Consider the following 144,179-nt stretch of genomic DNA (forward strand, 5'->3'; position numbering starts at 1 on the left):
CTTCCTCGCCTTATGTTTCACCGAATACTTGAGATGTCCACTGAGTTCCAAAGCGGCAACTTTGACAAAAATGCCGTAGTTCCTTATGGTATGTGGCTCTCGATAATTTTTATGAGGGAAGGGTTAGTGTTGAAGGGAAGCCCTGCAATTGAGAAATTAAGTGATGAGATGACACCGGGTCTTCTTTCTCGGATGAACTTGGAGATTAAGAATGGCAAATTGGAAAGGAAGAATCAGTCGGGTTCTACAGTGGGTTCTACCGTTGAAATGGGTGTGGTCCTAGCAAAGTTGGATGAGCTTCTTGGGATTGTGAACCGGTTGGTCAAAGAACAGGGCAAGTTGAGGGATGAAGTTGGTGATCTTCGCACCATGAATGAAGATCTCCTTGAACGTCTTCAGAATGCCTCCTAAACTCATGCCTCTTTAACCCGTTTCTCCTCTTGAACTTTGGCTCTTTGTTTTGTTTTAAGACACTCTCTTGCACCTTCGGTTGTTTGTTTTTCTCTTGCTTGAACTATTTGCGTGTGTTTTAATCGTGTTGCTTGCCTTTTGAACATGTTTTCTCCTCCTTTGACGATGTCAAGAGGGGGAAGTAGTTTAATTATGCCATGTGTGATCTTTTAACTCTTAGGCTAACGTCCACCTTAATTATGTCTTAGCTTCCATGATTAGATGTTTTACTTTGGCCAAGCATGTTGCACCTTTCGAATACCTTGATCATGTTTATTAATTATGTTTTTGTTGAAATTGACCAAAGACCGACTAACCATGGGCTAAGGGGGAATATCACACATGCTTGGACTTGTCATCATCAAAGGGGGAATTTGTTAGAAGACATTAGATTGATGATGCCAAGTCCCCTTGTTATTTGATTGTTTGCTCTTAGTTGAAATAATTAGTGAATGAAGCAATCAAATGGACTTTCAACAATGATTCAAGATGATCAAGTCATTCAAGGAAGTCAAGACAATGATACTTTCCAAAGCCTTAGTCGATATATGTAAGAGTAAGTGTAACACTCTCATTTAAGTCAAGTAATGGCAAAACCATGCAACGGTACTTTGTACCGTGGTTTCTGGTACTATCATACGGAGGAGTTTTCGTACAAATGTTTTTAAGTGTCAAAACTTTGCAAACTTTAAACCTTAAACATTTGAATTTTCAGAAACTTGAAAACAATCTGAAATTTTGGAGTCACAAGCCCACTTGACTAAGCCTCTAGATTTGTGCAAACACCTTTTACCAAAATGGCAAAAAAGACTTGTCAAACTTCTAAAGTAAGAAAGGCTTTTTGCCATTTCGGTAAATTGTCACATGTTGAGTGTAGAAGCTTAAGTTTTCTGATTTCTTAAGCCCCAAGCCTATAAGTCTAACACTTACCATCACTCAAAGCTATCATTTTTATATTGGATTTAATTTTTCAAAGTGTACTTACCTAAGACTAAATCCACTATAAATATAGTGTCTTAGTCACATTTATTTCTCAAGACTTCCAAAGCATTTATTGTAAAAACCTTGCAAATCATTTGTGCATTGAAAGCTTTGTTCTTCAAGTATTTGCAAAACGTTTTTCTGATTTTAAGTCTTCAAAATTGTTTTCGAAAAAAGTTTGTAAAACCTCCAGTATCGTTTTTGTCTTGTGACATGATGAGTTTGTTCCATGATTCTCGTGTTAGATCTTCATTGTAATCTCCATGTTCATTTAAGTGAACTCTTGAGATTCAAGATTCTGTAACACCTTGAGATAGAACCCATAAACTCTTGAAGCGGAGTAGCTTTAAGTTTGAGTGCAACCGGAGTAGGTTGGCGAGTTATTTTCATTGTAAGGGGTTTAGTAAGTTTGAGTAAATTTCTAAACAAGCAATAAAATAACGGTTGGACGTAGGCCTCGGAGTAGAGGCTGAACCAATTTTTAAAATGTCGTTTGTTTGTTCATTTACTTTTACGTTCCTCCACTTTGCTATTTCTCGCATGTACCTAATCAAGTTACGTGTCACGATCACCTATACCGTGACATAGAACTGCTGTACCTTCTTGTGAACTTACATTCAATTAAGTCTCTCAAGTTTTGTACTTCTTTATTCTTAGCTTAAAGTGATTAATTAACTAAGTTGAGAATAAAATTTTAAAAAGGGTACACCTAATTCACCCCCTCCCCCTCTTAGGTGTTAATAGTTCTTAACTCTTCAAAAGTATACCCTTGTGAACCTGTAAGAGATTTACAAATGTTATCACACTAATTTGTGGAGGACACAAGCTCCAACAAACTCCCACTTGTCCTCACAAGTGTATGTGCGATAACCGATTCTCATATCCTAAAATTTCTCCCACTCAATGTAAAACAATTTGCAAATCCGTATTCACAAAGGTCGTATTTTACAAGCGATCATTATCAAGAGTGGTTTCCCCGACTAGAGAGTAACTTAACTGATAAACGAATCATCATTCGAGCATGGCCATGCATTTCAGTTACAACTCCTCGAGTGGCCCTGAGAAATAACTATACCTGATAAAGGTTGGATATTTTCCTCAACTCGAATCGCCGATGTAAGCACGAGTATGAAATGACCCAGAAAAAATATACTTAGCCTCCAGTTACGGCAGACCGTGAGAAAGAAACCAAAGTCACCCAAAAACTGCCTTAATCTCAAGAGACAGCCGATAGTCAAAAGAATCGACTCTAGGAACACAATGGACGTCCAATCCACGACCCGGCACCGAATGTTTTTAAACATTTAGGACTCCATTACGTTGTCACAAAAATTTGTCCTACGAGGTATCGTTATAATCTCGCATTTGTGATCGATCAGTCAACAGTTTGACTTATGGCTCGTTGAACCCACCATCAATCGACTGCACATTATAATAGCCAGAGTTATCAGCTCATTAAAGCGATTACGGACCAAACAAAATATAATGTAATTCAGTTCACTTTGTGGCGTTCAAAGTTGTCAGTACAATCCACATGAAAAACAAAATATTATAATAAAACGATGAAGTTATAAATAGTATATGAAAAAGATAATGTATCAAATCCATAATCAACTACTACAACTCAGGAACACGTTTAATTCCCATGGAAATAACGTGCCCTTCATGCTTATCAAAATTCAACGGTTTAGTGAGAGGGTCCGCGATGTTATCATCCGTCGCAATCTTGTCAATCACTATCTCTTCTTGCTCCACGTAATCACGGATCAGGTGAGCTTTCCGATGTACATGTCTAGATTTGTTGCTAGACTTGGCTCCTTAGCCTGGAAGATGGCACCTCTATTGTCACAATAGATGGTGATCGGGTCATTCGAACTAGGAACTATCGTAAGTCCTGGTAAGAATTGACGCATCCATATTTGTTCCTTAGCTGCTTCCGAAGCGGCATAGTACTCAGATTCAGTAGTAGAATCTGCTACAACACTCTGTTTGGAACTCTTCCAGCTGACCGCAGCACCATTAAGAGTGAAGACGAGCTCGGACTGAGATTTTGAATCATCTCGATCCATTTGGAAGCTGGCATCTGCGTAACCGATTGCGCATAGCTTAGTATCGCCTCCATAAGTCAATACCCTATCCTTAGTCCTCCGTAGGTACTTGAGGATATTTTTAATAGCTATCCAGTGTGTTTCACCTGGATTCTTTTGGTACCGACTCGTCATACTCAATGCATATGCCACGTTTGGACGTGTGCATATCATGGCATACATGATTGATCCTATTGTAGATGCATAAGGAACACGACTCATGCGCTCAATCCCTTCAGGCGTCGTGGGTGACTGAGACTTGCTCAACTGCATCCCAGACGTCATTGGAAGGTTCCCCTTCTTGGAGTTGGTCATGCAACTTCTCAAGAATCTTATCCAAATAAGACTCCTGACTAAGTGATAACGTCCGTCGTGATCTATCTCGGTAGATACGGATTCCCAAAATGCGTTGTGCCTCACCCAGATCTTTCATCTGGAAATGGTTCTTCAACCATTCTTTAACCGAAGATAAGAGAGGAATGTCATTCCCAATCAAGAGTATGTCATCGACATACAATATCAAGAATACAATCTTACTCCCACTCGACTTGATATATAAGCATGGTTCTTCGACCGATCGAGTGAAACCATACTCTTTTATCACCTGGTCGAAACGATGATTCCAATTCCGAGAAGCTTGCTTAAGTCCATAAATGGAACGCTTAAGCTTGCATACTTTCTTAGAATGTTCAGGATGTATGAAACATTCGGGTTGCACCATGTACAACTCTTCCTCCAAATAACCGTTTAAGAAGGTGGTTTTCACATCCATTTGCCAAATTTCATAATCATGAAAAACGGCAATCGCTAAGATTATCCGAATGGAACGTAGCATGACTACAGGTGCAAAAATCTCATCATAATGCAATCCGTGCACTTGAATGAAACCTTTTGCCACTAGTCGTGCCTTATAGGTATCTGGTTGCGCGTCTACAGAACGCTTTATTTTGTAAAGCTATTTGCACTGTAGAGGTTTTACCTTATTAGGTAAATCAACTAGATCCCACACGTTATTCTCATACATGGAGTCCATCTCGGATTGCATGGCTTCGAGTCATAGCTTTGAGTCGGAACAGGCCATTGCACCTTTATAGGTAGCGGGTTCATTACTTTCTAGAAGTAAAACGTCATTCTCCTCGACCATACCAATGTATCTGTCCGGAGGATTAGGGACTCTACCCAACCTCCTGGGTTCCTCAGGAATATTAACCGTATCATCAGTTGGAGGAACATCTTCCTCCATCCGTTCCTCGGTTGCAGGTTCTGGAATCTTCGACAGCTCGAAGGTTCTATTACTCGTCTTGTTCTCGAGAAATTCTTTCTCTAAGAACGTCGCACTAGCCGCAACAAAAACTCGATGTTCGGTAGGCGAATAGAAGTAATGACCAAATGTTCCTTTTGGATAACTTATAAAGTATGTCTTGACCGATCGCGGGCCGAGCTTATCCTCGTGTCTCCACTTGACATAAGCCTCGCAGCCCCAAACCCGAATAAAGGACAAGTTAGGGACCGTTCCCTTCCACATTTCATATGGAGTCTTGTCGATAGCTTTAGTCGGACTTCGGTTAAGTATAAGAGCAGTTGACAAAAGAGCAAAACCCCATAATGAATCAGGCACTACCTTGTGACTCATCATGGATCTAACCATATCAAGTAAGGTTCGATTTCTCCGTTCGGACACACCATTTAATTGAGGTGTTCCAGGTGGAGTTAAATGTAGAACGATTCCAGAGTCTTTACGGTGTTGATCAAACTCATTTGAAAGATATTCGCCACCCCGATCTGAACGGAGTGCTTTAACCTTTCTACCCAGTTGGTTCTCAACCCTGTTCTGGTATTCCTTGAATTTCTCAAAGGACTCACTTTTATGCTTCATTAAGTAGACATATCCGTATCTACTCAAATCGTCCGTGAAAGTGATAAAATATCTATAGCCATCTCTAGCGGTAATTGACATAGGTCCACAAACATCAGTATGTATGAGTCCTAATAGGTCACTAGCGTGCATTCCAACACCTTTGAAGGAAATTCGAGTCATTTTGCCAATGAGACATGATTCACACGTGACATATGTAGAAAATTCGAATGCGGGAATAGTCCCATTATCGACGAGTTTCTTTACGCATTTCTCATTTATGTGTCCCATTCGACAATGCCATAGATAGGTTTTATCTTTGTCACCAACCTTTAATTTCTTATTATTCATGTGTAATACTTCCGTGGTTTGATCTAAGATGTAAATTCCATTCATGGAAACTGCTTTGCCATAAATCATTTCATTGAAAGAGAAAATACAGCTATTATCCTTTATTGAAAATGCAAAACCGTCTTTAGCAAGTACGGAAATAGAAATAATGTTCTTAGACAAACTGGGTACATACATAATGTGATTATTTAAAAATATCTCAAAACCACTAGGGAGTTGGATTACATATGTTCCCTTCGAGACAGCAGCAACTCGTGCTCCATTCCCGACTCGTAGGTCCACATCACCTTTTTCGAGAGGTATGATGTTCTTTAGGCCCTGCAAATGATTACACAGATGAGAACCACAACCAGTATCAAGTACCCAAGTTCCGAAACTTGCATGGTTAATCTCAATCATATGAATATAAGATGACATACCAACAAGAACGACGTGGCCTTCTTTGATGTCCTCACTGTAGACGGGACAGTTCCTCCTCCAATGTCCAGTCTTGTGACAATGGTGGCACTCAATGTCACCGTCCTTACTCTTTGCCTTGCCATGTGAGCCACTAGTCTCACCGGGCCCACTCTTACCGTTTCCTGGCTTTTTAAACTTTGGCTTACCTACAGCTAGGTCGCCATGAGCCTTGCCCTTACCTTTACCCTTGTTGGAAATCGTGAGAACATCCTGCTTCATGCTCCCACTCAATTTCATATCCTTCTCGGTGCATACGAGAAGGGAGTGTAGCTCATGAGGACTCTTTTTCAAGTCATTCATGTAGTAGTTCGCCCTGAAAAGGGCAAAACCATCATGAAGAGAATGAAGCATTCGGTCAATGACAATGCTCTCACTGATTTTGCAATCAAGTGCCTCCAGCTTTTCGACATTCTCAATCATGTGAAGAATGTGTGGGCTAACCGGTTGGCCCTTCTGGAGTTTCGCATCAAAGAAGCGACAGGTATGCTCATAAGTAACGATTCTCGGTGCTTTTGAGAACTCGTTAGTGAGCGTGGTGAAAATCTTGTTCGCACCTTGGGCAATGAAGCGTCTCTGCAAATTTGTTTCCATTGCAAAGATGAGTACGTTCTTTATCGCACCCGCTTCCATAACGAAGTCACTATAAGCGAGTGACTCGTTGACTCCTGCATTGGGGCCTGGGTTTACCGGTATTGGCTCAGTTAAGTACCTGAGCTTACCGTCGCAATGGCAAAGCATTCCGTAGTGCTACCTCCCGATCCCGCAAAGTTGGACCGTCGTTTTTCGAGACGTGTGAACTGATTCATTTGGTCCGTGAATATTTTCAGCCAGGACTCGCGTCCAAGTGTGGCACTAGGCATTTGGATTGCGTTATTTCCAGACATTTTGTTGTAACAGTAAAATAAACGTGTTCTACACTGCGAAAAGAAGAATAAATAATAAGCATGTGCATCGATTTTAATTTAAGTCTAATGATCTAATGTCATAACGCGAAGACTCAAAACATTTATACAATTGACCTTCCTCAAGAATTATATAAATGATCCCAGGACTCAATTATCTGTAAATTGATAAGCCAACCTTTTGGCTAATTCTACTGTTAGAATTCTTGGTCGATAAATTTCTGTAAATTCTATCTTTAGTCCATCATAATCACGAGAAACTCTTCGGACTATAATGTTGAGATAAACTAAGTCAACACAAACTACTTACCCAACGTAGAAGGAGTCATATTATGCTTACGAAGAAGGGATTCATAGTTGTTTGCCCTTATAAAGACTAATCTCAATTTCCGTTTTAGAGGAAGATCCCATCAACTTTATTTTAATTCATTTTAAGTGAACTAATATCTAGCATGCGAGAATGAATAAACTAAGGTGATGGCTTAAAAATATGTGACATCTGTATGTCCATGAAACTAACATACAATCTATATGAGTCAATTTTCATGCATTTTAGTAGTAAGTGGTTTGGTTTTAGGCGGAATATAATGCATAAACTATCATGTGAATGAAAAGCAATAGGAATGAAAAACGTAAAAGCAATAATAAAGTCCTAGTGTGGCCTATCCTATCAAAATGAACATTAAATACAAGTTTGGAATCCATCCTTAGACCCGAGAAGCTTGTCTCGATGTTCCATCTTGATCCATGTAGCGGGAGTGAGCTCCGATCTCCATCTTTAGTCTTCTACGAAAATTACAATAAATAAATTTACATAATAAACCTATTTATTACATTCTAATTTCAAAATCCAAAACTAAAGCAAAAATAAAGGAGATTCGAGATCTCATAATTACATAAAAAATTATGTTTCCTTCATTACGAAAACATAATTTGACTAAGGCCACACTAAGTATTACAAATTACAACCGATTGCAAAAAAATACGTAAATAAATTCATTCAACGATTCATTCAACAAAAATAAAATGCATCAACTAAAAATAAATTAAACATACATGACACAATTCCTTAATTATGTTGATTAATTTATCCAAACCGCCTATTTAAATTAACAAATTAAGTGACAATTCCTCAATTAATCACATTAATTTCAAACTTCATTCATATTAAACTTGTAATATGAATTTAATCCATCAATATTTTAAACTGCTTTAAAATAATTAGGTATCTATTAATTATGAACCGCTTCACAATAATTAATTTGCCAAAACAAAACAAAATTAAAAACCTCTTTTTTTAATTGTCTCGGCAAAACAAAAAAAACAGGAAATTTTTTTTTTTTATATATATATTGCCCAGTCGTGAACAGTAACAAAAACGAAAAAAAAAAATTTTTTTTTATCTTTTCTCGGCAAAACCAAGAGGAAAAGCAAAACAGCCCGGTTTTTTTTTCTTTCTTCTTGCGATTTTTCTGTAAAAACCATAACAAAACAATTTTTTTTTTATATTCTGGCCACTCTGAACACTAACCGAAACAATTTTATTTTTTTTTATACACGGCTCAAAATAAACAGGAACCCTAAAACAAAAATCGATGAAGAAAATCGTTTATAGTTGCTATTTAGAATATGATTAGCATATGAATTAATAAAACATGATTAATCGTATATGCCAAACTATATAGCAAAAACAAATTTTTATATCATCGACATTACGATTCCATTTATAATTTAACTTAATCTTCATTAAATCAAAAACTACCAATTTATCATATGTTAATTTTAACTGATTAAACAACAATATGAAAAATCGAAATGGAAATAATCATCAAAACAAAGAAGAAAAAAAACAGAAAACAGGCGGCTAAAAAAATACCTCACGGCAAAAAAATTTCAGCCGAGATTTTTTTTTTTTTCTTTTCGAAATTCCTAAAAATCGTTTACATCCAATTTTATGAAAATCATCAAAATTAAAATTCGTGGCCTTGGCTCTGATACCACTTGTGGGATTTATCTGTATGCATCTCTTTAAATTTAAGGATTATAACGAATAATAAAGTGATGATTACGAGTCATAAAACTAAATTGCATAAACAAAAGCATAAAGGATTAAGAAATAACCTTCGGTCCTAGCAAAAACGGCCTAAGAACAATATCAAAGTTGATATTCGCCTATCAGTTGCACCCAAGACGATATGAGATATGCCCTTAGCTTGTTGCTAGAATCGATCCCTCAAATTTTCTGTAAAATTAATTAGGGTTTTTGTTTTTATGTTTTTAGATGAGAGGCAAGAATGGGAAAAAAAAATTAGGTTAAGAAAAAAACCTACTCTCCTCTTATTGTCACCGAAATTACGGTGAAAGAGGGAGATATTTTTTTTTCTCCTAAATTCGGCCCATCTGACCGAAATTAATAAGGAGTATAATTTCCTTATTTTCGGTTATTCCAAAAATGTATAAAATGTGTTAAATATAAATTGTCATCTACTGAGGATCGATCCCACAACCTCTTGGTTTGAGTACCCTCACTATTACCACTATGACACATTCATCTTATTGATTAAATATAACCGATTACATTTAAGTACGAATTAACATATTAATTCGTCCAAGCTAACATTATATACATTAATTAAATATAACTTATTATATTCAATTTTACGAATTGACAGTTAATTCGTCTCAACTAATATTATTTAATCTTCATTAAATAATTGTCTCATCAACACATTGACTAACTGTTTAGTCATATAAGGCATCAATGTGATTACATTTCCATAACCACATCTCTCAAACACATCCTATAGGTGTGACCTTTAGGGACCAGTTGATCATCGCCATCTGTATGATAATAACGTCAAACTTTCTAGCAAGCCAACCGTTATTAGGTAATCGTTAATCAACTGATTAAAATACGAAGTATACCCTTGTGAACCTGTAAGAGATTTACAAATGTTATCACACTAATTTGTGGAGGACACAAGCTCCAACACAGCAACAACCCGGCCAGGCACAAAATCCGTCATCCCAGTCTGAGTCAAAGGAGAAGAACCTGTCAAGTCAACGCACACATCACGCCCCCTGTCCCAAGAATAAAGCAATAAATCCGTAGGACGAAGAGAGCCACCATGTCCATCAACCAAACCGATATCAACCTCCTTTCCCGCAGCAATACTAGATCTATAGCAGATGTCGAAAAGAGTATCCCGGACAAGGTTATGCCGATGTTTAACGCCCACAGTACCAGTACAAGAAACAGCGTGGTCCCCAAAAACATCCTCAGCAAAAACCCGAGAGCAAGCCGGACAGGGCCTAGTTACCGTGAATAACGGAACACCCAGACGATACCCCAGCACACTACGGTAAGTCCTCCCGTTCATAGTCTGACCCAACCCCGTGATAGGAACCGCACGTAACCAATCAGAGGAGTGAGAACCATGCTGAGACTGCCATAAAGCAAGCTGGCGTGGTGTCAAAGAGAAAACAGACTACGAGGCGAAAGAAGAACGTCGCGAAATAAATATCGCCAATTTCTTCATAAGTTTGGGGCGACAATTTCACTAGGGTTACCTAAAATACCGAGATCCTATAGTCGCAGTAAACACCGTGCGGCATCATCAAAAGCGGGCCGGCTACTACAATACCGAGAAGGGCCGAGGAGCTTAGCTCGTAAACCAGATCGCAAACGGGATGCAATAAAAGCATAAAATAAAACATCTCCCGCCGCATAGACACCAAGCCCACCAAGCTGAAAAGGGAATGTAGCAAGGCGCCACTGCCAATCCCAAAAACTCGGCCCTGACGCGGTGACAATACGTTCCAAGCTAGAACGAAGAGCGGCATCAAAAGGAAGATGGACAGACCCAAAAACACTAGGGGAGCAAGTACGAAGTGAGAAGTAAAGCTTGGAAATACCAGACAAGCTCGAAGAAGAAGCAACTCACATTGCGGGTCCTCAATCCTCGCAACCAAATCCATTAGCTCAATGGTCATGGTTACTCTCTTCGCCACAATCCCACTTTGCTAAAATCGAATAAGCACCTTTGAAAGGTCCACCCAAAAGCGTAACACCACGCAATGGCCGAGAAATAGAAGGGGAAAACCCCGGGAAGACGACTCGAGGATCCTCAACGGGCCAAAAGACCTCCGTCTTGGAGACATTAAGATGCAATCCAAAACGAGGGCCATCCACCATAATCAAATCCAAGACCTTCCCCACCTCCAAAGTATCACCCACGATGGTGCCATCATCTAAGTACCACGCCTGCAAAGTGAGGTCAAAAGTGTCCTGGATCTTGCAAACTAAAGGATGCAAAACCAAAGCGAAAAGCAAAGGGCCCAACGGATCACCTGCTTGAACACCCCGACAAGACCACAAGCGGTGCTCCCCATAAAAAAGGCGGGCGGGCTGGAATAACAAAACTCCACCCAACGGGAGAGAGCCGGGCAACGATGGCGGACCTCCTGAAGCATGGTCGAACGATCAACAAGGTTGAACTCATTCTGGAAATCAACCAGCAACATAGAAAGCCCCACTGAGCCCCGAGCCTCAATAGAGCGGTTCAAGGCATGCAAGATAGCCTCTCCTCCACCGGACACACCTACCCGAATCAAGCCCGTCAAAATAAGAAGATAAAGACGGACCAAGCATAGAAGCACCAACCTTAGAGACAAGCGTCTCCGGACCGTACCAACAAAGAATAGGACGAACTCCACCACCCAGTTTAACGAGTGGCGTGAGAGGGGCGCTGGCAATGTACTCACCCAGAGGAAGAGGACACCGGCCCTCAAGAAAAAGATTAACCACCCTAGTAATAGAAGTGATCAAATCATCAGAGATAGCCACAGCAGCGCCACTCAAACAGTTCATAAGGTGCTGGGCACGAAAACCATCCCTCCCACAAGAAGTACCACGTGGGAAACTCCGAATCATATCCACGACCACCGCCGAAGAGGCAACCAGAGGATAATGATCCCCAGACAAGGGAGGCAATGAAGGAGGCGGGGCGACAGGATGTTTCTCACGCAGGGCCACAAGAGTGGCATCAGAGTAGGGGGCAACCCCAGAGGAAGAAAGCATCCGGACAGCAGCAGTATAGTGGCCATCACAAATCTTCCGCCGACATTGGCGGAGGTTAAGCTCACTCAAATCCAGATCCTCATCCACAGTAAATGAAGAAGGACCCTCATCAAAACACTCCTGCAACAACTGCAAACCCCCCCAGGTGCCCCCCAAGCAAGGATAGCCCTGGCAATACTCTCCTCCTGATGCTGACGCCGAATAGCAGACCGACACTCATGATTACTCCGAGGAGTGAAAGTCCGAAGCAAACAAAGTGGTAGAACTAGCAAACGAACCCAGCGGGAGAGATCACTAGGTGCATCAAACACCTCATCCAAGGTCCCTTTCAAAGCCCGAGCAAACCCAAGACGGCACTTAGGAGGAATGGATTTCACGGTGCGAAGGCCTAAAGACAATAAACGATCCAGCGAAGATATAGACCACTGAACGAGCTCGACACTATCATCAGAAGAAACCGAAGTAGAAGGAGCCATAGGTCTCGGAATGCCATGAATATGGAAGGTGTAGAGGCCATCAACACTCTCCGGATGCATCACAACATCACCCCGACTATGCCGACATCTAGCCCTAATAGTACGGGTTTTAAAACACACCCCACACAACCAGAGCCTCATCCGTCTCAAAGAACTCTCGGCATTAGAATAAACAGTCAAACTATTAGTAAGAGTCTGACGCGTAAGGTCCAATGCACCATCATGACAATGTCGTTCCTGTAAATGTTTCTGCCAAGCCGCTTTAGTCAGGCCCTTACCAAAACCATCCCGACAAGCATGAAGACTCGAAAAAGGACAATGGTACCGCACAAGCTCAGGCATGAAAGAACACACCACCAACCTGCACAGAAAACTATAGAGCCACCAACAAACACCACCTGAGCGTAAACCACCACGCACAAGCAGTTATGAGCTCAAAATGTACCAGCTAAAACGGGCATGTATGACCGGAGAAGACACAACCCCCAACCACACACCCACACGGCTTCCCCTAAAAGAACCTTACTGTTGAACGGGCAGCTAGAAGCAAACGACCACCAGTAGCCACCCAACTGCCGAAAGCGCCAAAGACCAAAGCAGCCAAAAAGAGCGACCAACTAACAAGAAAGACCCAAATGCCGAAAACCCGTAGATGCCGAAAACCCGCAACCCACTACCCTACCCACGGCAACCTCAACAGCAGGAGAAAAAGGACCATGCCTGAACCCTAGGAGGAAAAAGGACCACGCCTGAACCCTAGTGCCGGCCGGAACCCTAGCAAGACCAACAAAAACAGAAAGAGAAAAGGAAAAAAAAAAAGAGTGAAAAGAAACCTGGTAGAGGGAACCCAAACCAGACGACAACCACCAGTGTGATGACGACAAGGGACGTCCGACGATGGAAGTGGCAGTACCACCACAGACGACCTCCGGGAAGGGACCCTAAACAACGGCTGAAAAATCTGAAAAATCGAAAAAGCAGGAACCCTAATCTGAAAACGCAAAGAAAAGAACACCACAACCCACGTTTGGAACGACGGCGACATGAGGTTGCCGGCGCATATGAGTGGTGACGGCGGCGACGTGAGGTGGCCGGCGGTGGGTGTGATGACGAGCGCAGATGATGCCCTAACGCTGATCGCTCAAATCGCCCTCCCCTCTCCTCTTATTATTATTATTATTATTATTATTATTATTATTATTATTATTATTATTATTATTATTATTATTATTATTATTATTATTATTATTATTGTTATTATTGTTGTTGTTGTTGTTATTATTGTTATTATTATTATTATTATTATTATTATTATTATTATTATTATTATTATTGTTATTATTATTATTATTATTACTATTATTATTATTACTATTATTATTATTACTATTATTATTATTACTATTATTATTATTATTATTATTACTACTATTATTATTATTACTATTATTATTATTATTATTATTATTATTTGGACATGAAATATTATAGCATATTAGGAGGTTTTTTAGAGTTGTCACATGGCAATTAAATACTACTCAAGTTAGTCTTTTAATGGTATTTTATAGATGATTTAGCTAGTCATTTAACTATATTGTATAGATAGAAATATATTTCAACGCGAACATCGGCAATCCAAAGGTATTTTGGCAAAAAAATTGGGGAAGATGATATTTTGAAAATTGTATATGTATTTGATTCATATGTGGGTGGAGTAAAAGAACAGGGATTACTAATCCAATTTTGTTTTTTTTTCTAAAGAAGGAAAAAAAGAGTGGATTAAAAAATAATTTATTGCTAGGTGGCTTTTAGTCGATCTCTACGTGACACGCGGATTAAGATGTGGCATTGCAAATGCATACGTGGCTTTTCCTTATCCTACGTGGCATTGTCTGCGTGGCCTTTTGAGGCTAACCTTTTAATAAGATTTATAGATGTCTAATGAGGGAGTCTAGTGAAAATTCATATTTGTATTGTAGTCAGTGATGTTTGATTTACATAGATTGAGATCTCTATAATTAAAGTACACCTCAAAGAAAGATAAATAATTGATTTGAATTAATGATTTATTCTTTTCTCCTTCCTTACAATCGGGTCAACTTGTATTCAGACAAACCCAAAACTAGTTTGAAATTCAGCTGTGTAGAAGAAAATACGCACTATTGCACTTCAATGAAGCTTCGTAGCTGGTTCATGCCTTAAAGCACTACAAAACCCCACACACATACACATTTTTTATGGAAAAATTACAAATAACCACCACGTATTTGCGTATTTTTACAAATTACCACCACGTATTTGCGTTTTTACAAATAACCCCCAACCTTCACAGTATATTCCCTAATCACCACCGTATTTTTATCCCGAACATTGTGTCTCTTATTTCCCGACTTGTTAAGTGACGATTTAAGTGCAATACCAAAATTACCCTTACAACACAACACACATTCAATATCAATTCAGATTACCCTCTTATACATCCCCAATGCAAGCAATAATTTAGGGTATTCATCATCTCTTTCCCTTAATCCCTCAATCCCTAGCCCTAATTCAGTCGATTGATCGAACACCCAAACAAAATGCACAATTAGTAATAAGAAATCCAAGTTATATGTGGAGGTTGAGTAATATGTTGCACAAAATCTTGTCATATTAAGAGATCGTATCGTAATCTGGGCAAAAATTATAATGCTTGCCATTTAAGCCAATTAGAATACAACTGGGACATATACGAGGAACATGGGAACATGGATTTACTCCTCCACAAGCTTATACGGAGTATGTTGTAAACACTGGTATTTGGCCTTCAAAAAATTACGGTTCCCAATTCTTAGAATTGGGTGAACCTGTCAAACGATGGCACTATAATCTCCCCCGCCCACATGGCACATAGATCAAGGAATTTTTGAGGAAAGGGGGGGGGGGATTATGAGGGTTGAGATTATGGTGACGAAAGCTTGGAGATCGACTACAGTCTACTGATAGGAGTGACGAATTAATTTCGGTGGTAAGATGAGTTGGTGGTTTGGGTTAGTAGTGCAGAGGTGGTGGTCAGGTAATGGAGGTAAGAAACTGATGGGTCAAGTAATGAGTGAAGTTTTGGGTGAGTAGCGAGGTGGTGGTCAGGTGGCGACATCGAGGAGATGGTGGATTGTGGTGAGACGATTTGAGTGTGTTTGTGGTGGAATAAACATTCTGGAAATATGATGATGGATTGATGAGGATGAATTATTGGGGGTGAGATTGGGATGAATGTTGTTTATCTATAATTTAGGTGGTAGCAGTGTTTGGAATTGGAGTGAATAAAGGTAGGGATAGTATGGTCATTTTATATTTTATAAACTTAACAAGTCGGAAAATAAGAAAAACAATGTTCGGGATAAAAAAAAACGGTGGTGATTGGGAAATATACCGTGAAGTTAGGGGGTTATTTGTAAAAATACGCAAATACGTGGTGGTTATTTGTAATTTTTCCTTTTTTTATATAGAAAAGTACTACCGTAGTCCGTATATAATAATCCGTATAAAATTATGGGACAAAAACTCAAAATCAAATCAGAACCGTATAATACAAGCTTGACCACATACGAATCCTGAATCCCCACATGTTAGACCATGCCCAAACAAGGTCACCAACTGGGTCGTGACCTTGTTGGGTCATGCTAATAACGGTAATTAAGGAGTATTAAGGTGGTAATTTGGTGACCTTGAATAACTCAGACCATCCCCAAGCAAAGATCGCGCTAACTAGGTCGCGACCCGATTTTACTCTTAATCCCACCTTATTAACCTTGACCCATTTTCACCCTCCCAAGCAGAAGGTCGCGACCTAGGTCATCAACCCAATCATTATCCACTCTATAACATTCTCAATCATTTTCCACATTCTCTACCCCACTTTTCTCTCTCTTACTTTTACAATTATTTTTCTTTAACATTTTATAAATATAATTATTTTTCTATTATTGTAAATATCTTAATAAAAAAACTACACCAATATTTTACGACTATATTAATCTTATGGCGTATTTTACGAAAAAAAAATATTAAATAACGTTATAATTTTGAAAAGTGATTAGACGATTTCATTAACAATTTCAAAAAATACCGCATACATAATTAAAAAAAACATTAAATACTACCGAGTTACTCATCTAATTCCGAGTAACCAATTAATAAAATCGAGTTACTCATCTAGGGTTGTAAAAAATATTTTGAACGAACTAATAAGATGAACTCATCAACAGCCGATCTACTCTATTCTTCTCCATCAACAATCGATCTACTCTCCTTCCTTCTCACACAGTCGATCAACCGTATTTCCTTGTCCATTAATAGCTTATGAAGACCATCATCTCCATATCCAACCATCCTCTCCATATCCACAATCGATCTACTCTTCAAACCCGATCATCATCTTCAAACCCAATCATCATCTTCAACAAACGATCGTCTTCTTCACACATACCGGCCGATCTACTCCATTCTTCTTCACACATACCGGCCGATCTACTCTATGTTTGTGTAAGTTCCTTTCTTATTATTAATCTCTGTGTTTTTCATTCAAAAATATAATAAACTTCTGGTTTTGTGCTGTTAAGATTAATAAAATTCTGGGTTTCTGTTGCATTGATTTTGTTGTTGTTGTTCATTAATTTGTCTGCGATTTTGTGCTGTTAAGAGTAATAAACTGCTGGTTTCTTGTCTGCGATTTTGTTGTTGTTGTTCATTAATTTGTTGTTGTTCATTAATTTGCGATCTTGTTTGCGATTTTGTATGCGATTTTGTTCATTAATTTGTTGCTGTTGTTGTTCATTAATTTGTTGGTGTTGCATTGATTTTGTTGTTGTTCATTAATTTGTTGTTGTTCATTAGGTATTGGTTGAAATTGGAGTTGGGAGTGAATAAAGGTAAGTGGAGATATTCACTGGCATATTCACCGGCAATATTGAAAGGAAGTGCACCGGCAATATTGAAGGGAAGTGCAAGCTGTAGCACCGGCAATATTCACGCAGTAGCAATAGCAGTGCATTGGAAATGTAGTTTCTTTTTTATTATTTTTTAATTGTTCCACCAATCATATTTGGACACATAGGAGGTCACAAAAATGGTCAATTTTGTTCAAGTATGGTCACAAATTGACCTTTGGTCACAAATTAGCAACTTTGGTCACCAATTAAATACCTTAATTAACTCCTTAACCATGACCAAGCAAGATCATGATCAAGCAATTGGCCTTGCTTGGGGATGGTCTCAGGGTCACCAGGTGACCTTGAGGAAGAATTGGTGACATTGGTGGTGACCTTATATGTGGCATCATCTGGTTGGTTGCTGGACACAGATGAAAGAGGGAAAAAAAAAAAAAGGACACCTGCAAATCCCTAATTTTGCACAGCAACACTCCTCCTTTCTCCTGCCAAAAAAAGAGATAATTTTAATATGAAAAATTAGGATTACATACCATAGCAAGAAAAAAATAAAATACAAGCATATTTTTTTTTAGTCACTTTTAAAATTACCTATTGAACAAACTCAGTTATGACTATTTTTGGAACCTTTTTTTTTAGCGAAAAAACACAAATAAATGACTGATTTTGATTGCGAGCCAAATAAATCTGATCAATCTCGCAACAATGTAAGTCGGTTTATTGATCTCGCATCAATCTCGCAACAATATAAGTCTGATTATTAATTATTAATCATCAATCTCGCAACAACTATGTAAATGTAACAAGATTTGGATTATTAATTTTCATTCATCGCAACAACTATGTAAATCTCGCATCAATTCCAACAATGTAAATGTAACAAGTAAACGATTTAACAAGATTTTGATTAATAATCAGGAAATAAATCAGAAAGCGGGATGAATGAAAACGATTTAACAAGAATTTACCTGCATGAATGAAATCGGGATGAATGAAATCGATGAAATCACCAATCAGAAAACCAATCGAAATAAAACCCAAATCGAAATAAAACCCAAATTTATGAATGATATAGCAATTTATGAATGAAATTTATGAATGATATAGCAATGAATGATTATATGAATGGGATTTTTGGGGGTTTTTTTTGGGTTTAGAGTGTCGGTTGGGATGAATGTGTATGGATAGATGGTTAGTGAGATGAATGATGATATGAATGTGTGGATAGAGATGAATGCTGATATTTTGTTGTATTTTTCATCGTTTTTTTTTTAATAAAAAATTGTGTTTTTATGAAAGAGTTGAGTGGTTGACGGGTTGGGTTGGTTGAAATATTTTATAAATATTTATGTAAATATTGCTTTCTGATTTTTTATGTAAATCGTCAACTAATATGGGTTCAAAGAAGATAATCCGACTTCAGCTAGTGATGATCCATATGAATATCATCGTCTTAGAAGATCGCCTTAAGAACGATTCATGTAAATTCATGGTGAGATTCGTGATCGTGCCACTCATAACGCTCTGGAAAATGGTCTCATTGAGCATATTTGGCAAAACTTCCGTAACTCGAATTAGTTTAGAATGCATTTTTTTATTTCGTAGTATTTAATGTTTTTTAAGATCGTGTTTTTTTTTAATTATGTATGCGGTTTTTTTATATGTCGACTCATGTTTTCGATAAAGTTTATTTATTGCCAATAATTTTTTTTAATGTACACTATAAAATTAATTTACTTTACATATTTGAGTAGAATTTATTTTAAAAATGAATAGAATAACTTAGTTGTAGTATGTTATTAAATAATAATTGTAAAAATAAGAGAGCTGTTTTGGTGGGGTAGTGAATGTGGTAAATGATTGGAAATGTTGGAAAGTGGAAAAATGATTGAGTTGGTGACCTAGGTCGTGACCTTCTGCTTGGGAGGGTGAAAGTGGGTCAAGATTAATAAGGTGCGATTAAGAGGAAAAATTTTGGTGACCCGATTAAGGCGACCTTCTGCTTGGGGATGGTCTTAGTAATAATAAAACTCCTAGTAAGTCTTGTTTAAGATGGATATTATCCGTTTAAATATAAAACGGTTCAAATACTATTACATGGTGATAATAAAGACAATTTTTTAAGCATTTTCTAGGTAATACTCCCTCCTATTCACTACATCTTCCACATTTCTTAAAATAGAAAATTCACAAAGATCTTCCACTTTCCTTATTTGTCTAGCATTTGTGGTTAATATAACATGTAACCCCACATTCTCTCTCCAACTTTCATTTTCCTCCACATATTAACACTCCACTAAATATTGGTCCAAAAGCAATGTAGAAGATCATATAAAATAGGAGGGAGTAACTAATAAGTGGGATGTTTTGTATGCTTTTGACTCGTTTTAGGAAGATGATACACATACACATTGTGTACAAAATTTTTGTACACAAACCAATAGCTACTTGACACGTGCCAAACCATAGTTAGTTAAGTTAGATTAATTGAGGGTTAGGTTAGTCATTTTGCAAATGTAGTTAATTAATTTATGGTTAGTTTTTTTTTTATGGATAGTTTTTTTTATGGTTAGTTTTCTTTTTTTAATATATGTTTCATTTATTTTTCTAGATTCCCATTTTAGATTCAATGATTTTAGAGATTGATTAAAGGAATTTTTAGGTCTTTAGGAATTACTTTGTTTTTTCTGATTTGGTAATTGTTTTTTTATAATTGATTTATTTTTCGAAAAAAACGTAATTATTTGAACCCTAATTTTATTTGAATAATCAATTCCTAATTAAATTCTATTAATAAAATTGATAAATTCTTATACAAATAATCAAATCGTTCAATAGAGAGTAAGTCAAAATTGATGAATCCTTATACAAATAATAAAATTGATGAATCCTTATACTCAATTCCTAATTGAATTCTATTAATAAAATTGAAGAACCCTAATTCAATTAATCAACAAATCGTTCGATCAATTGATGATGAACCCTAATTCAATTCCTGAAATTGGTTTGATCTAGTGTTTAATTCGATTTTTTTAATCACTAATTAATGATGAACCCTAATTCGTCAATAGAGGCCTAATTCAATTAATCAGCAAAATCGAATTAGTTTTTACAAGTATACTGGTAACCAATTAAGCTAGGGGGATCAACTGAAATCTAATCAATTTCATTTCATTATATAACTTGTTAATTAATCTTAATTTATAAAAAAGCCAAACTTTCTTAATATATTGCCCTAATTTCCGCCCATCATTGTTTCCTTTATGGTTTTTTTTTTCATATTTGTTATTTATGTAAATAAATTATTTTAGGAATTTGTTTTGATACAATTTATTCTTAAATTATAGAAAATCCAATTTTATTAATCTCTATATTTAATTTTTAAATTATATTTTTTTAAAACTAAATATATGTTTGGTATATTCTCTAGATTTTAAGCTATGATCAGTATAAGTTAGTATGTATTTGAATGAAATGTCGATTTTAAGCTATGATCGGTAAAAGTTAGTACATATTTGAATGAAATATCGATTTTAAACTATGGTCGGTACAAGTTAATACATAGTTTTTACATGAATCATAGCTAATAAGCTATGATCGGTTTTTACATGAAACTAGGTTTGTGACCCGTGAAATTCACGGGTTTATCTGTTTTAGTTTTGTTATTTTTATCGTATTGTTTATATTTGTCCGAGCAATTAGTTGATCCATTTAAAAAATGTAGTCTTGAAATACATAAAATTTAGTTAGTTAACGCCTTATTTCTTTGACAACTAAACTATATATTGTACTTTAGTTGTTGTTTTGATTAATATACTAATAAGATGTGGTTATGAAAAAACAAAAAAATACCTTCAAATCATCAATGAGTTCAGTAATTCATGGCACCCATGTAAAAAAAATTAAATGGTTAAGGTTGCCTTTTAATTAGATTGTATAGATTTTGTACTAAAATTTCTATGTGGAAGTTTGAACGTCCCTTTGTCATTTAGGATAAATAGAGTTAGTAAGTGAAGATGAAAGGGCAAATTAATGCATAATGTTGAATTATTTTCTCTTTTTTTTTTCTTTCTTTTTTTGAGAATGATAAATCTCACAATGTAAGGAGGTTAAAACATATATGATTATAGGGTTTTTTTATCTTCTCAATATTTTAATTCTCATAAATTATATTTTTTATAGTAACATAGTTATGCAGTTTAATAAATGCTAGTCTTAGTATATCATCTATATCAGTTTGTCAAAAATCCTAAATTTTAAATTTTTGCATAAATGATAAAATGAGTTAAATATATAGTAGCCTGCTACAAATTTCATTCCAATTTCATTATATGTTTTGTATATATACATTAGATAGATAATATGACATGTACGCATAAATATTAGATAATAATTTACACTTAGCCATTACCCATGTCAATAGGATTTTTTTGTCTAACTTGTTAATAAGATTGAGATCCTCGCAACTCCAATTTCATTCTATGAGAGCTATTATTCAAAGGAAAAATGATAAATAAAAAAGCAACACATGCCCAAATAAAACATACTTATGAAAGTTTCTGAAATCCTAAAAAAAATTTAGGAACCTAAAAACAATTAGTCATTCATATTCAATTCGTGTTGTCAATCTTGTAGTTAGTTTATAATATAGTATTGAGTGGAATGGACGGAGTATTTATTTATGCAATTCTAGTATTTTCTTCTTCATATAGTCTTCTTTCTCCAATGAAATATCCCTACAAAAAAAGAAACCATTAAGTGATTAATAACAAAAAAAATGGTGGAATTTGATTTATGTAATATTAATCTTATCGTTATTAATTTAAGTTTTCCCATAAATAATGAAAAAAATAGGGCATTGAGTCATAAAGACTTAAGTGTATTTACCTTTGAATAACACAACTCCACAAATCTTGATAGCCCCTAAATGGAACAAAACAACATATATGAGAAGGTTAAAAATGTGAAGAGTACTTCATAACCAATGGAACTTAAAAATAAATAAATAAATTATTAATTTAAAACCTTAATACACTTACCTTGATGCTGATAAAATGATAAGAAAGATTATTGACACATATTTACAATTCTTTTGGCGATGGGGGCAAAAAGATATTGGCTTATTTTGGCTCACAAATGTTGTCTTCCATCAAATATTTATAACCCAATGAGGATGTGTTTTATGACTTTTGGCATCTTTTTTTATTATTATCAAGTTTAATATATACATAAATATGTAGCAAAGTTTTATGACTTTTAATTATATTGTATAGATTTAGCTAATAACCTTTGCTCGGTATATATATTTAAGTAGGTTTTTACATGAAATGAAGTTAATAAGCTATGATCGGTATAACTAAGTGGGTTTTTACATGAAATAAAGCTAATAAGCTATGATCGGTGTTAAGTTAGTACACGTTCACATAAAATATCAATTTTAAGCTATGATCAGGTTAAGTTAGTGATGTGTGCTTCATTTACATGTTTTATCTTATCATTTTGCACGCATTTCTATGTCATTTTGAGTAGCGTAAGCTACTATTCTCCCTTATTTCGGTTACTTTGGGTCGTACTATGTTTCATGTTAGGTTGTTGACCCGAGTGGTGAAGAATGAGCCAAAACCCGTCCCCGGAGTTGCATTTTGGATACTAGTGAAGCTAAAGCTCGGAAACAGTCGTCTTGGAATGCGTGCGGCTGCATGGAAGTGCGTGAGGAAGAGGCTGAATGCTGCTATCTACTGAAAAAGTCGATCGACTGCCTCATATAGTTGATTGACTGGATTTGTCAAGGAGATTAGTCGATCGACTGAATTTATGGTCGATCGACCATTTCTTGCTGCCAGGCCGTGTTTGTTTAATAAGTTAATCGGCCCATTAGTTGTTTAGTTAATAAATTTCGGCTATTGTTATATAAAGGAGAGTTGAGAACAATTTTAGGTTATCTTTCACACTACTAAAACACTTCATACGTTGCTTTTGCTTAGAAATTCGAATCGGAAACTTGTAATCTTTCTTCCTTTATTTTCGGTAATTCAATTAACCTCCGTTCTTCAATTATTATTTTTCTTTGTTCGTTTACTTTTCTTTTTTTGCTTTTATCGTATGCTTTATTATTGTTTTCATCTTATCATCATGTTTAATTTAGTTATCATTGTTATTGTTAATTTCATAAGTTTAATCACGAGTAGCTAATCTCTTCATGCTAGGATTTAGGGGATCCATGGTTATATGACGGTATTAAATTAGAATATTAGATCTGGAACAATTATTCGTCTGAATTGTTAATCGTAGCATTTAATTCCTATTTAATTATTTGAATGCATGCGACTAGTTATTTAATCTGATAAACTCCGACCTAGATCGAGAGATTGAAAAGAGTGAGATCTGCTACGAACAATAGAATACTTTAAATAGAGCAAGAGCATATTAGGAAGTTTCTAAGGTGATTAGCGGACCGAGAGACCTTATCACTACCCTTCAGTCCGTAATTTGACTAAGTATTTGACCCTACCTTTGACCGTTATTAGACTATGGTGAACCGACAATCCTAGCTGTTTTCCTTTATATTTTTATACTCGATTTCTACACTTTACTCCTTTACTTTTCGCTTTATTATTTTAGTAATCAAACAAAATCAACCCCCTAGACTTGTTACATAGACAGATTATATTTAGCAAATAGAACAATTTGTCTCCCTGTGGATACGATCCCGACTTCCTCTACTGCATTAGTTTAGGCCAGTTGGTTTATCTTTGGTAGGTGTGCGATTTAGCCTGTCAGTTAGTACACGTTTACATGAAATATCAATTTTAAGATGTGATCGGGTTAAGTTAGTACACGTTTACATGAAATTTTAATTTTAAGCTGTGATCGGGTTAAGTTAGTACACGTTTACATAAAATATCAATTTTAAGCTATGATCCGGTTAAGTTAGTACACTTTTAAATGAAATATAGATTTTAAGTTATGATCGGGTTAAGTTAGTACACTTTTAAATGAAATATCGATTTTAAGTTATGATCGGGTTAAGTTAGTACACGTTAACATGAAATATCAATTTTAAGCTATGATCAGGTTAACTAGTAAGAACACTTTTAAATGAAATATCGATTTTAAGCTATGATCGGGTTAAATTAATACACATTTACATAAAATATCGATTTTAAGCTATGATCGGGTTAAGTTAGTACACGTTTACATAATGTATCAATTTTAAGCTATAATAACTTAATGCACGTTTACATGAAATATCATATAAACATTTACATTCTCGATTTAATCTATACCATAGAAACCCTAACACCTAAATCTATACCCTAGAAACCCTAACCCCTAAATCCTAAAACCCTAAACCCTATATCCAAAACCAAACCCTAAACCCTATATTTCAAAACAAATCCTAACATTCAACTTGGCACCAATTGTGTTAAATTGAAAAAAAAAAAAATCCATTTGCACCAATTGTGTTGAATGTTACCAAGTTTCAAATTTACAATATTTCAAATTTGTGAACTTGACTATGTTAGTTAAAATAAATTTTACGCCAAACTAGTTATAATTTAAAAATCAAATACATATTCAAAAATATTCAATTCAATAAAAATAAAAATGTAGTTTCAAATTGACAATCGATTTGGGATAGTCAATTTACGAACCTAAAATTGAGTTCCAAATATTTCATTATAAGTTCATATAGGCTAAAATCATACTGGTAAAAACTCAGTAGAACTAATCTACATCTAATGATATGCAATCAGTAAGAAGTCGGTTGATCCCCCGGCCCTAGCATAATTGGTTATGAGTCTATTTGCAAACACTATCTTCTGATGCGTCACGGGTTCGAACCCTACTAACAACAATATTTTTATTTTCACCTACGAATATCCGTTTAGAGTTTATGATTTTCAACTTAGCTTAAGACTTATAATTGACCATAATTCGTTTAATTGTTTTCATTATTACCCCATTTTATTCAAACAAATGAAATACAATAACTAAAACCATATTGAGGAAATAAATATTTAATTTATTTCAATAAAAAATTATAGAACAATTTAATAATACTAAACTAAGTTATAAACTATATAATAAATTACTCATAATAAAAGTAAGAGATTTTAAAACAGAATAATTTTGAAATATTTAGAATGTAGATTCCTTAAATAATTTGATCCATATTTCCTTAAAATCAAATCATAAACCATAAAGGAAAAAATAATGGACGAAAATTAGAGATTCAAAATAGGAAAGTTTGACTTTTTTTTTATAAATTACGATTATTTAACATTATATAATGAAATAAAACTGGCTAGTATACGTGCTGATATCCCTTGCTTAACTGGTTACGAATATACTTGCAAACACTAACACCTTTCTAATGCAAAGCGTGTTCGAACCTTATTAACACCGTCTTTTATTTTAAATTTGTCTTCTTCCCTTTTCCCCCTAATTCCACACTAACTCATGCAATTCACACAGAAATTAAATTAGGGTTCATCATTAATAATAATAAAAAATCGAATAAAACTAGGTTTAATCCAATTACACAATTTCAATTAGGGTTCATCATTAATTGAATGATCGATTTTTCTGTTTAATTGAATTATGGGTAAATTATAGCTACATTTGCAAAACTTAAATTAGGAGGAAAATGTTGAGCGATTTAGACACTTCAGGTAGCTTATTTGACCAAAGTAGCTTATTTAACCAAAATTTCAGCTACCTGATTTTTTTACAAGTGTTTTGCAAGTAGCTTATTTGGTCAAATAAACTACCTGAAATGAAATGTTACCTAGAGTAGCATTTGAGATTTCAGGTACTTGAAATAAATTATTTTCCATTTATTACTCATTGAATCTATAATATTAAATAATTATTAATATCCGTTTACGTCATTTTACCAAAATCAGCTATCTTTTCAGCTAGTTTGCCAAACATGTTTATTGTATAATCAGTTACCTTATCAGCTCCTACTTTTCAGTTACCCTATCAGTTATCTTTTCAGGTTTCAGCTAACTTTTCAGGTTTCAGGTAGCTTTTCAGCTAGTTTTGCCAAACAGAGCCTTAGATTAATTGTATAAGGGATCATCAATTTTATTAATAGAATTAAATTAGGGGGGAAATGTTTGACGAAATTCTTTATTATGATCCCTAATTCAATTTTTAGATGAACCCTAATTTAGTCGAACTTATTTAAAATTTGGGTTTCGTTAATTTGATGCAAAACTTTGATTGATGCAAAAGTTAGTCAGATGTATTTGAATATGATAATTAGATTTTGCCGAAATTGATTTAATTGAATAATAAAAAAATTTATTTTTAAGTAATTGACTAAATTTAAATGGAAACAAAATAAATCAAATAAGGAAATAAAACTAACCATAAAGTAATTAACTATATATGCAAAATGACTAACCTAATACTAAACGTAGTTGCTCATTCATGTACGAGTTTTACTCATTCATGGACTTTTTTACATTATTTTTCCATTCTATGCCCTTGCCTAGAAACAACAAAAAAACTCTCTCTAATTCTCTCCCTTACAAAATTAATCAAATTTACAAAAAAAATCAAATCTATGAAATTACACAATTATGAATGTTAATTCTCGTATGGATCAAGTAATAATTCTAATTCTTAATTCAATTTTATTAATTATATTATATCAAATTAAGGAATTGATTTAAAACTAATTAAATTAGGATTTGTTAAACCGTCCCGGTATTGGGGGTGAAGGACGGTATGTTGTTCCTAATTTTGAGAAGTTTAAATTTCTTGTAGTGTTGACATGGAATGCATTGATATGGGTGACACACTTCGTGAGAGTTTTATGCAGCTTATTTTGCTGAGATATTTGGCCGTACTCAGCACATGAACAACACTACGTTCTGCTGGTTTAATTTTTTCATTTTTTTTTTTTTTAAAAAAACAAATGTTCTGTATTTACTTATCAGGTGAATAGTGTTGATATTACTTTTATGAACAACAAAAATAATTGGAATTGAATCGAATATAACCGAATCGAATAAACAAGTGATAAGAAATAGACTTAATTAAGATCATCATTGGGAGGCGAGTCTGTGAGATCGTCTGATGATTGGTTTGAGGAGGCCGTCAATACCAGTCGGTGGCACAAGGGAGGCGGCAGTGAGGGTGGTGATGTTGGCTAACGGGGGGTGGTTGGATGGTGGTAGTTAGAGTGAGAAAAGAGTAAACGAAGAAGAGAGACATTGAAAGAAGGGTATTAAAATAAAATCTTGAAAATAAAAGGGATATTATAGTCATTTACGTCCATGAATAAGTAAAACAAGTACATGAATGAGCACCACCCATACTAAATTAATCTAACCTAACTAACTATGGTTTGTCACGTATTACGTAGCTACTAGTATTAGTGCCCGGCTTCGCCCGGGCTAGCTCTACTTACCATTATTTTTTTTTTATTAAATAAAATTATTTAAAGTTGCATAACCCATAAATTTATCATTAATATATTTTTCTATGACATATCCTAAAATTACGATGAAATAAATTTTGAGACAAATTCACTACTCTCGCTATTAATATTTTACTCTTATTAATAAAACAATAGTAATAACATTTCACTACTTGCCCGTAATCATTGTTACTTTCCCTACTCCCGCCGTAATTATCGTTACTGTAACTACTGCCGCATTAATATTGATAATTTCACTACTCCCGCCGTAATTATTGTTACTTTCATTATTGCCGCATTAATATTGATTATTTCACTACTCCCGTTGTTGTTTTTACCACTTTCACTAATCTCACTGATAATATTGTTACTTTTACTATTCAAATGAGTGATTACTATCATATAATTATATCCAATGTTACTACAATTCTTTTCTTTACTTACGAAATTACTTTTACTACTTAGGCATGCAATTTTAAGTGGATTATATATTTATATAAATGTATTACATATATGTATTAAATCAAATCGAAAGAATTATGCAACATAGTATAATTTATTTTAAGGAAATTGACCATCTTAATTAATTATTTTATTTTAAGGAAATTTCCATGTTTAGGAAAATTACCAAGCTTATATATAATTTAATTTTAACCCAAATTATATAATATTTGCATTGAGATCCCTCAATTGGGACCATCACACGGTGCTATTGATTTAAAACTATATAGTATAATTAATTTGTATAACTTTCTTTAATTACATTGAAGTGCCTTGGTTTCTGGATTTAATATATAGTATTGATTGATTGATTGATTGATTGGTTTGTGTACAAAAATTCAATATATTGTAGCCTATTCGCTCGTTTTAAGTTTAAGACGGATTAATAAACCTATCTTTTTATACACTCCATCTATTTTCCCTATTTGACTCTATCTCTCTCTCTCTCTATCTCTCTTCTCCGTCCATCCCCAATTCTTATCTTCAAACCCTAACTTAATAGTAATAATAATAATTTCCCTAATTTGTTTTTAATGGCGTCCGGATCTTCAAAACGACCTTTACCTGGTAGCAGTAGCACTTCTACAGGCGGCTTCGATTTCGCATCCGATGATATTTTGTGTTCTTACGAAGATTATGTTCATCAAAATCAAAATCAAAATCAAAATACTAACTCTGATGCTCCTACTCTTTCTGATCCTGCTAATCCTACCCAGGTTTTTTTATTATTATTATTATTAATAATTTAGATTTATTTCATTGATTGATTGAATGCCGTTGCTGTTTTTGCTGACTTTTTGTTGCGTTACTTTGTTAAAAGTTGTGGGTTATTGTTAACTCTAGATTTTGGTTCAAATTTGATTTTATTTGATAGGGTTCTTGGTGTACGAAGTATTGCGTGAGTGAAGATTTCTGCTTTTTCATCTAGTTTTTCCCTTTAGCTCGGGGTGTTATGATCCATTGTTATTCGACCCGATTTTTCGGTTTATAAAACCTTGAGGATCTGAAGTACCCCTCTGTTCCAATTGATTTCCAATTGATTTATTCGTTTTGAGATTTAAGTATGTGAGGGAGGTTGTTGAACCGTAGCTGCGATAATGTAAATGATGATTGACCATGTCCAGTATGTTGAAGATAGGAGCTACTAGTATTGGTACACGTTGTATCGATGAGGTTATATGGTTAGCTATTGGGTCACAGTTTCTTCCAATAGATTGAGTATAGGAGCTAATAAGTGGTGATAATGATTAATGTCGGCTTGATAAAGTTAAATAGTCATGGTACGTATAATTTGTAGTTTCACAAGCTTTGGGCCACAAGTTCTTTTAATTGGTTGAAGATAGGAGTTTGTTGATTCCTACGTGTTGAGTGGATGAAGTTATTCTATTGAACATTGTGGTCGTTCTTGTTTGATGATATTTTGGTTCTAATTCGTAGAGAGCTCTCACAGTAGGTTGTGTTTGTGTCCGATTTTAGTTTCTTGTTCTGGTCTGATATGGATGTAGGGAGTATTTAATAAGTGGAGTTTATGTTTTTTTTGGTGCTGTAGAGCTGGTTCTCTTGTGCTCGAATTTTGGGAAATATAGTTCTTAACAGCTCCGGTTAATGAATGGGAATTGTGTGTTTCTAAGCTTCATTACTGTTCTATATTTGTTGGATGTATCAAGCTCTGAATGCAAGCTTCCAAACTTGTCATGTTGTTTTGCTAACATTATTGACAAGTAAACATAACCTCTGTTAGAGGATTTTGGGGTGTGGAAGCCCTGGATGGTGATTCTATGGTGGTCGTTATTAGGGAATGTGGGTTGAGAAAACAAGAACTTGGACTCTTATGTTTTGGGACTTTATGGTCGTGAAATGGATAGAAGTTTTGGCATGGTCCGCATTATGTCTTCTACATTTCAGGATTTTTTTGTTGCTAAAACATAGAGATTGGTACCGATTTGGTATGTTATGAAAGGCTCCAAGCAGTTAGCAGGATTGAATTAATATGGAATTATCAGACACTTGAATATTTATCTTGTCCTGAAATTTTGAGATTTTTCTTGATAAATAAGGGAATTATTTTCCTATTATTCTTCAGTTCTTACTGTCACTGCGGATTGATTCTACTTTTGCCAATTTCCTTGTTAGTTTCTTTTCCATGTGTATTTGTGTTTCTATCATGGCATGACCATACCAATTTCTCTACATGGAGTGAGATTTAGGCTTAATAGGGTTATTAATTTCATGAGTTGAATGGACATGATTTTCTTGTTTTGTTGGAAAGTTGGGCTTGTGGTGCTGGTACTGGTGTAAGTACTCTTTTATTTTCTGCTGGTGCTGGTGTTAGTACTCTTCGATTCTAAAGGTTTCCAGTTTCTGGAGTTTCTTCTTCTCATCCATCTGTTCTTAAGCTTTGTCTACTGATTAGAACAAAATAGACGTGTGTCAACAAATTAATGAGTGACTTTTGATATCATCAATGTGGCTAGTCTAAGTCTTTGTTCCTCCTTAATTGGCTTCATTTCGGAGAAGGCACAAACACATTTACAGGACTGGACACCATCATACTCTGTAGCAGAAATCGATTTGGTAGTGCTTGGTATGTCCTGTGACATACAAGTGATGAAATTCTAGTGATTTAACAAGTAGACTGCTACTGTCCGGAATATGGAAGTTATCTATAATTGTATCTAGTGTGGGTTATCCATTTCTGAATAAAGTACCTTTAATGACTAGGACACTGGCTTGAAGTCTTCTTGTTGGTATATAGAACTAGAATACTAGAAGTAATTTTCTGTAGATCATTAAAAATATGCAATCACTTTGTATGGTCATCCTTTCTTGAAACAAAAAAAATATAAAAAACTGTTTAGCTTCTCTATGTAGCATCGTTTATGTCTCATTGTTTCTTTTTAAATTTTTGGTTTCTTCACTGTCTCTGTTATCATCTTTTAGTTTAAATGATAAATCACTCCTTGATGTTTTTTATTTTTTATTTTTTATTTTTTGTGGTTGTCATCTTGAATAGGATTTCCAGAAAAGCAGAATTTCCAGGTCATCCATGTTTCCTGCGACTAATGTATACAGTCAGCCAGAAGAATCCTTGAACCAGGAGCTTCTTTCAACTGTTGAGAGGACCATGAAAAAGTATGCTGACAATCTCATGCGTTTTCTTGAGGGGATTAGTTCACGTCTGTCACAGTTGGAGCTGTACTGCTACAACCTTGATAAATCAATAAGTGAAATGCGCACTGATTTGGTTCGCGATCATGGGGATGCAGACTCGAAGCTGAAATTTTTGGAGAAGCACCTACAAGAGGTTAGTTGCTTTCTGTGACCCTTTAAGTGGTTTCATGAATATATATTTAGTCACGCGCCTTATTTTAAAAAGTGCACCTCAAACGCGTTTGAATTCAAGGCTCATCGAGGCACTAGCACAGTGTGTTGAGGTGCGTCTTGAGGTGCCTTAGACGTGCTTTGTGTATAAGGCGCATCAGGCGATGTGAGTTGCCATGTGCCGACGCATATTCCATAACTTTTTCCTTCTAATTTTTTTAAGTTGTCCTTCGTCTTAAGCTTGCCTCATATCTATATCTTGTTCTTCTTTAAGATTTGAAAAAAAAGGTAATATTGCACAGTTTTTTATATTGAAAATACAATTTACGGCGTGTGCCTTGTGTGCATAAAGTGTGCACTGTCACTTTGTTGCCACGAGTGGTCGAGCCCTCGTCGTCTTGGTGTATGTCGCTCACATTAAACAGTGTTTTCTGTGACTTTTAAGGTGAACTGGATGCTTTCCTATTATGTTCATCTTGATTATGCTACAGTTGCCGATTATTTGGAAACTACGAGCAATTTAACAATCAGAATGGGGAAAATGATCTAAAGTTGTGTTAGCTTTAACTTTTAATCTATCATTTGCATACATGATAGGAAATACTGCTCTGTAGTTTACATAGCTGTGGGTATATTAAATTGCTTTCAAGTATTTTATACTCTTTCTGGTATGTGGTATGATATCCATTCTCTAACATCAATAGGATTCATGTGGGGAGCTTGATGCCAGGAAACCATTAGTGGTTGATTGTTTTCTAATTTCTAATAGATGTGTTTTCACTTTTTAAAGTTGCATTGAAAGATGATTCTTGCAACTTTCTTTTCAGAGTTCCTGATACAATTTGACTGTTACTGCATGTTCAGTTCATGTGGGAATTTTCAGTTAATGGGATGTGAATTCCTTTCTTAAATTGGTATTTACAGAAGTTGTTTGATTGCATTTGGAAGAAATTATTTCATATAGGACATTTCTTATAGAAATTTCAACTTAACTAGAGTTGTAGGTAAGTAACATTCCCCATTTTTCAGGATTTGGAATTCATGAGACTGTCCTCCATTTTTCATTTTTTTTTTTGTTCAAGAAGTCATGTTATGCAAGCAAAACCTAGGAATCCTTATCATTTGTAATGGTCACTTATGTAGCTTACGCAGAATTGTAAAGTGCAAGGTGGCCTGTTTTTTACTAGAGAGCTTTTGCATAGGCATATACTTATAAGCTGTGAGCTGACGGTGATTGCATCTCTTAACCATGATCGGCTGCTACCAGTGTTCAATGTTACATCGATTATGTTTTCAGTTTTCATTGTAGACCGATATCCTTATTTACGGAGTACATTTCTGTTGACATGTTTTTTTTTTTCCGTTTCTTCTTGTTCAGTTGTACTAGCTACACCTTTTGTTACTTTCCTGTTATAGGATCTTGGCCAACGTGATGCTTGGATACCTTTATTTTGTGTCATTTGTCAAAAAAAATTGATTTTACATCTAACTTCTTTTCCTCCCCTCCTTTTTCTCTATTCTAGGTCCATCGATCAGTCCAGATACTAAGGGATAAACAAGAACTGGCTGAAACTCAGAAAGAACTAGCTAAACTCCATTTTACTCAGAAGGATTCATCATCTTCTACCCAGGAGGATGGAGCTGTTGTCTCTGCCCCGGAGTCCAAGAAGAGTGATGATGGGCATGACGCACCTAATACCCAGCTGGCTCTGGCTCTGCCCAGTCAGATAACCACACAACCTTCACAACCCAGTCAGCAGTCTTCTACGGCTCCACCTCAGCCTCCGCCACAAGCTATAAGCCAGCTCCCACCATATTACCTACCGAATCCTCACAATCACTCTCAACCATCTTATCTTCCAGTCGATCCTCAGTATCGTGTGCCCCAATCATCGCAACCTCAAATGAATCCCCAGCAATACCCTCAGTATCAACAACAGTGGTCTCAACAAGTCAGTCAGCCTATGCCACCACCACAGCAACCACCAATGCCTCCACCTCAGCAACCATCAATGCCTCCACCTCAGCAACCACCAATGCAACCACCACAACAATCACCAAATCAAATGAGAGCTCAAACCCCACAATCACAAGTCTATCCTCCTTACATGACTAGTCAGCCATCAAATCTTCCTCCTGAACCGATGCAAGTTCCATTTCCAGGAAGCCAGCTTTCAGGAGGAAGCCGCCCCGAGGCAATGCCATACGGCTATGGTGGGCCGGCAAGGCCAGTTCAGCCTCAGCCTCCACCTCAGCAAATGAAGGGTGGCTTTCCAGCTCATCAGGGTGATGGGTATGCAACTGGCGGGGCCCACCCACCAATGTCTTCTGGAGGAACCTATATGTTATATGACAGTGAAGGAGGCCGACCTCTTCACGCTTCCCAACAAACCCACTACCCTCAGAGTGGATATCCTCCAGCGAATCCTTCGCCCCCCAACATGCCACCTCCGAGCAATAACAGTCTCATGATCCGGAGTCCCAGCCCCCAACAATATGTTCGGAGCCACCCTTACAATGAGCTGATTGACAAGCTTGTGAGCATGGGTTATAGGGGTGATCATGTCATGAGTGTGATTCAGAGGCTCGAGGAGAGTGGGCAAGCTGTGGATTTCAATGCTGTGCTTGACAGGTTAAACGGACACTCCTCGGGGAGTTCTCAAAGGAGCTGGTAATGGTGATATCATTGAAATGGTACTCTAGCATGGAGTACATAACTGCATCTATTTATCATTGCAGGTGTACTTTCTATTCCGTGCTTATAATAAAGGCCTGCCATGAGAGTCAGGTTATTTAGTTGCATTGTAAATTTGTGACCTAATTGTGAGGTTGTCTTTCAGTATCCGGACTTTATGTGTAAGCTTGTGACAGTCTTACTCTTTTATATGTGAGATTGTCTCTGTTCTGTTGTAACTTTTGTGAATTTCCAAGGTCTCTGAGATTTGTTCTCCTGATTGCCGTTTGCCAGGAATCATGTGTTTCGTCTTTGTTAATATTTGGATTTGTTTCTTTGTTGAGTGCAATCATTGCCAGTACGACAGGAATTAAGGCAGCAGCTGAACGTTATTTGTGAAAATTGGGTGCCAAGTTCAGCCACCTCAAACAAGAACGGTCTTGATCTCGTTGTATAGTTATTATGTAGCTATAGGGTGAGTTCATTAGGACTGCTGAACTGTGCCACAATTTGATGTGACCCCATTAATCTCAACGCTCACCACCGTATGCCACTATGCCCAACCATTGGCGTCTGTTGCCATGATCTTACATTCTTACTCTGCTGCCATCTTTGTACTGAATCCTAAAAATATTCAGGACAATCTTGCTTAATTTAGTCAACCTTAGACAGCATGATACTCTTAAAAATTTTCCCTCATTTTTACCATGATACTCTTAGACAGCATTCATCGCAACCTTGCTTCACATAACATTCTATTAAATATCCCAAACTTAATCTCTAGGCTACTCCTATCCAAACCAAAGGTAACACTTGCTTTTTGGTACTATTTATAGACATAGGGAATCTTTGATATTATTCTTAATCTAAAAGACAAAATATAGTCATATGAGATCTTGTTTGATTTATCTTCATGAATGCTATAAGAATATCAACTTTTTATAATTTTTAATGTGTAACTAAAGATATTCACGTTGCAAAACGTATCTCAGCAAGTGTGAAAAAGCAACTGTTACCTTTGGTTTGGATGGAATGGAGTATTATCGTAGCCGAATTTATAAATGTCTTTCTCAATGAGATTTTGTCCGACTAATTTTGCTCTATCGTTGAATATGTCCCCATGAGACTTGAGTTATTTTTTTTACAAGTGTTGTACATATTTTGACTTCCTCCTATTAGTAATCAAATTAGACCAATAAAATGAGGATATTTGTTGGCTTCCTTATTAATGAAACATTTTAAAGTACATTAAGTGTATAAGATTATCATACATTCCAGATAATAGAAAACTTTTTTTTTATTCAATTAAAATTTTATTTTATTAATTTTGGAGATTGTGATTAATTCTAATATTTTTAATGGGTAGCTGTACGATAATATAATCTTATAACATGGGTGATTAGGAAAAATAATGCACGGATGTGTAACATGCAAGCTGTGATGTATCATTATAAAATAAAATAAAGAAGTATAGGACGTGGAGCATTCATATGCCATTGAGATAACATTTGGAGTAAAGTATATTCCATTTTACAAAACACAAAATCTCATTTTAGGTGGACATTATACGTCTAAAGTTGTAGAAGGTCAAATATATATAACCACTTTTATAATAAGACAAACAACAAGTAAGATGGTAGGGATTGTCTTATTATGAAAGTAGTGACATATTTAATCCGCCCACATCTTTTGACGGATATATCCGTCTAAAATTAGACTAATGGTTGACAAAATGTGAAGCAAGCTAGTTAGTTGTAAGATTAGTTGTAAATCAAGATTGGATCAAAAGAGCAACGTGCAGCACGCGTATTAGCTAAAATCGTCATTGATTGATTGGTGTCAGTTAGTCAATAGCCGTACCACTTGTGTGTGTGTGTGTGTCTGATTCTGTTGATTAATTCCTTCACCAACTATATACCGACACTCCATCACTTTGTTTCATCTTCGTATCATCCGTGTTTAGGCCGCGTTAATCCACAAATTAATGCAATTTCATCAAACGCCACGTCCTATTTCACACCGTTTAAAGTAACACAAATTCTTGTTTCAGACAAACACTTTTGGTCTTATTTGTCAGACGGATAAAATATTGCCATTTTTTAAGAAAATGTAACCAATTAATTCACAAAATGTTATGACTAGAGGTGTCATTTTTTACCCTGAAAATGATGTGAACAATAATGGTAACATGTTATCAGAAAATAACAACATTTTATTGTAAAATGATGACATGTTACCCGTCTTATTTCAGACCAAAAGCAATGGTCTTAAGAAAAACGGACCGACTAAGTAAACATCCAACTCTCCTTTTATTTTTCATGTTATTAAAATCGACTATAATTTATGAATATCGTTTTAATTTAGGATGCTTTGAACTAATAATTTGATCATAAGTGATTTCAATTAGATAATTTATTTGAGTTATGTCAGGTTTATATAGGTTAAGATCCATTAAACGCTTGACCAATCCCAAATTTCATGATTTTATTATGGATGTAGAATCTTACGACCCTATTTGTTTGGAAATTTCTAGTTACGATCCATTTTCTGAAATACAATATTTTATAGTATAATGACATTGTAAAATCCGAATCTTTTGTAAGTTGTAGAAACATGTTCATACAATGACACGAAAATTATAAATCGTAAATAATTTATAGAAAAATGTGAAAAAATATATATTTTGACCTTCAATTTTATGTTTTTGACATTGTAAAAGAGAGATGAAAGATTTTAAGAAATTAGGAAGGGGAGATTCGAACCGGGTAGCTATTGTGATTGTCCATAATAACACCGTTTTAACCATTAGATTAAGACATTTTCGATAATTATTTGACCATGGCAAACCCAATATTTAGAAAAACAAAAGAAACAAATGGAAGATTCATCCTTTGTTACACAAAAAGGCTTAGCAATCTAGCAATATAACATCATCTTCAATCCTTGATCCATTCTTGAATCTACACACATCTTCTAGTCACACTATTGGAGCATATACTTGCATAAAATTAAATTCCGTTATCCCATTATATGGCATGTCGTTATCAACCAAAATCAACCCAGAATAAATAAAATCCCAACTAATAATTCTGAAGAATGATCTACATACAGTTATAAACCACCACCACCCAACTGTATTCTACTAGTACTATTCTACATTCAACGTATCCTTCCTTTTTATCATTTCCATTATTATTATTTCAACCAATTAATCTCTTTAAGTAGTCGGAGCTGAAAATGGAGCCATTGTTAGGTGAACCCAGTAGTCGTTCTAATGGCCATAATCCGGCTTTAACCCGCTCTAAAGCCCTCACTACCGGCTCCTCTTATCAACGTGCTGCTGCCCTTGTTGATCTCGTATTCTTTCTATTTACCCTTTTCTCTTTTTTTTTTTTTTTATTTGGAATTATTTCTGATTTTTTTTTTTTACTTTTTATTTGCTTAACTTTTTGTTTGGATTTGGTTACTTGTAAATTGTAATGCTTTCTACTCCTTAGATTTTATTCCTATTTTAGAAAGATAGTGACTAGCGAGTAATGAATCTTTGGCTCCATCGCGTACCTACAGAATTTGGATGTTGGGGGCATTAAATTATACTTTGAGAGATCAAATAAGTAGAATTAGTTGGGTCTTTTACAGGGGAATCGCAAATTCTTGTATCAGCTGGCCACTTTTCGTGTGAAGCTTCAGACGGGCATATGCGTCTATTTTATGGTTAAATGTAACCACAATGGTACAACCACTATTACAGCTTCGGTAACTTGGTTTTTCAATAGTGGACACATTTGGCTCTAAAATGGTTACAAAATCCCGTCTTATTATTTTAGACCAAAATGGCTCATCTGAAGAGAGACCAGCTGCAGCGGAATTAGGAAAAAAGTATACTTGACCTTGCATTTTATGCTGTAAACATCAAGGATGAAATGTTTTTGTATAATTCATGGATAATATCTATACATGATAAAACCAGATTACGGAGTCCTTATTTGGAGTATCTATTTAGGTACGGAGTACTTATTTGTCAAGGATTGTTTTGTTTAACAACATGATGAGCTTGGTAGTCTTGTGTATTGTATCCATTACACCCATCAAATGGTCTAACGTATGTCTAGTTTTCATAGAAGCCATTGGAGCCACGTCAGACTAATCATTGAAACCTTGGAATCCGTGGGGTCTTGAAATTCCATGGTGCAGTATTTTCCTATGCCATTAAATAAAATGACAATGTACTGTTGCTTGATCAAAAAATTGGGTTCGTTGCAAATTTGGAGTTTCTATACTTTGCTCGAAAGGGCTTGTAATTGAGAAATCTTTTGGAGGCTTTAGAGTATCTAGGATTGTGGTATTAGACAATGTCTATTGTCAGTGTACCACATCCTAGTGGTGCTACTAGATAATATTTTTGTCGAGATTTTCTTTCGTATATTTGGGAATTAGATGATGTAGTTGCGGTTTGGTTGATTGACAGATAAGTTTCCGCATGAAAAACTCCAGATAGTCACCGAATCTGGTCCTAACCAATTAATTGGACCCACAATGCCATAATCTGAGTAGCTTAGTAACTTTCTCTTCATTCAAAACTAAACTGAAATATTTAGAAGATGCCACAATAATGGGGAAGAGGAGAGGTGAATGTCGTTGGGCATGGCTTCATCCCATCTATATTCTACCCATTAGCATCTCTACTTTCATTTCGGAGACTGGCATTCCTTATAATTGTAGCATTGAGCCAAGGAGAGATTAACAGCAGACTCGAAAACTTCAATTTAGTCCAAAAAATGAAACTTGTAATAACCTCATGGTCGAGCATCCATGTAAATTGAGAAACAAGTTTCAGTATACAGGGTAAGCAACTTTTTTCAGTATGTGATAACTTCGTATAGCAGAGTCTTTCCATGTGAAGTAAAGTTAAGTTAGGCTACTCGATTTGGTTGTACAACAGAATAATATTCCATGCTCTCAAAGTCCCTTAAAGTGAGCCTTTGGACTTTTGTTCTAGACTAGATTGTTTATTATGGTACACTCATTTTGGTAGTGTTTCCTTCATCTATTAGAAGCTTGAGAGGTTGCCTGTGAGTCAACTGTAACAAAGTTTCTACTTGAGAATCATTTGGCGTAAGAAACACCATTCCTGACTGCAATAGTTCGCTTTTTATTTAATCATTTACAAAAGTTCTCACTAATAAGTGCGAGTTGCAGTGATGGCGTACGTGAATTATGGGCATTTTGAATATCTTTCGATCTATTTCTTGTTGAAGTATTGAGATGTACTTGTGATTTCTGACTAAATGATGCATTTTGCAGGCTGAGGACGGTATTGGTCTCCCTGAGGAAATTCTTAACCAGTCAAGCTTTGAAAATTCAGTGAAGTTGTATTTCACTTACACTCGCTTTGATTTTCTCTGGACACTCAACTATTTTGCGCTTATATTCTTAAATTTTCTCGAGGTCATTAACTTATCCCCTCCTATGCCATGTCTACTGTTCCTCATAACTTTCTACTTAAAAAATTGACTCTATGGCCAAATTATGGTAATTTTCAAAGTGTTTTACGACTGACTTTTAAGTATGTATTTCCGAAATGTCTACAGAAACCTATATGGTGTTCCAAGAGTAATCAGCATTCTTGTAACGATAGGGACTACTACTTCCTTGGTCAGCTACCGTACTTAACTGGTGCTGAGTCTCTTATATTCGAGGTGCGAAATATGACCGATCTTTTTTCCCTTATTATTAAATCTTGTCCTTTACACTTTACATTTTGTTTCCTTGTGTCTTTCTCCAGTTGTCTGTTTCTGTAAACTGATTTAGTTATATCTCTAACTACGAACATGCATCACAACAGCATGATACAGAAGCAGAACAATGAAAAAACCTTAATGCCAAATGTTTTGCGGTCGTCTAACACGAATCATTGTTTGAAACCGTCAATATGAAGCAAAAAATGAAAAAATGTAATAAAGTGAAACTGGAGAAGTAAGATGACAATGAAGACAAGTACATAAAAATGTGGAAAACATTTTGAAAGAAATTTAGAAAGGGATCTAAACGAAAAACAATCAGTGCACTTGTCAAAAAACAAAAAAAAGTTCAGTGTAAAAAAACCAAAAGAAAATAGTAGTATGAAACACTCGGGAGATACAACAAAGAAGAGATTCAAATGAAAGAAAACTCCATCTTTGATGCCATATTTTCTCCAATCTCAAGTAGATCCATAGAATTTTCATTAACCTTTAGTATTTATTCTTTGATCTTACCTATCCCTCGCAATTTTACATTCTTATCGCTTTTATGTTACTCCCGAATCTTCTCTTTTGGAGCCGTAACCGATTTAATCGTGCTCGACATGAAGCTCAATGATACTGATCGGGATTCGTACCCGACATGCACCAATCTAACACTGTACCTATAATAGGCAAAAGGAAGGTTCGTTTGAGACAAGTAGAGTATGATGAGATTTATGTATAAAACAGTAGTCTAATTTCTTTAGCATTTTCTTTATTATTATAGAATAAAGCAAAACTGACTGCTTATATTTTTTGGTTGTGCACACCCTTCTTGTTTTGCTTGGCCTGAATAAGGTGGTAGGTTTCATGTTAAACTCTCGTATATGCTGAAGGGGGATTTTTTTTTTTTTTCATCACATCTTCTCTAATGTTTTCTTTTTTTGGCTAGGATGGGCGTGAGACAAAGAGATATCAAACTCTGGTTCTTTTTTATCTGCTTCTTAGTTTGATGCGTAGTTCTATCATCTTTGCAGGTTATAACCTTAGTGTTACTTATGGTACACACTTTGTTTCCAATTTCTTATGAGGGGGCTCACATTTACTGGAAGAGATCAATTAATATATTTAAGGTATGTGGTTTGCTCATTGTCCTGTTAAAGCTGACTGATTGCCTCATGACTCATGTTTAATTGTTTACTGGTTTTGTTATATACCGACATTTTCTTGAGGGAGGTCACATTGTCACAACATGATTGTTAGAAATATAAATGTTTAAGCTGAAATAATGATAAGACATCTTGTAAATCGGTACTCTTTTCAGATAAGACAAATAAATGACTTGAAAACCAGTTTAGCTGCTTATAATTGCCCATCGTTTGCAATAGTGAATGTGACACAAAGTGTTCTTTCTTTCCATGTGAATGGTAATGGTCTCCGCAAAACCTTGCAAATGGTATTTGCTTGGAAGTGAAGGAAGTATATCTTCTATATTGAAACGATAGATACACGTGTTTAGTTGCTATTTTAACATACCAGATTTCTATAACATTAGAAATTCGAGGGGAGGTAACACTATCTACAAAGATTTGGATGATTCTTACCTTATAATAATGGTAAAAGTTAAATGTAAAATGTTTTACAATGTGATGGCTGAATCTTTTTAATTTTAAGTTGAGGAAGGGTTACTGGATAGCTAAAACTAGAGTGAGAGATGATCTCGTTTAGTATTCATATTCCTGAACTCATTCCTTCTCAAAATTGATCATTGTCCCGAACTAGTTTCTAGAAATGCTTGACCATATGAATATTATCTCTCGTACATTACATTGTTGTGTAATTGTGTTTATTTATTGTACATTTTCATGAACTAATAAAGTACTTTATTATTTTCTTTTTCCAGGTTGCTCTTCTACTGCTCCTCACAGCTGATATTTTAGTTAACGTCCTCTATCTCTCGCCCGTGGCCCTCAATTATCTCCCTTTCAGGATTGCTCCATATATAAGGGTGGTCTTTTTCATTCTCTATATCAGGTATGTTTGGTTCAGCAGTCGTCTTTTCTTCGTCATTTGATCATTCGGGTGCATGAAGTTCTAGATTTACATAAACTGTAAACATATAACTTTAAATTAGAATTCAGTATCTCTGTCCTTAGTCTTTGGCCTTGCCTCTGTCTTTTTTAGGTAATAAGTGCTAATTCAGCTAGATAAAATTAATACTCTATTGCTTCTGGAGTTTTACGCAAGTGTGCCTTTGTTTATGTATAATTATAAAGGGTAACTTATTCAGAATTGGTTTGAAGAGGAGGGAGGGAGCCTGAGCCCTAAGGTGCACCACAATGCTTGTTATTTTAAATGTGTGTGGATGTTCAAATTAGTATTTTGCATTTGATACGTCTCTATTCTCTAAGCATTAATTGTTCGAAAAAGTTTTTGCGATTCAGTCCATTTTGACATCCACCACAAGGAACAAAAAGCTAGACAGGCTGTGTTATTATTTTGCTTTTCTCTCTCCCTATCTTACATTCAACGATTCGAGGCAATATTTGAATGAAGCTATGATGATCTTGGGGTAAAGAGGTTGTATTCGCTGATAATTATTACTTGTCTCTAAGGCAACTATTACATTCCATCTATATTGTCTTCCTTTTGACTTTGATTATCAATTTTGACTATTCCTCTCCAAATATATGAAAACGTACAATTTTTAATTTGTCACATTCAATTAGAGGTGGCAATCGGGTCAGTCACGTCGGGTCGGGTCATATCGGGTCAGCATACCCTTTTGGGTCGGGTCGGGTTCGGGTCGTTATCGGGTCGGGTCATTTCGGGTCAAATGATGTATCGGGTCGGGTCGGGTTTGGGCCGGGTCATTATCGGGTCCGGTAACGTAATCGCATTACTACAATTTTTTACCATTAAATTTAGTTTTTAACCTATTATTTGGTTTAATTACTTTATTACTAAGTCAAACATATCAATTTAAACACAAAATCACTTTCATTTTGATCAAAATTAAGCTTAATAATTGTCGGGTCATTAATTTAGTCGGGTCATCATCGGGTCGGGTCAATATCGGGTCGGGTTTGGGTCGGGTTCGGGTCACTGATAATCGGGTCGTGTCGGGTTACGGGTCGTCATCGGGTCGGTTCGGGTCGCAATATTTTCGGGTGTTGTCGGGTCGGGTTTGCTCGGGTTCGGGTCGGGTCACTCGGGTCGGGTCAGACTTGCCAGCTCTACATTCAATCTATCAAAATAACTATTTTCTTATTAATATTTTTAAAAAAGTTGTAGGTATTGTCTACTTGTGAGAAAATAGAGGTCAAGTTGACAACCAAAGTCATAAGAGACAATATGAATGGGATGGAGGTGATATCTTTTTGTTTATTTGTCCTCTGTTTGTTTGGTAATATTTGGCAGGTGATAGTGGGTGTGATGAGAAGAAGTTGTTTTGCTATATGAGACCTCCCATAGTTATATCACACGGTTCTTGTTCCTGAAGATGGTTTAGAGATTCTATAGTTCTATACTCAAGAGTTGTGATTTACTATCTAACGTTTTCTGGCCCTTTTTATTACTTTTCTGCTTGTAGGGAACTTAGCAGAAGTGTTATTGTCCTGGTTGGGATGCTTCCTACATATCTCAATGTCGTGGTTAGTAATTCATTAATAATTTTTTTGTACAAAAAAATTCTTTCTGCGTGTTTTTCAACTTCTTGTTTACCTAGGTATTGTGATCCTCTTAATATCAAGTGACTATAGTTAATGCATTTTTTTTCCATTTCCAATGGAGTCAAAGACTCACGGTTCTTTGGTCTTGGATTATAATGGAATAAATCAATATGACTCACTGAACTTCCTGCGTTTCTTTTTATGGTAATATAGTTGGCATTCAATGTAGTTCCCAATGCAATTTTTATCACATAGGTCATTTGGAAACTGTCTCTCTGTGTTGTTAACATGGAGTAAGGCTGCTTAAATTCAATCCCCTTCCCATGCCATTTGCAAGAGCTCTTGAAAGAGTGGAGTATGTTGTAGGCTATGCATTAAAATCAGATTTATGGGTAACTTAGTCTGGGTTTGCTGTTGTTTGTCTCAGTCCATTCCATCTCATGTAAAGTTTATTTGGTTTCATCACCTGTTGCTTTAAGCAGTTCTTATGGAAGCTTGATATGATTTAATGCAGGCACTCATGCTTCTGTTTCTCTTGTTCTCAAGTTGGATTGCTTATGTCATGTTTGAAGACACCAAGCAGGGTGAAGAAGTTTTTACGTCCTATGGGACTACATTGTACCAGATGTTTGTGCTATTTACAACATCAAACAATCCAGATGTTTGGATCCCTGCATACAAGTAAGATTGACTACTGATAAGTGATAACTCTAACAATGTCTATATCTTCAAACTTTTTGGAGTATCAGTTAGTGTTTCTATGCAAAAGTTGGTAAACAAACAGAATAATAATAGTAACTCGGACTGTGGTCGCAATGTGTATTAATCAATCAAGTGAATTCTATCACTTGAATTTCTGGGTTTTTTCTCAAATAAGAATGAGCAGTAGGGCCATTATGTTTTTGTCTAAGAGTATTCTGAATGTCAACTAAAGTCAGTTATCTCCCATTTGACAACAATGAAATCCACTTGCTTCTCTGTGGAAGTTCAGAAGTGACTCGAATGGCACCCCCTCTTTTTCTAGAAGACAGTTCAGAAGAGGCAGTGAAATGTACATGTTCTTAATTTGCTCACAAATTTTAAGACGTTATCTGACCTAAGAAATGAATTTATATTCTTGCTTCTTGATTTATTCTTGTATATGCCATTACACTTCTTTCTGAATTTTGTTGGTTTGTAATCCAGGGTTTCACGATGGTATTCTCTGTTCTTTGTTTTGTACATATTACTGGGGGTCTACTTCATCACCAACTTGGTTCTTGCCGTTGTATATGACAGCTTCAAAACTGAGGTGTATTTCGTTTTCTTCTCGTTTATCTTCTCCCCATTGATACATTATGTATTTATGTGACTCAAGTTGGATTGTTGGAATGCTGGTATGAAAACTTATATAAAGTGGTTTCCTTATAATTGAACTATTTCCCTTTCACTTTATAACGTAATGATATAAAACTACTTGAACAGTTGAACCTTGTTATTGAAAAATTACTGTTATAACATGTCTCTAAGAAACTAACATTGTTACATGATGAGTTTCAACGTAAAACTGAACAGGTAGGATGCAACTAATAGGTAGTCAGACAGAGTTGTTTTTTACATAAAGGGCAACTTTTCACATTATCAATTTTCTTTAAGAAAAATTAATTTTCAGTTTTCAAGTTTTTTCTAATCTTTAATCTGGAGTAGGTGACTGATCAATAATATTTTTTTGTATTTGACTCGTTATGTGAAAATGGTAACATTAGTCATAAAGAGAGACTGACAGAGAGACAGAAAAGGTATATGCAAAATTGCAAACTTTTTTCTTCTACTTGGATGCATATATATTTTTTTACAAAATTTTGACATTCTTGTTGTTTGCTTGAAGATTTACTGCTTTCAATTCAAACTTATACCATGTTTCATCATCTTGTATCAACGAGAGCTTTGACTCAGTACTCCCCTTTCTGTTGCAGCTTGCAAAACAAGTTGCTGGGATGGACAGTGATAGGCGGCGTATATTGGTTAAGGCTTTTCGTTTGATAGACACAGCTGTAAGTGAAAGCTTCTTTGAGTCTATGTACCCTTTTCCCTCCCTGGGAATCATGTTTAAGAGCTGGTAAGCAGGTTGACTACAGAGTGTAGGTGCTAGTAAAGTGAAACCTTTTGACTATTTCTGAGATATATAAGAAGTTTGAGGCATTTTGCTTCATGAAACTTCGCAAATGACTGTTCTGTATGAAATCATCATCCCCTATATAGCTATATACTAAGAGAATAAAAAATCTCCAAAATTTTCCCTCCAAAAAGCATCAAGTTAAATACGGAAACAAAAATACTTCTTCATTCAATTATTATCATTTCCTCAAAATATAATCTTTTAATCAAATAATAACCTTTTCATTAAAATATAAATTATAATCTTTTAATTAAAGTAAGATAAATTCGCCATAATTTAACAAACTCTAATTTTCTAAATTTTTATTGTTGTTATTATTATATACTAGTTTGAAAGCACGTACTTCGTACGGGTTAATGACCTTGATTATTTTAAAACTAAGTTATTATCGAATAGGTGTTTCGAAGTTCAAATCCGGCTGTTACATAATTCTTAAAAAAAAATGAAATATCGTAATCCTTATGGTCTCTTGATACGTACTTGATTCTAAGCATTAAGTAGCCTCTAAAGCTTTGTTATCTCGAATTCTAGCAAAATTATTAAGTACTAATCATCATAAGTGTAACGGAATCGGGGCGCTTTGATAGCCCTTATGATTAATATAAAGACAGGTGTGAAGTTAATGAATAATTTACATTTGCTGTATTTTGTGAGGGAGAATAAAGCAAATGTAAACTATTGAATGAGACGGTGGGAGTATATATATTTTGTTTGAATCATATACCTATCCTTCAAATATGGACAATTTACTTACACATGTCATGCTTTTAAATTAGTCATTTCAAATTTTTTTTGTTCAATTAATAAGACCGTCTTACATAATAACAACAACAACAACAACAACAACAACAACACGTTAATAATATAAACTCTTAAGAGCTCTCTTTCACAATAGTTAAGTGACTCAAAAGATTTTGGGATGTTTCCCAATTTCAAGGATAACTTCTATTTATAATCATAAGATCACCCTACCTTATGCTAATCTTTCAATGTGAGACAATTCTACTATTTATATGTAGTATATTCACAACACCTCCATTATTTTTCAATGTGGGACAAATAACATACTAAGAGATACACCACCTTTTTCACACCTAGCTCGACATCCAACCCAAATCCCGAAATACGGACAATTGCTACTCATTATATCTAATAGTAGTTATATTTAATAATATGAGCAAATATTATATGTTAATATTCGTATGTTCAACATCCAATCCGATTAATAATGAGCAAATACTAACAAACTAATCTTATCTAGAGTCTAAAGTTTTTTCCACGTATATAGGTAACATTTGTGTAATTTTATCTTATTGCAACCAAATTAATCTTATCTAAAGTCCAAAGTTTTTCTTACTATAAAATTAACAGTTTTTTTCTTATAAATATTAAATAGTTTTTAAGGGTTGGACTCTCTAAATGAAAAAAATGTTAAAACTTGAAAAATTAACATGAAAAATTAACATTATGTAGCGTTACTTTTAAAGTCTCTTATATAATAAGTATACTACTGATGTATGTTCGTTATTTAAAAATCCAGCTTAAAAATTTAAAAATAAATAACTTATTGCTAAACTACTAAATTTGAATAGAAAAGGAGATGATATAACTATATGTAATTATATAATTGTGAAACCACCAAAATCAAAACTATAATACAAATAAATTTCACTATTGTGGAGGTAATAATACAAACTCTTATAAGAGCTATCTAAGACAATACTTAAGAGACTCAAAAGATTTTGGGGTTGATATTTAAGCTTCAAGGATGACTCATATTTATAATCATAGGATCACCCCACATTATATTAATCTTTCGATGTGGGACAATTCTACTATTTATAATAATAGGATCAGATAGGATCAGCAAACCTTATGTTAATTTTTCGATGTGGGACAATTCTACTATTTATAATAGGATGACCCCACCTTTTCTACTATTTATAAGTAGTATGTTCACCACATCTACATTATTTTTCAATGTGTGACGTATAACATGTAACACTCCAAGAGATTGAGAGAGAAGTTGTCCACATCGGGAAATTGAGTGGCTTATGAGATATTTATAAAGACTTCCACCCATCACTAAGTAACAAGGCCTTGTCCTTTTGGGCTTAAGTGAGGATAAATTATGGGCCCAAAGGTACACATATCATCTTATTGGGGTTGTGTTACGACGGTAGTGGGTCGGGTTGTTATAAATGGTATCAGAGCAACCCTGCGACCGTGTGGTGAGTCTGAGGTTAGGAGTACCCGGGTCACCCACTTAGCGGGGGAGGATTTATGGGCTTTGCTGCGGTCAGCCTCCGGGCACAACGGGGACGTTGTGTTATTTAAGTAGGGGAGTTTGTAACACCCCAAGAGATTGAGAGGGAAGTTGTCCCACATCAGGAAATTGAGTGGCTTATGAGATATTTATAAAGGCTTCCACCCATCACTAAGTAACAAGGCCTTGTGCTTTTGTGCTTAAGTGAGGACAATTTATGGGCCCAAAGGTACACATCCCATGGGGTTGTGTTACGACGGTGGCGGATCGGGTTGTTATATAACATACTAAGAACCACACCATCTTTTTCGCACCTAGTTCTACCAACTCGATTTAATAACGATTTGTTATTTGGAGTCAGGCCTCCTACTCCCCCCTTAATTGATGTATGAGCTCTGTTTGTAAGTCTTTTAATCTAAGTACCTATTTTAAAAAAAAAAAGATTGAGGACGGATAATTTCGTCTCAAATAAAAATTCGTGATAATAAAATACAAATAAATTTGGTATTAAGACTACATAAGCCGTTATGCCTATGGATCTTTTAGGAAAATGTTTTTGTAGCATTTTATTATGAGTGTGTTGGCAGTTCCTTGTTCCTAGAGCTAAGATGGTAGCTGAACCATGATCTCTTTGCTATACTTAATTGTTTGACTAATGTAATGAAATCATACCTAAGTCATTTTTATATTCTCATTCTCATTAAATTGAATAATTAAAACATTATAAACATTATAACTCATTTTAATATAGGAAATATTATTATAATAATTAAAACATTCTCCACATTATTTTTATATCATATTGTGAAGATAATGATATAAACTCTTAAGAACTCTATTTATAATCATAGGATCACTCCACCTTATACTAATCTTTCAATGTGGGATAATTTTATTATTTATATATGTTCAATGTGGAACATATAAAATACTAAGAAGTATATCATCTTTAATATGTGCAAATAATATGAAATCCATACTCTAATGATAGCATTTTTTACAACGAATCTAATTATACTATTTTCATAATTTTTTTAACGATACTTTTTTCTTCAAATGAAATGTAAAAAGTTTTTATATAAAAATTAGAAAAATCACTTGAATATAATTTAGGAAATATATAACTAAAAGATTTTTTACTTTATTTTTTATATCAAAAATTATTATTTATGATACTTTCCTAAATTGATTTTTGATGATGTGGACAGCTTAGAATCGCTCGAAAAAAGCCTCTTTTATAAATATACTAGATTTAATGCCCGTGCGATGCACGGGCCAATTTGTAGTCTCTGTCGTCTGTCGTGTATAATGTAGTAACTAATAAAAGTTATCACGATCGAAACTATATGCTACTTTGTTTGTGTGGTGTTCTACCCATATATGAGATTACTGTTTTGATCAACTAATTGCGATTTTATCATATATTTAATTGCGATACCCGGGCCACTTGTTAGAATCTTTTGCCCTATTCTTTTTGCTGAATGGAACTGAACTGAAGTGAGCTGAATAGAGTTAAAATTATGTGAGATGAATAGAACTCAAATAACCTGAGCTGAACTAAACTGAAATGAGTTGAATGAAAGCTGAAATTAAGCCGGAAAAAAAGGCTAAATCAATATATATAACTAAAGGAGGCTTTTTTTCTTCTAATTATACTATTAGCATTAGAATTAGGAGATAAGTAATTATTTACAATTTTTCTATTATAATTAGGAATATAATTTTCCTATTATAAATGAGAATTAATTAATTATTTTACAATTTTCTTATTAGAAATAGGAAATAAATTAACAATTTATTAAGGCTTTTTTTTCCTAATTATACTATTAGAATTAGGAGATAATAATTATTTAAATTTTTTCTATTATAATTAGGAATATGATTTTCCTATTAGGAATGATAATTAATTAATTATTTTACAATTTTATTATTAGAAACACGAAATAAATTAATTATCTACAATTTAATAATACTAAAAAATTATTCATTAGTATCTGTTCACTTTTTATTAAATTAGAAGGAAAAAAACTTTGATATATTTATAATATCCAATTTTATGACAACTTCCGATTAAAAAAATGAGGTATTATGAGGCTAAAAGGCCCTAGGCCGAACTGGGTTGTGACAAATGTGCATGCATAATACGTATTACATGGAATTTACTCATGTAAAGAGTAAAATGAACGCTGAAATATGCCTCTACGTCTTTTGTTATTGCTAATGTCATATTTAATTATACATAATACGAAGTTTATTTTTCAAATGTCATATGTATTTCTCCTACTAATTTTAAAGTTATTTCCCTCACAATACACTTCAACTTCTATTGATACAGAGTAATTTATTATTATATTATTTACATTCATTTGTCATTATATAAAAATATATTAATCAAAATTTAAATAAGATATTCACAAATTATTGATAAGTACAAAGTTTGATATCTCTTTTTCAAGGAGTATTAAAAGACAAAGAAAGTTTCTTTGCTAATATGTGAATCAAGTATCATATTATGACAAATGAATAAATGTTTTGAAAAACTTTATTGTGCGATTGTTTTACAATTTAAAGTAAAAATGGTACCATGAGTAATAAAATAGATTTGAATGAGGCTTGAAGGTAAATTAGATACACTTATTATAGAAATATGTATAAGGTTAAGATTCAATTCAAACAACGATCAACATTAAAAAAAAGTCATGATAAACACATAAAAGGGTAAGAGTAGTCTTTCCCTAACATAGTGAAGACCGTCTCTCTCAAGCTTTTCTTCTGAAAAATTTACATGCATAAAAAACGGTACTATTCAATTATATGGAGCAAACTAATTATTGTTCATGCTATAATTTTTTTTGTGTGTGTAAATTGAGCACATCATCACTATAATTTAGGGAGAGATACGAATTGGGGAAGAGTGAGACATATTCGTCATGCATAGTACGCGACCCCCTTTTAGGTTTAAACTTTTAGCTAACTTATTTGAACTTGCTTAAATTTATATATTTTAAGTGAAGAATATTAACTATAAATATGATAAAGATAAAGTTTGATCTTTAATTTTTTCAGAGATAAAAAAAATCAATTTTTATTTTCTTATAATATACTAATTAAAGGTCATAATGTACAACAGGAAATTACACCACAATCTACTATTGTTATTTAAATAGTACATTTGTTATTTAAATAGTGTAAAAACTCTCAAAATGCTAAAAAAATTGTTCAATCTGTCGTTATCAAACAAAACCTAAGTTTCGTATTTTTTTTTGTCATGTTCAACTTAATCTTTACGAGATGTAAAAATGATGAAGTTTAGAAAGTAGCGCTTAGTTTTCTGTTAGTTAGATGGACTTTTCAAGAGAGAGATGAAAGCTTTGCATTTTAGACCGTTTTATGTGTGAACCGAAGGGATTAAGTAGTGGGCTAGAGGTTGTTTCGAGTGGGAATGAGGTTGATTGCGACGAGTTGATTGGCTAAAGTTTTTCCTTACTAGACCTAGAAAGGGGATAATAATTATGAGATAATAAAATTTGAAGAAAAAAAAGGACGATAAAAATGAGATGGAGGTAGTAAGATTTATATGTGCAAAATGAAATAAATAGCAAAGTTCGTGTGTATATATAATATTCAAATTTATTCAGTTTACAAACATAATACCCAAACATTTTGTTTGAGTATTTGGAATGGAGGTAGAGGTGGGGATGAGAAAAAGACTAGGAAGGGAAAGTGAGAGAGATAAGAGGGAAGATTGCTTCTTAAACATTTCTTTGTTGAAGGAGAAATAAATTATCTTCGATAAGGGAGACGATGATCCATATATATCATCTGGAGTAAAGATTGGTGTTTCATGGAAGTGAATGTGATTTATGACTTCTTAGATGTAAAACGTAGCAGAAAGGTAGTGATAGTGGTAGTGGATTGTAAGTTGTTTGTGTACTAAGAACTAATCACAAGTGGGTCGATGTTTTATTTTATGGGTAAATTATCGGGGTGGAGGGAGGGTGCATTTGTGGAAGGGTGATGAGTTTAACGAGGATAGTGATAATAAATAAGGTTATTTATCAGCAAAATATCGCTTGCATTAAACATATAAGTAACATGAATAAGGTTTTATAAGATCATGTGTGTGAACACGGAAGAAAAATAGGGGTCTGCGTGAAGGATTTTGTTTCAAATGAGAAGATGAGAGGCAAGACTATTGTTATAGGGGGTGTCATAAATAACTCCAGCCATGTAGTATTGCGTTGGAATTTGGTTCACATTCAAAGGTACGTCTATAGTTTGACCAGGAGATATAACATTTAACTACCTGTAAATGTTTTTTTGTAACTATCATTTGACCCAACAATGATTATTGTTTTCCTTGACCAATTGAAAAACAAACAGATATTAATGAATGAAATTTAAAAACTCTCAGTCCCAAGTATCATATATATATAAACTTCATATTAATTTTATTTTCTTAAAAAAACAACATTGTCGAGAGCAAGGGTTAGTTTACATTGGATGATGGATTTGTCTAGAAGTAGGGGTTTAGTTTTTCACTTGGTTGGATAAATTTGAGATAAGTTTCGGAAATAAGGATCGATCTTTCACGGGATGAGATTAATTTAGATCATGTGTGTGAATAGGGGATAAAAATAGAGATCTGCGTAAAAGATTTTGTTTCAAATGAGAAGATGAGGGCCAAGACTATTGCTATAGAGAAGGGGGGGTGGGGGAGGCAAAGATAAGCAGCCCTAGCTAGCAATGTAGTATTGTGTCGGAATTTGGTTCACATTCAAACGTACTTCTATAGTTTGACCGGGAGATATAACATTCTAACTTCCTCTAAATGATTTTACATAATTACAATTTGATCCGGCAATGATTAAATTATGGTTGTTATTCGAAAGAAGGATATTTGTTGCATCATTGAGTTGATTATGTAGAGTAGATATTATTGTTTTCCTTGACCAATTGAAAAACAAACAAACAGGTATTAATGAACAAATTCTAAAAACTATCAGTCCAAGTATCATATATATATAAACTTCATATTGGTTTTATTTTCCTAAAAAAAAGTATTTTATTAATCAAATACTCTTTTATTCTTATGTCAATATTATGTTAACGGGAATTATTTGTTGGTCATGCGGCATACATAAAATTTTAGACATGAATGATGTACTATATGTCTATATTCCATTTTATTATGAAATTTATCACACATTATTTTAATATCCGTGCGTTGCACGGGCAAGAAAACTAGTAAGTAACTAAAGAAAATATGCGCAAAATCATGGACCTAAAGTTATAGGTTCTTTAGAAATTAGTAGATTAATTATCTCTCATCAATGAATGAAATAGTACATCTCTCAAATCAGTTTAAATTCTTATTCATCACTTAACCTTCTAAAATTCCCATTCATATTTAAAATAAGCAAGTGACATTCCAATGGTATAATTTTAGATGGAAAGTGAGATGACGCCACTCAATGATACATATTTTGAATATTACAAAGGGTAAACTGACTACTACGTATTTATGTTAGCGCTTGATGCCTTCAGCTTAAGCATCACTTTGTGCCAATGACAGCCATACCATCTCCGATGCCATATCGTAAGCTAATAATACACAACTTTTTTCCCTATAGTTATAGGCTATAGCTGAGCAAGACGATGCAAAATATATATACTCGGCTGTTCAACTGCAATTGAAAATGTGATAATGAAACATTCTCGCGATTCTCACGGTTCTCACAATCCTTTTTTTTCAGTTAAGGACCTAAACTATGAAATTATCCAGTTAAGGACCTCATCCCAAGTCAGGTTACGTTTTCCGTTAAATCCATGTTTAACTAAATACTTTGAAGTTAGTAAACAGTTTCTGATTAGTAAACCTGCTCAATAAATCAAAGTACAAATACACTGATCTTCAAGATTTATAACCTTATTTTATGGTATGCATTGAAAATTTAGCTCGAGAGTAATCGTAGTTGTATAATCGGCACACATTCACTCTCAAACAAATAAAGAGATTTCTTTGTGAAAGCAAAAATATTTTTGCAGAAGCAACATTTATACTGAAATACTTGAGACTAACCTTACTTTATTTCCCACAATAAAGTTCAAGAAACCTGTAGAAAGGGAAATTATACCATTGTTTTCGTAGCTTGGGTGATAATAACAAACAATAATATAAACGTATAAAAAAAACAGTAATTTAGATAACCAACATAATATTATGCATGGTAATAAACGTAAAATAACAACAATAATGAGTGTCGTGTACTCGTGTAGTACACTATTTTAGGCATAGTGTAGTATTGTAGTTTCCCCTAATGTAACTAAACCCGAGTCCTAATGCTACATGACTACGTCTAATGACAAAAGTAAAAGAAAAGTTGAACTCAAATACTTTATTTCTATGTTTTATAATAAGTCTTACAAAAATTGTTACAAATAAATTCTTCATGGTAAAATTTAAATTAATGCTCAAAATATCGGGGTTAATAAGATGATATATAAAGTAGTGGTGGTAAATTTATTGGGAGACAGACTCTCAAGAGACCTACTCTATATCCTAATGTTGCACATTTTCAACATGAAAACAAAATAATAATTGGAAAAGATAACCAATAAATTCCAATTGTATTTTATATGTACCTCAAATAACTAATGAGTTTTATAATATAAACTTAAACCTCAACCGGTGTCTTTGTCATATTACTCATTATCATGATCATCAATCCATCATCGTCACTAAGCATAATTCACACAATACAATCCTGTAATGAAACAAAAGATATTATAAACTTATTTATGAAATCATTATGTAGCATTATTCAAAATTGTATGATAATAAAAAAAACTAAATAAAGTAAACTACCATGAATTTTTGATTACCATCAATTATATGATTGGCAAGATAGTAAAAACATACGCATATTGTTGATGTTATAATGGATTCAATTCATGATCTTCTTCAGCTAATTACATGTCGTCTTCGTTTCCTGAAAAGTCAAAATAAATACAAAATTAGATCTTATAGTATAATATAAATATAAAAGAACATTAGCTGTGATAAAATGCATAACAAAGCAAAAGTAGCTTCACGCTTAATTAATTCATGGGGATGGATCGAGGGCATTCAAAGGCTAATGGGCAATTTATATACACAATTTATTTTCTAGTTCTAATCAGTTTGTTAAGCTGTAGTATACACGATACAGAATTTGATGAGCTCTAGAATACGGTTGGCTTATTATGGCTATTCTTTGATATAGTATATCCTTCTCCAATATAATATTATCTCTAAATATATTTTTATTAAAAGTTAATCAATTTTACAACTTTGGGTATTATCTCTAAATAAATTTCCATTAAAATTATTTTAGGTAGTTTAAAAGATTTGGACTCTCTGTAATTGCTCGAAAAAAGCTTCCTTTATTAATATAGATAGATAGATATAAATATAGATATAGATTAGAGAATGACCTAACACATACTTCGTATCAAACAAAACGTTAAATTGATATTATTAGCTTCGTCACAAAAAAAATCATTAAAATAATTTGAAGAAAATTAAAAATTGTAATCATTAGTTTAATGGCAAAGAAAAAAAATATTTTTTTCCTTAAATACATCTTTTATAACTTTACTAAATTTTTTTGATTAGTGCATAGTTCAATTTTTTGTTTTCTCATATCGAGATACAATGAGGTGTATGACAATTGACAAATTAATGACTAGTCAATTCAAAATATATAAATAAAAAACCTCTATATAGCGCACATGTGCAAGATCTACACTAGTTTGGTAATCCCCTATCTACTAAATGAATAGGTGATTTCTATCATTTTCCCGCCAAAAAGCATATTCTCAAAAAAGGAAACTAATGATAGTTATGTCCTTTCACTAAATAAGGAAACTAACAATTACAATTTAATTCATCTATTATATTTTCATTAAAATTAATCTTTTCATCAAATTATATTATTTTCACTAAACTCTAAATTATAATATTTTAATTAAAATAAAATAATATTTTGATATACAATTATAAATTGGTAAATCTTTTATTAATCCTATTATTAGATGAAGAGTTGACCCATATTCTATATAAAACCAAAACTAGAAATCGTTGTTATTACTTTTATGACAAAAAATAATTTAAAAAATTGAAACTCATTAATTTTATGCTATAAAATATTTTCATTAAAATATACTCCCTCCTAGTCGGTCATTTCTTCCTTCTTTCCTTTTTCATGATAGTCGGATTTTCTTCCCTCTTTCCTTTTTTGGAAAGGTTTGTGTGGTCCAAATTCATTTGCATGTGGGTTAGAGTGTTTTGTGTGGCTAAAATCATTTCCTTATTTCTTGTGCAAAATTGTAGGGGGAAGAAATGAGCGACTAGGAGGGAGTATTTCAACTCATTACTCAATTCTCTTAACTAATTTTCGGTTCTAGCTTTTATTTATCAGAGCAAAATACAATGATGAGAAATGTGAACAATTATAAGGTACCAATATTACTTGAGTAATTTTATAAAAAGGGTTTTTCTAACATGTGCCCTAAGGGCACATGATAATAAATTAAGTATGGAAAGATTTTCAACATTATATCACTAATTATGGTAAATATGAGCTTTAATTCTAATTTGTGATGGTATATTCTCAACAAACCTTCCCTAATTAACTTATTATCATGTGCCCTAAGGGCACATGTTAGATAATCCGTTATAAAAATATTAAACTTTAAGTACCGTGCATATAATACACGGGGTCTAAACTAGTAAGGTACTTCTTGAATAACATTTGTTGTCCCCACTTTACTTAGTTGACCAAATGGTATCATCAACGTAGGTGGTTAATTCTTCCCAATATACAATAGTTACAAGACTTGCAAATTAAAAGGACAGTGTGAGAATTTTTTTTGTTGATAAATTAGCCTGATTTTCCATTCTATCTTTAGGTTTCTTTGGAGAAATAATGGTTAAAGTTGACATCAATTGACTACCAAAGTTGAATGCGAACAGTATAAATGGGATGGATGTAGTAGTTCTGTTTTTCCTTAAATGCCTTCTTTACATTATGTTTATGATTTCCTTGTTTTAATTTACAGAACCGTAAATATCTAGATGAAAAGCAATGTCTTCGGCTGTTTGAAGAATTGAACACATATAGGTGAAATTCCAACATCTTTCATATAGACATTTCTACCCCCATGTGTAAAGGCTTCAATTTCAGTGGTCATACTGCTTTGATATGCTGGATTGCTGGGATGGTGACCAATTTCATCATGCTTTAACTTTCTTGCTTTCTCTTTGGCACTTTTAAAATGGTGGAAGTTTTATTGATGCAAAATCATATGCTCTATAGATCTGTCAACATGGTTTTAAATATCTGTCCGGACACCGATACATGACCGAGTTATCATGGTTTTGGAGGTCACCACTCACCACTCACCATGAGTCACGACCTCATGTTGAGGCGATATTGACTGCATTTAGTGAAATTAGTTTGCGAAATCTGATAACGCGACCATGATCGAAACCGATATCAAATACTATGTGAGTCAAGGCTCAAAATTGGACTCGACCTATTGGACCTTAGTGCCCCTCCTTTGATACAATTTTCGACCCAAAACTCGAAAATGATGAAATGCAAATTAACTGTGGATCTTGGACCAAAATGGGTTGGGATTAAGGTCAAACTGTCGGGTCAATGAATCCCCCTACTACTAAGAGAATAAAACTTCTCTTAGTTTTCCCTCCAAAAAGCATCTAGCTAAATATGGTAATAAATAAATTTTCTTTCATTACATTATTATCTTTTCAATGAATATATTCTTATAAATAAACTCTAATTTTTTAAATAAATTCATACAACAACAACAACATCAAAGCCTTAATCCCAAAAAAAAATCATAATTATGATTTTTTCATTAAAATAAAATAAAATTGATATTAAATTATAAAGTATAAGTTGCTAAATTTTTCAGTAATGCAATAATTATTACTGTAGATAATAACTTGACACATGCTTACTATTAGCTTCATGACAAAAAAATTCAGTAAAAAAAATTTACAACTTAAATAATTTTTTTTATTAGTTTTTCATTTCAATTTTTTTGTTTCATATCAAAATACAATAGAGTGAACTTATAAATATTAATGAGGTGCAAAATTTAAAAGTATAAAGGCTTCTATATAATAAGAGAATACAAATTCTCTAAAGTTTTCTCTCCAAAGTGCTCAAACTTATATATGGAAACAAATTAGATTTTCATTTTTTAAACTAATTTTCCATTTAAAATAATCTATACATAAAAACTGTATCTCCTATTATTAACTTCGTGACGATATTTTTTTTTTAAATTTGATGTTGTTAAAATATTTTCATAAAAAACACAATTCATGGAATTATTCAATTCTTTTGATTAATTTTAATATTAGTTATTTTTTTATAAAAATTCGCGAGATATAAATTTAAAATCTATAACTAATACACTAAAAATTAAAAGGTTTAAATTTACCGCGCATTTGCGCGGGATCTACACTAGTAAGTTGAATAAAATATTAAAAAGTAAGAATTTCCTATTTTGCTTTTGCTAGTCCGTGGGATAATTGTAATGATGACGACAGATAATTCAGATTCAAAATAAGTCTAGACCAGGAGACAAATCAATGAGAAATGCCGAAAGTCTAAAATTTCTGCGGAAGGCCACTCGAAATTTGTGATTATTTAATTTTGCTATTTATTTATTTATATTTTTTCTCATTATTTTTAATTTTTATATTTTTTACACAGGAGCTTGATTTTTCTAGAAAAACTTATCTACATTAGATTATCTGATTATGTGATCGTTGATGCTTTCTGATGATATCCTTGTTAGCCGCTTCTCAACGAGCCTTACTTTTTTTTTTTTTTTGTTTTTTTTTTTCATATGCGAACTCCGTGCATTACCAAGTACTCCATTTTTTTCTAGTTGCCTAGTGTCATGGTCCGAACATTGAGCCGGGTCGTGGAGCGCACCCTTGTCTAAACTCACGACAATAATGCTAGCGAGGGCGTCAAGCACTAGTGTTTGTCAAGCACTAGAGCATTCATAATCGGTCTCGGTTGGCGTGTGTCGGGATCCTAGTCTCGATCATCAACGGTCGACACACACATGCTTATTAGTAAGTTATGAATGCAAGAGTCGTTCATAAGAATGCAAGCAACAAGCAATAAGAAGGCAATTGGGTGGGAAGCAGATTGATTGACTAGTACTTCCCAAAGAGGGAAATTTGATATTACAAGTCTTATAGCAGAAACATTGAAAGTAGTGCAGAATAGCGATACGTTTTCCCATGGCCCCAATATTTCACGACATGCCTGAAGAACATCGTGGTTGTTTCTTTAGCACTACAAGCCTTCGGAAGAGGAATGAAGGTTATACTTCGAGAAGGATTACACAATGACAAGGATTACACTGAACGCCCCCACCTTCGGCAACCCAGATATGAAGTCCATCGAGATGCTTTCCCATGGCCGGGTCGACACTCGTAACGGATTTAGCAGTCCTCCCGGCTTCTGTTTCTTTATCTTGTTGGCAAATAAGGCCGGTCTTAGTGTACTCCATAACATCATCCTTCATCTTGTTGGCAAATAAGGCACGCCAGTAGTAGCTCCGCTTCAGTAGGCATAAGGTTCTTTGCCATCCCGGATGACCCGCCCACAATGTATACTCTTGTAGGAGAATCTTCCGCAAACCTGCCGCCTTTGGAACAAAAATCCGATGTCCCTTCGTGAATAGAAGTCCATCCTCCATCCAGAACTTGCGAGTCTTCCCTTCGATGGCTAATTGTTTCAGAGTCCTCGCTACTTGCTACTATCGAGGTGCTCTTTCGCCTGATCTTGAATATTTGTGGTAGACAAATGGGCAATCGTGTGCAACGTAGACAGGCCGCACCTTCGACTTAGGGCATCAGCGACCCTATTTGACGACCCTATTTGACGCTCCTGGTCGGTAGACGAATTCGACATCTTGTCGGCTATTGAGCTTGGGCTGAGTTAAGAAGTGGGATGCTACGGTGTTGTCATGACGACGAACTTCGACCCTAAGAGATAATGCCTCCATCCCCGTAGGCAATGAACAATGGCTAGGAGTTCCTTCTCTTGGACAACATACCGAGTCTCGGCCACATTCAACTTTCTACTCTCAAAGGCCACGGGGTGACCCTCTTGGAGGAGTACCTCTCCAAGGGCAAAGTCGGAAGCATCGTCAACTTCGAAAGGTTCGAAAGGTTTCGTGATATCTGGCAACGCCAACACCGGTTCTTGTATCACCGCTTCCTTGAGCCTCTCAAAGGCTCTTCTCTTGTCGATAGACCACTCCCACTTCACATCTTTCTTCAACAAATCGGTTAGTGGAGCGGCAATAGTTCGCTAGACCCAAGAAAGAGCGGAGCTCCACTTTTCTTGGAGTTCCCCAATCCTTGATGGCTGTAATCTTCTTCGGATCCATTCTAAGTCTCCCTTTTCCCATGATATTACCGAGGAAATTGACTTCGGGGTGGGCAAATTCACACTTTTCTCTTTTGATAAATAAGTGACAAATAAGTGGTTGTCTCGGAGTTTCGCGAACACAAGCCTCGTGTGTTCGGTCAATGAGCGACTATACACAACGATATCGTCCAGGTACACCACTACGAATTTGTCTAAGTACTCGTGAAACACAGGATTCATCAACGTGCAAAACGTCGCATCGCAGGTGCGTTAGTCAAGCCAAAAGGCATGACCAACCATTCAAATGACCCATATCTCGTCACACAAGTCTTTGGCTCATCTCCTTAGGCGATTCGAACTGGATGATACTCGGATCTCAGATCTAACTCGGTGAAGTACACGGCGCCTTGTAACTGATCGAATAAGTCAGCTACCAAAAGGATGGGAAGGATGGGATAGCAGTTTCTCTCACCGTCAGCTTGTTCAAGGCCATACACAATCTCAACCGTCCTGTTTCTTTTGAAAGAGCACGGGAGCTCCATATGGAGCTTTAGAAGGTCGAGTCGACCCTGAGCGAAGTAGATCATCTAGCTGCTTTCGTAGTTCAGCTAACTCTAGGGGTGCCATCCGGTATGGCCTTGAGCAGGAGGTCTTGTCGTCCCTCGAATTAACTCAATTTGATGGTCCACCAACCGTCGTGGTGGTAGACTCATAAGGAGCTGATCTGGCATCACGTCCTTGTTGTCCTCGAACACTTCCTGGACTTGTGGTTCCACGGATTCGGAGGAAGTATCCTCTTTCATGGACACGGTAGTCAGGTACGTCGGTTCTCCCTTTTGGAGTTCCCTCTTCAATTGCATCGCTGAGAGGAGCGGTCCCTTCAGCTTTCTCTCGCCTTCTACGGTTTTCACAAGACATGGGTTTGATCTGACCATCATTAGAGACCCATTGTGGGGCGGCAAGAAGGTCGGGGTTCTCTTCAAGAAATCCATTCCGAGGACGATCTTAAAATCATCCATCGGGACGCTGGTGAAATCGAGCTTTCCAGTCCAATCGCCCATCTTGATCGCTACCTCTTTAGTTACACCCTGAATCGGCTTTGCACTGGAATTGACGGCTTTCATGCTACCACTTTCTCGGTTAACTTCATCCCAAGTCTCTTCGCCTCGTCGGGGGTGACGAAGTTATGGGAGGCCCCCTGTATCTATCATGGCTCTATCATGGCTCGAGTAGACTTCCCATTGATGCTTATTTCCACGTACTTGAGTTCTGTAGACCACGGAACTTGGTCTGGGAGCACTCAACACCTTTTCCCATTGAACACATCATTGTACCCAGGGGCGGAGCCAGGAATTGAATCAATGTAGGGCTAAACTTAAGATGAAAAAAAAAAAAAAACTTATTGTAAGGCTCAAAATAAAATGAAGACTTATTATTATCATGTCTTTATATCCTCCAAAAATGACCCAATACATAGACCAATTTGTTATATATATTTGTTAAATATTTCGTTCATTCAAATCATTTTTTTATATATATGTTAAATCTATGTGAGTTATATTTTAATTAAATGTATATAATTTTTGGGATGGATGTAGTATTTATATGCATGATAATGCACTTCGTATGTTTTACCAAATACTCTTATGTAATATATTTTGAACAATCAAAACGGTTATAGTAATTGTGTGTGTACAAAGAAACCCGAAATGTAATTAATTTAGAACAATTACTCCTTCCCTTTCGACCATTTGTTTACCTTTGGTTTTAGCACAAAAATTCAGGAAAGAGTAGGAGACCGACGACCGTTTATGGTGGTTGTTACTTGTTAGTGGATTATCTGTGAACCATAATAGATGTCTATGATCAAGTTACACATAAAAAGCCTCCTAATATTAGAAAGGTAAAATAAATAAATGAAACACCCTAATATAAAAATAGGTAAATAAATAACCGAAACAAAAGGAGTAAAAAGAAAAAAAATAAAAATAAAGAGTAGGTCTCCTAAGAGACGGTCTCTCAATAAGTTTATTGAGAGACTATTTTACAATTTCAAGAAAAAGTTGTACTAAAAGATAATAAAATATGTACAAATCATGATTAAAGATAAAATAAGTACATTTATTGTGTATATAGGTACGAAATTACTATGACACGATCAACAACAAAAAGATCATGAAATACAAATAAAAGGATACGAAAGACTGATCTCTCAATTATTTATTGAGATACCGTCTCTCCCAAGTTTTAGTGGAAAAAAATTTGCATTTTGACAATATGCTATATTCAACAAAGAAATACAACGTGGAATCCAAACCTCCACATTTTATAACGGAGTGGATAAAAAATGAACAAATGAAGAATTGAACGCGGATCCCTGACCTTATATGACAATACTTCACCGTTGGAACAACATAGAATAACTGTCCATTATCCTCAACTATAAAATTTTATTTCAAAAAGTACCCTGGGCTACAGCCCATATAGCCCAATGGGTAGCTCCGCCCCTGATTGTACCGCACCCATCCGAGCCATTTCCCCTTGTTGACTCGCCTCATCATCATCACACCCCTCTGCCTCCTGGTCTGTCCCCTCGGAGCTTGATTCCACCGACATCTTAGACAAACTCGAGTTTGATTCCACCGACATCTTAGACAAACTCTTCTTGAGATTGTTGAACTCTCCCTGGTGTGGGCACTCGGACATTTGGTGTGGTCCTTTACAAAGGAAACAGGCAAACGGCTTTCTAGGAGAGGACGCTTCTGAAGTACTGCCTTTACAACAGGTTGGAGTAGAATTGGTCGTACCCCACCTTCTATTGTCTCCCCCTTGACGGAACCGACTGTTTCCCGTAGAGGGAGGTCTTGCTTGTGGAGTCGTTCCTCCAAATTTTGGGTTATTTCCGCCCGCTACAGAGAATCCCCTAAACTGGAACACCCGATCCTTCTCGGTCATGTCGGCAATCTCCAACATACACGCCGAGTAAGCTTTCATGTAATCACGAATCGAGCCTGTATGTCTCAAGCTCTTTAATTTCCTTCGAGCTAGGAAATCGGTGTTCTCCGGGTAGAATTGCTGAAGTCGTCCCATGACTCTAGCACAACGATCCCTCACTCGATCTCGGCGTATTTCGAGCGCCCCTATTGTTTGGCATCATCCATTAAGTACATTCTCGCAGTGCTGACTTTCAGACTCTCGTCGAGCATGCTCACTCGGAAGTACTCTTCCATGTTGAAGAGAAAGTTATTGACCTCCTTCGAGTCTCTCGCTCCACTATACTCGTGAGGTGTAGGCGGCTTCACCTAGGAGCTCCACTGAAACTCTCGTCTGCGGCCACTTTCATCAAGGTATTACACATGTTCTGAAGTTTAGCGATTTTTTCGTGGAGGTAGCCACCTCCTCGTTATATTCTTTCGGAATCGCCTTTTCAACGGTCACCACGCGGGCCTCGTGCCTCTTTATGGTCTCGTTTACGGCTTCGAAGCGGGTCTCATGCCCTTTTACCGTCTCATCTAAGGGGTGGTGAGTATTTCCCAAACTCACAAGGAGAGCCTCTAACGATGGAATTTTCTCGTCCATCAATTTCTCTAAGGCCGCCACTCTAGCCTTAGTGTCGCTTTTGTTCCCACTCGGTTCTACGGTCCTTCCTGCCATCGTATGTAGCAGCCGTCCGGGCTCTAATACCAAATGTCACGGTCCGTACTTTGAGCCGGGTCGTGGAGCGCACCCTTGTCTAAACTCACGACAATAATACTAGCGAGAGCGTCAAGCACTAGTGTTTGTCAAGCACTAGAGCATTCTTAATCGGTCTTGGTTGGCGTGTGTCGGGATCCTAGTCTCCATCATCAACGGTCGACACACACATGCTTTTAGTAAGTTATGAAAGCAAGAGTCGTTCATGAGAATGCAAGCAACAAACAATAAGAAGGCAATTGGGTGGGAAACAGATTGATTGACTAGTACTCCCCAAAGAGGGAAATTTGATATTACAAGTCTTGTAGCAGGAAATATTGAAAGTGCAGAATAGCGATACGTTTTCTAAAAGCCTAAAAACGTATCTTAAACTAAAAAGTTAGCTCCAAGATTCGACACGCAGGAAGTAATCTTGGAGTACTACATGCCTATAACAACAGAAACGAAAATACATAAGTAGAAACATAAAATCTAAGCTCTCGAAGTGAACGGATCGCCCGCGCAATTTTTAGGGATTGGCTGCTCGTTACACCTAGCGCCTAAAACATATAACTTGGTTGGAAACATATTATGACGGTAACCAAACAAAGAGGACCTAAACTTTCAACATTTTTAGCGATAAGGACATGTAGTTTGTCTGTTTAGCGTTAAGGACCTTGGCCCTATTTTCCATCACTCCTCCGTTAAGACGGTATGCTTTGTTGTTTTTCTTTTAAAATGTTCCACAATATGCTTATTACAATTTACGCAATTAACTTTTCCCCTTCTCTCTTTCGTCTAACATTTTATGATGGTTATATCATGCCCCTTGACTTAATAGATGGGTCGATTGGACTGGTTATGGATTCATTCATTTCGGGTAATATACGGTTTTGTACGGGTTGGATATATACGTGCTGTGGTCGTGTTAACGTCAGAATCGGGTCGAATTAACGCATCTTTACAAAGTTTAATTCTCTTTCTTCAATTTATAATTTTTCTTAAATTTTATAATTATTTCTTGTTTGATACGGAGTATATGATATTAGTAAGACTAAATATATTTTTAATCACAAATTCTTATTTAAGACGGATATATCCGTTTTGAGCTTAAAACGAATCAAGTACTCAAGTTGAATTCATTCGGATTTGGGATTATTTGAGCGAATTCGGTTCAATTTTGATTAGATTAAGATTGAACCCGGTTCTGGTGCAATTCACGGTTCAATTAAGATTGAATCGGGTTTGAGGTGCAATTCATGTTTCAGTCTTCGTTCGGATAGCTATTCACATATTTTCGGCGTTTTAGAATTTGGGTTTATTTTGACAGCTACGCTTGAAATCAATAATGATTGCAATTTATATTTAGTACAATATACAAAGAATTGAAGTAAATAATTTGAATGCAAGGATAATTGTACTTTTCAAATGTAAAAACTGAAGAAACTAAGCAAATACTAAAAGGTGACAATGGAAATTCCTAGATAATCAAACTCTCTCCCTCTCCTCTCTCTAAAAAAACCCTAGCCTCCATCAATCAAATCTGGGACTTCCATCGACAATTGATTGATGGTAAGCCCCCCAAATAGCTTTATTTATCAATTCTTAGTATGAAAGTTTATGAATTAATCAATAAAAGTGTCCCTTTTGGTGAGATCCGTTTGTTCGTCTCTATTTTCGGTCGTTCCTCATATGGTGAAGATGCAGAAGACCAGTTTCATAATGGATCGTTATATGGTATTACACAGGGTTACCGAATTCATAATACGCATAATTCGAATTAGCAATTCGCGAATTCGTAATTACTAATACGCTTATAAGAGTTCATAATTACATTCTTAATTAGGATATTTTCGAACAATTAATTTTTTGTTTTAATATTTTATAATATATTTGTTATTGAAAATAGATCGTTTCACATTGTGAGACTGCCGTAAGACCGTCTTATTGTAAAATCTGGGTAGCTATTTATGACTATTAGTCGTTACTCAATATTCCCAAAGGAAATGTCTAGAAATTTAAAGGGTAAAGACTAAAAGACTCCCTAAAATAAGCGAATTCATATTGAATTTTTAGTTTTTAATACACGAATCGAACTTTTAGAATTCGCTGATTTTAATATATAATTCGCGAATTAGTGCGAATTAATTCGAAAACGTATTGCGAATTAATACGCGCGTATAATTCGCAATTCGCACCCCTGGTGAGCGAATTAAGTAACCCTGGTATTACATATGTTGTCGGTTTGTTGGTTGCACTCAATTTGGTCAGATGAAATCGTTTCTCGTCAAGGCTCAAGATTCTAGAATCCTCTTGTAAAAAGCTGTTTACAGCGATATGATATAGGATGTGCTTTGGAGCAATTCAAGTTTACAGATCTTTCTTTGAACGAGATTTTATTTTATTTGGTTTTAGTTGATTTGTATCCGGTAAAATTTGACGCATGTTGTAGATATCGTATGACTATTTATTAATGAATTGATCCTTTCTTTCAAAAAAAAAAAAAGGTGTCAATGGACCCATATCCATCCTCCTAACCTGCATTCACCATATGGGAAATACCCCCGATCTGTATTCTAATGGTACCTGAAATCACCCACCCCATAACCGCCCCTCAAGTGTTTATAACTGTGTATAATTGGAATAGATTCAGTAAATCATTGATGTTGAAAATAAGAGCTTTTTTTGTCTTGACGGAAGGGTGGGGGGAGGGGGAATGCTGTTATTTGAAAGAATTCAACGTTGTTTTGCCTTCAGTTTAGTGAAAAGTTACTTCTGCTGAAGGACACATCTGCTCATTTAAACCTTGGTGGTATATCAGAGCCTTTGTTGGCGTAATGTTGCTGTATTGGAATCCTTTGCAACTTCTTAAACTATTTGCATTTGTGAATTTCATCTGGATATTGGTGCACTGAGCTTTCCATGCTATAATCATTATGAACTATGGTGCTATCTGCAGGACATTACCACAGATGTCAAGTGAGGATTTTGGGTTAATATTTAAAGAGTTGGATGATAGTGGTGATTTTCAGGTAATAAGCAGAGAACTTTTCTCATGGTTGTTAGAAAAAATACGAGGGTGATGTTTGACGCGAAAATTTCTATCTAATCACGTGGTTCTTTTGTCATCATTCATATGGCAGATTAATTCAGAAGAATTTGCCGATCTTTGTCATGCTATTGCTCTTAAATTTTCGAAGGAAGATTGTGTAAGTTGAAGGACATCTCTAATTACGATCCTTTCTTAATATTAGTAGCTTACTGCTAATTTACTACTACATTCTTATTCTTTCTTTTTCAGCCATCTTGCTTTGAGTCATGTCCTGGGATATATTATTCTCCTTTCTCGGAAAACTTGAAGAATTTTGTTCGCAGTCCAAAATTTGGAAACATTGTTGCAGTTATCCTAGTGATTAATCTAATAGCTGTAATCATCGAGACAGCGGTATGAATTGACCTTTATCTTACACCGGTGCTATTGTTCTTATGATGTTTCTATTTGTTCACTTTAAATTGAGTGTCATTGACTATAAGGCAATTGTGGAAAATTGCAGCTTGACATCGAAGACAGTTCAGCACAGAAGCTGTGGCAAATCATAGAGTTTGTTTTTGGTGAGACTTTAACCTTCTCTTATTGTGATACGTGTCATTCTCTTTTAATTTTATGTTACTTCTATCTTTCAATAACGCCAGAGCAAGATAATCATATCATAATTTATGGTTCACCCATCCTAGTTTTTAAAGTTATTGTGTCAGCTTTAAAATAGCAGGGTAAGCTCTTAAAATTTCAAATTAACTATTCCTTTGAAAGTCGTTGTATCGTAAAAGGTAAAACCTAAATGTTAAAAGTGAGCATGGTCGAACGATAATCTAACATAGTCTTCCCTGAGTTATTTTTGTTTAGGATAAAAGTTTCGCTACTACCCTGCTAGTTTCTTTTATAGCCATTTATGTTGCAAAACCTATGCTACTTTAAGACTTTACTTTGGCAATGTTTCACATATCCAACACTTGGGCATTTGGACCTAACACTTCGAATTCCCATGTCGTGTCCAAAATTTAGTGTAATATAACGGAAAACTATATAACATCCGCGTTAACTCAGACTCATATAGTCATATTCCCGAGGGTCAACTGCAATGAGAAATTAACATCCATACCACCCCATGTGAAAAAGATTAAATTACAAGAATATAACTTTGAGTACTCTACTATTGCAAAAAGCATTTCTGTTGAATTAACTGGAGTTATGTATCTCAATTGGTCATTTGACGCTTCTCGAGAATTTTACTCCCTCAAAATTACTTTAGCCTGCTTTACTGTGAAGTCTTTATATCTTTTAATCATCTATATATATGTCTGTAAGGTCTAGAAAGTTATGTGGCTTTAACAGTGTTTCCTTTATGACAGGTTGGTTATATGTGCTGGAAATGGGTTTGAAGATTTATGCATCTGGATTTCTCAATTACTGGAGAGATGGTCAAAATCGTTTTGATTTTATTATTACTTGTGTTATAGGTATAATGTGATAGTTAGATGACTTTACTCATTATTCTTTTTATTTAGTTTGTTAATTGTTATGTCCATGTGATCGCTTAGGTTTAACTTTATTTTCTTACATTGTTCCAGTTATTGGAGAAACAGCAACATTTGTTTCACCTGACGGCCAGACCTTTCTTTCGAATGGTGAATGGTAAGGACACGAGTTTCTGGGTTTGATTAGTTTATCTAACATGATCTTCTTATTCCTTGCTACATGATGGTGTTGGAACAAGGCAGTCCTGAAACACTATGGGTTTTCTATCCAAGAATTTTTTTCTCATGTTAAAAAAATATGACCATTAGTAGTCTCTAGTTGATAAACATTGGTGTATAAAACCCTCGAGGAAGACAAATAAGAATAACATCTTTAGAGTGCTTATTTTAGTCAAATGGTTTCTCTTAGAGATCCTTGATTCCCTTCCATGTCATACCAATCATACAAACTTATCTTAATTACTTCCAGCTTAAGAAGAAAAGATTCTTTCTTACATATTAGAGAATAGGTAACGATCTGAAATTTCCTAATGAAGTCAAATTATTGCTAATAATCTCTACTATATTCGTAAACAGGATCCGTTATCTTATCCTTGCTCGAGTTCTTCGGTTAATAAGATTGTTGATGAGAGTTAAGCGTTATCGAGCTTTTGTTGCAACTTTCCTGACCCTTCTTCCAAGCTTAATGCCGTATCTGGGGACTATTTTCTGTGTCATGTGTATTTATAGCTCCCTTGGTGTACAGGTCTGCAATGTTTTCTCAAATTCCATACTCTCTTCATATTGATGCATCATTTTTTGTAGGAGGTCGAATTCTTTTCACTTGATTACTATGGTAGTGGGATAAGAAGTTCTCTGTGGAAATGTCAAGCTTTCAGGATTGAAGTTGTCTCCATATCCTAGTTCCCCTAGTAGACTTGATAGATTTTTGGGTACCTCAATAGACATAGAGCTTATCGTGATAAGTGCCATTCTCTTTTAATTTTATGTTCTATCTTTTCATAACACCAGGGCAATATCATCATATAGTAACTTATGGTTACCCATCATATTTTTTTTTGTACTGTCGTTTCCCTTTTCTGGCCTTTGGGAAGAGGGGCTGGTGGAGTTGTGGAGGTGGTCTGAATTAATTAGAAAACTTCGAATGTATTTTTTCGTATTCTTCTACTAGTCTTTATTGGTATGTTATGCATTTATTAGTTTTTTGGTCAAGTCTTGATTGCGACATTATCTTGATTGTTGCGCCTTCATATGGCATCTACCCCCAAAATTACGCTTGTATTAACCTTCAAAATCATAACCAATATATCCCGGTCGTTATGAAGTGTCGTGGCCCAAGTCATGTTGCTATGCCTATGCTTTGACTGACATGCATAAAATTACCTTTAAATGTTACTTTGAAAGTAACTATGACCGCCTCATTTAGTCACTGGAAAAAGCATAAACTTGAATACCAGTTCTTGTATGATTTAGTTGGGATATTTTATTTTGTTAAATGTGGCTGTGTACTTGATGTAAATGCTCTAGGTCCGTTATGCACAAGATTTTTGTCCCTACCCTCAGTAGTTGGGATATATTACTGTTCCCTTTTTTCTATTGGGTTTACAATTACAACTTGGTTTAGTTGAAAGTTGAAACTGTTGCAAGATGTGAAAAGTGAGGCTTGCTATGTTCTCAACTGAGTTCTTTGTTTTTTTTTGGTTACAGCTTTTTGGCGGCATTGTTAATGCTGGAAATCCCTTGTTGGAAGGAAATGATCTTGCAGAAAATGAGTATCCTTTACATTGTTATTTTTGAATGGTGTATGGTGGTGGTAATATTTTGGATTTCTGCAATGTTAGGTAGTTTCTTATCATTTCATCATTCCCCTCTTCAAAGTTCTCTTTGCTATCTTTTGCATGTTTCTTCTTTTTTTTTGGCTTTTTCTTGACTAATGTAGTTATTTCCTCTTCAACTTTAATGATTATCCGAATGCCATGGTCACAACATTCAATTTATTGGTCACGGGGAACTGGCAAGCTTGGATGCAGGTAATGTTTTCTGGTAATGCAAGAGTTAGTGGTGGTGGCATAGCTTCTTTTCCTTTTTTTTTTCTTCTATCAGTAGTAGGCTTTTCCCATTTGAGAAATTTTACATTGGATCTCTACATGGGACTTGCTTGGGATGAAGGTACTTGTTACCAGGGTAATAGATCTCAAAACAAAGAAAAAAGAGGAAATAGTGGATTGTGGATGGGAAACAATTGGGAGTAATGTACTACCCTGTGGCGAGGTAGGTAACTATTACCCCTATTTACGGAGTAAGTCTTACTCTCCCTTTCTCATTTTATTCCTCCTCTACCACCAATTTCCTCTATTTTTTTTTTCTTTGTTTTGAGCCTTATTACTCCCCATAATCATTACCCCCATCTCAAGAAAGCCCAGAAACTTGGAGACATTAATGATCAAATATCTGCATTGGTTGACCACCAAGGTCAATTAGCTCAATAACTTTGGTATGGAGGCAGTAACTACTAAGCATGCCTGACCGAACACCCTAAACACCACTCTTCCATGGAAACAAGGAGTCTAGATTACTATCCGAAAGTGGTCTTCAGGTGATGACGTAAGCCTGTAGTTGTTGGTTCCACGCTATCATATGACATTTTGGATAACTGATTCCGTCGAACTGCTTTGATGTTTACTTTAATAGTTTATAGCATACATGAAGCTATGTAATGCTATTGTTTAAACTTTAAAGGGAGTTGCTGTTGTTTCAGGGTTACAAGGATTTGACAGGAACATCCTGGTCTCTCGTGTACTTTATTAGCTTTTACCTCATCACTGTGATGCTCATCTTGAATTTGGTAACGCTTGTTTCTTTCTCGTTTCAAATTTCTTGAAGGGCTTGATGTTTTCTGTAATCATTTCTCTAGTCTCATCCCCACCCCGAGGCCCCTAATAATTCCCAATAGGTATTATGCAGTTGACATTAAATGAACCAAAGATATGATCTGTTATGATTATACTGTTATGGGAATTACTTATCTTTGTCGAAACTCCTTAGCATCATGAACATTTTAAATTTATCTATTATGCGACATATCTTTTGGTGGAGGAAGAATATGTATCTATACTTGTGCATACACAATAGTTCATGACTTCATGTACAAAATTATTTGTAACTTGAACGATTGCAAAGATTGCTCATTTGGCCTTTGGCTGATTGTTTCAGTCCTAGTCTGCTCATTTCAGGATAATCATGTGCTTATTTGACCAAATGGTTTCTTATTTAAAATCATTACTTATTTTCTCACTTTTAAGTAGTTGCATTTTTTTAAATTTAAAATCTTCTTGTTGATTGAGTGAGTACACATGAAATGCAAAATAATTTTTTTTACTCATTGATATTGATTTTAATTGTTCATTCTTTCAACTGAACTAATTTGAGAATGTCCAACATAATGGTTGCAGATTATTGCTTTTGTGTTGGAAGCTTTCTTCTCAGAACTGGAGATTGAGGAATCGGAATGCGAGGTTAGAACTGTTTATCGACAATTCATGAAACAGCTGTCCTGCTTCTTTGTGTTATATGACTAAGCAGTACCTATCAATATTTGAAAATTATGGAGACGCCCTCAAAGTAAATAATGTCTGTCTGAACTTCAAAGTTATCATCGATAGATGATTGAGAACACACACATTTAGAAGTTTCTGTATACTTGGAGTCAAGTTGTCCACTTGAATAAACGCTTTTTATAGGTAAGGTTGTTCATGATAGTTTGACGGCATAATTACTTTGCTCTCATTTTGTATATAGGCGTCACCACCACTATGGTATTTTTTTTTTTTTTTTTTTTTTATATATATCAGTTCTTAGTTTGACTCGCAATATATTATTCACAGCGTAATTCTTTGAGTTTTAGAAATCCTTTCGCAGCTAAAAGACTTGGTGGTGGGGTTATAGGGTAAGCAACTCCCACAGTTTTGTTCTAGCAAAGAAGTTGCCTCTTCTAAAGCAAAGCATCAAACAATGGAACAAAGATGTTTTTGGTCAAATAGATCAAATATTGGAGCATTTGATTGCTGAGGTTCAAGTTGCCCTAACTCTTTTGAGTGATATGATGCGCTCTATTTATGAAAGTAGATGAACCAACATCTCGCGGATGTTTTTCTCTTGTAGGAATATTGTAGTTTAGTTTTTGTAATTCTCAAAAGGTTTTGTTGTTAGAGTCCATCTTATAAATACACTGTGTGGTATGCCCCAGTTCATCTGCAGAAAAACATTGCGCATCTGTTTTGTCTTTAACTTCGACTAATTCGGTACTTTGTACTTTGTTCAGGCGCAAGCAACAAGAACACGTCGCTATACTGGGTAAGTAATAGTATCAGTGTGTCGATAACTGCGATAGAAATAAAATTATTAGGACCACTTATAAATGTATTTTTTTTTTTCAGTCCAAAAACAAGCAGCCAGAGAGTTGATCAACTCCTCCATCGCATCTTGAGTTCTGAGCTGGAAAAATCAGAGGCGGCATGCAGAGCACAGGTGGGTGGTTTCGGTGCTCCATTGTTCCACCCTTAACTCATACATAAATTACTGGTTGATTATTTGTATGTACCTTTGTTTTCTTTATTTTGGATATTTTATTTGATACCTTATACTCTTATTATTTTTTATGCTGGATTTTCAGGAAACCCCATCCGTGTGATGTTAGGAAACTGTGGACTCGATTCACTTTGCTGGGATAGAACTGCTTAGAGTGACTTTAGTTGTGACCCTGCAATTCAAGACTTACAAACTCCTTACAGACGGTCTACAACAGTTCCGACATCATAGTCGTTGGCCAGCGTTTCCTGGGCATCATGTAGGCTTTTATTTATTTTATTATAATTATTATTAGGATCACATAAATAAATCTTGAATTGTAGGTTTTTATTACTTTTACTGTGATTTTCAAGTTTAAAGTGAAGCTCAAAATGGTTTGTATAATGTCTTTGTTACAGTTGTGCAATGCATACAACCAAGTTTGAAGCATTTTTCTTTTTTTTTTTTTCTTTTTTTTTTTTTTTTTTTTTTTTTTGACAGCTGTAAAGAAAGGTTTACATACGTAAGGCCTGCCTAGCCAGGCCATGAGCAAAACTATTAAGATGTCTCAGAATAAAATTAAAACATAAACAATGAAAGAACCGTGCAAGGCCTCGTATATCTTCCAATAAGTCCGCAATCAAATGATCCTCCTTCGCAACTCCTGCAAGCGCCTCGATAAGCTGTAGACAGTCAGAAGAGATATGCAGGTGGAGAAAGCCCCCCGATCTTGCCCAAAGCAAAACATCGCGAATACCCAGCGCTTCTGCTTATAAAGCAGACTCCGCTCTAATTCTCGCCTGCCGTCGCATACCCTAACATCCAGTGTCATCCTGACCCACCCATCCAATAGCCGCCCTATAAGATCTTTCCCAACTAGCAACTAGCATCCACCTGCACCCTAAGCACATTACAATGGTCTGGTTTACCTATCATCTGAAATAGGTGTCCATCCCTGAACTCCTCTTTAGATTGATCTAAAAGACCCCCAACACTCCTTGCAGGCCCTTTCTTCAAACGCTTGTCCTCTACCTGATCATATAAAGTAGGGACCTTTTCATTGATACCCCCAAACAACATACCCGACAAGACCTTAGGGTTTGTAGGCAATCCTTCGAATTTAACCTTGTTGCGCATAGTCCACAAGCCCCAGATGATGGCTATAAAAAGAATAACCCGTTTCACTCCTCCTTCCTGTCGCATCAGGTACCGAATTCAGTCAATAATCCAATCAGACAACGTAATAGCCTTTGCACTATCAACCTTAAGGCCTAAATCAGACCCCGCCCAGATCCTAGCCGAAAAATCACAATCCCTAAACAAATGTTCCACAGTTTCCACATGATTATGAAAATCGCCACACAAGCTACAGGACACATCCAACGCCATATTCCGTCGTTGAAATTCGTTCCCAACAGAGAGCGTATTCGTTAGAATCTGCCAAACAAGAATTTTCCATGTGTTAGGGACCGGGAGATTCCATAATTGCTTACGACAGAAAAGCTTTCCCCGCGCGCCGATCCTTGTCCTATCCTTCAAAGTGCCCTTTCTAGCCATATAATCCTCAAAAATCAGCCCATAACCACTCTTAACCGTAAAAATCCCATCTTTAGTAAGTGGCCAATAGACTTCATCCACCAGGTTTGAAGTCCTCGCTCGAGAAGCCAGAATCCTTTCCGCGTACTCCTCCCGAAACACTGCTCGGACAAAGTGTTCATTCCAGGATCCACCAGGCAATAAGAGGTGACGCACCTGTAAATTAGCCATATGTGCATTCTCATGGCCTAACCAGTTATCCTTCGGCTCCGGATACTCTCCCCCACCCATCTTGTAGTCCAGACATTTAAGTTCGAATTTCGACCCGGCTTCCAGCCAAAAAAATCTTTGATCTTTTCAAACCCATGGATAATACTCCGCATTCCCCATGAACAACTGGAACCTCTACACAGCCTTACACCAGGAACACAAGCCTGCGAACCAAACAACTTTTTCCGAAAAATTCTGCAAAAGAGAGAATTATCTCCCGACACTAATCTCCACCCGTGCTTTGCTAACAGAGCCTGGTTCAAACATTCAACGTTACGGATTCCTAAACCCCCAGCACTCTTAGGGAGACTCAGAAAGTTTTTACTACACCAGTGAACATTCTTCCTTAACTTGCAACCCGTCCACCAGAATTGTGCCAAAAGAGAGTTAATCTTTTTCGCCACACTTACCGGAATTTTAAAAACCGATAGAAAGTAATTTGAGAGGTTGGATAGAACCGAAGAAATTAGGGTTAAACGTCCCGCTGGTGATAAGAAAATACCATTCCAAGAGAAGATCCGCTTTGTAATATGATCCACCAAAGCTTGGAAGATGTCCTTCTTAGTCTCCTGAAACTCAGCCGGAATACCGAGATATTTACCAATACCCTTATTATTCCGAACGTTGAAGGTTTTTAGAATGTTTTGTGCCTTTGCTAGGGTCGTATTAGGGCTAAAAATGATACCCGACTTTGCCGGATTGATCTTCTGGCCTGAAGCTTCACAGTAGTCGCTGATAATACTCATGATATGCCCAGCTGTCCTATCTTTATCCTTGAAGAAGAAAACCGCATCATCGGCAAAAAACAGATGTGTGATAGGCCGTATACCTCTGCATAACTTAAACCCATGCACTCGTCCTGCTTCCTGAGCATGCTCAATATTTGCCGATAGAACCTCCATGCAAAGAAGAAAGAGATAAGGGGAAAGTGGATCCCCTTGCCGTAATCCACACCGTGGTCTGAATTGAGGTAGCGGCGTCCCATTAAAGAGAATCTCATAGCTAACTGATGTAACACAGCTCATGATGAGCCTAACCAACTTTTACGGAAAGTCGAACTTGGAAAGAGTCAAAGCTAAGAAATCCCACTTTATCCTATCATATGCCTTACTCATATCCGCTTTGAAAGCGCATCTCCCCTGCAAACCTTTCTTATGACGCGAAATACTGTGGATTGCTTCGTGAGCCAACAAAATATTATCACTGATACTTCTGCCCGGTAGAAAAGCATTTTGAGTCTCACTAACAAGGTAACCCATAACCTTGGCAAGCCGATTAGCTATACACTTAGTAACCACCCGCATAATCACATTACAAAGGCTAATGGGCCGATAATCGGTCACACCTTCCGGGGCATCAGTCTTTGGAATAAGAGTGATAAAAGTTCTATTGATTTCCTTTAAAACCTGCCCTGAGTTTAAAGTGGATAAGACCGCCTTAGTAAAATCAGACTTAACCAAAGGCCAACATTTTTGATAAAAGCATGCCGGAATACCATCAGGTCCCGGGGCCGTAAAGGCCCCCATCTGGAAAACAGCGCTACGTACCTCTTTAGCAGTGAAAGGTCTGGCTAACCTATCCGCCTCATCCGGACTCACCTGACAACTTAAGTGCCCTAGGACCCGCTCCAATTCCGTATCAGCCCTTGGTGTTCCGTCAACGCCTGATGCCCGATATAACTCCATATAAGCACTTTGAAACGCTCCACTAACTACCTCATCATCATAACGCCACTGTCCATCCTCCTCTCTTATCCCATGAATAAAATTTCTTCCGGCCCGCCCTTTTACCCTATTAAAGAAAAAGTTCGTACAAGTATCCCCCTCTACTGTCCACTTAACCTTTGCCCGTTGCTTCCAAAACTTTGCTGCAGCTGTCGCAAAGAGCCGAAGCTCCTCATGAGCTCTCGTGTACTATTCCTCTCCCCCCCATTGCAGGCCACATTTATCCCATGCTCTAGTTGTCGGTCAAAGTCATCCCATTTAGCATGCCATTCCGCCTTCTTATCCAAAGTCCATTTCTTAACGCAGCTCCGGACACGTGACAGTTTCCTAGTTAAGCGAAAGGCCGGAGAACCACCTTCAGATGCAACCCAAGCATTCCGAACCTTTTCCAAACACTCCTCAAAATCCAAGGCCCAGGCATCCATCTTGAAGGGTCGTTTCCTTGGCATACGGGATAGATTAAGATCAACCTCAATCGGCGCATGATCCGAAATTTGAATTGGATAGTGTTTGATACCCGTATCCGGAAAGAGGGACAACCAGTCTTTAGAGCCCATAGCCTTATCCAACCTTTCATAGACCCTCTTCTCTCCTTTACGATTATTGCACCATGTAAAACGCGGTCCCTTATACGGAATATCCACAAGTTCGTTCCTTATTTTCCAGAGATTGAATTCTTCCGCACCTTCGATTGGTCGTTGACTAGTACTAAGTTTATCACTTCTACAGTCAACCTGATTAAAATCCCCAACTATAAGGAAGGGAAGGCCACATATTTCAAACCACTCTTCCAGTTCTAAGAGAACCGGTTCCCGCCTATGAACACTCGGAGCCCCATAGAAGAGCACAAGATACCATAACCGACTGTAGACACCTCGTTTCTGCACCTCCCGCAAACCACCCGGTGATGATTGGGCCGCATGTTTGATTCGCGGAACGATTTGTGACAGTTCGTAAGATTATCGTCAAGTGTTTGCTCAAATATTAATGTCAACCTCTTAGTTGTCATCTACGTCCTGATACGGTCGTTTTGGCAGTAATTAGAGTACATTCGGAGTCCGGGTCAAAAACCGTCTCCATTTTTCGATAGTTTTTGTTAAATCCCGAGTCGAATGTTCGGAATGTTAGGATATTTCTATTCCATATTTTACAAATTTTATCTTTTGGCAAATAATATCCCGTAATATTCATAAGATAATCGAATTATTTCCGTCCTACCATAACTCAAACGCTGAAATCTTTCTTTGAGGAGGAAACCTCCTCGGGAATAGACGCAGCCAGTCTTTGCGCCTCTTCCAAGAGACGCAGCTGCTGCCGCGCCTCTTCCCAGGCCCTTCTTTGCATGATTTACGTATCTTTTTTATATCTTTCCGAGATTCACTTCCAAAGAGTCTCCGAAACCCTATTGCTTCACGTGATTAGTATAAATAGGAGCCTTCGTTCCTCATATTTTTCACGCGAGTGTCCGCCCTTCTCTTCTCCCTTTGCATTCTAGACTTCGTTCTTACTAATTGGCGCCTACGTGCTTGGACTTCCGACCACGTAAGCTCGGATCTTTCCGGGTACCAGCCTCTCTGTTGCATGACCGACCAATTTGACCAACTACACTCAATCAACCTTAATTAATCAATCGTTTTCCTCTTACGAGGGCACTCTCTTTGCATTCGCGTCGAGCATTCACTAGTCGATATCTTAGTTCATCTCGTTCCGTCAACATGTAAGTCTGAGGGTGTATAATCCTCTTTTATTTATTGTATTTTTGTACTTTATCGTATCACTCATGTAAGATTTACGTCGAAAGTACCGTTAAAATCGATTTCTAAAACCCTTTGTTAAAACCCGTTTTTGCGGATTTCAAAGAGATGACGTCGAGAAAAGACGCAAAGAATCGCCGCGCCTCTTCGAAGGAGCGCAGTTCGCCGCGCCTCTTCGTGAGGCTGCCGCAGTTCCTGCTTCTTTTCTTCTTCCTCGTCCTCTGTAATTCGTCTTTGTTTATTTGTTTTTCACTTGTTTTCTTAAATTATTCGTTCATCATCATTAATATTCACATGTATATTGTATCACATAATTCCTTCATCATTAACATGTTTAATCCGTCTTTAAATCCGACTTAAATCCCTTATAATCCAATATTCGCGGGTTTTCGTCATTAAATTCAATTCCGGGTTGTAGAGATTCAATTTGTTCATATTGGGTTTCTGGAATTCGTCTTTGATATAGTTTTCATCTGTTTATTCACATGTTCATTGTTCATTGATTTCAATAGAGGACTCATTCATTAACATCGCTCCTTCATGTAATTAATTCGTTTGCATCCGTCTCATTCATGTTTTATCGCTTTTATGACTAATTCACATGTTAAATAATCTATTAATCACTTTTATCCGAGTAATTATATCAATCGATCCTTAAAATTAACAATTAACATTAACGATTTGCGATTCCGGCTTCCACGGCCAGAACTCACCCTTGGAACAGACGCAAAGAATCGCCGCGCCTCTTCCAGAGGGCGCGATCTTGCGCGCTGTTCAGGATGAGTTTCGTCCTTGAACTCCTTTTCTGCCTTGACCTAGTTTAATTAGTCTACGTATAATTAACTATTATCCGTATTATCACGCTAATTCCTGTTCGTTTATTTTATTCTTTTATTCTTTTATTTCTTTTTCTCAAATTATCCGTTTTAAAGGTATTTTCGACATAAATCACCTATTCCGATGTAATTATTGTAATTTCCATTAATGTAATTTTCATTTATTGTATTTCTTTTATCATTGGTATGTTCTCACATGTAAATGAGCATTAAATTCCAACTTCGACCCAATTGTATGCTAATTACGTGTTTCACCGACTTAGTCTAATTCTCACATGCTAGGATTAATCTATGGATGTTGCATTGCATGCATATAGCCGACGATATATCAAGTACGAATAACTTCCCTAATCATTAGTAGAGGCCGCTATCGAGGCGGGCGGGATTAGGTGTTCGATCAAAAGAGCTTCCTAATACGCACCCTCACCCCTTACTCCTCCAGATCTCTCGTGAGCACCCGTGTTCATTGGCATCCACGAGAGTCATTCTAGACATAGAATGCTAAGGGTAACGATTGCTTAGTGTTCATGTCACTACTTTGTGTCTTGACATGACACGATGTATTCGAACGGTTCCAATTTCCCATAAAAATTGGTGGCGACTCCATACAAAATGCAAACGCTTGTTCCCCGTTTCTCACCAAGCGCCCCCGTGGGCGGCCCGCTGTCCACAGTTTGGCGACTCCGCTGGGGAAGGTACACTTACGTGTAGCAAGGGTGAAACTTGAACAAGGTTAGGGAATAAGTTTGTACAAGACAATTGTCGGTTTTCATAACTCGGTCTTCCTAGACCGTTTATTCGGCCTTCCTAGGCCCAACCCAACTCATTCGACCAATCGTCCCGTCTAAACGGTCCTAATTCCTATTTGGGCCTAAGGATGGATAGCGATTGACGTCATCCATACCATGATGCTTACTCTTGTTTGTATCAAGGGTCTTCACTACTTGAGGAAATGGACTAGGAATCGGCCTTACTCTTGTTTGGCACGAGCCTCTCCACAGACTTCGGGTTTGATGGTTCGGTATGGCAACCCACCCTTTAAACCAAAACCCTTTTAAATGCACTCAGCATCCCGTTATAATGCTTGTATAAATGTGTAAACCTTACGTGATCACCACTTCTAAACAAAACCATGACGAATTTTCAAAAAAATCAAAATCCTCATTTTCAAACAAGAATTTCGAAAAAGTAGGCCTTTAATTAGCGCAAAATCCGGTCAAAACTCTGTCCGTTTGTCAAGTCAAAATTCGGGCCACAAGCCCATTTCAAAACTCACTTCGAGTCCACTCCTACAACTACACTACAGTTGGCTAGGACGCACATTTTCAAAGACCTTGTCTTTTTTCAAAACTCACTCAACACAAGTGGCACACACCCACTTCACGAGTCAAAGCTTTTTCTCTTTTAGCAAGTGTGATAGAATGGTCGATCGTGTTTTGATTCGTCGCCGATCTCTTATCCAGTTTCCAAGATGCCTGGGTCAAGTGATGAAACAAACCTCCAGCAAATTCAAGAAAGTAATGATCGGATCCTAGCCGCGATAACCCAAATGCAAATCACTCAAGAACAAACCTATGACCGCCTTGAACTTATCGAAGGCCGTATCTTTGATGTAGAGGGAAGGTTGCCTCCCCTTAAAGGTGAAGTACTACAATTTTCCGATGACGAGTCTAAAGATGAGAATCCTGTCCTAGGGACAACCGCAGCTGAGAAGAGACTCCAATACCTAGAGGAGCAATTGATGTACCTTAAGGGGGATGACATTTATAGGGAAAACAATCGCAAGTATGAAGCCGTCAATTCCAAATTGCCCACTAACTTTAGCATGACGGATATCCCTAAGTTTAAAGGACATGAGAACCCTTTGAACCACATCCGTGCCTTCAAGGACTACATGTCTATCAAAGGCATCAAACCCGAGATGTTCTTAAGGATCTTTCCTTCATCTCTTGACACCATTCCGAAGCAATGGTTCTACACTTTAGATCACAAAAAGGTCGCTACTTGGGAAGACGCCGCGATCGAGTTCTCGAAACAATACGCGGATAATGCCGAGATCCAAGTCAATATGCGTACTCTAGAGGTTCTTACCCAAAATGACAAAGAAGGATTCACCGACTTCCTAAGTAGGTGGAGGAAGACTAGCACTCAACTAGTTGAACGCCCGGATGAGGCTACTCTTGTGGAAAAGTTCGTGGATAATCTCAAACCTATCTATGCCAACCATTTGAGATATCAAAACATCAAGACTTTCAAGGACTTAACCGTACTAGGGACACGAATTGAAGATGACATCCGTAAAGGACTCTTGTCCAAAACGGTAGGTCGAGGATATCAAGGGTCCACAAGTCGTTCATACGGCTCTACTAGCAAGACCGACGAAGTTAACCTTCTCGAGCCATCCAAGAAAACTAGCCCACCAAGGAAATTCACAAACCTCGGGGATACGTACTCCAACGCTCTAAAAAGGCTAATGAAGCAAGGTAAACTCCAACCCATTGGACCTACTCCCGAACCCGAAAAGAAGTCCAAATTCTGGGATGAAAACTCCTACTGTGAATACCATAGGGGCAAAGGGCACGACACAGAAAAATGCTACAAGTTGAAACACGTGCTTCAAGATATGATCGAAGATGGTCGACTTCCAATTCCACCAGGAGGTAAGCCCAACAACACTCAGAATCCTCTTGGAGTTCTAGTGATTACAAGTGACGAATCTACCTTAGATTGCTCACACCTCATTTCTCCCACCGAAAATGAAATTCACGCAATTGAGAAAGAAAGGCTCTACTCTACTATCTCCCCTACCATTTCCGACTTCATCGCATGGGCAAGGAGTGTAGATAGACAAGTGTGGGAACTAGAAAACATGGTAACGGCCTTGAGCCATCCCAATGAAATGCCTAAAGAACGTGTACCATTGATCTTCTCTCAAAATGCCACTATGCAAGAAGTAGTCGCCGTGGTTGATAAACTAGTCGATCAAATCATACAACTAGAAAGTGATATCATGAGAATGAAGGAACTAGCTGCAGTCAATGGGGTTTGGGCCGATGACGATGAAGACGAATACCTCATTGAAAACTCCTTGGTCAAGGAAATAGTCCAAAATGGTGAAGACCAAGATGTGGATCACCTAACTCGTTCGGGTCGCCCATATCAAAGCACTACTCAAAACGGTCCAACCAACGTCATCATACCAAATGACAACGAAGACGACCCCACTGACCATTTGCTCAAGCAATTACAAAAAACCAAGGCTGATCTTTCAGTCTGGCAACTAGTGGCAAGCTCATTTCCGCATCGCCAAGCTTTACTGCAAGCTTTGGCCAAATTGAATGTAGCGCATAACTCCACTCTCGAAGATGTAGTCAACTTGGTCTTCCAAGAATCACCGAGGCTAAGTAATCCTATTACTTTCTCAGATGAAGACTTGCCACCTTTTGGCGCTAGTCACAACCTTGCTCTATACATCACTGTCATTTGTCTAAAGAAGAACGTGCCAATGACTTTGGTAGATGATGGCTCCATATCAACGTCATACCCTCAAAACGGCATACAAACTAGGCATGAAGGAGTCGGATTGGACTCCTACAAATCAAGGTGTACGTGCATATGACGGTACACGACGAAAAGTGGTTGGACTTGCTAGCCTTACCATAGCCACGGGACCAATCGAACGAAAAGTTAACTTCCAAATAGTGGACATCGAAGCTTCATTCAACATACTTCTGGGAAGGCCTTGGATTCACGCTTCCAAAGCGGTAACATCCACCCTTTATCAAAAGATCAAGATCCCACTAAATGGCAAAGTTGTGACGATCACTTCGTCACCCATCAAGGCAATAATCGAAAAGCAATCAAACAATCAAGTCCTCGCGGATCCCATATACGAACTTGGGGGCTTCCAAAGTGTGAACGTCATAGAAAGTGAGTTGGCACCTCTGTATTATAATCTCTACTCCAACTTAGTGGTCAACCACATACTCAAATCTCAGGGATACTTCCCTGGAATGCCTTTAAACCCGATTCGGAAGAACGCCTTCGCACCATACAAAAAAGGTAACTCGACAAGGATACCACTTGGACTAGGATACAAACCCACAACTGAAGAAGTTCTCGAAATGCTCGCTCAAGTCCAAAATCGCAAGCACGTGGGAGTCCAAATGATACCGTATCTCCCCACTTTAAATGGATACTTCGTTCAAGAAGGAAGTTCAGAACTCTTCCATGGATTTCCCGAACCTTGGCATTATCTTGAGAGGAAGTTAGCCGGAATCGAGATCTTTCATGATTGCTACTTCATTCCTCCCGAAACGGTTCCTACCGTCAAAACCCGTCAAGCACCTTGCTTCGACGAACAAGCTGTTAGCCTATTATTTGGAGAAGACCGATTCATTAGGGCCGCGCAGGATGAGATCATTACTATGATACTTCAGAACGATCGCTTCAACCCCACCGCGTTGATCACGTAAATCGACACAAAGCAAAGCAAGAAAGGATGGAGAAAATCTATCAAATGGACCAACAACCAAGGAAGGCTCTTCAAGCTCACTACTGGAGAAGGAGAGATGTTCAAAGGAGAACCAGAAGACGACGAGTTCGAGTCGGAGTCGGAGTCGGAGTCAGAGTCGGAGTCTAGAGAAGTCATTAGAGAGTCTACTCCTGTTGTCATCCCCACTCCCTTCGTTTCTCCTAGCCTAGCCTCGAATAGTCACGGTAGTTCGGGAATGCCCCACCATCGTTCCTTTGCCGCCACCGACCATGGATCGGTTGGCTTCTTTGTTTCAACTTTACTCAAATCTTAATATGAATAAATCGGTTCGTTTACTCTCTCTCGTGTTCTTTCGAGTGCAATTCTGTTTAGGATGATACCGAGGATGACCAAGACCCGACTTGACCGAAATACCTCCCTACGTAGCCAAAGAAATACTACGGGAAGGGGAAGGGGGACCGAATAGAAGATACTGAACCCATCAACGTAGGAACCGAATTAGAACCCAAAGAACTTAGGATAGGGACTACCTTGAGCTCTACCGAAAGGGCCGATTTCATAGACCTCCTAAATGAATTCAAAGACGTTTTCACTTGGTCCTACAAAGACATGCCAGGGATCGACAGGGATATCGCCGAACATAGGATTCCGATTAAGCCGGGTTTCAAACTCAGAAAAGAAGCTTCGACGAATGAGAACAGAATGGGCTCTAAAGATTAAGGAAGAAGTGGATAAGAAATTCAAAGCCGGGTTCATCAAAGTTTCCGAGTACTCTGACTGGGTAGCCAACATAGTACCTGTGCCCAAAAAGGATGGGAGAATCCGTGTTTGTGTTGACTTTAGGGACTTGAACAAAGCAAGTCCAAAAGATGACTTCCCTTTACCTCACATTGACATATTGGTGGACAATACTGCAGACCACGCATTACTATCCTTCATGGATGGATATGCGGGTTATAACCAAATCAAGATGGCCATGGAAGATATGCACAAGACCGCATTCGTCACCCAATGGGGAACATATTGCTATACAGTAATGCCATTCGGATTGATTAACGCCGGAGCAACATACCAACGCACCGCAACTACACTCCTACATGACATGATGCACAAAGAAGTCGAGGTATATGTAGATGACATGATCGTCAAATCCAAGGAAAGAGAGGGACACATTACAAACCTTCACAAGTTCTTCGCAAGGCTACGAAAGTACAACATGAGACTCAATCCTCAGAAATGCACATTTGGGGTAACATCCGGAAAACTCCTGGGATATGTCGTCAGCCAACGCGGTATAGAAATAGATCCCTCAAAAATCAAAGCTCTGATCGAAATGCCACAACCTCAAACAGAAAAAGAAGTCAGAAGATTCCTGGGAAAGGTTCAATATATAAGTCGATTCATATCGAAACTTACCATGATTTGCGAGCCTATCTTCAAGAAACTCAAGAAAACAGACCACACCATGTGGCATGATGATTGTCAAAAGGCGTTTGACCGAATCAAGGAGATATTGGCTAAACCACCAGTGCTCATGCCGCCACAACGAGATCAACCTCTTGGTTTATATCTCACAAGAATCGAAATCGCCATGGGTGCTATCTTTGGCTCAAATCGTAGGAAGTGAAGAAAGAGCTATTTACTATCTAAGTAAGAAGTTCTTGGAATATGAGTGCAAATACTCGCAACTCGAAAAGACATGCCTCGCTCTTGTGTGGGCAACGAAGAAGCTACGTCACTACATGCTTAGCTACTCCGTCAAGATATATTCCAAAATGGATCCAGTCAAATACCTCTTCGAGAAACCCGTCCTCAACGGACGTCTTGCAAGGTGGACCCTGATGCTCTCAGAATTCGACCTCAAATATGTGCCACTAAAAGTCATAAAAGGTCGCGCCGTCGCCGAATCCTTCGCGGAAAATCCTATCAACGACGCATAAACCATAGACACTTGGTCATTTCCCGACGAGGATATACTTCAAACAGACGTAGACTCTTGGGATCTATACTTTGATGGAGCATCAAATTTAAGAGGATTCGGAATAGGAGTGTTGCTCATTTCTCCTGAAGGTGAGCATACACCGATTGCTGTCAAACTCGACTTCGAGGTGACAAACAACGCTGCAGAGTATGAAGCTTGTCTCATCAGACTGCAAGCGGCAGTAAGCTTAGGCATCAAAAACCTCCGAGTACATGGGGATTCATCACTGATCATCAACCAAGTTACAGGATCCTGGAAAATCCGAAGCGAAAGCATCGCACCCTATCAGGCTAGGATAGACCAAGTGGCTCAATTCTTTGATCACGTAACCTACTTACACCTACCTCGAGAGGAAAATCAATTTGCAGACGCTCTTGCGAAACTTGCATCTTTGATAAATATGCCAGATCACATGATGGAAATGCCTTTGTGTATCGAACGACGATCAGAACCGGCTTATGTCCACCAAATCACCGATGAAGAAGAAATCGCGCAGGAACCCTGGTTCCAAGCAATCTTGAACTTTAAGCTCAATAGTACCTATCCACCGGATATGGACAAAAGGGGACAACGTGCTATACGCCTATTAGCTTCCCAATACATTCTGATGCAAGGAGAGTTATACAAAAGAACACCTCTTGGTGTAGTCCTACGTTGCCTTGATCATTCACAGGCACGAAAGGTGATGGAAGAAGTCCACGACGGAGAATGCGGTCCTCACATGAGTGGGCCCATGATGGCAAAGAAAATCACACGCTTAGGGTATTATTGGACCACAATGGAATCCGATTGCATCAAATACGTGAGACATTGCCACAATTGCCAAATCTTCGGGAATGTACAACATGTCCCTCCTTCGTTGCTATACACGATGACATCTCCTTGGCCATTCTCCGCATGGGGAATTGACATAATCGGGAAGATAACCCCAGCCGGAACAGGAGGTCACTGTTTCATTCTAGTAGCAATTGACTATTTCACTAAGTGGGTAGAAGCGGCTTCCTACACTGCTCTTACGGCTAAAAATGTGGCAAAATTCATACAAAACAACATCATCTGTCGATATGGTTGCCCACATGAGATCATCAGCGATAATGGGTCACACTTCCAAGCTGAAACCGAGCAATTGCTAGCCAAATACAAGATTAAGCATCACCACTCTTCGCCCTACGGACACGGACTAACGGCGCGGTAGAGGCGGCAAACAAGAACGTTGTCACAATTCTCAAGAAAATGACTGACAACTACAGAGATTGGCCAAGCAAGATACCCTTTGCTTTATGGGGGTATCGTACATCAGTCAGGACGCCCACTGGGGCTACTCCTTTCTATTTGACCTACGGCATGGAAGCCGTACAACCAGTCGAACTAGAAATACCATCCTTGCGTATTCTACTCGAAAGCCAAATCCCTGAAGCCGATTGGAAGAAGGATAGATATGAAGAACTCATCCTCCTGGATGAACGTAGGCTACGCGCCTTACATAATGTCCAAACATATCAAGCACGTATCAAACGAGCTTTCAACAAAAGAGTTAGGCCAAGAAACATCAAAGAAGGAGACTTAGTACTCAAATCGGTTAGAGCTCTTTTACCTGTCGACCCAAGGGGAAAATTCAAACCTAATTGGGCCGGACCATATCTAGTCAAATCCATACTTCCAGGGGGTGCGGTTAGAATCACAGACCTAGATGGGAATGAGTTTTCAAACCCCACAAACCTTGACCAACTGAAACGATACTATGCCTAGATTAGGACAAAAACGCGCCTCGCGTAAACCCATGTGTCGCTCTTGTGGCACTAAATAAACGGCCGCTGGCCAAGCTGAAATAAGCTAAGTGTCACTATGCTCTTGCATTCCGACAAAATTGTCATCCTCATATCATCAAATAAACTAAATTCGCACCTTGAGAACAAGCAAAAGCTCATGCTTATTTTCTATGTTCATTACAAGCTCTTGCTTCGAACAATTATTCTTTTACATTTACTCGAACTACGCGCAAGGGTTTGATTTCGCTTTTTTTTAAGTGAATACGTAGGCAATCCTTCACCGGATTCAACCCAATATACCTAAAATGTAAATAGAAGGACATTTGCATTGCATTTGAAATTCGACAAGAATAATAAAAGAAAATCACAGCGGTTTCTTAACCATTTAACCTTTTTTATTCCATTCGCTTTCTAATAATAGTACGTTACATAATAAAAGATAGAATAGGCTAGGATTCTAAAAATCCCTCCTTTTTATTACAACAATAATAATAATAATCAAATAATAAATAAGGACTCGGGCTATTCCTCCATCTTCCCCTTGCCCTTGTCATTCTTGTCATATTTCTTGTCACGACCTCGAGTCGGGCGCTCTTGCACCACTTCAGACCTAATCACCAACGGTCTTTCTCGAGGCCTGACCCTTCCACTCTTGCCAACCACCATCTCTCGCAACAGAGTAGTCTTTGATTTCTTCGAAGGATGATCGACCGAAATCCAGCTTCTTCTTCTCCTTCGTCGATGCTTCTCCTTCTCTTTCTCTCCCTCGCGCACCTTGTAGTCAACAAGCTCGCGTTTCCTCAGTCTTTCGCGTTCTTCCGAAGTTGTAGCCTTTCTCCACCTCAGATAGGAATCCGACACCCACAAAGCATTCATGAGAAGCTCAAGAACCACATGTTCCTTTGGGCCCACTTGATAGCCCACTCTCTTCGGCTCTCGGTGGTAAGCGCCACAAAGAATCGCTGAACGGTATCAAGCCTCGGGATAGTCCGCTTCAAACCAACTTGCCTCATCAATCTTTCCGGAAAGATGCATACCATGAACTCCAATCCCGGAATGCGCACGGACCTAGTGGGATCCAAAGAAGACACTCCAAAGGAGGACTTGAGGTGCCACCACGGACGACCCACCTAATCAACGGGCCATCATCATTCTTCACTTGTTCTTCCAATAGTCACAGACCGGGTGAAGTCCACCATGTACAACCGTGTCCTCATCGCAATCATACGGGAATGATAGGAAAGTGCATGAACTGGGGCTCGAGCAATGGAGCGTTCCATAAGCCAAACCTACCAAAAAGGTATTAGACACAAAAAAAAAAAAAAAAAAAAAAAAAAAAAAGAAAAAAAAAAGAAGAAAAAAAAAAAAAAAGAAAAGGTGTCTTTTACCTGTAAGATAACGGGACTCCCCAAAAATGGAAGATCGCGGTTGGATTTCCTATTATCCAAACCCAAGATAATCTCCCCTAAGCATAAACAAGCCGGGGCTCTGCACTCCATTTGCTCGATAAGACCCAAAAGACGGGGATCACCTCGCAAATCTTCATCAACGTGTCCATGGAAGACATACACATGCAAAGCAAACAAAAGCTAAATGCTCCCCTCCTAGCAACATAAGAGACAAGTGGGGTCACTGTTGATGAATCGGTCTACAAAGTCCAAAGCATTCTCACGCCTTTCGGGGTAACCAAGCGATCCACCTCGAGTCTAGCCAATCCGAGCAGGTCCCTGAATTTTGTCTTATACCCTTGTGAAGTGGAAGGAATGGCAGGTAGATGCTCGGGGTCCCACCCACCAATAGCAGCAATTTCCTCCGGAAAAGGACAAATATCACCACCGGGAACGCGAAAACATGATAATTTGGGTCCCGTAGTCAAGACAAGCATCCAAGAACGGTTTTACAACCTTAATGAGTTTCAAACTCAATAGAGACCCAAGGTTATGAGCACCCATATCGTGCTTTTCAATATTCGAGAATTCATTAGTCCATTCCTTCAAGCGAATCTCCAAAGTATTCATGATGACAATTTTCTCTTGAAAATTTATTTTGGGAGTTTTTATGTGGATTAACGGAGAAGAGACGGAAGAATTATATGATTTAAAGCTTTGTCGACGCTTCTATTTATACTAATTGCTGTTTCCAAAAATCCGCCTTAAGAGACAAGCTTAGGAACAAAGCAGCACTATCGCTGCGCCTATTTAAAGCGACGCACTCATGCCGCGCCTCTTCCCGTACTAACTTTCTGCGATTTCCGCGTTTGGATCTTTCCTAATTCTATAACGAATAATTTCCTATTCCTACGGGATTTTATTTTGGTAAATACGAGCAATTTACCATGTTTCATGTTTCCTAAATTCGCGGGCACGCATTTCGAGGCGACGTCGACACATTCGCCATTTTCATCGCACTTAATTCTTCCTTTTGTTATTATTTTAATTCATTTATTTATTTCATTTTTTTTTTAGGAAGTAAATTTCTTTTTAGGAAATAATTTTCTTTTGTCTTCATTTCAACATTTTCATTTCTACACTTGTAGATTTCTCTTTTTTTCTTTTTTTAGGGGGTAACCCTCCCTACCGTCCGGTCATTTCCGACAAAATTTTTGCATTTTTGCATTTTTGTCCTTTTGAGTCTTTTTTTGCGCTAATTAAGACTATGTGTATAAAATGTATGTTTTGGTGAGATTTCCATGTAAATTTCGGCAGCATGACGGCGTAAACCGTTGTCTACCAAACCTGTTCAAGAACTAACCCGCAGGTACAAGCAACACAACCCGAAAGCAAAGGCACTCAGTGCCATCATATATACAAATGTACAGCAATCGGGGGCTGCGCCCGAATCAAGTCCAAAGTCCAGGCAAACTGGGGGCTTGCGCCCCGAAACAAAGTCCAAAAATGTTCAAATCAGAAGTCCAAATGTACAAGTCTACAAAGCTACGCAGAACTACTGCTGGACACCCTCCAACTCAGCAACCCTCGCCGTAAGAGCAGCAATCTCGGCATCCCGAAACTCGAGCTCTCTCGACAAGCGAGCCGTCTCCTCCCGAGATCGGGTCAACTCTCCCACTCACGACCGGCCCGTGGACAACAAGAAATCGCTCATGTCAATCAACTCAAACAAAATCGAAAACCAAAAAATCAAAAGAAATCAAATGAGGTTCATACCTGATGACCTCGACCACCGACGAGTGCCTCGATGGCGGTAGCTCGTAGCCGGTTGGCCACCCTCCATAGTGCCACGAACCGAGATGGCGCAACCTGCATTTCAAAAAGAATTCTCAGTAAATTGAACAAGTTTAATCAAATGTGTTCTTACACGAAAGGTATATAAGCAGGAGGCTCACCCTCCGAATCGATGATCCGCCATGCCCAGGCCAAAGATCCGTCACACTACGTCGAAGTCACGCAACTCGGAGATCGTCGTCCTCCCCGGTCGCGCGTTGTACTAAAGAGTCTTGGTACACCGGGGGCTCGATGCCCGCCGCCTCGACCTCCTGAAAAGACAAATAGCTCTCATTAATCGATGATCTTTCATCGTAATTCCCGAAATCAAATCAAGAAAATAAAGGATACTCACCACTACTGGCCAGTACGCCAACCCCCCGTAAAGGAACGCCGAGTAGTCCTCGCCAGGCAGAAGAAGGTCGTCGCCACTGGCACCAGCCAGGTCCGCCTCCCTCTCCGCCTCGGTAGGCTCCCTGAACATCGTCCTCGGAGGGTCGATGGGAACCGTCAACGCGCCCCGAGAGCACTGACGAGCCAAACGCTCGCCCAGATACCACACAGGACCCATCGACGTCCACAACAGCAGCCGACTCGAGCTCCTAGGTCGAAGGACCTCAGCGACAAAAGGAGGCGCTCCAGCGTACTCCGCCCAAGGTCTGGGTACCCACTGCGACAAGATAAGACAAAGATCATTCCTATGATCAAGCGGAAGCAAAGGATAAGAAATATAAATGAATACGAGTGGGATACTCACGCTGCTCAGCTGAAGGGCGTTCACGTCCCGCCGGTAGACATTGTGAGAAGAGCGCTTGCTCTTCGTCCGGCACATCACCCAATCCCTCACCACGGGATAGGCCTTCTCCAACGGCTCTGTCCTCTTGGGCGCAAGACTCGGGAAGTAAGAGTACACCCATGCCTATAAAACAGAATAATCAATGACGATCTTTCGTAATTCGATAAAGAAAAGAATTTACTTTGGTCTAAGGAAGGTTCATACCTCCAACAGTAGTCCAGGTTCGACAGCGCTAGGAGAAGTCCCCTTCTCCATCAACTCCGGACGAACCATGGCCCTCATGAAGCGGATGAGGACCGCAAAACCAGCGATGACCCGGCCCCGGCGTCCCTAGGGAACTCGGGTCGTAAAGAAAGGGAAGAAGCTTCGTCGATAGCCTCTCGCCCTTGTCTCCAAGGTAGATCGAAGACAAGAACCACCAAAGCCACGCACGAGCCCTCTGCCCTTTCTGTACAGACAAGGAGGAGGAGAGTCTCCCTCCCATCGATCGTCACCGCCTCCGGGTCTTCCCCGCAAAGTAGTCTCGAACGTAGGTACGGGTACCAAGCCCTAAGATCGCAACAGCCTTCGGCGACAAGTTCCACCGATCAATCTCTCGCCTCGGCCGAATCCGCCCTCATAGCGCTCTCCGCCACACCATCTCCTCGGTCCCACACTGGCACGTAAATCATGCCGTAATCCTCCGAGTAACTCCCACTTCACCAAAAGGCGGGTGAAACGTGGAAGTCGTATCCCGTAATCGATCCAAGAAAGCGCGGACAGGCTAAGGTTAGCCCGCAACTTCCTCTTCACGATATCCCTCCAGACCTGAACCAGAGGACCAAACGCTCCACGCTCGATCATGGCCCTCTCCTCCGCCGACAGCCGCTCGTAGTGCTTCATCGCTGTCGTGTAACCCGAGAACGACCTGATGTTCCCGGCCTCCTATTATGATTTGAAACAAAGCTATCTTTAGTTTTGAATGGAATTTGCAAGAAGTTTGGACAAAAAGAATGAAAGAGAATGGGTAATGAGTAGTGAATTCTTATTTACCAAGCTCTTCACCGTCCTGTAGGACAGGTGACCCTCTGCAGCCCACACGAGGTGCCTACTCCCTGTGTCTCGGCCCACGCAGAGCTCCCCTCACCGACGACCTCCTCGCTCGACGTTGGCCCGTCTCGGGGCCTCCTCCTCCTCCTCGACGGCCTCCTCCTCGTGAGCCTCGTCTCCAGTAGCCATCACCGCATCGGTGAAGACCTGCTCCAAAGCCTCCTCAACAGCAGCGTCTACCTCCATGGGAGTCCTCCCAGAAGTAGAAGCCTCGTCACCTGCAACATTAAAGTAAATTTAGGCCGCGTCACATGACGACAAGCCTTTGTTAAGGAGTTTTCGAGCCCTCGGAGCCCTAAAAACGCCCTTTCCATGCCATCTTTGGCCATATTCCCGCCAACCCAATCACTCATGTGACAAATTGGGTCAAGTCAAGTCCAAGTCAAAGCCTAATTCCGGGTTCAAGCCGAAAATTCGGCAGCATTTCGTTATAACGGCGATTATGCCCTAGAAAGGTGCCCCGAAAAAGTTGTCACAAACCAAAATTTCGAGATGGCAGGAAGTTTACCCATCATCCAAGGATCCCAAATATCAAATTTCATCGCCAATGGGCAATCCTAAGGCTATTTTCGAAGCAATTTACGGTTCAGCTGTAAAACCGTCTCAAAATTCGCTCAAGGGCTCAAAACTCGATGAAAATTCAAAGCAAATACATGGTTATGTTCCTAACATTGCCTACTATCCATTTCTAGCATCAATTTGGCAAAGCAAATCCATTTGGGGGAAAAGCCCCAAATTTTCGATCAAAAGGGTCGAAAACCCTAATTCTCGCGGCTCAAAATTCGACAAATGTAAATGATTAATGCAAGATTGGGACGCATACCTCGATTAGTCATGTTTAATGCAAGCTTTTTAATCAAACCTCGACGGAAATGGTGAAGATTTGAGAGAGAATTTGAAGGAAATGTGTTTCGAAATAATGAAACATAACCCGTCTGATTTCGCGTTTTTACGCGGAAATAACCAATTTAGGGAAAAGACGCAGCAGGCGCTGCGCCTCTTCCAAGAGACGCAGCTCTTGCTGCGCCTCTTCCTTGTGTTCCCTCCATACGAATTTTCAAAAATTCGTTATGAGTTCGTTATTAGTGGGCCCATCTTTGGTGCGCCTCTTCTTCAATGCTATTATATTCTTTTGGTCCGTTTCGACGATTTTCTTTCGTTCCGACCCGCATTTTATCCCGCGCGACAGTATTTTGCAGTATTGTCCAAGATCATTTTATCCCGCGCAGCAGTATTTTGCAGTATCGCTCAAATCATTTTATCCCATGAGAGTATTTTGCAAAGATCATCGCTCACTCAAGATTCTTTCATGACGATCAAGATGTTCCTAGTCGTCTGTCCCCAGCGCAGTAGTATTTTGCAGTACTGCTCATTCCAGATTTCTTCCGCGACGATCCAGATGTTCCTAGTCGTCACAATATTCACCAGCAAGAATTTGTTTGAGACCGATGCAAGCAGATTCAACCTCAAGTTTCGCCAGAGTTCGCTTGAGACCGACGCAAGCGGATTCCCCAGCAGTTTCTACCGACGACCTGCTGCTTTCAATATTTCTTGTTTCCCCGCGAAGTTCGATTAAGTCTCAGGTATGATCTCTTCTTATGGCTGGCGAGCTTCCTTACGTAGTCTAATGGACTTTAAACGACCCTCCCCGATAGTCGACAGACTCTAAAATGTTCCCGACGATAGGTCCTTGGCTCAGACCCCTTGAGCCGCCTCGCGTCGCCATAGTCGTCAGGTTGTAATCTTTGATTGACCTGATGGCTATACTTTGACTTTCGCCTTGTCCAAGCCTCGTCAAAGTGGGGGCTCAGAGACACCTCGTTTTCGCACCTCCCGCAAACCACCTGGTGATGATTGGGCCGCATGTTTGATTCGCGGAACGATTTGTGACGATTAAAGTAAGATTATCGTCAAGTGTTTGCTCAAATATTAATGTCAACCTCTTAGTTGTCATCTACGCCCCGATACGGTCGTTTTGGCAGTAATTAGAGTACATTCGGAGTCCGGGTCAAAAACCGTCTCCATTTTCTCGATATTTGTTAAATCCCGAGTCGAATGTTCTGGAATGTTCCGGATATATTTCTATTCCATATTTTACAAATTTTATCTTTTGGCAAATAATATCCCGTAATATTCATAAGATAATCGAATTATTTCCGTCCTACCATAACTCAAACGCGGAAATCTTTCTTCAAACAGAGGAAACCTCCGGGAATAGACGCAGCAGTGTCGCGCCTCTTCTAAGAGACGCAGTGGTCGCTGCGCCTCTTCCCAGGCCCTTCTTTGCATGATTTACGTATCTTTTTTATATCTTTCCGAGATTCACTTCCAAAGAGTCTTCGAAACCCTATTCCTTCACGTGATTAGTATAAATAGGAGCCTTCGTTCCTCATATTTCTCACGCGAGTGTCCGCCCTTCTCTTCTCCCTTTGCATTCTAGACTTCGTTCTTACTAATTGGCGCCTACGTGCTTGGACTTCCGACCACGTAAGCTCGGATCTTTCCGGGTACCAGCCTCTCCGTTGCATGACCGACCAATTTGACCAACTACACTCAATCAACCTTAATTAATCAATCGTTTTCCTCTTACGAGGGCACTCTCTTTGCATTCGCGTCGAGCATTCACTAGTCGATATCTTAGTTCATCTCGTTCCGTCAACATGTAAGTCTGAGGGTGTATAATCCTCTTTTATTTATTGTATTTTTGTACTTTATCGTATCACTCATGTAAGATTTACGTCGAAAGTACCGTTAAAATCGATTTCTAAAACCCTTTGTTAAAACCTGTTTTTGCGGATTTCCAGTAGACAGACGTCGAGAAAAGACGCAAAGAATCGCCGCGCCTCTTCGAAGGAGCGCAGATTCGCCTGCGCCTCTTCGTGAGGGCCGCGCAGCCTCGCTTCTTTTCTTCTTCCTCGTCCTCTGTAATTCGTCTTTGTTTATTTGTTTTTCACTTGTTTTCTTAAATTATTCGTTCATCATCATTAATATTCACATGTATATTGTATCACATAATTCCTTCATCATTAACATGTTTAATCCGTCTTTAAATCCGACTTAAATCCCTTATAATCCAATATTCGCGGGTTTTCGTCATTAAATTCAATTCCGGGTTGTAGAGATTCAATTTGTTCATATTGGGTTTCTGGAATTCGTCTTTGATATAGTTTTCATCTGTTTATTCACATGTTCATTGTTCATTGATTTCAATAGAGGACTCATTCATTAACATCGCTCCTTCATGTAATTAATTCGTTTGCATCCGTCTCATTCATGTTTTGCTGCTTTTATGACTAATTCACATGTTAAATAATCTATTAATCACTTTCATCCGAGTAATTATATCAATCGATCCTTAAAATTAACAATTAACATTAACGATTTGCAGTTCCGGCTTCACAGCCAGAACTCACCCTTGGAACAGACGCAAAGAATCGCCGCTCTCTTCCAGAGGGCGTAGATCTGCGCGCTGTTCCAGGATGAGTTCTGTCCTTGAACTCCTTTTCTGCCTTGACCTAGTTTAATTAGTCTACGTATAATTAACTATTATCCGTATTATCACGCTAATTCCTGTTCGTTTATTTTATTCTTTTATTCTTTTATTTCTTTTTCTCAAATTATCCGTTTTAAAGGTATTTTCGACATAAATCACCTATTCCGATGTAATTATTGTAATTTCCATTAATGTAATTTTCATTTATTGTATTTCTTTTATCATTGGTATGTTCTCACATGTAAATGAGCATTAAATTCCAACTTCGACCCAATTGTATGCTAATTACGTGTTTCACCGACTTAGTCTAATTCTCACATGCTAGGATTAATCTATGGATGTTGCATTGCATGCATATAGCCGACGATATATCAAGTACGAATAACTTCCCTAATCATTAGTAGAGGCCGCTATCGAGGCGGGCGGGATTAGGTGTTCGATCAAAAGAGCTTCCTAATACGTACCCTCACCCCTTACTCCAGATCTCCGTGAGCACCCGTGTTCATTGGCATCCACGAGAGTCATTCTAGACATAGAATGCTAAGGGTAACGATTGCTTAGTGTTCATGTCACTACTTTGTGTCTTGACATGACACGAGGTATTCGAACGGTTCCAATTTCCCATAAAAATTGGTGGCGACTCCATACAAAATGCAAACGCTTGTTCCCCGTTTCTCACCAAGCGCCCCCGTGGGCGGCCCGCTGTCCACACCGACCATTATATTTTTCGACTAAAAGGATAATAAAATTATTACAAGCCTTGATTAACTTCATTTTAGACTCCCTACGCCACCCCACCCACAAACCACCTGCGGCCCCAACCGCATCGACCCCAAAATTCTCCATAAAACCGAACGAACGAAACATAGGAAAAACATGACTCGAACTACATTTGGTTTCCAACAGAAAAACAAAATCATAAGACTTACTACCTAATAACGCTCTTACTTTTGGAATTATAGGGGAGAGCGTATTATTTAAGCCCCTACAATTCCATACCAAGCCCATCATGGTGAAAGAGGAGGTTGTGATGGCCCAACCTCCGCAAAGCCGTCCAGATCCACCGCCCCACCATTCACTGAAGGATTTGAAGAGTCACTGGAGTCCACCATGATCACATCTTCAACGTTCACCCGGAATCCCCAAGTCTGCCTTTGCATATCTGTCCCTTCCTTTCCTTGTTCAGACTCTGCCCTTGCTTTGCCCAACCTACTCTTCTTAGCCATCCTATACAGGTAAGCTTTTGCATTATCCAAGGACAAAGTCGCCTCCTCAGGAATGATATAGTCCCCTGCCTCAGTACAGCACTTCCTCTTTCGTGCAGCAACTATGTTTTCCTTGTACTCCTCACGCAGGTCAGACAAATGATACACATCAGCTAGGCCAAAGCAGCCATCAGAAGAGCTTCCAACCGGTATCTCAGCAATTAACTTTGCCTTATTCCCAATAGCAGGAACATCAAACAGTCTCAACTCTTTACCTCTTCCATGATGCATCTGCATCTGCTCCTGCCCAGCCTTGCCCTTGATATCCTCCTGCATTAAAATTTCCAGAGGTACCAAATTTGAGGACCCCTCATCCAGTTCCATTCCTTTGCGGTTGATAGCAGCTGAATTAAAAAGAAAGATAGGATCAGCGTTCAGATCAACACCAGCTGCAGGTATAGTCCCAATGGAACCCAACTGCACAGACCCAGCCTCCTCAGCCTTAGACAACTGCATCTGATCAGAGGCAGCAGAAGTGTCATCAGAAGAGATGACAATAACCTCCCTTTCCCTATCACTAGCAGACTCCTGCAGGGACCTGGTTGCACTTTCCGTGGGTCGAAAAAAATTAGTCCCCTCAGTCCCAGATGAAGCCTCATCATCAGCTTCAACCATCTCAACAGAATCCAACTTTGCCCCTTCCTCTGCCACTGCATTAGCCTCATCAGCACCCTCAGAATCAGCTAACATACCCATCATTTCCTCCTCAGCTGAGGTTACCTGAAAACGTCTGGAACACTGTCCCACCTCCCTAATTGAGTGACCATCTGGGTAGTGGTACCAATTAGGCAGGCCCCCTGCAGGCGGTTCAAAAGTCTGGTTATATCCCCTTTGCTCATCCTCCACTCTAGCCCAAGCAACATCACCTTCAATTCTGTGGAGAATGGCATCCTGCACCCTCAGGTCCCTATCAACCAAGCCACTCAAACACTCCTGATTCGAATAGATAACATACGGATCCTCAGACTGCAGTTGCACGAGAACACCTTGCTGAAGAAGATTAGGATTAGCTGACCCCTCTAGTTCCTCCCCTGCAGTGTGGTATTCCTCATTATTCAGAGCATCATCATCCCACCATCCCCCTGCTCCAGGAACCTTCCCCCCATTATGTACCTGATTTTCTGTATTCATCTCCACATCTTGAGACTGCCTAACACCCAATCCTTCCTTGCCGTCTCCACCCTCTTCTCCCTGTAACTCAGTCATCACCACATCCCCATTAGTGCCATTCTCACCATCAACGGAAACGTTATGTCGTGTAGCCAAGGTATCACCACCCCGTGACCCATCAGCAGCATTACCATGACCCACCACACCACTCTCATGTCCCCCATCTCCCTGGCCAACCTGAAACACAACAGGCCCATAAAAGGGCTGGGCAGTAACAACAAACCTCATCCCTGGAACCACCCTTCCCCCTGGCGTAATGCCTAAGTCAAAGTCAACAGCCCTCTCTGGAGATTCCCATCTTCTCCTTCTTCTAGGTAAACCCCTTTGATTACCCAACTTAACCTTAGAAGACAAGAACTTGGTTGTGGAAGGTGTAGCTCGAAGATCTAAGTTGAACATAGTATGGTTACTATTTGCTTGGTATACAGGAAACCCTCTTGCCACTGACCTATCAAGCATCCCGTTGACACTTGACACCACAGTCATCACAGACTCCCTACATTGAGAACCCTTATGTCCAATCTTACCACACCGGATACAATACTTGAAGACCTCCTCATATTTTAATTGGACCCAAAGCAGATACCCCCCCCTCCATGGCCAGAAAAAAGCCTGGCATAAGGGGTTCATTCAACCTCAAATACACTCTCAACCTAAGATAATCCGCATCAGGTACTATGTGGAAAGGTACAACCTGGTATTGATGACTGAGCAGCTTCCCTACAATCTGGGCAACCTCCATAGTCAAGTACTCGAATGGCAGCCCACAGATACGGACCCCAATCTCAGCATAGGGGAATCTCACAGTGCGTGGAACCGTGTCTGGGAACCACTTCGAAAAAACCATTACATTCTCTGTTTGTCCAGTTTCACAACTCAACTCGTTGTTTCCTTTTAGATACAAATATGAAACAACATATGTCGATGTTTATACTTCCAACCATTAATCTCATTCTCAAATCTCATATACGGAATACTTTTTTCTATACGACCACAAGTCAAACAAAATATTCTGTACCTTCTACCAACACATACATACGATAAAGGATCTTTGGAAATATATAACTTCGGCTCACCTAATTTTGCCACATATTTGTATATTTGTTTGCAAAGTTTATTTAAAATGTATAATCTCGAGTAAAGTTACTATATGCTCACAAATTCTCATTTAAGACGACAACCTATCATAATTGAGCACATCTATTTTTGTATGTGAAATTTATGTTCTTGAGTGCAGCTACCATATCCACATGTTTAGGTTGATTATTATATTTAAAGGTGCTCTTTCACATACAACCTTTACTCTTTCACATACATATTTTCATAATGTTTCCAAACACTACCCTTCTTTCTACAAAAAAAAACCCTTAATTTTATCCTTTCTCTTCCTCATAAAACCTAATTACATTTCACTCAAATTCTTTAATTATGAAATTTAATTCTCATATCAAACAAGTAATTAGTCTAATTTATCAAAACATTACATTAATTTATACGGCTTGATTGTTTTGTGTTCATTTATAAAATCGAAAACGAAAAATTCTTCCGTAACTTCTTTCGGCAAGTAATGAATACTTGATTGTTTTGCATAGTACACAAGTTTTCATCTTGAATGAATTTATGAATCATTGGCTGAATGGTTGGGGAATGACATTGATACCAGTTTAATATCTCAATCAAATTATCATCTGTTTAATACTTGATTGTCTTCTCATTTTTTTTAATTAAAGAATTCTAACATACTACATGAGAGAGCAAGAGAGGTGGACGATGATGCAACGTGCGACAGGAGTAGAGCGATTCGGGAACGGTATGATCTGGTGTCTCTGATGGGTGGGGGCCAGTTGTCGATTGGGGAAAGCGACTGTGGTTGCCGGTGGGTTGTTAGTGGTGGCCAGGTACGGGGATGGAGGTGGTGGCAGTGGGTTGTTGGCTTTATCAATTATTTTTAACATGCAGTACGAAAGATAGGGATGAGAGAAAGTTGAAAAAGTAAAAGGGGTAAAATGGTAATTTGTGTATGTGAAAGAGTAAAATGCGTATGTGAAAGAGCAATATCGTATTTAAAATGTTAGTTGCAAACCAACGCATATTATGTCTTTTGTCATATAAATTCATACAAAGCGTCTTGATCCCGTCACAAGCTGAAGATCTCTCACAAAAAGGGAGAGGAGGACAAGGTGGGGCACCCCCATGTGCTTCCCACTCACCTCTCCATGGGTATTTTGTGAGAGAAAACGGTAACCGTCACAAGCTTGTGACGGATATTGCCCGTCTTCAATGAGATTTTGTGAAATTCATATATCAATTTTATATCAAAAATTTGAAAAATATATCTGTAGTTTTTTTTACACAAATTAGCACTAAAAGAAATACTGTGTTAAATTCAGCAAGGAATTGTCGGCTCATAAAAAGTGTTCCCTACCCACAAATGAAAAAGTTCAATCTGCTGCTATTTTCCTTGTTTAGGCGCATTCCTTTGGGCTTTGTTTTTGGTACATACTAGCAGGAAAGGCGCGGCTACGCCCGCGGCATCCAACTCTTTTTAGTGAAGATAAATTGCAACAAAAGAGCAAGAGTTATATATCTCCGCAATAACATTTTAATTAAGAGAATATGGTTTAAAGCTAATTTCTATATCAAGTTCTCATTTTGCCAAGCTCTCATTGATATAGCAACGACTTCTCATTACATCATACATATTTTTAAGACTTCGTCATAAATAACTTAAATATCAAGAGCTGAAAGTTGGAGGGGAAAGACTAAAGAGAGCTGATTTATTGTGGGAACTTATTAGGGAATACTATCCCATATGGAGTCATATAGGATCTTATTAAGATATTATGAGATAAGCATATGACTCCATATGGGATAGTATTCCCTAATAGAACTTAAATACGAAGTTCGTCAATGGAGGGAAATGTGCTCAATGGTGGAGAAAAGTAATGAAACAGTTGTGAAAATGGTGAGTGACAACTCTAGCATCCTAATCACACTTCCACTTGAGTCTTATAGATTTAATTGACGGCAAAATTAAATGGGCTACATTTAAGAGTAAATATAAATATAAAAGTTCAAGGGGTATTATTGGGGATTCAGAAAAGGGAGAGGCATAACTAAAAATAATTGAATAAGAAAGGGTACTAATAAGAATACCCAAAATTATTTTTTGTCCTGTTTACAGAATTTCAGCATGCAATATATGCATATACCTTATTGACTGTCGTAGTTTAGCAGAATTCTTGTAGAGTAGACGAACAGTAGTAGAAGTAGTGCAAATAGATTACAAAATTCAAATGGCCATAGCTCTAGTTTTTATATGCGAGGAAATGTTAAAAAAAAAAAGTCATTCATAGTTTGAGGACTGCAGAGGGCCAATATATATACAACGGTTTCAAAAGCAGAAGCAATATTTTTGAAGCAACAATTTTGCGAAGTTGCAAAAGCGACCAAAGTTGACGATGGAGACTGAATGAAAGTAATAAGCAATTACTCACTTGCTCTCCAGTCTCCATCGTCGTCATCCTTTATATCCGCAAAGCATCTCCCTCTGAACAGCCTCCCTCATGAACCATGATATAACATGTTGAATAATCTTGTCTCAAATGGTAGAGCTGCATAAAAAATCACATCATCATAAGAAAGAAAAACATGCATGTATGAACTAATAGGCAATGAGTACGTAATAAGGCAATATAAAAGTATGGGAACCAGAAGGAATCGTAGGTTAGTCCTACCCTAGAAGATCAACCTAGTTTTCTTAAAAAAAAAAAAAAAAAAAAAAAAAAAAAAACACTTATACAGCCTACTCACCTACATTTTACAATCTTAGTAATAGGTTTGTCATTCTTAACTCATTTTTTAAGCTTTTTTAGTCAAGCACACATAAAGCCATTCGATCTGCGCTCCACAAAGTAACAAAACAGTATGATAAACGACAAAGTAAATGTAGGTACTAAAAATTATAGATCAAAGTGATAAGATGGTTACCCTATTGCCTTCTCTAGTATCGGTTCATCAATCTTAATATAAAAAAAGCATCGCTTCTATTGATTGGTGCATGAAAGATCGGAAGCGTAAACAAATAGGCAAAACAACCGCAAATTCTGCGTGTGTGAAACCAAGTAATGCACAAGAGTTGCCTAGCCGTTAATATAGATGTGGTTAAGGTCTAGAGGCACACTGAATATATTCCGACTTCCGACCTCCCAAATTCTGCAGATATCGCTAATCTAAATTCAATGCTACGTCCCACAGATATAGGCATTAACAATCATATAGCATGTCTACAAAATCGTAACATATAAACGAAGCAAAAAGCGAAATTATCAAGAGACAACATTGATGACCCCATCAAACATGCTAGGTTCCACGGGTAAAGAGAAGGTGTCCATGAGACCGATTGGTTTTCTGTTAATCGAAAAAATTGAGTCATCTGGAAAATATGTGTCGGCAAAAACAACTACTCAATCCAAAATCATTGCTGCTAAGATTATGCTCAAATTCGTACTACTGAGAGAAATATCATTGTTATTCACCATAAATCCCTCTCTTAAAGCAAAGGAACACATCTCTTAGTGAATTTCTATGTTGGCAAACTTAATTTAATTGAATCTGACTCAAAAGCAACGTATTTGAACAACAAAAAAAGTTTTTCTTTGTTGGGTTTCCTCCCAAGTTTTGGCGGCTACTACATTTTTACATCCACCCTCAATGGAAACACAAATTCTCATTTGTGACGGTACATATCCGTCACTCTGGAGTGACGGATACCATTTTACCTCACAAAGTACCAACTTTTTCTCTCTCTGCAACACTATTCATGTGGTCCCATTTCTCCACTAACCCATTTTGTTACCATTTTAACTCACAAAATACTATGACCTTCAAACCTTTTGAAAGAGCATATGCAACTTTTTCTCCAACGAACTTCAAGGAAACAAAGAATAGGAGTAGAAAGGACAATTCAAAATCACATTTAAAAAAATTTCAAAATTTCAAATGTAATATAACATGCACGGGCAATGATAATGAACCAAGTTGAGATGAAATGCTACCTCATTAGATCCATTTAGCAAAGCTCTCCTTTCAGAATGACCAAGGATGACCCATGGAATGCTCAAATCAGAAAGCATCTCCGCATGCGTTTATATAAATGTCCATTTACGTAAGAAAGCTTGTTAATTTCAAATAATAAACTAAAAAAACCAATCTGTAGAATCTTCATCAGATTATATTCTTACAAAAAATTAACAACTTCAGAGGTAAGTTTGCCAATCATAGAGAAACCATCGCACATTAATCGTTCTTCAACTAATGTTTTGCAGGAGCTCCAGTAAGCTCAGTACATCTATACACCCTCAGAAGTTCTATGGCAGAGAGCCTTTACACTAAGGAGAAAATTGGGGGTCATCCATCCTTCATAAATAAAAACATCCACAAGTTGGAAGATTTGGAAGAAGTCTATTCCCTACTTCGACTACATATCCTTACAGAATTACTTCTCTTCCTCCCCTCCCCTTTCCTCCTCCAAGGCTCCAAAGCTATATAAGTAGAGAAATTTCACTCTCTCCTTCCAGTCCCTGCCTCACCATTCTCTCATCTTCCCTACCCTCCTCCACATTAGAATGCAAACAAAGTGTAAAATGTGACTCAAAAGTCGAGTCTCCATTAAACTTCCATGAAAACGCCTAGTTTTGTTCCAGTTTTAGTCCATGTCCCTTCTTAAATGTTGCAACGCATTTAAAACGTATTGAGAACCAATAAACAGAACAATGAATACCAAGTCTTAGTGGAATATCCATAAGTGTGAAATGAAGTTCTCAAAGATTGAAGGAGGCAAAGATATGTGAAATTATCATGATATAAGCAGATAAGCGGATGCATTTGCAACACAAACAATAGACCCAGCCAAAATTCACCACTTCACAAACGATATACCATTTCATTAGCAGCAAGTCAAGAAGCCAAAACATGTTAGCTGGAGATAATACTCTTTTCAAGCAAAAACAAAACTCAAAAGCAAGGAGCCTCTACATACCTGACCTCACCGGTGAAGGACCACCTTTCTTAACCCAAAGCAATTTTGAGCAGCAACCTGAATTTCAGGCCTCAACTCGCTTTTCACCGAAGTAAGGAATACATATGGTGGGCTGACCATAACCTCTGCATTCCAAAAACAACAATTTAAGCCAACTCAAATATTTCAACATTAACATTAACACACTTGACTCATTTCATTTATTTTTCGCCCTTTAATTTGGTAATCTACTTTGACTCGCAATTTTTTATTATATACGGTTGAACGTTAAGTGTGAATTGATACATCAAAGGGTGCGGTTGATGCTCATAATAAGTTATAAGACCATATAAATCAGATGGAGCTAGTGTAAACTACAAATCAAGTCTCTAAGAAAGCATTAACATTCACATTATCACTGACATAGTAACACCTTGGATGAACTTACCAACAACATCGGTTGATACAATTTTCCCAAGATTGAGAGTCTCAACTATCTTCTTCACCTCTCCGGTTGTACCATTCTACATACAAATCATTCCAACATTTAGCTAAGGAAGATAATAAACATATACTTAAGAGAGTAAAATGCCTTTCTTTCTTTTTCCCAAGGGGATAATAAGGGTGTCCAATCATTTCACGGCATGTTAAATCTCATCTTACAATATTTAGATGACTACATGCAAATCATTCAAAAACATACGACTTTTCGTCACTTTCTCTAATCGCTTTATGCCATTAATTTGTCTCCTCCTAAAGATTTCCAATCTCCTCACTCCAATCATGTTAGCCATTTTTTTCGGTGTTGCCTGTTGCTACTGCTATCACTAATTGTGAATTTAGAAAATCAAACTATACACATAAATCCTCAAAGTTAAACCAATATTATCACTGTCTAATCAACATCAACCTAAACCACACTGCTCACTAAAAAAAAAGGAAAATCCATATCTCGATAGTTCCAATACGCATTACTACGATACGATTTTGGCATACACAAGTACTTGTGTAAAGCGGCCTCACACATATTGTAAAACGGATCTTTTTAGTAACTACGAGCTAATTTTAGCATTTACGGGTCGTTTTTAATGCGATTTGTTGAACAATTGAACCGAATATTAATGTAAAACCGTCTTATATACTCGATAGTATGATGATGCAACAAATCTGTAGAGTACATACGAATCTAGATCCAACAAAATTGGGTAAAAATCACATAAAAACGAAAATATATAGAAATAATAAACTCAAACAAAGAAACAAATGTGGATGAAATTAAATGGTAAATTCAGTACCAAAATAAATACTACCTCGTCTCAATCGATTGTTTACGTACGATTAAAATACTCCTCACAAATGACTAAAAATGTAAAGAACCTAGGATGAGGAGGAATTGCACAACGAAAAAGTTGGACACACCATAGTCGGTGAGATAACACCGTCACTTCTCTTTGACAATTAATCAAACATTTGGTGTTCAATATAAGAAAAAGTTCACTTTCAGGAATACAATAGAAAGACGATTATGTTAAAAGGTAGATAAGCATAATTAATTTACCTCCATTCTAGAATGGACCAAAAAATCTAACAAAATTTATGAGTCATCGACTGATTGTAGCCGTAGCCGAGTCATGAATGCAACCTGAACGCAGAGACGCAGTCCTTACTGCAACAGACTTGTGAGCACAGCTACACCATAATTAACAAAACGAAAAATGAATCAGAGGTACGGAATTGGAGTAGGCAAAAATTTAACTTGTAAGAAAAAATGAATCTGTGACGAAATAGCCCAAAAATCGGATTTGGTTAAAGAGAAAAGAGAAGATTCATACCGTAAATCAACAAATAAGATAAAAGAAACAAAATTGGTGTTGAGAAGGAAGGAAGAGGGAAAAAAATGGAAGAGAAATGGAAAAGCAAGTTGGAAAAAGAAGGTAATTTCCATCGAGGGTGGATGTAAAAATGTAGTAGCCGCCAAAACTTGGAGGAAACCAACAAAGAAAGAAAGAAAGAATGGCTTTACTGTAAATATAGGTACAGTCAAAGGGTATAAGCCGCGCCAAAATATCGAAACCCCCTATTCTCTTTTTATATAAGATATAAGATATGGTGTATCTAATCCACTATCTTTTTAAATAAAGATGTTATTGATAATTTAATTTAATTGTATTCACTAAATAAAGAAATTAATAATTATAATGTATTTTATTATATAATTCTTTTCATTAAAATTAATCTTTTTATCAAATTATAATTTTCACTAAACTATACGAGTAATATTTTAATTAAAATATAAATAATATAAGATTATAAACTATTAAATCTTTTATTGATATTATTATTTTTGAATGACTTGACCCATACTATCTATACTATATATAAACTAAATTATAAATGGTTTTGAATACTTTCATAACAAAAAAAAAATTGAGAAAATTTATGAATTGGAATCATTAGCTTTGTGGTATAAAAAATACTTTAAAAAAAAAATACATTTCAACACATTATTCAATTCTCTTAGATTAATTTTCAGTTTTTATTTTTAATTTTGCTTGAAACAAACGAGAAAAATGAACAACTAATGAGATACCACTATTATTTTACAGTTCAATTTTACTCAGTTTTATTGAATAATTTTATAGTTCAATTTTATTGAATAATTTTAGATTAATTTTCAGTTTTATTGAATAATTTTACAGTTCAATTTTACTCAGTTTTATTGAAAAATGAAAAATAATGACGTGAAATATGAAAAATTAATGAGGTGTTAATTTAACATGATTAAGTAATATAAAAATAAAAACTCTATAAATACCGCGCAATTATTACGCGGGTTCTAAACTAGTGTCACTAATTATTGTTTAAAAGGGGTATTATTCGTCTTAAGCTTATAAGCTTAAGCCGAGTTAAATATACTCACGTAGGATGATTAGGGCAAAAGCATAATGCATTAGAAAAGGTAAAAGGTTTGTCTTATATACTAATGTGAGATTGTGAGGTGATATTTGACTCGTGTTAAGTTTAGGACGGATAGAAATGTCTTAAACAAGACTAGCCGATTTAATGTGGGCTCAAAAAAAAAAAAAAAGTAAGTCTTGTTTAAAATGGAGTATTCGTCTTAAATCTTAAAATGGGTCAAATAGGATAAAATACAAAATTTTTGGTATTTCTAACTAATTTATCATGTGATTTGATATGGTATATATTTAACCTGAATCCCCTATTTACTAAATGAATAGGAATTCTCACATTTTTCCCTCCAAAAATCATCTTTTTAAATAAGGAAGGTAACTACAATTATGCGCATTTACTAAAAAAGGAAACTAATAATTACATTTTTATTACATTAAATTATAATCTTTTAACTAAAATTAATCTTTTCATCAAATTGTATTATTTTCACCTCTAACTCCAAACTATAATATCTTAATTAAAATATAAATAAAATTTATATAAAACTATTAATTGCTAAATCTTTTATTGATACTATTATTTAAAAATGACTTAATACATGCTACATACAAAAAACTGAATCACTGTTATTACTTCCGCGAAAAAAATAATTGAGATGACTAAAAAATTGAATTCATTATCTTTGTGGGCAAAAATATTTTGTTTTAAAATAAATTTCAGCAAAGAAAATCTCTTGATTAATTGTCAACAAAGCAAAATACAACAATGAGAAATAAGGACAATTAATGAAATATCACTATTTTATAAGTTATTTATTTATAAAAAAAAATACTATATATATCGTGCATTTATTGCACGGCTCTAAACTAGTTAAATTTAAAAGAGATAGTAGTGACTACGTCTAAAATGAAAATTTGTGGAAAAAAATAATTATTGACAAATCTGAGTAGAGTTGCCTTAATTGTTTCACAAAACACAATAAATCCGATAACCAATAACTGTAATTGTTTATTACCACCAGTCACATGACTCATAAAATAAAAGCAGATGGGGTGTTCAAATACAACATTATTAAATTAAATTCTCAACTCTGTCCACCAATTATCAACCCATTTTCTCCTGCATACCAAAACTCGCTCCCCAGAAATAAAGACAGGGAGATCTCCTTGAAAACCCAAAAATGGCAATGTCTCATGGGTCAGTTAGAAAAATGGTTGCTAAAAAGGGATTATTTTTCCCAATAGTTGGTGTTGCAACACTAATCACATTCATTTACATGTCATTTGGTGGTGATTTTAGTGTTACTAATGTGTTTATGCAGCAACATTACAGTTTTGTTAAAGTAGTTGGTCATCAATTTATGTTGGATGATAAACCATTTTATATAAATGGTTGGAATTCATATTGGTTAATGGATCATGCTGCTGGTGAATCTAGTAGACCTCGAGTTAAAGAGATGTTTCAATCTGCTTCTAAAATGGGTCTTACTGTTTCTAGAACTTGGGCTTTTAATGACGGTGCTTATCATGCTTTGCAGCTCTCTCCTGGTCATTTTGATGAACAATCTTTTCAGGTACATCAACATTCTTGACTTTAGTTTCGAGAATTTATGTTATGTTATGTTATGTTATGTAAGACTGTCTTATACGATAATTTCTCTCTTTTTATTACAAGGGTAATGCTGTGTAAATCCGCCAGTTATATATAATATAAGGCTATCTTATACGAGAATTTGGTGTTTTTGATAAGATGTGATTAAATGTAATGTGGAAACATAAACAGTCTATCTGTATTTTTGTTAGCACAAAAGGGTAATGCTGCGTAAATCCGAACAGTTGTGTTGCCAAAGCCATTGTCTTTTGAGCCAATGGAGTACTGTCGGTGACACTTGTTGTTGTCAATGTAATTTGAGTAAGTTACACTCTGGCCGACAGTACACTCACTCACCTACTCCTACTGATGAAATTAATGGCAGTTAAAGGTGGAGTGTTGTAATGTTTAATCTTATATTTCTTGTCAAACTAAAGTAGATGCAAAGAAATCATTATTTGGTTGGTAGTCAAAATTGATTCTCAAATTATTTGTTACCCAGATTTATAAATGAGATCTTCTTTACATAAAGATGATTAGGATATTGATTGGGTTACGATAAAGTAGTCTCTCAAGAACTTAATGTTTTGTGATTGAAATAAGGCTAAAGTTTGTTTTGAATGAGATGAGAATTACTCTCTCTGTCGCAATCATTTGTTTACTTTTGATTAAAATAATTCACAAAGAATATAAAAAAAAGGTAAATAAATGAATGGGACGGATGGAGTATTATTTAATATGAATCATATGAATCAAATTAGTACTGTAATTTCCAACATGGTCCATCAGAGGATAAAGTTTATAATCATTTTATTATTTCGCTTTAAAGAAACACAATTCTGTCTATGATGGAATTTGTGCTGATTAATCGCTGCTTATTTTAACTCAGGCTTTAATTGTATTACTCGCAAAGTTTGCATTTTTGCGTAACTATAGCTTTAGGAGGATCAGTGTTATTCCTTATTTGGGCGATTTGTTGAACACCTGAACCCAGAACAAGATGATTAATGGCTAAATTGTGGTTTGTCGAACTTTCGATAATAATCAAGTAGCAACTTTAGTAAGTACTTTGGCTAGTACTCTCAGCTAGTTTTGTGCTTGCTGGTTAACTGAGGTCTGAGGGCATTGCAGGCATTGGATTATGTAATTGCCGAAGCAAGAAGGAATGGAGTCAGGCTGATCTTTAGTCTGGTGAACAATTTGCAAGCATATGGTGGAAAAACCCAATATGTACAATGGGCGTGGCAAGAAGGTCTTGGCATAAGTTCTTCTAATGATTCTTTCTTCTTTGATCCTACCATCCAGACCTATTTCAAACATTATGTTAAGGTATTAATTAATGCTCTCTTTATCCATCCTTGTGTTTTTCTGAAGCAAAAACCTCCCAGAAATGATTCGAATAGTGATTTATGAGCGTTGCTTACTTCTTATGGAAACAATATAAGAACTTGAATTTGTAAATGTTCACTTTGAGAGCTTTTCAGGATAAACGTATCAGCCGGAAAGTACTTTATTTGGCATAAGAAATAAAATGCTGGATATTAGATTACTAACCATTATAGAACCGACAGGTGACTAGAAAATGTTCTACTGAGAATGTGACATATAACTTATTGCTGCTAAGTTCAATGCTGTATCTCACACTCTCTCTCATTTCATGTTGCAAACTTAGAAAGGAGGAAAAGGATAATGATGATTGATGACTATGACGGACAATTCGCTGATCAATATTTGTTTCTTCTACAGACTGATGTGGCAACTGATAATTGCATAGTGTAATCTTTTGAGTAATGATTTCTACCTTGTTAATGATTTTCCCTCATTAATATATTTTCAGACTGTGCTTACGAGAAAAAATACCATCACCGGAATTGAGTACAGGGATGATCCAATTATACTTGCGTGGGAATTGATAAATGAACCACGTTGCATGTCTGACCCTTCAGGCGACACCCTTCAAGTGAGTTTCCTGCATTTCTTACAATAGCTTTCCTCTCGTAAGCCTTGTATGAAACGGTCTCACATCCTTATGTATTCCATTTTTTTTATCATAGGTCAAGGGGGTTTGTCTCATACAAGTTTTTGTGATTTCCCATTTAATTATAGGGTTAAGTGCTGAAAACGTTTGCGGTGCTCTGGATCGCCTGTATAAAAAGTTCAACAATCCTAAAAATAAAAAAATTCAACATGTAACCACCAGCTTTTTTTTTTTAAAACAAAGAACTAAATTTTACATTGTTTTCAAATAGAAAAACATTTTACTCAAGTTCCTTTATGTGGTTGTGTTGTTGACGGAATTCCAACATGGTACAAAACTGCAGGATTGGATCAAAGAGATGTCGGAGTTCATTAAAACAATTGATGACAAACATCTGGTTACTATTGGCCTAGAAGGATTTTATGATTCAAAGAGCTCAAAGGCCTCTATAAACCCATCTAAATTTTCAACTGGACTTGGCACTGATTTTATTCGCAACAATGACATACCTACAATCGATTTTGCCTCATTTCATATGTACCCTGACAAGTGGTGAGTGTCCTGCCTTCTCCTATATAATACTACTCTCAAAACATTGGACTTGTTAATTACTCTTAATTAGAGTATAAGTTATAGCACTGCAGTAGTTCCTTGCACTATCTCAAAATTACATTCAGAAGACTCCATTGCAAAATTTAAAAAAAATATTAGTCCTCGATTATTCGTCTCATACTCTCATTTACATATACCTTGAACTCTCTTTCAATAGTTTCCGACTTTATTATGACTTTCTCAATTACTGTATTACACTTTGTTTTTACTCGTATATATTATCGGGCTGTTTTCTTTTTCATTTTTCCCCCTCTATGTTTTTCCTTTGTTGATGGTTTTTAAAACAATGATTCATGTTGGCCAATGTCAATCCATTCCGGCCTATGGCGGTTGTTGTCTACTCCATTATACTAAAAAGCTGATAATCTGGGTTTACATAAACTTACATTTTAACCACTTTGTCAGGATTGAGGATAACCTCGACGAGAAATTGGAATTTGTCAAGAAATGGATGTCATCCCACATTGAAGACGGTGAAAAACAACTTAAAAAGCCGGTTGTTCTTTCAGAATTTGGAATGTCAAGCCATACCAAAGACTTTGAACCTTCACATCGCGATAAACTAATCAAACTTGTCTATGATATCATGTACAAGTCTGCCAAAAGAAACAAAGCTGGTGCCGGTTCTCTCATATGGCAGTTCGTGGTGAAAGGAATGGAGGAATATAACGATGATTTTGGGGTAATTCCATGGGAAATGCAATCCACCTACAATGTGATAGTAGCACAGTCATGCAAGTTGGCTCGTTTGCATGGACCCTCTGATTTGAAAGGAAGTCTAAGAGACGTTTGTCTACGAAGTCAGCAATGATATCGTCGTCTTTGAGCGAGACATGGAGTTGGAGAACATCAAGTGAATTGAGTATACCTCAATCTGCATAAAGAGGGACAAAAAGTGAGTAGTGTGTTGCTTTAAGAAATGGCAATGTATCATTGTTGGTTTGTATTCTAATCTCTTTGAGTTTGGAGTTCCTTTTTACTGTTTTGACTGATGCTTTTCAGAGACTACTTTGTACATCAGGTTGTTCTGTTCTTCAGTGTATTTAAAGTGCTTGCTTATTGCTTTAATTACTTTCTATGCATTCTAAGGAGCATCATGTTATGCAATCTATCATATGGGATTTCGTGCAATGTCTTGTGTCTAAAGTCATTTTTTTTTCCTTGTTTCTTTTCCCCTTCCAGGAAATCGGGGGGAAAAAAAAGAAAAGAAATGACTATATATATTCAAGATAACTCCTATTTTGTTACATGACTGATTCCATTGCATGATATGGGACATGAGTTCCACATCCATCAAAGGGGGTTGATGTGGAATTTATATAGGACAAGGGCTCTACCACCTTTGAGCTAGCTTTTGGGGTGAGTTCTCCTTTGTCCTATATCATATTTACAAAATCGCGTTTCAATTTGTCCGATTTCATCAAGTCCGGAAGGCGATTTGGTTCCGAAGGATGAACCGGTATGGACAGTTCCGATAAGATTTCATTCTTGAACAAAATTTCTTTTTTGTACCCATTTATCTATTCCATGATCGAAACAGTGGGGGAGATTGGTAAACAATGTCCGACCTACTAGTCCTTTTTAGCCACGACTTACTAATCCTTTGAATCGTATTAATATATATAGCTCAGACTTGCCAATTTTTCTCCAATAAAACTATATATCCATTTTTTTTAAACTTTTTTTCCTAGAAAAATCCACTTCAGGGACAAATTAACTTGGCCATTTTTCTCCAATAAAACTATAACCAACTTTACATATTGTTTGCATTAAAGGATTCGAATATATAGACTCTACAGCTCTAAATCTCATCTCATCTCATCTAGTATACTAAGAGAATAGGTATTCTCAAAAGTTTTTCCTCAAAAATGTTTATTGTTAAATAAATAAATTAATGACAATTAAGTGCATTCACTAAATGAGAAAACTAACCATTATACTAGTTTATTTCACTAAAATATTTATCATTATTCAAATTAATCGTTTCATCAAATTATATTATTTTAAACTATAACCTTTTAATTAAAATAAAATAAAATTCTTAAATCTTTCATTGATTTTATTATTAAAGAATGACTTGACCTATACTCCGTATGAAATCAAAAGCCAATTATTGTTATTAGTTTCGTGACAATAAAAGATAAAATTATAAATTAAAATCATTAACTTTACGGCATAAATAATATTTTCATTAAAATACATTTTAGCATTAGTTGCGTTTTGATGACATTTTGTAAATCTGACGACATGAAATCGTTGTAATGCCCAAAATAGCCAATGGTCATTATAGTTTAAGTCTGATGAGTTAGGAAGCTGGAAAATTAATTTAATCTTAAAGCCATGCAACAAGATCACTGTTGTTGATACGAGGTCTTGCATTGTCTTGTTGTATAAATACGCCCTTACTTGTTCCTTCTAGCCATTTACTTTTACTAGGTGGTATAACCATGTTTATAAGACATACTTTTGTAACTTCCTTTTTGATTGAATCAATTGGCTTTGTTTCCAAAGTTTCCTTTGGTCTGTTTTTGCTAGCCCTAGCTGTTGGTTGCTGTTTTGTGAAAGGGTAACCCCACATCTTCTGAATATATTGGCTACTAACAACACATATGAGCTGTTGGAGTAAGTGTCCTCAACAATAGTGCGATCACATGTTTAAATCTCATGATAAGAATACGCAAGGGATGATTTAATTATATAGTCAACTGATCAACATTAATCGGTAATGATTGGCTGACTAGAGTTTGACATTACTGTCGTTTGACGGTGGTGATCAGTTGATCCCTTAAGGTCACACCTATAGGACAATTTCCTTAATAGAAAAGTTAATTAATTGTATACCGATACAAGTTAATTAACTCCTTAAAATTGAACAATTTGTTTTGTGAGTGAGAATGAGTATCTTATTATAATTTGATTAAATAAGATTCATTTTAGTAATAAATAGATTTTATTACTAAAATTGATTATTGTTTGTGAAACAATTAAATTAAGAATAATTGATTAATTATAATTGCAAAATGTTGTGAATTATATTTATATGACCCATTTTAGATAATTGTAATCATGTATTACTAGTTAAATTGTCACAGTAAATTTATTTGTTATAAAATGATATTTAAGGGGTTAAATATGCATTAAAATATCTATGAGCATGGTGATACCCGTCGTTGTGAGTACCAAAGATAAAATTTATAATCTCCTATTAAGACTAACCTAGGCTAGTGGTAACAGGGTCGAACCACAAGGAGGCGGTTGTAAATTTTAGTTGATTTATGTTGACCGAGGTAACTATTGTGGGGTTGAATTGAATTGGTCTACAACTAAAAGTGAATAAAGATAGTAAACTAAATAAACGATTTAAACAGATAAAAGAAAGGTACTAGGATGATCGGTTCATTATAGCTTCAAGCGCAAACAAACTAAGTCGGTCGAATCAAACACAGTAAGGCGGAGATAAAGAGGTCCTCTCGGTCCACTCTTAGCAAATAGCATCTTTCGATCTCGCTATAGGTCCCTAATATCACTAATACTAACTTTCGTCCTGAAAAGTGACTAACGGTCTAAACTATACCTACCTTTCGATCTTAGCACAGTTTAGTCGATTTAATTGACGGTCAAATAACTTTCCCTATCTTTCGATCTAATGGGTCGGTCACAAAATAGGTGTCTAACTGGTCGCATGCATTCGATTCGTTAAAAACAAGATTAAATTCAATTAAAACGAAAATAAAACCTTACGAGATCAGTCGATCGACTGACGATGTCAATCGATCGACCAACACGCGAGATCCGTGTAAAATCTATTGCCGCCTATGCCATAAATCGCCTACATCCTAGCACTATAGAATTAGCTACTCATGATGAAAGTGATAACAACAATAAAACTAATAACGACATGAATTCATGCTTAAAGTAAATAACAAACAAATGATAATACGATAATTGGCTTTCGGGATACTAACTAGCAAATCTATACTAATGATGAAAGTAAAACAATAAACTGGAATTAGGCGGAAGGAATACCGAGATTTCGGAGGAAAGATTAAGAACAAGAACAGAATTCCAATGCTAAAACGATGTTCCAAACCCTAATTACTCGAATGAATAAAACCGAAAGTTTCTTGTGTGAAATTGTGATAAAAACTTCGATCCTAAATGAATGTTTTATGTTACGTTATATAGCAAATAACGTAACATCTTATTTCCTAAACCTAGCATCATGGGCTTGCGCTTTCTCGGTCTTCTAATTCTCGCCTGGAATAGCAATCTGTCGATCGATCGATAAGGTGGTCGATCGATCGCTTCCTCAAAGAAACAAGAGCTTTCGGAACCGAACATTGGTCGATCGACCGAGGGAGATGGTCGATCGACTAATGGAGCCGCTTACTCGACTTCTTGAAACTCGTGGACTTGTCTTTTGGGCCTTGGATTGCGCACCAAGCTCGTTCCTTAAGTGATTCCTTTACGTCATTTGCAATGCGATTTACTCGGGACGGATTTGGCTTGATTTCCGTTGAATTCTTCACATTTCTGCAATAATGTACAAAATACGAAAGTAGACGGAAATAGGGAGAAATGTAGCATAAACTACAAGAATGAGCTCGGAAATGCGTGTAAAATGGGATGTAAAACATCATATAAATAACACGCATCAAACTTCCCCAAACCAAACCCTTGCTTGTCCCCAAGCAAGAACTAGACTCGATCTAATGACCTAATGGAACGAGTTCAATCTCGAAAGCGAAATGCAAACCGTTAAGCCTAAACCAATTTAATGCACAACCAACAATCAACTAGTAACGTGAATCATGCAAACGAGTTATGAGGTCGTTAGAGACTGCTGAACCGTCAACTGTAGAGACTTATCAAATTGGACTCTCGCGGGTCGCTCAAATCACTCAATAAACACAGGTGATATATATGTAAGATAGAAAGAATTAATTTTGTAGTGACTCTCACCTAACTATGACCTATGAAAACATGCCAGCAATAAAATATGAAAATGACCTCTACGACCGTACATACGCATTCCAACCAAACAGATGACCAATGACACATGCCGAGGTATATATGGGATATGTGAGGTATGGGTAAGAAGAGGCAAAACATTTTATGGTAAAGTGGAGGTACAGGTGATCAAGCTAGTACCAAAACGGAACCAAGTGGCAACATCCAGCTTCTTGCTCATAATCAAGCGAAACGGTGCTATAGCAAGCACAAAACTCACAATCTCCAAACTATCAAATCAATAAACTCCCCATAGGATATCAATGAAACATGGGAGCAAAAATCGCCAAAAGATAAGGATTAAATTATGCGAATTGACTTCTTCCTCGAATCTCAGTCGATCGACCATATTTGGCAGTCGATCGACTGCTTAAACAGTACAAAACCTCTTTTTTCATTTTTTTTCGAATCATTTTTTTTTTTCATTTTTTCTTTCTTTTTCTTTTGTTTCTTTCTTTCCTTTTTCATTTTCCAATCATCATCTCAACAGAGCATATGCCACCAAAAATGAGTAACAATCCCGAAAACTCAGACTACTAGCTTGACAAAGGACAGGCTAAATGTAGGATGTAGTAAATGGGACAAAAAGGGGTATTTTTGGCAGTGTGAAGCTTTATGGGTATAATGGGAAAAGGAAACCTCTACCACATGTGTCAACAAACCACAAACCGAATGCATACAGGTATTAAGTAGATCAAATTCATATTCATGCAAATTAAGGAAACATGTCTCATAAGGAGTACTACTCACATTCCTAATTAAACCGGTCATGAATGTCACCAGTTATAGGCTCTAATTCTCAGAAATATGATGTAGTTTGCCAAAAATCAAAGTCAAGTCTTAAGTTCAGCAAGAATGTAACGAAAACTCGTAGATATGCATTTACGATTCTACTAATAACATGTTGATCTAGCAAGGCTCAAGCGAAACAGGTGCAAATGAAAAATCATCATAGAAATACTACCGTTCCGACTCGACCTATATGCTAAAATAAACGTGCATTTATGGAATTTTTTTGAAATTTTTCAATTTTTTTGAATTTTTCTGTATATATAAGAGAAATGAAATAAACAATGCAAAACAAAATTGAACGTGAATGCAAGCAAATGATATGCGACGCAAAACCCTTCCCCAAACCAAATCGCACAATGTCCCCATTGTGCAAAATCATGTAATGAAGGAAAGAGAAATGGAATTTTGCGAGAAAATAAACAAGCAAGACACAAAGGAAAGATATGGAACTCACAAGACTTTAAGCGCAGCAAAGGAAACCTCCCAAAACCAGCGTGAGCTAGGAGGTTTCAGTAGCTAGCAGTGCTACCAATAAGAGTGCCTTGGTTGGCTCATCTTCCACTTCCTCATCAGTCCCATAGCTTAGGCATCCAAGGCCTCCTCTTTGAATGATCAGCTTCTTTACAGCTGGCACAACTTGTAGCACTTCCTTCCCCAAACCAGCTCCTGCATTATCTAAAACAACAGATTCTTCCTCCTTCTTGCTCCCAATCTGTTCCTTCGTCGGCACGAGTCTCTCCGGATATGGGGCTGTGAGGAGTACCTTAGCCCTCTCCTCCAATTCACGCGCGCCGGCGTCCTTGGACTTAGGCTGAAAGTCCGTCACCTTCTCTTTGTTGAAGCTAGACCCCTCCTCAGACCGTCTCAAATGAGAACCATTAATCGTCATTGGGTCGAACTTCGAGACCGGATCGACCCATCAAGACTCGGGTCTTGTCCTAAAATCTTTGGGATCGTGGTTCCCCCGAAACAAGTGGTCTCGTAGGTTATTTGGCATTAAAGGACGAAATTCTTCAAAGACGCCAGCGATCTCGTCATCGACCACTCTCCTCGCCGATCGACCGAGATGTACGATTCTTAAGCCTCAGAACCCGTGCTTGATCGATCGACTAGGTATATCATCGATCGATCGAAATACCCGCGACGTCTTTTCCTTTGATTTGTTCGTTGAAGCTTTCTCTTGACTTGTTTCCGGCTCATCTTTTTCAACGGCGTCTCGACCATGGCAGGACCATCAAGGGTGGACCCGCTCCTCAAAGTGATGGCATTTAGGGTCTCCTTTTGTCGAGTTGAGTGGGTAAGTGTCCGGGAGCTAGAGTGTTATTTTTGCTAGCCAATTGAGCAATTTGGCTCTCTAGTAGCTTCATCCCGGCCTCTCTTGCTTGGGACTCCTTCAACAACAAGTTCTTCACTCGGAAAATTGAATTCTGTGATTGTTGTTGCTGCGGCACATAAGGAGGTTTCTGATATTGTTGTTGTTTTTGATGAGGGGGCACATAGGGTTCTTCTTTGGCGGAGCTTGAGTTGGATTTAGGACATTTTGGCTTCTCCAACTCAAGTTTGGGTGGGTTGGCTCGTAGTAGGTGTTGGTCCGCCTATAGTGTTGAAAGGCAAGACAAGATTCGAAGGGACTAGGGTTTTTCGAGACATGGCCCTCACCTCCACACCTTTCACAGACGAAGGGACCGTCGACACAAAGATTGACTTGGTACATCCCACCTTTAGAGGCTCCTCCTAGCTCATACTTGTCAAATCTCGCGGTGAGAGCCTCAAGTGCAAGAACAGAGGAGGATTCAGCAGCTCTCCTCCGGTTCCCTCTCGAATTCCCATACTCGGCCTTGTGGGTAGCTAGATCGTCAATGATCTTCCACCCCTTGGTTGCTCCCAAATTTTCAAAGAAATCTCCGTTGGTCGCAAAGATCCAAAATGGCCCTCCGATCGTCGTACAACCCATTGTAGAAATGATTGCACAAACTCCATTTTTCGAACCCATGGTGCGGTATGTTTCGCACCAACTTCTTAAATCGGACCCATGCTTCGTGGAAATTCTCATCCGGCCCTTGTTTAAAGCCCGTGATTTGAGCTCTAATAGCAATCGTCCTTGAAGCGGAAAAGTACTTCTTGTAGAATGCTAATGCCAATGTATTCCAATCGTGATCCCCCGAGCGGCTCGGTCCGATCTCTATACCACTCCCTTGCAAAGCATCACGAAGGAGAAGATGAACATAGTCTCCTTGATCCGGTCTTGGGTCACGCCACTGGTGGGGGTATGGAACATGATGAGTCAATAAAGGTCTCCATATGCTTAGTCGCATCTTCATTTTCGCCTCCCGAACCGATTTCTCTCGACCATAGTAATGTAGGGGGCTTTGGTTCGAACTTCCCGGCATCACCTGGTAGCTCGAACCCCTTATATAAGTTATCGGCTGTCGGCTCAGAATAACTAGCTATACTTGCTTCCTCGGCCATGACCTGGAATTTCCTGGAGAAGTAACTGTCTCTAGTGAAGAAGTGGAAACGGGCGAAGATGGTGGATTATCTTCGAACAGTTCGTTCTCGTGATAGCTTGACAGAGTACTCGGCTCTTCCTCTGTCGGTAATACCCTTTGTGTTCGTCTCAACTCGCGCAAGGATCTTTCAAGCTCAGGGTTCAACGGTACTAATTCTCCACCCCGTGACCTGCGCATAAGAAGAAACTACAAAAAGAATATAAGAAAAGTTTAAGGAACGGATGTCCCTTAAACTAAGAAAGACTAAAAATAAAAACAACTAAAATTAGGACTATTGCCTCTCCCAAGAAGAACGGCGCCAAAATTTTATACCCGTCGTTGTGAGTACCAAAGATAAAATTTATAATCTCCTATTAAGACTAACCTAGGCTAGTGGTAACAGTGTCGAACCACAAGGAGGCGGTTGTAAATTTTAGTTGATTTATGTTCATCGAGGTAACTATTGTGGGGGTTGAATTGAATTGGTCTACAACTAAAAGTGAATAAAGATAGTAAACTAAATAAACGATTTAAACAGATAAAAGAAGGGTACTAGGATGATCGGTTCATTATAGCTTCGGCAAAGCAAACTAAGTCGGTCTGAATCAAACACGGGTAAGGCGGAGATAAAGAGGTCCTCTCGGTCCACTCTTAGCAAATAGCATCTTTCGATCTCGCTATAGGTCCCTAATATCACTAATACTAACTTTCATCCTGAAAAGTGACTAACGGTCTAAACTATACCTACCTTTCGATCTTAGCACAGTTTTGTCGATTTAATTGACGGTCAAATAACTTTCCCTATCTTTCGATCTAATGGGTCGGTCACAAAATAGGTGTCTAACTGGTCGCATGCATTCGATTCGTTAAAAACAAGATTAAATTCAATTAAAACGAAAATAAAACTGATACGAGGTCGATCGATCGACGATGTCGATCGATCGACCAACACGCGAGACGATCGTGTAAAATCTATTGCCGCCTATGCCATAAATCGCCTACATCCTAGCACTATAGAATTAGCTACTCATGATGAAAGTGATAACAACAATAAAACTAATAACGACATGAATTCATGCTTAAAGTAAATAACAAACAGCGATAATACGATAATTGGCTTTCGGGATACTAACTAGCAAATCTATACTAATGATGAAAGTAAAACAATAAACTGGAATTAGGGCAGAAGGAATACCGAGATTTCGGAGGAAAGATTAAGAACAAGAACAGAATTCCAATGCTAAAACGATGTTCCAAACCCTAATTACTCGAATGAATAAAACCGAAAAGTTCTTGTGAAATTGTGATAAAAACTTGATCCTAAATGAATGTTTTATGTTACGTTATATAGCAAATAACGTAACATCTTATTTCCTAAACCTAGCATCATGGGCTTGCGCTTTCTCGGTCTTCTAATTTCGCCGGAATAGCAATGGTCGATCGATCGATAAGGTTGGTCGATCGATCGCTCCTAAAGAAACAAAGAGCTTCGGAACCGAACATTGGTCGATCGATCGAGGGAGATGGTCGATCGACTAATGGAGTCGCTACTCGACTTCTTGAAACTCGTGGACTTGTCTTTTGGGCCTTGGATTGCGCACAATGCTCGTTCCTTAAGTGATTCCTTTACGTCATTTGCAATGCGTTTACTCGGGACGTATTTGGCTTGATTTCCGTTGAATTCTTCACATTTCTGCAATAATGTACAAAATACGGAAGTAGACGGAAATAGGGAGAAATGTAGCATAAACTACAAGAATGAGCTCTGAAATGCGTGTAAAATGGGATGTAAAACATCATATAAATAACACGCATCACATGGTGTGTGACACATGACCTACCTATTTACATTTGACAATACACAAACATAAAATGGAGTCCATTTTATCACAAGAGGCCGAAAAAATGGAGGGATTAAGGAGTTAGTGGATGTTTTATTTTAATGATAAAATAAACATAATGATTACCTACACTAACTAGTCTTCACCCTACATTTTATGGGTAAGACAAAGGCCAAGTATTGACCATTCTCACCTCCTCTCACCCGACCTCCCAAGGCTCAATAAGAGCATCTTTTGCTCTTATTTTTCATTCCCACAGTTTTAGGGTTTGGTCATATTAAGCCTCTCTTATTCTCTCTAAAATAGTTTTAGATCTCATAAATTGTTCAACCAAATTCTAATATTACATTACATTATTACTAGTGTAGTAATACTAGGGATGCCATTGGGGCGGGGCGGTGGTGGATATAGGCTTCCCCATACCCGTACCCACCAAGCAATTCACATACCCGTACCCGCCCCACCACCCATGGTGGGTACAAGTTTCCATACCCGTACCCGCCCCACCAAATGAAAATATAGACCCATACCCGCCCCGTTTACCCACCAACCACCTATGTCATAATTTTTGTCGATACTTTTTAGAATAAAAGTAATTTAATCACTATGAATTTCTGTAAATTTTCATATTTACAATCTTAATTTAAGATTTTCAATAAAATTAGTAAATAACATTATCGAAATTCACACACACACACACACACACACACACACACACACACACACACACACACACACACACACACACACACACACACACACACACACACACACACACACACACACACACACATATATATATATATTTAATAATTGGTGGGTAGGCGGGTATTTGTCGGGTGAAATTTTTGTACCCGTACCCGCCCCATCACCCGCGAAAGTTGTACCATATCCGCCCCAACTGGGACGGGTGCGGGGCGGTACCCGCTTATACCCGCCCCGCTGATATCCCTAAGTAATACAAATATTATTAGAATTATTAAGGATAACTAGTATATTAATTTAGTTAATTAATATATTAGTATTAAGGGTTTTTGTTTTGGGTGCAACAAGAGGAGAATCTCTATACTCGAGATTTGTTTTGGAGGACCATCCATTATATTTAAGCTCAAGAACAAATAAGGAAGGTGTCCTTATTTGTGCCCAAAATTTCGAACCATATACAGTGTAAGGAACATTGTTTTCTTCTTTATCTCTTCTTTTGTTATGCATGCACTAGATCTTAAATGACTAAAGTTAAAATGTTAATTAGTTCACCATTAGAAATGTCTAATAATAGGTATATGAACCTAACAATTGGTATCAGAGCATAGGATGTTGCATGCATAATCGATTTATAGTTTTTTCGAGTTATAAGTAACTTAAATAAAACTAAATATTTGTAATTTATTAGATAATGTCATGAAATCATATTAAATGTTGTATATTATGGTCCTAAAATGTATTTAGGTCATTTTGATGATTTATGGTATTTTATTGCATATTTTAATGATTTTTTAGTGATTTTATTATATTTTAATGGGTAAAATGGTATTTAAAATGCTAAAAATAGTTAGACTTAGTTTATGACCTTGAAATTTTTATATGACCTCACATGCATATTTTACTTATTGTATATAAAATTTCGTATAAATTTGATTTATTTTGCATGATTTATGATTTTTATGAGATAAAAATGGAATAAATGGAGGTAAAATGGTTAAAATTAGTTAAGCATCGAAATAGGCAATGAAATTTTAATATGTTGTCACATGCACATTTTAATCACTGTGTGTAAAATTTAAGATGAACTTGATTCATTTTGCATGATTTATGAATTTTTAGTGTAAAAATGACATAAATAGTGACTATTTTAGCAAAAATAGCTAAAACGAATTACATGGCATGAAAAAATTATTTTAAGTTGAATTTATATCCCATATATCAGATATAAAGTTGAAACATTGATTAGATTAATTTTCACATGCTTTAGATATTTTATTTGATAAAACCGATAAATCGCAACTACATTTTTCTCGAAATAAATTCGAATATTTTAACCTTAATTTTTGATATTATGAGTGTCATGGATATATTCTAGAATATTCAAAAATTTAAAATTCAAATTTTGAAATTATTGTAATTTAATTTGGATTTATTTCATAAAAGTTATGATTTTAGGGTCAAAAATGGGCATAAATATTATATCAAGTTGAATTATTGTCAAAAATTGAGTAATGACTAATTTTTGAGTCCTAAGAGAGTTAGGATAATTAACTTGGGCTAAAATTAGATTTTGGTATTATTTTGCGATTTTAATAAGTTAAAAATCGTGAATTTTCATAAAACCGGGTTATATGTACGATATAAGTTTAAATAGGGCGATTTGGTACATAACTTGGCATGTTAGATACATATTATAATACTGCATTTTTCTTTGATGAATGTCATATTTTATTTATGTAATTTTGAATTATGTAATTTTATCTTAGTATGGCCTTAGTTTTAATCGATATTTCCCGTAATGTAAGGGGATATTGATTCGGTTGTAATTTAATGTGATCTCGTATCACTTTTATTTTTACTAGTTTTTCATATTACAAATGTATAATATGAATAGCTATGTATTTCATTATTATTTGTAATTCCGGAGTTCCTTCAAGACGGTGTCATTCGGAAAGGCGTTCCGACGAAGACGGTGTTCTTGGGAGGCGTGCCACTTGAAGATTCAAGGGACCAAAGGAGTTGGTTTCTGAATTTGTAATAGATTATTTGATTTTCTATTTTTAGGAAGGCCATACTAGGATTTTTTTTTATTTGCTTTGCATTTCTTTTAATATGTTGCATGCATTGCCAAATCGCCATAACAACACATGCATATCATATCGAGTCTTCGACCGTGTCAATTATAATTATCAATAATTCGATTTTTAGCTCACTTAAAATTGATAGATAATAAATTGACAAGACCTTCACTTTTAAAAGATTGAGACTTAGCCTTACCAAATAGTAGGAGCCCATGAATCTCAATTTCATAAGGGGTACAATACGATTTTTCGGGGTACTTCAATTGACGTTGGGTAAGTGGAGTAATAAATAGTTATTACACTTCGAAAATTTGGTTGATCTCAACGAAAGTATTTGCGACCGTAGCCGCAATAGGTTCGAGCTAAAGATGAACTTAACGTAAATTCATCAACCGAGAGTTCTAATTGTAGAATCGGTTAAGAGGGTTAACCCACCAAGTTATATTAGTAAAGGTGTAGAGGGCCCGCTGCCTCACATCCAAGTTAATATGAATTTTGGGTCTCGGAATCATTTATTATAGTTGGGTAAAAGTCACTATATAAATGCTAAGACTTGTATAAAATGTTTGCAAGTTTTATTAAAACGATAAATATTTATAATTCCTTCATTTTCTATTTTGTAGTCAATTTGATTAGTTAGAAATGACAACTCCAAATTCATCTGCATCAACTAGCGCAAACGCTCCACCACTCCCCAATGCTTCTTGGCTCCGATCCTTTATGGATCGATATAAACTTGAAAAGAATGGATCTAACTTCGCCGATTGGGACGCGCAACTCCGCTTGGTCGCGGAAGGTGATGACAAGCTTCGTTACCTTACCAAAGCTGCTTCCGCTACACCTACTACTAGGTCAACTTCCGCCGTAAGGGAAGCCTATGAGGCCTACCTAAAAGAATCAGCCGCAATCAAGAACGTCTTGATTTTCTCTATGGAAGCCGATCTCCAAAGGAGTGCTATTAAGATAAGCACGGCCTATGAGATCTACACCAAGCTTGTGACCATGTTTTCGCAAGCTCCCAGGATCATCCAATATGAGGCGGCCTCCGCATTTTTCGAGATCGACATCAAAGAGGGCCAAAAGGTTAGCCCTCATGTGCTCAAGTTGATTGAACTTGTTGAGACTCTTAAAATCCAAGGGGTTGACATTCCCGAACAACTCATTATAGACCGAGTTCTACATTCCTTGAACAAAGTCAAAGCATATGTACAGTTTAGGGTAAACTACAATATGCAAAATATGAAGACTTCTCTTCATGAATTGCACAAATTGCTTGTGCAAGCCGAGAGAGATATGGGTCTAAATGTTAGCTCAACTAAGGATGTGCTCGTTATTAACAATAAGAGCAAAGGGAAGTTTAAAAGGAGTGCTAGCAAGAGCAAGAAACCCACTCCCTTCAAGGGAAAAGGAAAAGCTATTGAGAAAAGCTCTTCTAAAAAGGGTGCTACTTCCGAGGACAAATGCCATTATTGTAATGGCGTAGGACATTGGAAGAGGAATTGCCCGAAGTATCTTGGTGATATCAAAACTGGAAAAATTGTTCCAGTAGGTAAATATATTTCTCCTTATCATTTATGTTTTGATTTCAATCTCAACTTTGGTATTTGGATACAAGTTGTGATTCTTACCCTTTTTAATTTGTATTTAAGGGCATCCGAGCAAAGACAAAGGTAAAGACAAGCAAGCCTAAGGAGGCTCTTCAAGGGAAGCTAGAGTAACCGCCCATAGTAGAAGATCTATGGAAGCTTGGCCTTTATTTTGATAGTCTTCCTTTTATTTTTGTATTTTGAAGTTGTTGTTTTAGAACTCTTCTTAATTTCCTAGTTGGACATGGAAATTAGTTTATTTCCTTTTATCTTCAAGGAAAAGTGGTTGTATTTGAATTTTAGTGGCTTGGTTTTCAACCCAAGTCACTCGGTTTATGGAAATGTTTCGTTCTAAAACTTGTCATTATACACTTTTTACATCAAAACATAAATTATATTGACTTAAATTAATCATAAAAGAATTACAACGATTGGATCATTGTAATTAGTTCATAAGCCATGAATTTGATTCTCACTTATGCTTTTATGACTTAACATCACATCTTATTTGATATAAGAAAGAACAATTGTAAAGTCAAATAGAGTTATTTGAACTCAAAGTAGGGAATTTTATAAACCAATTGGCAACACCACTTATAACTAAGACTTGTGACCACTTATGAGACTCCATACGAGCTATGGGAGGGCTTAAAACCTTAAAATTGTATAAGACATGGATATGAGTCCAATCCTTTACTTTATAAGTATTAGTCTATTTTGAAGATAGATTATAATGTCTTTACAAAAGAGTCATCAATTAAGGTTATCATATGCGATATTTTCTTCATTCACAATCATAAGTCTGAAATTGTTTGTTGCATATGAGGCTATCTTTCGAGAAAAATAGATATATTTTTCAAAAGATAGAGTGGGAGAAAATTAGCAACAAACATACAACTAGTTAGGAACTAGTGAAGAGACCAAAAGAAAGCGTTCTTAAGTGAAACTCATGACACGTGAGGAGATCGAAAGAAAGCTTTCTTAGGTAAATCTTCAGACTAGTGAGGAGACCAAAAGATAATGTTCTTCATATATTAAGATTATGAAGTGGTTGTATCAAGTAATTTCAATTCTATTTTACATAAGAGCCATATGAACCAAAGTGAAATATGTGCAAAAGGATAGATTTATTTAAGTTGCATAGATAGACATTAAGTTGTCCACAAAGCTAAGTTAACATGTAACTATGCTAAGATCCATGTCATCATTGCTACACCTCATAGTGTGTATGAACAAGTTAGATGTTAAAACCAATTTCTAAATAGGTATTTAGAAAGAGGTGTGTGTACGATATAAGCATAAGGTTTTAATTAACACTTAAAGATTGCAATGATTATTTCAAATCATGTGATAAGAAAATAGTTCACTCGAGTTGTCGAGAAACCATGTGTATACATGGATTTGAGTGGGAGTCAAAATTGCCACGTTTAGACATAAAATTCAGTGGGAGAAATTGTCTTCCATATTAATGTCATATTACTCATTGAGGATGACACGCTAACACTACCATCTATGAAGGAGTGTTTTGGTTTTCAATTCTCAATGAAAGAAGACATAATGCATTCTAAAACTTCAAATCTATTGTGACATAGGGAATTTTAGATTGGCACTTAAGATAAGTATCTTATATTGATAAGATTCTTTATCTATTTAATATCAACAAGGTTGAGTAGGTTATTCATATTGATGAAAGTGGAATTACTATGATAGAGTTATAGTCATTCACTGAACCTAATAAATTGTTGATCACATAAAATCGATTGCTGATGTTTCCGCCATTAGAACGATCATGTATGCCATTATATACACATGCCCTGATGAATCATATGCTTGGAGCATGATAAGTCAATAACAAGTTAATTCGAATGAAGGTCATTAGAAAGCCTTCAAGAACATCCACTAAAATTCTTGAGGAGAATTGAGGATTTGTTTTTATGTTTGGATGACATACTAAGTTGTGTGTTAAAGGGTTACACAAACTCTGGTTTCCAAACCTATAAGGATTTATCGAAATCCTAGGCTGATTTTATTGACTTAGGAGTAAGTGACTAGAAAAATGTTTTAGTTTCAACCATTGCAAGTTCTACAAACAGAATCTAAGTACATTGTGGTAAGATGGTTAACATAGGGACTAAGAGTAAATCCCTCTACCAAAGGCTTTATCACAAGTTATATGATAACAGTGGGAGCATCTTCCAAGTATAAGAGCCCAAGTCTAGTAAGAAGGCTAGACATATACTTAGATAAATTCATGTCATTAGAAATAACATTGAATAGAAGGAAATATCAATTCATAAAGTTGGACTGTATGGATACATGGTATACCCACTTACCAAGCTTTTATTGCAATTTAACTAGTGTAACATGTACACTATAGATTATAAGATATGAAGTAGTAATAAGGTATTGACTATTCATATATGATAATCGCATTTATGTTCGAGTTTATTTAAACTCATTCATTACTTTGTTATATCCAAATGGGTTGTTGAGACAATATTGAACCCCATTGAAGTGAACTGGATTGACATAGTATGCGCCCCTAGTTACTTATAGGAGGTGACGTCTCGAAGTGACTAGAGTGTGATGCGATTGATGGCAAGTTCAAGTGCCATAGGGTCATATGGGATGACTAGTCGATGAAATAGACAGACTGTATGGGACACTCTATCGGGCAGTGATCGCTTATAGAGTTCTGGAAATTCATAAAGCCCGGTCGTGGCGAGAGCTACTATAGTATTCTTATGAATCAGTTCTTTTGACTAGAGACTATTCGCCCAAGTTGGCACAAGTTTCTGATTGACTTTGATTTATACTCTACGAATATCGTAACTGAAGTCAAATGAGTATATTTTGGGTCATGATGAACTGTGGCTATACGAAGGGAATAGTGCGATAGGAATTATCCATCCCTTTGTCAGGGTTGTTTGAAATCTCAGGGCCACTCGAGGAGTAGTGAACTGAAAATGCGTGGCCACGCTCGGAAGGTATCTACGGTAGATAATTCTGATCAGACAGTTACTCTCCAGATCGAGGAAACCACTCAAGATATGATCAAATGCAGGTACGACCTGCAAGACACCTTGCATTGAGTGGGAGATTGTAATAGAATAAGAGAATTGGTGACGCACACTTGTCTCGGACAAGTGGGAGATTGTTGGAGTAAGTGTCCTCAACAATAGTGCGATCACATGTTTAATTCTCATGATAAGAATACGCAAGGGATGATTCAATTATATTGTAATACTACGGTTTTATGTGTCTAAGAGTACTTTATCGAGTTGAGCTTACTCTGTCAAGTAAGTAGTTTTTGACGCAAAACAGTAGATTGCCTGTAGGGTACTCGATCGAGTAAGCTTGGCACTCGATCGAGTAAGGGTCACTCGATCGAGTAAGTGACTTACTCGATCGAGTAATTGTGTTTTACGGGCTGAGTTTGACGGGTTTTGTTAATCATGAGAGATTAATATAAAAAGGTTTATTATTAGTTTCTTAAACACTTTTCAACATCTTAAATTTTCAAGTGACGATTACAAGTTACGTATCTTGCTTCTCTCGCATCATTGGCAAATTCCTAAGCTGCGTTCGTCAGATCATCTTGTTCTTTACATCGTTGCGATCGTCGTGTCGAGGGTAAGTTCCTTGTATAATTTATGTTGGGTTTCGTTGAGTTTCTTTAAAATCCTAATTGGGTATTATTGGGGGTTTTGGGTGATTTGTATGAATATGGTAGTAATTGTATGTATGTATGTATGTATGTCATAGGAGGAGGTTTCATTGAGGAAAGATTCTGATTTAGTTGCTTGATCGTCTGTTGGTGTTTGCTTTCCAGGTAGGGTTTTCCTACTCAGTATTGGTTACATAAATTGTTGGTGATTGTTGTTGTGATTGTTGAATAAATATAATGTTGGATTGGTTTTGGTGATGTTGATAGTATATTGTTGATTGATTGTGTAACTGTCTGTGATCTTCGGGGTGCATCCCTGGCTGAGTGGAATCACTTGCGGGAGTGGCTTCACGCCCTTGATTCGCCCCTTGTGGTTCCCGTCACTGTAACACCCCCTCATACCAAGGTACCTTACCAAGGACTACCCCAGCATGAAAGGCTGTTACCATCTCGGTTGCCCGATGTTAGTATATCAAAAGCAACAATCCAAAACACATTTATTAAAGTATAAGAGTTAGCGATTACATTATCTCAGACCAACTCAAAGTAAAAGTACAAGGACCTCAATACAACTGAAATCAAGACAGCTAAACTCGAAACAACGGAAGCTAGACTCGAAGTGGTGACTCCCCCAAGACTAACCCATAGCTAAACATCTGTATCACATGTCACATCCTGCTCACCACCCCCGAATGGATCACCACAGGTTTTATAAAACAACAACGGGGTCAATTACTGAATAATTAAAATAAGACAAGTGCATAAAGTAACCAGCTGATCATCCTTCGTCCCCGGTCTCCCGATCTCACACATTAACCGACTACACACCGAGGTGTGTAGCCTTGCCAGACTACCCATCGCAACAGGTAGCCCACGCCGCCAGTGGGCGACCGCAGCCACTCCCCACCAAAATTCCGCTCATCAACGAGCGATAACCCTGTCCCTTAATGTGCATATCCCCTTCCGTGACGGGTTCCACGGAGGGCGAACTAGGGCGTGAAGCCACTCCCGCAAGTGACTCCACCACAAACATCACAACACCACCACACCACACTCCAGCGATGATCAGCGAACCACAATCATAAACAGTACAACAATATATCTCAAATCAATTAAATAGGAACTGAGTAGGGAAACCCTACCTTTTCGCAATCCACTATGCTGCAATCAATCATACAATATGCATAACAAATACTACATCGTCACCTACAACAATGATAATCAACAATCACATAACACAATCACTATATGCAAAACCCCATTTCCTCCAATTCATAATCAAACACAAACCCTAAAATATGAACCATTTGAATATGAAGATAAAGACTCACCGATGAAGAATCAAAGGAATGAATGCAATTGCTATGATCACCCACACACACAGGAGAGATTTAGAGATGATTAGAGCGTCGTAGAATGTTTTAGATTTTGTAAAACGTAATTAGAAACTGTTTAGCGTAATGTATAATGCCCTAATCATTTCCAAATCAAACCGCGGAAATAACAATCGACAGACCGGATACTCGGTCGAGTATAGAGTATACTCGGCCGAGTACCCTCTACTCGGTCGAGTATTCCGCATACTCGGCCGAGTGTTCCTAGGCGGTAGCCAAACAAGATACACGACACACTTTCCTCGACCGAGTAGGCCATACTTGGCCGAGTACCAACTTAGGAAAACCGTAGTATTACAGTCTTCCCCCCTTAAAAAAGAACTTCGTCCCCGAAGTTCAAACCCAACCTATAAAACATGAACACCTAACGCTAACTCCACCAACCAAGCTTACTCCCACAACACGGCTCACGATATCGTCTCAACTACAGCATAGCCTCTCGATACTAACTCCATAGTACTATCGGATACCCACAATATAAGTGTTGCGAACTCTGTCTTACTTCCATAACGCTCACTAGCACTCTCAATTACCAAGACAATCCACCGTACAAGATCAACCATCAAAACGGAATGTTACATTCTACCCCCCTTAAAACGAACTTCGTCCTCGAAGTTTACTCACACATCTAAACATCATTCTACCACGAGCACTGCCATTACCTGTAATAAAATCAACCACAACACGAATCCATGCTTTACTCCACACCAACACTCAAACTTCCAATTGCAACCTGTATGATCATCAAACTCTCTTGTCGCATCCTACTCCTCTTAAGATAAATGTTATGTCCTCGTAACTCACTAATACTAGGTCCTTTACTATACCCCCCATAATCCTCATTACCACCGCATGTCAACGATCACCCACTATAACCTCCAGACCTACAACCATTCCTACATCCAGGGCTCTCTTTCTCTAACAGTTCTCGTGCCTCCAATTATTCTGTACTCCCATAACATATATCATAAAATCCTCAGTATAACCACCACTTCATCTCTTCCACGTTACCGCAAAACAACATACTTCCATATACCTATACACTCATCTCATGATCTTAGCTCACAATCCACAATTGTTACACATACTCACATTAACATCTCAAGTTTATCTCTTTTATTACCACAAAACTCACCCTTCACTTGACATGACACTAAGTTCCAAAACTCCGTACTCACTGCCCCAATAAAAGGTGTTAAACCACCTGTAGTTTCAAGTTCAATACCACACATGTTCCACAATCTCTTGCCATAACTATGTCCACCAATGCCTCATCTAACACAAGATAAAAAGTACTCCAACAACCTCTCACAACTGTGTCCCATTAACAGAATATTACTTTACCATGACAACAACAGAACCATACCCAACTCTCTTTCATATCATACTCTATAAAAACCAATAGGACCATACCCATACCGACACTGGTAAGAAACATCGGGAAACAACACAGCGGTCTATATGCCCCGACCGACACTGACAGGAAATAGCAGTAAACAAACAACGATCTATGACAACACGAAAATACTCTTATCACAACACGAATTACTGTGCACAGTGCTCAACAACCACATCGATAGTCATTGCAACTTTTACAATCTCATAACACCGACTCAGTACCACTTCCTTGACCAAAAGACTTCATTAAAACCGCTTTACTAGATCAAAACGCAGCATACTACACGGAATAACAGATAATAACCTTATGAATACCATCCATACTATGACTCTTGAAACCGGAACCTCACACCATTACTGACAGATATCATACATACACATATACGTATAACATATGACGCGGAACACACATATAACGACTCGTAACTATCACACCACACCATTACTCGTGAGGTCAGGACCTCACACAAAGTTTTACACATCTCATGGACCCATAATCGAATCTAACTAGCCAATCCTGATCACGTAAGTTACAACTTGACAATGAATACCTCTCATCCGGACTTAACTCGGGTGCCCTTCATAACATATCCTCTCAAACACACAATTATCACCACCCGACAAACGTAACCATAACATCAGTACCCAACTTCCAGCGAACACCTCATATATCCACATCTTGTACTCCCTCACAACCATACATACTAATAAATCTCCACATAATCAACCCCATTAGGACATCTAACTTCCTTATTGTAACATCATCCTTAACCACTAATGACAACAATACGACACCACCATCCTTCATATGACCGCTCTCTCACTATCACTTGTTTATACAACAGTTTATTCCCTCTTTTGGTTGTCATCCCATATAACGAATATCAACTCCACTAACAAAATTTACCTCACATTATTTCCAATTCTATCCTTTATCGTATCCTAACTCTCCACTAAAATCTCAGATCGTGCAAACACTCTGCCAGCTTCTTACTCCCTTAATACCTCGAAACTCACTGCTAACATGTCGTCCTGAACTCCTATATAACTATTTACTCACAGCCTCTCATGATGCTATCTTGCCTTTCCATGATTTCTTATTTTCATGTCCTATAACTTTGATCGTTTTCTGAGCTTACTTCCATCCCTCTCTCCCCCTTTTCACTCAATGATACCAATTAATAATTCATATCCTTCCTTCTTCTACCTAACTCTTTAGTAATTCGATTACCGTCTTGTTGTCCTACAACTCAAATTCCATTAATTCATATAAATATCTCCTCATTCTTCTTTATCACGGATCCCTTCTCCTCATACTACTCACTCATACTTGTCACCCTCAAATCCCCACAAGTAACGGTTACCCATTAATTAGTTGTATCTCTCTTTTGTATCCCTAGAAAACCAACCATTCACCCCAAACCGTTAATTGTCCAAAGAATCATACACTAGGTGAGCCTCTTGAAAATCCAAACTCCCAAACTCAATCACTATCTACAAATTCACGTCGCGACATAACTCCATCTAAGTTCATTATATACCCATGTTTTCCATCCCTCTACAACAACCTTTCATTACATATATCCTTAAGCAACACAATCCTAACCGTCTCCCACCAAAAATCCTTACACATCCCAATTTGTCACTATACGCATCCCTCAACTCAATCTTTCATATACACTCTTGCCCATATACACTTACTTTTATATTACTCAACACACGACTATATCACTCACCCTATCTCACAAAACATGCTCCTTGCCTCGATTAGCTCATCATTTCTCCCTTTCCTTTTTCCACTATCCCTCACAACCACACTAATACATGTCTTCCTTATCCAACACATGTCCCTCACATGCCGGCATTCTCCCTATCATAGCCTTTGGTAACTTACGTATCAAGACCGTCACATATATAAAAGAACATTATAAGGCCCAAAACATACATGTGTACCTACCCTACGACTCAAAACAAATGTAAGAACATAACCACCGACTCAAACTGACCGCCCATCGAAGTACTCGGTCGAGTACATGGCATACTAGGTCAAGTACAGGGTACTCGGTCGAGTAATGGGACTACTCGGCCGAGTTAACGACTCCAGAAGCTGAACAGAATTATCACAGAAAGATTACTCGGCTGAATATGGAATACTCGGTCGAGTATGAAAGATACTCGGCCGAGTAGGGCCTACTCGGTCGAGTATCGGCGCAGTTCTCAACACCGTCCAGTTTTCGTAAAACAGTCATATCTCACTCGTTACTTGGTCATTTTGGGTGTGTGACCTATCGTTAGAATCCTAAGAAGACAAGCTATCACCTCCAATTTTAATCACAACAATATCATTTCTAGAACTCGACTTATGAAAGTTTTAAAACAACCCTTCCAAAATCGTTTTCAATACAAATCAGTTTCCTTAACAAAACAACTTAAACATGAATAAAACAAACAATAACGACCCAATACTTCAAGAAACCAGTACATAGATGCACTTTTATCATCCCCACATGAAAATTAAATACGACATTCATGTATATAGATGCGTGATCGGAACAATATGCTACTACAAACAACCAAACATTAACATCATCATGTTCATATGCACATGTACCACTACCATACTTCATGCTCAAGATCTAACATATACGAATTCACAATCCACTTCTCATATACTACCACGTTCCAACACTTTAACCATTCATCCAAAACCTTCACAAGATTCAAATTATAGGTATCAAACACACATGACTCAAACATACATCAGTTTCCCCCCATGTGACCGGCTTGAGATCGTAAGGGCCTTAATGCGACTTCGGGACGTCTCCCAAGTCTTTGCGGTAGCTCCAAACAACTCTCCCCAGGTTCATTTTATTTAGACTCCCTAAGTTCAGTGGGTTCATTAGTTTTAGGTGCCAGAATCGTCGGCTCTGATACCACTTTGTAACACCCCTTCATACCAAGGTACCTTACCAAGGACTACCCCAGCATGAAAGGCTGTTACCATCTCGGTTGCCCGAGGTTAGTATATCAAAAGCAACAATCCAAAACACATTTATTAAAGTATAAGAGTTAGCGATTACATTATCTCAGACCAACTCAAAGTAAAAGTACAAGGACCTCAATAAACCTGAAATCAAGACAGCTAAACTCGTAACAGCGGAAGCTAGACTCGAAGTGGTGACTCCCCCAAGACTGTCCCATAGCTAAACATCTGCATCACCTGTCACATCCTGCTCACCACCCCCGAATGGATCACCATAGGTTTTATAAAACAACAACGGGGTCAGTTACTGAATAATTAAAATAAGACAAGTGCATAAAGTAACCAGCTGATCATCCTCCGTCCCCGGTCTCTCGATCTCACACAGTAACCGACTACACACCGAGGTGTGTAGCCCTGCCAGACTACCCATCGCAATAGGTAGCCCACGCCGCCAGTGGGGGACCGCAGCCAATCCCCACCAAAATCCCGCTCATCAACGAGCGATAACCCTGTCCCTTAATGTGCACATCCCCTCCCGTCACGGGTTCCACGGAGGGCGAACTAGGGCGTGAAGCCACTCCCGCAAGTGACTCCACCACAAACATCACAACACCACCACAACCATCACCACACCACCACACCACACTCCAGCGATGATCAGCGAACCACAATCATACACAGTACAACAATATATCTCAAATCAATTAAACAGGAACTGAGTAGGGAAACCCTACCTTTTCGTAATCCGCTATGCTGCAATCAATCATACAATATGCATAACAAATACTACATCGTCACCTACAACAATGATAATCAACAATCACATAATACAATCACTATATGCAAAACCCCATTTCCCCCAATTCATAATCAAACACAAACCCATAAATATGAACCATTTGAATATGAAGATAAAGACTCACCGATGAAGAATCAAAGGAATGAATGCAATTGCTATGATCACCCACACACACAGGAGAGATTTAGAGATGATTAGAGCGTCGTAGAATGTTATAGGTTTTGTAAAACGTAATTAGAAACTGTTTAGCGTAATATATAATGCCATAATCATTTCCTAATCAAACCGCGGAAATAACAATCGACAGACCGGATACTCGGTCGAGTATAGAGTATACTCGGCCGAGTACCCTCTACTCGGTCGAGTATTCCGCATACTAGGCCGAATGTTCCTAGGCAGTAGGCAAACAGGATACACAACACACTTTACTCGACCGAGTAGGCCATACTCGGCCGAGTACCAACTTAGGAAAACCGTAGTATTACAGTAACAAGGGGGATGTGCACATTAATGAACTTGGGTTTATCGCTCGATGGAGATGAGAGGGGATTTGGTGGGAACGGCTGCGGTCCCCTACTGGCGGCGTGGAGTACTTGTTGCGATTGATACTCTGGCAAGACTACACACTTTAGTGTGTAGTCAGTTGTGTGGAGATTGGAGATGGAGACTGGAGATTTGTTTGAGCTGTTTGTGATATTGTTCCGTTATGGTATTTGTTTTATGTAATCAGTACTGACCCCGTTAATTGTTTTAAAAACTATGGTGATCCATTCGGGGATGGTGAGCAGTTGTTGAGCAGGTATGATGGCTTATGCGAGGGATAGGTGGGATGGAGTCACCACCGGTCTTAGAGTCTCACTCTGTGTTTTATTTAGTATTTTGAGTACTTTGGTTTTTGGAAAATAGTTGTATTTCCTTTTACAGTTTTTGGAACTTTGTTATATCACCTAAACTTTATTATCATTTAAATACGTTTCGTTATTGTCTATTTGAGTATCATTGCCTCGGGTAACCGAGATGGTGACGTTTTCATACCTTTAGTGGTCCTGGTAAGGCACTTGGAGTATGGGGGTGTCACAAAGTGGTATTAGAGCGACGATCTTGAAACCTGTAACCAATGAACCTAATGAACATAGGGAGTCAAACTAAAATGAACCCGGATAGGAGTTGTAGGAGCTAATACAAAGACTTAGGAGACGTCTTAAAGTCGCGAATCGCCCTATAATTTTGAACCGGTCACTAAGAGGTGTGTGTCGGGATCGCTATGTGTTTACTTTGTGCTTTGTGTATCTATATAGTAATGTGTGGTGTGAATCGGTGGATGCATGCATGTGGAGGATAGGAGGTATAAAGTAAAAGATGATGATTATATGGTTTGTATGTTGATTGGTTGAAAGCATGATATTTGATTTATAACGTGGCATGTTAGACATATGGAAGGAAAGATGTTTTGGTTGAGTATATAAAGAGATACGTATATATATGTTGTTATTTGTCGTTTTGCATAAAAGTATAGAGTGTTGTGGGTGTGAGTTTGAACATGCGGGTAGTGTACGAGTCTGCATGATTCGATCGAGTGGGGGGCACTCGATCGAGTAGGTGAGAGACTCGATCGAGTGGGTGTGACTCGATCGAGTAGGTAGTTTTTCGTTTCTGGGCAGAAGTCTGTTTTTGGGCACTCGATCGAGTAGGATAAGGGACTCGATCGAGTAGGGCTAGCTCGATCGAGTGGGGGTGTTGACTCGATCGAGTACGTTTTTGGGAGCTTTCTAATCAGGTTCTGGAGTCGGGGTACTCGATCGAGTAAGTTGGGCTACTCGATCGAGTGACCTCAACTCGATCGAGTGGGTGATGGGGCTCGATCGAGTAGGTGCTGGGCAGGTTGATTACGTGTTTTGAGATATGGGATGTGTGTTCATGTTTACCCTTTTCTTATATAGTTTCAAAGATGCCGCCAAAGAGAACAACATTGTATGCCAGGGCGAGAATATGAGTATTGATGAGATCGTTAAGATGTTGGAGCACCAAGATGCTCTTACTGAGGCTTTGAAGAGGGTGGGGAACTAATGAGAAGGCCCCTGGGCCTGATGGTTATTCTTCCAGTTTTTTCAAGGATGCCTATGATATTATTGGTGATGATGTAGTGGGGGCTATCTTAGAGTTTTTCACTCATGATAAATTGCTGCAACAACTCAATTCTACTGTGATTACACTTGTCCCTAAGAAAGAGGTCCCTATATCAGTTATGGATTTCAGACCCATAGCGTGTTGTAATGTCTTATATAAGTGTATCTCAAAAATTATCCGTGGCAAACTGAATTTTGTTCTTGCTGATATCATCAGCTTAAACCAAAGTGCCTTCTTAAAGAACAGGGATATTGTGGATAACATCCTCATTTGTCAAGATCTTGTGAGGTTGTATAACAGGAAATCCTGTTCTCCTAGAGTGATGATGAAGATTGCTCTGAGGAAGGCTTATGACTCCATTGAGTGGGACTTTGTGGAGGATATGTTATATGCACTAAAGTTCCCTAGGAGAATGATTGGCTGGATAATGCAATGTGTGTCCACCCCTGCTTACACTCTCTCCCTCAATGGCAGCTAGTTTGGTTACTTCAAAGGAAGAAGGGGCCTGAGACAGAAGGACCCTATCTCTCCTTTGCTGTTTACCCTGTGTTTGGAATATTTCACCAGAATTTTAAATGTTGTAACATTGTCTCAGGATTTCAGATTTCACCCCCATGTGCAAGGCTCTGAATTTGTGTCACTTGGCTTTTGCTGATGATCTCCTCATTTTCTATAGAGGAGATCCAGATTCTGTCACAGTGATAATGAGAGTTATAGCTACTTTTACTGAGGCTTCTGGTTTGCATATCAACAAAGAAAAATCAGACATCTATATGAATGGTGTTAATGCTGTAGATAAACTTTCCATTTTAAGCATTTTTGGGTTCAAGAAAGGATCACTTCCTTTCAAGTATCTGGGGATCACTATATCACATAAGAGACTTTCCAACACTGAATGTAATATCCTGGTTGAGAAGCTGGTAGCCAAAATCAGAGGATGAGGGACAAAACAGTTAAGTTATGTTGGGAGATTGCTACTGGTTAAATCTGTTTTGACTCAGATTCACAGCTACTGGGCAAGAGTGTTCTTATTACCTAAAGCTATCATTCATAGGGTTGAGATCATCTGCAGAGCCTACCTATGGTCTGGGACTGATTAGTACCATAAGGCTCCTGTAGTAGTCTGGGATAAATGCTGTTTACCTAAGAATCAGGGTGGTTTAGGAATTATTAATTGCTACAACTGGAACATTGCCACTCTTGGGAAATATATTTGGTGGGTAGCCAACAAGAAGGACTGTTTTTGGGTCAGATGGGTGCACCATCTTTATATAAAGCAGCATGACTGATGGCTTTACTCTTCTCCCATTTATTCTAGCTGGATGTGGAGGCAGCTGTGCAAAGTTAAGGTGATGCTTGCACCGGGCTTTGTACAGTGGATGCAGGCCCCCTATTCAGCTGCTGTTGTGTATAAATGGCTCTCTGGGGATCAGTTAAAGGTTACTTGGCAACCATATATTTGGAATAGGTTGGCTCTACCTAGAGTGAATTTCATTAATTGGCTCTTCATTAAAGGTAGGTTGCTAACCAAGGATAGACTGGCAAAGTTTGGTGTGATAACTGATGGAGTATGTTATATGTGTGGGACTATGCAGGAGACTTCCCTTCATCTATTTTTTGAGTGCTCGTTTAGTATGAGATGTTTACAACTGTTGCAACACTGGCTAGGATTCTGTTGAACTGCTGATATTGTTGCCAACGGTTGAAAATGGAGAGTAAAGGTCCCTATTGCGCAAGAAACGTATCCTAGCTGCTCTTGCTAGCCTTGTCTACTTCATTTGGGAAGGGCGTAATAAGTGCAGGGTGGGATGCTGGGTTCCTCGTCCTGAGGCTATCAGGAAGCGTATTCATGATGTGCTTTGTGGAATATTAACTACACTAAGGATGGAGAAAGTCCCAAGCCGGGATATGCATTGGGTTAAGGAAGTTGCTTTGATTTAACTTATGTAAATGTTGTGATGAGTATATCTTGTGTATGGTGTATGAAGTTAATTGCCAATTCTAATGAGAATTTTCACATTCCACCAAAGAAAAAAAAAGAAGAGGGTGGGGAAAGATAAGGATGAGAGGCCAGATCACTCCAAGATTAGTGTGCATATTGCGAGGTTTAATCCTAATGAGTACTTGGGAACGGGGGCGCCAATTCTGCTGGATAATTGGCATAAAGAGATAGAGAATATTCTCAATCTAGTTCATTGCCCAGAGGAGTTGAAAGTGGAATAAGCTGCGTTCTACTTGAGGGAAGCTGCCGGTGAATGATGGGATAAGGTTAAGGTGAGTGCTTTGGATTTGTATGTGAAACGGGGGTTGCCTGCGATACCTTGGGATGAGTTTAAGAAAGCTATGAGGCGGGAGTTTGTACCGAAGCATTTACGTAGTAAGTTGAGGGAAGAGTTCGATGATTTTAAGATGACATCTAACATGACAGTTGCTGAGTACTACCACAAGTTTAATGAGAAATCTAGGTATGCTGAGGACATGGGGCTGAGCCAAGAGAACTTGGCATTGAGGTTTGAGAAGGGGTTGACCCCCAAGATCATGGAGAAGTTACCGGTAGGATCCCTTACTGATGTTAAGGAGGTCTATGAGTGTGTTTGGAGGGCTGAGAGGTTAGTTGAGATGACCAAGGAGAGAGTTTCTGAGAAGAGGAAAGCTAAGAGTGAGGGCGGTGGCCAGTCTAGTTACAGGAAGAGCGGCCATAATCAGGCAATAGCGTATTCATCAGGTTCGGGGTTTAGTGCTGGAGCTTCTTACGGGCGTGGTCGTGGGAGTGGTAGCAGCAGTTGGGGTATGACCTGTTATAACTGTGCCGGTATTGGCCACAAGAGGCATGAGTGCACCAGTGCTTTGAGTGGGGGTTTCCAGAGACCGTCGCATGGGAGTTTTTCTCAGGGTCCTTCGCAGATTTATGCTAGTAACAGGCCGGCTGGGTCGTGGAACAACAGGGGTGGCCAGAGTATTAACCATAGCGGTGCTAACCGCAGTGGCGGTAATTCATTCCAGAAATCGGCAACGAACAACAAAAACAACCAGGGGTCGGCTGCTAAGCCGGCTACCTCAGCTAGTACTGTCCAGGGAGGTGGGCAGAAGACCAGTGGTAAGCTGTTTATGATGGAGAAGAAGACAGCTGAGGATGATGCTCACGTTATCACCGGTACTTTTCTTGTTAATGGAGTCTTTACCTGTGTTTTGTTTGATTCGGGAGCGTCACAGTCGTTTGTATCATCGAGTCATGCAAGTGGTTAGGTTTGAGTGAGTATGAATCTGTAAAAGAGGAAGTTTTTATACCTTCGGGTGAGTCTTTATCTTGTGGGCGGTTGTATAGAGGTGTGTCTATGATAGTTGGGCAGGTTGACTTACCAGTGGACTTGTTAGAGTTTCCTTTGGAGGGTTTTGAGATGATAGTTGGTATGGACTGGTTGGGTAAGTATAAGGCTAAGATAGATTGTCATCAAAAGAGGGTTTCTTTGAGAGGTCCTAAGGGGATTAGTGTGTCTTATCGTGGGTTTGCTGTCAAACCCAAAGTCAAGTTGATTGCAGCAGTGACCTTGAAGTCCTATCTGAGGAAGGGGTGTTCGTTGATCCTATGCCATGTGAGAGACCATAGAGTGGAGAGTCCGTCAGTTGAGCAGATACCAGTGGTGGGAGAGTTTCTAGATGTTTTTCCGGATTAGATACCGGGGTTGCCACCGAAGAGGGAGATAGATTTCAGCGTTGAGTTGAAACCGGGGACGGGGCCAATCTCTAAGGCGTCGTACCGTATGGGTCCTAAGGAGTTGGAGGAGCTGAAGAAGCAGCTGGATGATCTGATTGAGAAGGGATACATTAGACCTAGTGTATCACCGTGGGGAGCACCAGTCTTGTTTGTGAAGAAGAAAGATGGGAGCTTGAGGTTATGCATCGATTATAAAGAGCTGAACCGAGTTACAGTGAAGAACAAGTATCCTTTGCGGAGGATAGATGATTTGTTTGATTAGTTGAATGGTGCAGCGGTCTTTTCTAAGATTGACTTAAGGTCAGGATACCATCAGGTGAAGATTCGGGAAGAGGACATACAGAAGACAGCTTTTATATTGAGGTATGGTCATTATGAGTATGTTGTGATGCCGTTTGGGTTGTCTAATGCACCTGCAGTGTTTATGGATTTGATGAACCGGGTCTTCAATCAGTTCTTGGATCGGTTTATTGTGGTATTTATCGATGATATCTTAGTCTTTTCTAAGACTAAGGAGGAGCATGAGGAGCATTTGAGGATAGTGTTGCAGACTTTGCGAGAAAATCAGCTGTATGCAAAGTTGTCTAAGTGTGAGTTCTGGTTAGAGGAAGTTGCTTTTCTGGGGCATGTGATTTCAAAGAAGGGTGTAGTTGTGGATCCTGCAAAGATTGAAGCAGTTACTAAGTGGGAAGCACCGAAGAATGTGGCGGAGATCAGGAGTTTCTTGGGTTTGGCAGGGTACTATAGACAGTTCGTGAAAAATTTCTCCAAGATAGCCAGGCCTATGACAGCTTTGATGAGGAAAGAAAACATGTTTCGTTGGGATTAAAGTTGTGAGACGGCGTTCCAGACATTAAAGGAGCGTTTGACCACAGCTCCAATCTTAGCATTACCTGAAGGGAGTGAGAACTTTGAAGTGTATACCGATGCTTCAAAGAATGGGTTGGGTTGTGTGTTGATGCAGAACGGGAAAGTGATTGCCTATGCTTCTAGACAGCTGAAGCCTTTTGAGGAGAACTATCCGACACATGATCTAGAGTTGGGTGCGGTTGTGTTTGCTCTCAAGATTTGGAGGCACTACCTTTATGGGGTGACCTTTAAGGTGTTTTCAGATCACAAGAGTCTCAAGTACATCTTCACTCAAAAGGAGTTGAAAATGAGACAGAGGAGGTGGATGGAGCTGATTGGGGATTATGACATGGATATTATATACCATAAAGGGAAAGCTAATGTGGTTGCAGGTGCCTTGAGCAGGAAGAGTGTGCATTCTCTATGCACAACAATATCTTTGATGAGGTTGAGAGATGAGGTGGGGAAGATGGGGATACATATGATCCAGAAAGGGAATGCTAGGGGAGATTTGACAATAGATCTAGACCTTTATGATGATATTCACAGGAAGCAGGCTTTGGATCCCAAGATTCAGGAGTGGAGAGCTGGAGTAGAGAAAGGGACAACGTCTAGATTCTCTATTCATACAGATGGCAGTGTGAGATTCGATGGGAGATGGTGTGTTCCT

General features: G+C 37.5%; 3 protein-coding genes and 1 long non-coding RNA gene across 4 annotated transcripts; 3 read left to right on the forward strand and 1 right to left on the reverse strand.

Moving 5' to 3' along the window:
* The first annotated feature begins 28,889 nt into the window (after positions 1–28,889).
* Positions 28,890–34,819, forward strand: LOC141623948 (uncharacterized). Its single transcript, XM_074440111.1, has 3 exons — positions 28,890–29,221; positions 31,519–31,809; positions 33,350–34,819. Exons 1-3 carry the CDS (start codon positions 29,039–29,041, stop codon positions 34,499–34,501), a joined length of 1,626 nt encoding a protein of 541 aa, XP_074296212.1. The 5' UTR covers positions 28,890–29,038; the 3' UTR covers positions 34,502–34,819.
* A 2,637-nt stretch (positions 34,820–37,456) lies between these two features.
* Positions 37,457–74,012, forward strand: LOC141623949 (two pore calcium channel protein 1-like). Its single transcript, XM_074440112.1, has 24 exons — positions 37,457–37,857; positions 39,805–39,948; positions 40,092–40,199; positions 41,261–41,356; positions 42,127–42,257; positions 43,816–43,876; positions 44,409–44,575; positions 45,080–45,185; positions 45,850–45,927; positions 57,421–57,482; positions 67,420–67,492; positions 67,604–67,669; positions 67,762–67,905; positions 68,015–68,072; positions 68,871–68,978; positions 69,090–69,153; positions 69,573–69,741; positions 70,704–70,768; positions 70,936–71,026; positions 71,755–71,841; positions 72,449–72,511; positions 73,318–73,349; positions 73,433–73,523; positions 73,669–74,012. Exons 1-24 carry the CDS (start codon positions 37,738–37,740, stop codon positions 73,684–73,686), a joined length of 2,202 nt encoding a protein of 733 aa, XP_074296213.1. The 5' UTR covers positions 37,457–37,737; the 3' UTR covers positions 73,687–74,012.
* A 28,213-nt stretch (positions 74,013–102,225) lies between these two features.
* On the reverse strand, positions 102,226–107,050 carry LOC141623951 (uncharacterized). The gene is made up of 5 exons (XR_012533743.1): positions 106,813–107,050; positions 106,539–106,669; positions 105,429–105,504; positions 105,002–105,126; positions 102,226–102,575 (listed from the first exon to the last, which is right to left on the reverse strand). It is a non-coding gene; the product is annotated as an uncharacterized LOC141623951 (long non-coding RNA).
* Positions 107,051–108,906: 1,856 nt separating this feature from the next.
* On the forward strand, positions 108,907–113,141 carry LOC141623952 (mannan endo-1,4-beta-mannosidase 2-like). The gene is made up of 5 exons (XM_074440113.1): positions 108,907–109,466; positions 110,615–110,812; positions 111,321–111,443; positions 111,805–112,013; positions 112,479–113,141. The coding sequence occupies exons 1-5, from the start codon at positions 109,074–109,076 to the stop codon at positions 112,882–112,884; spliced, it is 1,329 nt and encodes a 442-aa protein (XP_074296214.1). The 5' UTR covers positions 108,907–109,073; the 3' UTR covers positions 112,885–113,141.
* Positions 113,142–144,179: the final 31,038 nt, after the last annotated feature.

The sequence above is a fragment of the Silene latifolia genome, chromosome X, assembly GCF_048544455.1.
Source record: "Silene latifolia isolate original U9 population chromosome X, ASM4854445v1, whole genome shotgun sequence".
NCBI classification, from domain to species: domain Eukaryota; kingdom Viridiplantae; phylum Streptophyta; class Magnoliopsida; order Caryophyllales; family Caryophyllaceae; genus Silene; species Silene latifolia.

Bases quoted from the DNA above. Each gene is read 5' to 3' on its own strand.
- LOC141623948 (XM_074440111.1), top strand. From the start codon at position 29,039: ATGGCGTCCGGATCTTCAAAACGACCTTTACCTGGTAGCAGTAGCACT. The intron at 29,222-31,518 runs GTTTTTTTATTA...CATCTTGAATAG, and splicing joins ATCCTGCTAATCCTACCCAG to GATTTCCAGAAAAGCAGAAT. The intron at 31,810-33,349 runs GTTAGTTGCTTT...TCTCTATTCTAG, and splicing joins TGGAGAAGCACCTACAAGAG to GTCCATCGATCAGTCCAGAT.
- LOC141623949 (XM_074440112.1), top strand. From the start codon at position 37,738: ATGGAGCCATTGTTAGGTGAACCCAGTAGTCGTTCTAATGGCCATAAT. The intron at 68,073-68,870 runs GTGAGACTTTAA...CCTTTATGACAG, and splicing joins AATCATAGAGTTTGTTTTTG to GTTGGTTATATGTGCTGGAA. The intron at 69,742-70,703 runs GTCTGCAATGTT...TTTTGGTTACAG, and splicing joins ATAGCTCCCTTGGTGTACAG to CTTTTTGGCGGCATTGTTAA.
- LOC141623952 (XM_074440113.1), top strand. From the start codon at position 109,074: ATGGCAATGTCTCATGGGTCAGTTAGAAAAATGGTTGCTAAAAAGGGA. The intron at 110,813-111,320 runs GTATTAATTAAT...ATATATTTTCAG, and splicing joins ATTTCAAACATTATGTTAAG to ACTGTGCTTACGAGAAAAAA. The intron at 112,014-112,478 runs GTGAGTGTCCTG...CCACTTTGTCAG, and splicing joins CATATGTACCCTGACAAGTG to GATTGAGGATAACCTCGACG.